At 42.0% G+C, this 115,072-nt stretch overlaps 1 protein-coding gene across 1 annotated transcript; it reads right to left on the bottom strand.

Moving 5' to 3' along the window:
* Nucleotides 1-38,025: 38,025 nt before the first annotated feature.
* TMPRSS7 (transmembrane serine protease 7) lies at nucleotides 38,026-105,966 on the bottom strand. Its single transcript, XM_033942910.1, has 18 exons — nucleotides 105,916-105,966; nucleotides 102,551-102,755; nucleotides 101,624-101,754; nucleotides 97,063-97,130; nucleotides 94,877-95,070; nucleotides 91,156-91,194; nucleotides 83,326-83,548; nucleotides 81,209-81,342; nucleotides 75,510-75,622; nucleotides 73,790-73,896; nucleotides 66,249-66,385; nucleotides 61,439-61,546; nucleotides 56,038-56,148; nucleotides 50,775-50,891; nucleotides 49,484-49,655; nucleotides 47,109-47,374; nucleotides 45,432-45,568; nucleotides 38,026-38,232 (listed from the first exon to the last, which is right to left on the bottom strand). The coding sequence occupies exons 1-18, from the start codon at nucleotides 105,964-105,966 to the stop codon at nucleotides 38,062-38,064; spliced, it is 2,484 nt and encodes an 827-aa protein (XP_033798801.1). The 3' UTR covers nucleotides 38,026-38,061.
* Between the last annotated feature and the right edge of the window lie 9,106 nt (nucleotides 105,967-115,072).

Genomic DNA, 115,072 nt, shown 5'->3' on the forward strand with positions numbered 1-115,072 from the left:
CCCGATGAAGGAGGGCATCAACATTGTTTTTTCCAAACGGCGATGGGCCCCTCCAGCATCAATCGGCAACGCGGCTCCCCCTGATCGGCAACACGGCCCCCCCCCAATCGACGGAAAGTAAGACAAGCAAGCAACGCGGATAAGAAAGGCAACGGGAACTGTAATTTTGGAAGCAATGCTGTTTGCCCAAAGCTTCTCTCTGACGCAGCTTCCTGTTTCCGATTGGGTGCATGGTGGGGTGGGGCGGGGCAGGGGGCCCAGTGTACTTGGGTGCCTAGTGACGAATTAATCCTGCCCTGGTCACATGTACAGTATTAGGAATGTGCATTCATTTGAAACAATGTAGGAAATATCAATGATGTATCCCATGTCATTTCAAGCCACTGGCAAACTAAAATGAACAGCAGCACCCCCCCACCCCCCCCATTAATGTGTTTTTTCTTGTGTTGTCATAATATACACTCTTTCCAAACCATGTGCTAAAAAATAGTTTTATTATTTTCATGAAGTGGGCAGAAAGTGGGCATTTATGTGCTAATCAGTTAACATATCTAGATTATCATCTGCTAACTGATTAGCATGTGAGCCCTTAAGCCCAGAGTCTTTAAAAGACGCCTAACTTAATTATTTAAAAACCTTAATCGACACCAATAACGATCAAATAGCACCTTGTAATTGGCTTAAATTGCAGTTAATTAGATGGTAGGCGCTTAAGTTGGTAGGTACCTACCACTTTCAGGTAGACGCCGACTTCAAGGCGCCTACCAGAAAGTAGGTGTGATTAGGGGGTGGATCATGGGCATAGGCACCTGTTTTGGACTTAGGTGCCAGTAGATGCCTAACTTAAGTGCACTCATTTAGGCCAAGAAAACCCTGGCATAAATAGGGTGCTTCTAAAGTTAAGATGCCTATTAACACCTAAGCCTACTTTAGGCGCTGCTAGGCGCAATTCTACAAAACAGCACCTACATAGAAACATAACGGAAGATGAAGGACAAATGGCTCATCCAGTCTGCCCATCCGCAGTAACTGTTATCTCTTCCTCTCTTTAAGAGATCCCACGTGCCTATCCCAGGATTTCTTGAATTCAGACACAGTCTCTGTCGTCACACATCTACCACTCTTTCTGTAAAAAAGCATTTTCTTAACTTCATCCTATGCCCTCTCATTCTAGAGCTTCCTTTCAAATGAGACTCGACTCAAGAGCATTTGTGCCACGTATTTAAACGTCTCTATCATATCTCCCCTCTCCTGTCTTTCCTCCAAAGTATACATATTGAGATTCCTATACACCTTATGATGAAGACCATGCACCATTTTAGTAGCCTTCCTCTGGACCGACTTCATCCTTTTAAATTGCTTTATATCATTTTATGCCTAACTTATTATTGACCTAATATCACACTGCAACGGTATCAATTAAGGTCTCAATGTAAGACATTGATTAAGGTATCCAACATAAATTCTCAATGTCCCTTATAATCTTATTATTAATCAACAAGATTTCTTCAGGGCCTCAGAGTCGCCAATAGGTGCCAGAGATTTCTATGGTCATCATTTAACTTTGGTTTATGGCTTCCTCACTAGCCCCTTCATTCAATTTTTTCATGTTTTTTATATTGTATAACGTGCTCAGTGCAGTATCAAAAAATTTTTCAAATATGTTATTTCTTAATATAAAAAGTCTCATAGTAATTCCACCACTTATCTTAGATCTTTCCTGTTAGTAACATCGGGAAGGGACCTGTCATTCGACATGTTTCGCCCTCAGGCTGTTTCAAGAACAGTCCCCTAAAAAACATGAAAGAGTGCAACCGTAAGTCACAAATCTCTGGCACCTATTGGCGACTCTGAGGCCTTAAGAAATCTGGTTGATTAATAATAATAAGATTATAAGGGACATTGAGAATTTATGTTGGATAACTTATGATTGACACACACTTTGCATTGTGCTCCTTGGCGCCTATGTTTTAGGTACTTTTTATGAAATAGGGGCCTTACTACCTACAAAATAGGTTTCGGTAAGTGCTCATGTACTGATTTTTCTTTTTATGGCCATGCGCTAATGGCAACATTAGCACATAGCCATTAATTTGAAAAAATGGAAATCAGTCATTTTACAGATGTGGTAAAAATGGCTTTAACATGTGGGAAAGACCCACATAAGGGGTCATTAAGGCCACTTTTTACTGCAGCTTAGTAAAAAGGCCCCATAGTCCATTGTAACAAATATAGTCCACACCAGCCATAATTCTGATTCAGAAAGGAGCAGGAGTAAAACCAGCCATAAAAAATGGTGCATAAAGTGGTTTCATCATTTATTGCTCCAGATTTAAATGACACTTAGCTATAAATAAGTCTCTGTATATTTGTTTTCAATATTTTTCACTGGTATATGTTATCCAGAATAAAGATAATTTTCTTTATTATTATTTTCACATACATTAGTTTTGATATGTCAGCCTTCATTGAAAATTTCAAGATAGAGTATAATAACAGCAAACAGTATGATCCCCTCAGCATGACTAATTCAGGAAGGGGGGGGGGCATTGATGGCATCTCCCACCAGAAAGAAGAGGATGTCAATTAGAGAATGATACGGTTATGAAATTCATCACCGTTCCCGTCCCTACAGAGAGAGGGGAGAATCAGAATACGAATGGGCACAACCACTGACCCTCAAGCCTTGCATTGAAGAATACTGGTGTAGAAGGACTGAAGTTGAGATAGACACTAAAGAATGACACCGGATGGTTAGAACATAAGACCATAAGTGTTGCCATACTGGGACAGACCGAAGGTCCATAAAGTCCAGTATCCTGTTTCCAGCAGTGGCCAACCCAGGTCACAAGTACCTGTCAGAAACTCAAAGAATAGCAACTAATCTTCGCAAAAGGCAAATTCGGCCATGTCTCCCCGCTTCTGTCTAAGCTTCACTGGCTCCCAGTCTTCCTCAGGGTTCGTTACAAATGTGCCTGTCTTACCTTCAAATCTCTTCACGGTCTCCTTCCTCCCCTCTTCCCTCTATCTTGGCTCTCGAGTACCCATTTCACCAGATCCACTCAGAAATTCAAACTATTCTTCCCTTCTCTTAATGGCATTTCCCATACAGGAAAACTTGGAACATCCCTCCTCTTCAGGATCACCGAGCTGTGGAACAGCTTTACTGCCCATCTTCGGAGTTCGACCTCCCTCCAACACTTCAGAAAACATCTGAAAACCTGGTTCTTCTCCAAAATGTAACTTCCCCCTCCCTTCCCCCCTCTCTCTCCTGTTTACCAAGCCCTCCTTCCTTCCATTGGAGTTCCTTTCTTTGTTTTTAATTCCTGTAAACCGTGTCGAGCTCCACTTCTGTGGAGATGACGCGGTATATAAACTTAAGGTTTAGTTTAGTTTAGTTTAGCTGGTATTGTGATGTCATAATGCCTCATTCCACCAATGCCTAAAAGCCAACCTCATCAGTGATGTCACAATGGCTTCATTATCCTATACTTGGCTCACATAAGATTCAGAGTATGAATAGGCACAGCCACTGACCCTCAAGTCTTGCATTGAAGAATGCTGGTGTAGAAGGACTGAGGTTGAGATAGGCACTAAAGAATGACATGGGATTGTTTCCTGTGGTTATCTGTGAGGATGGGAACAGTGATGAATTTTATCACCATGTTATTCTCTAATGTCAATAAAGAGAAAGGGGTGGTCGATGGTACCCCCATGAGAGAGGGGGAGGTTGTGTTGGTGAGGGTTGCCCACTCCTTGGTGTTTGTTTTGTGTATGCTCAGATGTGGTGGGTCAGGTCAGTGGAGAGACGTGTGGTTCATCTAGTTCACACTGACAGTCAGAGCTTATTGTAGTGGTGAAGGAGACAGCACTATTCTGAAGCCAAGCCTGACCTTCAGTAAAGAATTCCCCCCCATGTGCAAATGTTTTCCGTTTTTAAAAAAATCAGCACTGAGAAAAACTCACAGTGCAGAAAGTTACATTACATTACATTACATTACATTAGTGATTTTTATTCCGCTTGTACCTTGCGGTTCAAAGCGGATTACATAAGAAGAGAACTGGACATTTCCAGGAGGGTACATGACAATAGAGAATACAGATTGAGGATATAGACTTAATGACAGAATGATGGTAAAGACTTAATAACATCGGAAGATGTTTTGAACAGCAGTGTTTTGATTTCTTGGGGGATGGGGTGAGGGAGATTAGGTAGATTGTATATACTTTTTGAACAGCAGTGTTTTGATTTCTTTACGGAATGTCTTGAGGTCGGGTGTTGTGGTTAACAATCTGGTGATGGAAGGTTTGAGTTTTGCTGCATGTGTTGCCAGGAGGCTATCATAAAGCTTTTTGCGATGAGTACCCTTGAGTGGTGGGTATGAGAATGATGTCAGTGTTCTTCTTGTTCTGGGTGGAAGGTTACGGTTTAGGCGGTCATTTAGATAGGTAGGAAAGTCCACTAAAAACCAAACATCTGAGGCTAAACCACAATAAAAGGACTGGGGATGAAACACTTGTGAAGCCAAAATCTGCGGGATGTCCAAATTCATGAAAAGCAAGTCATATATACACACAGATCAGAAAAAGCAAAGCTTGCAAAGTCACCCCTGGGAACACAGATCAATCAGGTTGCTGGAAAACTGTAGAACAGGGGTGTCCAACCTGCGGCCCAAGGGCTGCATGCGGCCCCGTGAAGTATTTTATGTGGCCCCAGTCGAGGGTGATGCAGTGTTTTCCTCTGCTGCCCCCGGGTGTTTACCATCTTGCCTGCTCCCTCCTCTGTCTTGCTGCAGTGTTTGCGCCTTTGTGTGGCCCCAGAAACATTTTTTTCGGCCAATGCGGCCCAGGGAAGCCAAAAGGTTGGACACCCCTGCGTGTAGAAGCAAGTTTTTAGCTCAGTAATTTTCAGTAAAATTCTAAGGGGCCATTTACTAAACTGTGTTGAGCACTAACACACACTGGCTTAACATAAACATGTTCCGGCATTTTGCAGGAATTTGCCTGTCAGTGCATGCTAATCATGCACTATTTCCAAGTTTATTGAAATTTGATATACCGCTTTAAATAGCTGTCCAAGTGGTGTACAAGGTTGCAATATAAAAAAAATGTAAAAAAGTTATGGGGAATAAAACAAAGACATAAGACATAGCATGACATACTGGAACAAATGGAAGGGGGAAGGAGGTGGGGGGGCGTATCATGGTCAGCGACTCCCCTCCCATATTCGTCCTCTCCCTTCCACTTCTTACCTCCCTTTTATTTTTATTTTGGCTTCGATGTAATTTGGAATCTTTTCCTTTCCCAGTACCCATTGCATCAACTTTGTCCTTATCTTTGTCTTTGTCCTACCATTATGTTGCCTTATTTTACTTTTTTTCTTTTATTGTTTCTTTTTAAAAACTGTAAATAAACTTGGATAAACTTGGAACTTATCCAACTAGAAAGGCTATCTGAATAACACAGACAATGCGGAAGCATATAGCACGTCCTAAACTGGAGGCCCTGAAGGCCAGATTCTATAAGAGGTGCCTTAATTAGGCCCCTGTTTATCAAGCTGTGATAGAGCATTTTAGCATGGACCAGCGAGGTAAATGCTTCAATGCTCATTCAATTCCTGTGAACACTGGCACATTTACCTCGCCGACTCACACTAAAATGCTATACCGCAGCTTGATAAAAGGAGGCCTTAATTACCCCAAACCACCTTAATAGATTCAATTATGAGCACTTAGTGACACCTAACCCCTAAGTGGGAGTGTTTAGGGGTGGAAACAGACATAGGCAACGCTAGGCGTGATTCTCTTAAGAACTCAGGTACCTGCAATGTAGGCCAGTAAAACCCTGGCCTACATTACCAGCGCTTCATTTTTTTTTTATAGGAGCCATTAGGTGTGATTCTGTAAACGGCAACTAAGAATGATTGACATGCAGCTGGCACCTTTTCTAAGCACCTGACGATTCAGGTGCCATCTACAGAATACGGCCCTAAGTGCTCCTGTGTGCATATTTTTATTTATTTATTGGGATTTATATCCTGTCCTCCCAAAAGAGCTCAGAACGGGTTACAAATTTACATACATAATAAAACATAACAGGATATAGTGATGTAGAACATAACAGTACATTTTAGATCATAACACGATAGCACAATACAGAGGGGAGCATGATAGTACTCAAAAAGCATGATATTACTTAATAGGATATGACAGGACAAAATCTTACATACTAATGGAAAAATTAGTGCTGGACATGCAAAAAAAAGTCCTTTTTTTTTCGGCAGCATTAAAAATAGGCTTAATGCACAGTTAAGTCCCATGTTAAAATGCATTAAGCCCATTTGTTAACACATTTTAGTGAAAGGGACCCTAAATTTTTAAAATTGCAATACAAATTTTAGATTTTAGAAGCAAGACAGGCCAATTATGAGGGGTAGGCCCCAAGCTTTCCAAAATTTTTGAAGCAAAGTAAATAATTTGAAGGCTGAAAGTTTTCCTCATTCTGACAAAGAACAGAAATCGAATAAATCTGTGGAACATCCCCCCACAAGTTTTGTGCCTTTTTTTGTGGGGGGGCCCTCATTGTAGCACTGTGGACCAGGGTTTTTATTTCAATGCACACCTTGGTTGAGGTACACTCATTTCATTCTCAGTCATTATCAAGCAAATCCAATTAAAAAAAAAATCCTGTTATCTAGATTGCCTGGTCAATTTAGGGGTTCTTATTCCATACAGATTGTTTCTGCAGACATGAAATGTGAAAAGTAGCCTACACTGTAATTTATAAGTATTAAAGAACTTACCTAAAAGCAGCAATAACAGATTTCAAGTAATATTTCCCTAAGGCAGATGAGCCATACAACTCTGTAAACTAACATACAATAAACAATTAGAACAGTGAATGGATGAACAAAAAATACAATTTGTTTATACTTCAACATGTGAAATGTCACCACTTTCAGCAGAAGATATATAAATATCTCCATGTCTACTATATGATCTAGAAAACCATGCCAGTTTGACAAAATCACTTTTGGCCCCTTTTATTAATCTGTGCTAGAGGTTTTTAGTGTGCGTCAGCAAGGTAAGTGCTCCAATGCTCATAGAAACTCTATGAGTATCGGATCATTTATTGCACTAGCCCATGCTAAAAACCTCTAGTGCAGCTTGATAAAAGGGGCCATTTATAAGGGTAGAAAGCAGTGTATCATTGAATGCAATGCAGTCGATTCTCATTATTCACGCATTCAAAATGTGTGAATTCACCTATCCGCGGTTGCATCAATTTCAACCAAGTTCCACATTTGTGCCACTGTGGTCACGTATTTGTGAGCTGGTGCTTAAAAAAAAAAAAAAAAAAGGTTTTACTTTCACTTTCACCTTGCAGTCAGGCTTTGCTTCCAGATATGACCCCCAAACGTCTAGTGAATTACAGATTCTTCATGCAGGAAGCTAACCTTATTTTCCCATAGGTTCAACTGTTCACTTTTCACGGTTTTGAGGCACAACGTGAACTGCTGGAACATAACCTCTATTTTCCCATAGACTTCATGTTTCGTTATTTGCGATTTCACAGTTCGCAAACATTTTTTGTGAACCATATTACCGCAAGTAATGAGAATGGACTGTACTCATTATTCAGGTACTCAAGAAAATGCTTGAGCGCTTGAATAAATTCATGTCAATCATTCTGAGTTCCCTTGGGAGAACAGTATAGAAAATTGAATAAATAAAATAATAAATATTAGGTTATAGAATCTGCATAATATGGCTGCCCATTTCCTCTCTAAAGCTAATTGTTTTCACCACTGCTATCTTCTGTTAAAATCATTGCACTGGTTACCAGTTCATCAATGTATTGAGTCAAGATTTTATGCTTACCTCATAAAACCCGAACCACAGCTTATTTTTCTAATTTGATTACACCGTACATTTCTTCCAGAACCTTTTGTTCATGAATGCTCACTGTTTAGTTCTCACAAATCTTTCCCATGCACACTACGAATTTACTAGCTATTCTGCATTTTTTTTTCTGGCTTCTAGGCTTTGGAATTCCCTACCCCAGTCAATTCATTAAGAACTTGTGTTTAAAAGTCATTTAAGGTAGTTCTAAAAACATGTTTTTGAACAGGCTTTTTCCCGTACTTAGTTCTGGAGCAGTACTTGGCTTGATAAACTATGACTGAATAAAAGCTTCTCGTTCTTTAATTTTAGTTCTAGTTTTAGGTTTAGTTATAATTATAGTTCTAGCCTTATTTAGTTTATTTTAGTTTTATCTAGTTTTATATTTATTGGTTTTATTTAGTTTGTTTAGTTTTAGTAATTTGAATACTTTGGTATATATGGTTATTCTGTTGAGTCTGATCTTATCCTTTAATATAACTTTATTTATTCATTTTCATTTTTTTTATTTGTTCATTTTTCTATACCATTCTCACAGGAGAGCTCAGAATGGTTTACATGAATTTATACAGGTACTCAAGCATTTTTTCCTGTCTGTCCCAGTGGGCTCACAATCTAACTAATGTACCTGGAGTGGGTGGGTTTCCAGCAGGATGGACTGGGCATCGCTCCTGCCGGTGATCTTTTTTTTTCAGGGAGGGGGTGGCAGCAGGAGGGAGTGGGCATCCTTCCTGCCAGCTGTTGTCTTGGGGGTGGTCTTGGGCCCTATGCGCCTCCCTAGGCTTCCAAAAATGCCTACGATATAGACTGCCTGCCTCGGGATGTTTAAAAAAAAAAAAAAAAAAAAGTGAAAATGTGCATCCCAATTAGCTGGTTAGACAGCAGTAGGCCACCTACCACCGCTCACCATTGGGACGCCGTTTATAGAATTTCCCCCCAGTGGCTTGGCACAGTTGTCAATCAACCTCTAGGTGCTGTTTATAGAATCACACCTAGTGGCACCAAAGCAGACTTAAGCATCGTAATGGTAGGCGCCGCAACATTAGGCCAAGTTTTCATTGTCCTAATTTATTGCTGCCTAAGTCGGACATCTTGTTTTGCTAGTCCCCTTTGGGTTTTGATATTGTGTGAATATCTCGGACACCAAGCAACACCTAACTCAACCACGCCTACTTTTCAGGCAGACATCATTAGGCATCAAAAGGGGCCTCTAGTTAGATGTCGCAAGATGCCGTGTAGAATTCCACGTCTTAAGTTTAATTTTTTTTAACCAATTATTCAACGAATTTCAATGGTGCAGTCAATTACCATGCCATTTAAGCTAATTGATTTAATTTAGGTTAGGCACAGATTTGGGGTAGGTGTCGCTAGGTGGCCTAAATTAAAGTGCCTAGCGTTGCCTAACTAGGGTGTCGTTTATAGAATCTGACCCTAAGAGCACTGCAAACCGAGAAAGCTTGGGAACCACTGAATTATGCACTGAAGTACTTGTTAAGGGAAGGGTGATATTCCAATAATGATGATTGCTTAGTTATGAAAATCTCACGGGTGTGTGGCTTAGGTACATGAAAGATAATTGCTGGTGATGGTAGTGGGGGTTTATTATTATTATTACATTCTTGATATACTGCCTTTCTGTTGTACAACCAAAACGGTTTACATATTATATGCAGGTCCTTTCTCTCTTCCTGGTCGGCTGAAGGTTTGCTTGGGGCACCCAATACCCTTGAACTGGTTCTGCTCCTCTTCCTGATCAAAACTGGGTTGTCAGAGTTTTGATTTGAGGTTCTTTACTCTTGTGGGAAAACAAATGGTGGAATGCGTTAGCAAGGTATAAGAGTGCTACGGACAGTTGTCTGAGCAGCTAAACCTCAAGACGTTTTCTGGCAGTAAACCAGGTGAAAGACGGCTCAGGCCAGTCATGCACAAAGGCGCTTTGAGACACCAGATCGTCTCAAGGGAAATGCAAGGTAACAGAGGACTGCTTTGTGTCAGAGCCCTTATATCGGGACCCCTGGTAACCGCACTGAACCCTTAAATCTAAACTTGGATGCACACACAAGAAAGCAACTGTTTCAGAAGATAAAAGAAAATTCCTAATGAAATGCCTAGTTTTCTTATCATCATCATAAAAGAAATTCAAACATGTGTAATATTAGTGGTGTTATAGCCATGTTCTTACCTTGTAAACTGCCTTGAACAATAACTGGTAGAAGTGGGCTATAAATGCCATTTTATATTAAATTCAATTACATATATGATATTTAAACAGTATCTGTAGTGTACACTATAGCCTTGCAGAGTGGATTGTACACTTTTTATTTCTAGGGAAAGGGACTTGTAGACCACCTTTTTGTTATTATATAACTACACACAAAGTGGGTTACATACAGGCACTTCAAGCATTTTCCCTATCTGTCCTATTGGGCTCACAGCCTATCTAATGTACCCGAGGCGGCGGAGGATTAAGTGATTTGCTCAAAGTCACAGGAAGCAGCACAGGCTTTGAACCCACAACCGCAGGGTGCTAAGGCTGTAGCCACCACTACACCAGTGTTTCTCAACTCGGTCCTGGAGAAACCCTTGCCAGTCAGGTTTTCAGGATATCCATAATGAATATGCATAAACTTGATTTGCATATACCGCTTCCATTACATGCAAATCCCTTTCATGCATATTCATTGTGGATATCCTGAAAACCTGACTGGCAAGGGGGTACTCCAGGATTGAGTTGAGAAACACTGCACTGCACCACACTCTCTTTCTTCTATCTCTTTCATCTCATTAACATTAGTGGATTTCGTATTGGACAAAATAAATACGAGGGAATCTTCAAAAAGTTTCCATATTTTTATTTTTTAAACACTATTTCTTAAATATCTCAAAAGCAAATTACATCACTTTTTCACCTAATCACCCTGTTTTGCCTGATGACTTGTCACCTGACATTCTTACCACTTCTCTTACCTCTTACCACTTCTCCCGTCCCAACCATTTCCCGTGAAAATATGAAAGTACGGAAACTTTTTGAAGAACCCTTGTATCCTGTGACTATCTGGAAAATCAGACAACTTCCAGATGCAAAGTGATTCTGACTTGTACGCTGAATCTCTCCAAGCACTACTCTTCACATTTTGGGGTATAGTTATTAACCCCCCCCCCTTTTTTACAAAACTGCGCTAGCATTTTTTAGCGCCGGCCGAGCCAATAACAGCTCCGATGCTGCAGCTACTGCCGAGAAATGCTAACGCAGTTTTATAAAAGGAGGGTAACGCTGGATATGATTAAGAAGAGTTATTTTAGCACGACCCATCTTATTAGGGCTCTGTGTTAAAATAAACTGATTTGTGGTAAAATAACACATCTTAGGGGGAAAGTTATCAACGTGGGCACTGTTAAGTTGTGCTATTTTAGTGCAGGGTCTCATTGCATGAAATGGGACCCTGTGCTTAAACAGCAGGACTTGTGGTAAATAACTCTTCATAACAGTAACCTACATTGATAACTCCTCCCCTTGACGGTAGCCCCCCTTTATAACTTCCAGATAAATGATGTCGTAGGTAGACTCCTGAGGTCCTGCTTCTATGAAGTCCTATCAAATTTAAGCCAATTTAATTTCGCATTTAAAGCTAATAGTAAAAATGTTTTTCTCTGAAGAGCCCAGTCGCTGTACCAGGCTAGCACTTACGTAATTCTGGAAGGACTCCGCTTGCAGCCTAAATTTGGGCGACTCTGGATTTTCTAAATCACTTGTGTAGGTCATGTTGGCAATTTCTATACTTCCACCAACATAGAAAAATGTGGAGTCAGGTGCTATGGATAGAGAAGATACAACATGTCTGTGGTTACCATGCTGCCATCTGTGAAAAGAGACCACCTTAAACACTTTGGCCCAGAATCTATAAGAGACGCCTAAACTTCGGTGCCTAGATCACTTGGGGCTCCTTTGATCAAGCTGCGCTAGAAGCTTCTAGCGCGAGCCGACGCAGTATGTGCTCTAATGCTCATAGAATTCCTATGAGCGTCAGAGCACTTACCTCGCCGGCTCACGCTAAAAACCTCTAGCACAGCTTGATAAAATGGGGAGGGAGGGTGTAAATTATTTTAAAAGCTTAATTGCCACCGCTAATGAGTGATTAACACCTCATAATTGGCTTAAATTAGAAATAATTGGAAGGTAGGCACCTACTACTTTCAGGTAGGCACCTAGGCCTAGATTCACGAACCTGCCCGATCGGGCCTAATCCGGGCAGGTCCGACAAATTCACAAAATGGAAACATTCAAATGAGGGCGCTCGGAGGAACGCCCTCATCTGGCCTACACGGATCACTATTATGCAATCCCACGCATGTGCAGACTATCAAAACCATTGTGAGACGCGAGCTTTTTTTATTTTTAACTTTCTTTTTACTTTTGTAGCCCAGCGAGCCCTTGGTTTTAACCCGCTTTAAACCCGCGGCTTAAAACCACGGGCGGGGCAGAGCAGGGCGGCATTTGGGGCGAGCAGGCAGGAGACTGATGGGGCAGAGCAAGGTGGCATTCGGGGCAAGCAGGCAGGAGACAGATGGGGCAGGGCGTGCAGAGAGCAGGAGAATCGGAAAGACGTTTTCGACTGGTCCCCAGCAGTCATTTCTTGCGTTGATTGGCCAGCGGAACAAATTTCTTTGGTGAATCGTGTCCCTCTCTACTTTGCATGCGTTTCCTCTAATTTGCATGCACGGATTGAAAGTGGATCGCAGGATAGGTAAGTGAATCAGGCCAGAGGGAAATTTGGTTGTAAAGGAGTCGCAAACCGATCAGTACACGATCGGTTTGCTTTATGAATCTAGCCCCTAGTCCCAAATCGCCTATACCAGAAAATAGGCATGGTTTGAGGCGGATCATGGATGTGTTTGGCATGGAAGGGTTCTAAACTGGACTTCAGCACTGATATTTAGGCCAAGAAAATCCTGGCATACATAGGGAGTGCCAAAGGTTAGGGTGCCTACTTCAAAAAAAATACTCTACGATACTTTCTTCTCATTAACTCTCCTTCATATCACATTTATCACAGTCATATCAGCCGATTTACCATAGACCTCAGAGCCAACACTCCTCCATCCATACAGCATATTTCTCTGGGGAGCTTACTGTGCCAGTCCTCCCCAGAGGTTTTACAGCTTTTATATTTATATGACTTTCCAATAGAACAGACATATGAATGAGCAGTTTGGATGACAGCGGTAATGAGTGGATCCCTGACGAAGCTGAGGCGAAACATGTCAGGTCCTACCGCTAAATGTTAAATCAAAGAAAGTTACATCATTATAAGATAAGTGAAAGTTTAATTAAAAATTAAAATTTAAAGATTAAATTAAGTATTAAGAATTGAGAACGTGACGTGGAAAGTCATCTATAAAATAAAACGGTAGGCGGCGCATGCGCATTCTTATCGGCGTGCTTCCATGATCCGTATGTCCGTGGCCGCCAAGAGTGCAGCATGCCCCGCGCTTACTACGGCCCCACGCGCAGCTGAGTTCGGCACGGCGGTTTCGGCACGGCGGTTTCCCCAGATAGGGGAAGTCGAACAACTCACTCCCGACAAGCAGATGAGTTCGGCACGGCGGTTTTCCCAAATAGGGGAAGTCGAAAAACTCACTCCCGGCTCTCCTCAGCATGGCGGTTTCCCCAGATAGGGGAAGCCGAACAGCTCACTCCCGCCTCATGGTCCTGCCGCCGCTCCTGTTCACAGCGGCCTGCACGTCAATGACTCCCCCACCCCCCCATCCTCCCGCAACAGCCGCTACCGCTTCTGTTCAAAGCGGCCTGCTAAGGTTTGCGGCCAGCTGTAACGAACCTCTCAGGCCGCTCTCCACATGGTAGCACGTTCCCTCTGACGCGATCGCGTCAGAGGGAACATGCTACCAAGTTGGAGAGCGGCCTGCGAGGTTCGTTACAGCCGGCCGCGAACCTTAGCAGGCCGCTTTGAACAGGAGCGGTTGCGGGAAGGGGGGGGAGTTTTAACAGGATTAGAATTTTAACAGGAGGAGTCGCCGAAAAAAACCTTCAGCAGCAGCAGGCCAGCACGCGGGAAGGGGAGGGGAGGGGCCGAACGGAGCAGGGCAGCTCACGGTAAGAGAAGGGAATGGGGGGTGGGGGAAAATGCTTCTACTACTCAGCAGGGACCTGGAGGGGAAGGGAAATAACGCTGCTGCTTATGGAAAGGAAAGTTTGGGGGGGGGGGAAGAGAAGGGAATGGGGGGTGGGTGGGGGGAAATGCTGCTACTACTTCACAGGGATCTGGAGGGGAAGGAAAATATCACTGCTGCTTCTGCAAAGGAAAGTGGGGTGGGGGGGGAGACACAGAAAGAAATACAGACAGACAAAGGAGGCTAGGGAGAGAGACAGACAGAAATAAAGACAGACAGGGGACCAAAGAGAGTCAGAAAGAAAGACAGACAGACAAAGGGTGCCAGGGAGAGAGAGAGAGAAAAATTGCAGGAGGGAGAGAGACAGAAAGAAAGGAAGAAAGAGACAGGAGCAGGGAGAGAGACATAAATAAAGAAAGACAGCCAGCCATATATTCTAGCACCCGTTAATGTAATGGGCTTAAACACTAGTATAAATATAAAAGCTGTAAAACCTTTGACCAATGAGGACTGGCACAGTAAGTTCCCCAGAGAAATATGCTGTATGGATGGAGGAGTGGTGGCTCTGAGGTCTATGGTAAATCGGCTGATATGACTGTGATAAATGTGATATGAAGGAGAGTTAATGAGAAGAAAGTATCTTAGAGTATTTTTTGAAGTAGTGTTAAAACATCTAAGTGAAGTTTCTAACCATTTTGTATTATTGAACAAAGGTTAGGGTGCCAGCACCTAAGCCCATTTTAAGTACCTCTAGGCGTGATTCTATACACAGCATCTAACTTAAGATTGACATGCGCTATGTTCCACATTCCTCAGTGCTTATGACTTAGGCACCATTTATAGAATGAAGGCTTTTAGGCTGAGTATTCAGAAAATGCTGAGCTTCTAAATTTATGCACCTGTTAACCTCCTAAATTTGGGCCCTATTTTTAGCCAGACTTAGGAACGTGACTTTCAGCTGAAAATTCATTTTAATTTAGGAGCTTAAAAATTATGCTCATAATTTAGGCCTAATGAAAAGAGTGGGAGGAGATGAAATGTTTTCCGTATGGGATCTTTATTGTTTGCCTAGATTTATGAGTATACCTCTCCTTTTTACAAAACCGCAAAAGCGACTTTTAGCACAGGCTGGCGCGCTGAATGCTCTGCACTGCTCCCGACACTCAAGAATTCCTATGAGTGTCGGGAGCAACGCAGAGCATTCAGCATGCCGGCCTGCACAAAAAAGCACTTTCACTGTCTTGTAAAAGGAAGGGATAGTGTTAAAAATCAGTGCTAAGTTCAAGTTTATTAGGATTTTATATACCACCTATCAAGGATATCTAAGCGGTTTTTACAATCAGGTACTCAAGCATTTTTCCTATCTTTCCAGATGGGCTCACAATCTATCTAACATACCTGGGGCTATGAAGGACTGAATTACTTGCCCATGGTCACAAGGAGCAGTGCAGGGTTTGAACCCATAACTCCAGGGTACTGAGGTAGCTCCAACCACTGTGCCACACACTCCTCCTAACTAAGCTCCTAACTTCTTTTCTACACCTTAAATCCACCCCTGTACCCACCTTTTGTACTCTAAAATTTAAGAATTTACGCTTGCTTTTACAAAGCTGTGGTAGAAGTTTCTTACTGACCTGTAAGTCCTAGAATTCCTATGAGTGTCGGAGCATTTACTTCGCCAGGCTTTGACAGAAAACTGTACCGTGGCTTTGTAAAAGGAGCCGTTGGTGAAATTTTGAGTAGGAATTTATGCACTCAGCCCTAGTATATTTTCAAAGAGGCCTATTTATGAGTATAACTCTCAAATTTAGGAGCATAAATCTTTTGAATATAAGACCCTTCTTTTCCCGCCTTACTACCAAAACAGGATTTATTTTTATACAACTGTATGAAAATGCCATATTTTAACAGATTGTGAATCAAAGGTTTAGACACAGGCAAGCTCATACTTATCCAAAATTATATCCAGGACAGATTGAGATCTTATAATCCATTACTGATAAAATTAATAGACCAAAGCATTCCATGTAAGATTTGAATATAAACAATCTCAAAATCAGACTTCTGAGAAATATTATAAATTAATTACTGCTAGGAGAAAAATAATATGAGTAGAAATAAATACCATTCTTAGATTCACAGCTATGAAAAGACATGCGTTCTTTGCCTGATAATAATCATAATAACTTTATTCTTTTATACTGCCATAACCAAAAGTTCTAGGCTGTTTATACTAAAAAGAGCTGGACAATCAGTGAAATACAATAATACAGTAAAAAATACAAATATTTGTAAAATACAATTTCAATAGTAAAATTCTCATTAAGTAATAAACTTATCGAACAAAGTGGTCTTAATTAGTTTCCGAAACAGCAATAGGATATCATAGCTTGCTGAATACATTTACCTAACCAAGATTGTTGCCTATCAGCTTGAAATGCTTGGGTCCTATCTAAGAAGGTTTTATATCTACACCCATTAATTTTTGGATAAGCAAATAAGTAGAAGTTTCTAGTTTCTCTTGATGGTCTATTCCCAAGGCTTATTATTAGGATGTTGAACCGGATATACTCCTAGCATTTTCTCCACCTAACCAACTATGTGATGAGCTGTTACTGGCAAATCAAAGCATCTTATATACTGAACTTACAGAAGGAGTGTTGTAGGGCCCATATAAAGATGGCTGCTAGGGACAGTAGTGGTAAGACTCCAAGAAGACATCTTTTGCAGGAAAACAGAGTCCAGAATGGAAGGAAGCAGGGCTGCTCAAGCAGCTTTTCATCTCTAGGTAACTGAAGACCGGATGGATTTAAGATCTGGGATAGAGGAACAAGTGGTCAGGAGCAGAAGGCTTCTTTTCTTGTAATCAGACTTAACTTGAACCCAAAACACCACTATAAGGGTTAGTGTTAAACATGCTGGGTCCAGGTTAGAAATTTGAGAGGGATTTCCAAAGCCCATCAGCAGGCTGTATTTTCTTCAGCTTCACATAGGTTTGGGTAGGGTTACCAGATTTTATGCCAGTAAAATCCAGACACCTAGAACCACCCCCAGGCCCGCCCAGTTCTACCCATCACCACCTTGTTATGCCTCAGCCCCACCCCCGCTGCCTGCTCATCGGGCAGAAAGGCATCCACGCATGGCGGATGTGACATGATGATGTCACGTGCATGCACGCATTCATGTGACATCATTGCATTGCTTCCGTGCATGCCCCAATTTTTTTTTCAAAACCTGGACAAAGTGCCGGGTTTTGAAAAGCCGTCCGGACCCCCAGGGACATGTCTGGGTAAATCCAGACGTCTGGTAACCCTAGGCTTGGGGGACCCCTGTAACATGGTGGCTCAGGACAATTTGCCCTGTTTTCACCCCCTAATGCAGGTCATAATCACTACAACTAGGGTTGCTAACTGGATCCAGATTCACAAGAGAGATCTGATCCAGTCCTGGGTTTATCCCAGTGCATGCAAGGACTCGTAGTTCTGATTTCCCCATTGCATTCTGCAAGCCAAGCAAGACGCTGCCTGCAATGGGCTTAATTATGATATGTATACAGGTATGGGAACCTGCTAAGTACAACACAAATTATCCCCCCCTCTCCCGACAAGGTGAAAGAAGTTGTCAATGCTGGGAGTGCTCAAGCACCCACTATAGCCAGAGAACTAGCACAGCTTTCTTTGAGCTCCTTTTCCATCAGCATCTTCTCTCATATCAAGCAGCATCATGGGCTAAAGACCTGGAACAATTACTTATGCTTGCTAATACTTATGGGGAATTCAGGAGACACCTAAAAACATATCTATACAATCTTTCCCACAATAACTGATCTCTAGAGCCGCTATTCACTAGTTTTAACCTGCCAGTTCTACTCAATTTATAGCATTTTTAATCATTGTAAACCGCATAGAACTTCACGGTCCTGCGGTATATAAACCGTTTATTATTATTATTATTGTTATTAAAAGTGGGGTTAGCATGCCCTTATGCAAGTCTTTCCTGCGTGCGATGGCCATTTGTAGCACAGCTGGAAAATGCCTGATTTTCCATTTTCTGAATTAATGGCCATGCACTACCAGATCATTTGCGGCTCAGAAGACATCATCATGCCAAGTGGAGACAAGTTGTGAAATTGCTCCCTGCCCCTGAGGAAGGACCGAAACGGCCATGTTGGGCAGTACTAGACTCATAACACTAAAGCTAAGCTGGCATCTCAGTTAAATTTGGCAATTGATTTTTCTGACATTTATGTGATTATTACATCACTTTTGGTCTCAGTTCATTCACATTTTGCTCCAAAGTTTGGGCCAGCATTGCAGATTACTTTTGAGCATGATGTATGAGTGGATTAATCCGGAGAGATGAATAATTAAAAAGGAAAGAAAAATCCAATTGTGCCACAAATAACATTGGAAAGATTTTGAATATTATGCATATAATTGAAATTTATTAAGAGAACATGTGATGTATGGCAGTGGACTCACAAGGTGCTAAAACTAGGAGATACCACCAAGGGAGCATTTACTGATGCACAGGTTGACTCCCATTACTGATTTCTCTCCCAAAAAATTGTTATATTTCAAGTGACACTTGATTGTTTTCTCGGATTACTTTTCTTAGACGATCTTTTACATTTTTTTTTGCCAGCTCTTTTTATTTATTGTTTTGATATTATTGGCATTGTGTGGCCATTAATAAAAATTAGCATGGTAGCACCAAATGACACCTATTTTCTTGATGGTAAATGCTCATGCGCTAATGCCACCCTAATCAGTTACCCCCTCTTTTACTGAGGTGCGCTATGTTTTTTAGCATGCGATAAATATTCATGTGCGCTAATCATGCGAAAACGCTAACGTGTGCATGTTATCCTATGGATGCGTTAGCGGTTAACGCAGGCGTTGATTTAACGTGCGCTAAATTGCTTAGCGCACCATAGTAAAAAAGGGCCTTAGTGTGTGTAGAAATCTAGATGCACCGATTAAGTGTAGAAACCTTTACTTTCCACCCCCAGACACGTCCCCTCTACGCTGAAAAAAATTAAATATTCTTTAGTGCATAGTTTGCAATCACAGATTGCAAAATTACCATGAGATGTCTCAGCGCATTCTACAGTAAACCCTTTTTGGCTGTGGTATGCATCTGCCAGTGCTACCGCAGCATAATAAAAGGTAGGGTTACCATATGGCTCCAGAAAAGAGAGGATGGATTGAGATATTCCATTGCTTTTAATGGAAGTAAAACCTGGATGTCTCTATCCATCCTTCTTCCATTGCTTTCAGTAGAAGTAAAACCCGGATGTCTCAACCTGTCCTCCTTTTTCTGGAGTCATATGTTAACCCTGGTAAAAGGAGCCTTTTGTATTAGAGTTACAAATCTACCAACAGTCACCTCACTTACCTGCCCAGGGGCCAGAGACGATTCATCAACAGAAGGAATGGTATATATAACAGAAATTCTTTTATGAGGGGAAGAAAGCATCACTCGGTCCTGTATGGGATACACTGTGAATCCTGAAGCAGAATTAAAATTTTTAAAAAGAACTGTTCCCAACTTGGAGTTAAAGATATTAACGTTGTTTCTCCATTATCTTTGCTATTTCTTTTTCAGCATGCTGCTAAATGTTCCAGATCCTACCTGTCTTCTGCATCTGCATCCGAAGGAGGCTGGAATAAAAGAATTCCAAGTGTAACTCTTTCCTTTCCAAACTGAATCAGGATTATTATAGGCTGGAATCTTAAAATGAAAAAAACAAAATGCAGAGAAACTGGGACCACAACTTAATCTTATTATAACTTTTAGGTGGTAACACATTGTACACATTTTTTGAGATCTGATTTATAGGGACCATATAGACTATATCTACAATGCTGGTGAAAAGCAGGGGTTATTTATCAAATATTTGTATTGAATGTCCCATAGTAGTCTTGGAAGAATTAAGGCTTTGATTTGCAGTAGAACTGTTATAATGAGGACATGCTGACTTAAATGGTGGTGTTTCATACTGGCTGACAGATGTAAAGTGCTGGAAGAACTGTGGTGGAACTCTGCCATTGTGAGCATACAGAGGACGATAAGGGTAATATTCTCTGAGGTATAGGTGGTGATTCAGCTAGACCAGGGGTAGGCAATTCCGGTCCTCGAGAGCCGGAGCCAGGTCAGGTTTTCAGGATATCCACAATAAATATACATGAGATAGATTTGCATCTCAAGGAGGCAGTGCATGCAAATCCATCTCATACATATTCATTGTGGATATCTTGAAAACCTGACCTGGCTCCGGCTCTTGAGGACCGGAATTGCCTACTCCTGAGCTAGACAAAGCAGCTTTTTCAATGGTATTTTCTATGTTGTAATTAGAATATGCCAGTTTTTAGAATGTACATCTGCCAGAGCTGCTTAGACATGAACATGAAATATAACAAATCATGCTGTATTAATTTTCAAATTTGCTAGGCACAGAATGCTACAAGAGGTAACCGGCCACACTTTAAGCTTAAGAAGTGGCTGTGGTTGCATTCCTTGTACATTGTAAAGAAGGTTTGCACTTTGTGTCATTACTATGTACTATTTGTTTATAGCTTTTAACTCCTAACATCCCTCCCCCCCTCGCTTGTAAAGCACCCATGACTTAGAAACTCCCTGACCCCCTACTTGTAGTATTTGTCTGTTTGATTAGATTGTAAACTCTACTGAGCAGGGACTGTCTCCTGGATGTTTTAATGTGCAGTGCTGCGTATGTCTGGCAGTGTCATAGAAATAATAACTAGTAACAGTAATAGGTAAACAAAGCAATAAAAAATTTTTTCCTTTCTTAGGTGGTTATTTTATGTACATGACCTCTCACTGAGGAGATGCTACACAAGAAAATGTATATGAGTGTCTGACTCTTTAAAAAGGCATAACACACTAACAACAGAGCAAAAGAAAAAAATAGGGGGGAGACTGAGCTCAGAGCCTAAACAAGAGGAAAATTATTAAAGGCTCTAAGCAAAAAAAACTCCCATGAAAATACAAAAATAGTACAATCTTTGGAGCAGACAAAATCAATCGACGAGACAAAAAAAAAGTACTAGTTGTTCAAAATCTTTGGATGCAGAGTTCCCCTGTGCCTCATCTATCTGATTCTCCTCTTCTGTTGGTCTCCTCTCCTGACTGGAGCCATGAAACGTACATTATATTACATTACAGATTTCTATTCCTCCATTACCTTTCGGTTCAAAGCGGATTACAAAAAGAGTTATGGAAGAAGGGTTACAAAGTTAGATCAGAGATCGTTTCCAAGAGAGGGATAAGAAGGATCAGGGGTTGGAGAAGGGAAGGTAAGAAGGGGTTTATTAACTTACAAGTTATTCTGCACTTCTCTTGACACTTTTTGTGTCAATGATATGAAATAAAACAAAAAGTATGGAATAACTTGTAAGCTTCATGGCTCCACATCATTCTCTTCTTGGCTGGGCTGAGAACTTTTCAGCGGCGTCTCGTAGCTTCTTCCCTTGAGATGAACACTGGCTTCAAATGCCAACAGTGTGTACACTGCACAAAATGGCAAATCTCTTCTTCAGACCCCCCTACCAAAGAGGGGAAAGTCTCCTAGGTTGAGATCTGCTCTGGGAGATCCACATGCATTAAGAATCAGGCAAATGTATTCAATATTCTAACTAGGAAGATTCCAACAACCTTAAACAGAGTTTTCTACGGTCAAGCGTTCATTGGTGTGTGTTCAATTCATTTGGGTACCTAAAAACATTATATATTAATTTTATTTATTAAACAAATAAAAATGAACTAAATCATAAAACATAAAATATATATAATAAAAATACAAGAGAAGGGAAAATAAGATGATACCTTTTTATTGGACCAATAATACATTATTGACAAACTTTCCAAGGCAGAGCCCTCTTCAAGTCAGATATGAGCAAGACAAAATCAAAATCTGTATAGTGAAAGATGAAAAGCATTTGAATGATAGTCTTGAGAGAAAGGCAGAGCTGAAGTGGAGGAAGGAGTGTCAGGAGAAACACAGGGAGGTTGATGGGTAATTAAAAGGCAACACTATCTTATTAAAAAAAAAAAAAAAAAGCAGCATAAAACCCCAAATATATGAAGACCCTAAAAAAAATGTAAAACCCTGTGTTTAAAATAAAGATTGATTTAACTTTAAGGTAGAGCACACTTCTAATTTTTCATTTGCATTCCTTTCCCAACAGATCTATAGTTACCTCTCCCTTGGTGCACTGATTGTTCTGTTGTTATTTTCTCAGACTCTTCTTGATGGGCAAATCTTTTTTTCTGCTTGCAGTCTGGAGGGAATGATTGCCCTCCTCAAATCTGTGATGTTGGGTCACCTGCAGCACTCAGGCTCAAGCAGTCTTTTCTTACTTCCCAAACTCCTGTGAAAGAACAACCCTAGGCATTGGCGTGCCAGACCCTTTATAGTTCCCTCCAAATTTGTTTGGTGGCTCTTGCTGTCTGTGATTGACAGGAGAGGCCACCCTCCCCCCATTACATCATATAATATTAAGGATTACTTAGGAGCAGGGATTCAAGAATGTTCCACTCTATAGACATTGCTGAGGTCTCTGCCACAATTATAAATAATATTTTATGTATATACAGTATACCAGTATACTGTATATACATAAAATGCCTCTTATAAAACTCTTTCCTCCTCCTTCCACATGTGAGTGTGCACAGTATTACAAGCAGGCGCATAGTTCTATGTGACCTGGGTTTTGGCATGAATGGCCGGAGCACAGGGGGAGTTATGAAGTATGTGTGCAGATTATAAATTGCACACCTGTGTATGATTTTCAACTGTGTACATTTACATCTGCCCCTGAGCCGGTGAAAATGGAAGCAGCAGCATTTTGTGATTTAGGCTGATTTTGTTCTGAAAATTTGTAAAGACACTTAGGCCTGGATTCTGTATAGGACATGCAGTCTAAGAAGCCACCTAAGCAGCGTTTGAGAATCGCACACGGGCATCCTATACAGAATCACACCTAAGCCTTGCCTAAAAGAACCCGATTCTCTAACTGATGTGCATGTTACAGATGCCAGTTAGACAATCGGGTTGCCACTGAGCTTATCATGGCAAGTGATCTCCCAGCCGCGATAAGTTTAGTGGCAACCCGTCCCCACCCCCCACGAAGACTACCAGTAGGAGGGATGCCCAATCCCTCCTGCTGGAACCCCTTCACCCCCCCCCCCCCCCCGAACATCGCGTGGCAGGAGAGATGCCCAATTGGAATCTTAGGCCACTCCCAGTGCATCCCAGGATGTACTGTAAGATAGGCCTAAGATACCAGTTGGCCCAGGTGCCTAAGGCCACTCCTACAGGAGGGGCTTTAAACGCCTGGGCTAATCAGGCCCTTAGGCTCCTCCCCAGTATCCCCATGATGCACCGGGAAGGGTAGGCCCGTCATTGCAGCAGAGGTAGGCCTGCCATCCAGACTTGGGCAGGAGCCGTCCATCTGGCCAATGATTCAATGTTGAGGGGATCCAAGTGGGGGCAAACTTTCTGGGGTGGGTGGGGGTGTCAGCAGGAGGGACTGGGCATCTCTCCTGCCACGATCGTTGGGGAGGGGGGTTCTGACAGGAGAGATTGGGCATCTCTCCTGCCCAGGAACATAGGGGTAGGTTTGGGGGTGCTGGGCAGGAGGGACTGGGCATCCATACTGCCACGATCATTTGGGGGGGGGGGAGTCACAGTGGATATCTCTAAATCGCTGATTTTTTGTTTTATGTAATTATTCTCTGGTTGTACACATTACTCTTTATTCTCTTGTATCGGGGGTTGTGGGTTGGTGGATAGTCTGCTTATTGCTTCCTGCCAGTGCTCTTCACCGGTTATGTATATTTTCTCCATCTCCTTAGGAGTTTCTTATTCTATCACAGATCATATGGAGGTTGGGATTGTTCTCTCACATAGGAATAGTCTTAATAATAATGGTGTCTTAGTTGTAATGTTTCCTTGCATAGTGTGTCATATTATATATCCTATAGTTATATATAATGGCTCATCTTAAATTAATATCACTGAATGTGAATGGACTCAATCATCCTTTCAAAAGGAAAAAGGTTCTGAATGATCTTAAACAAATCAAATCGGATATATGCTTATTACAAGAAACTCATCTCAATGTAAAAGATTAAATTAGATGACAAATGGGTTACTGCTCTAATGTTACTGAAAAAAAAGAGGTGTAATGATACTTATTAATAAAAAAGCTAATTTACTAGTTGATGACTATATCCATGACACAGATGGCAGATGGAAATTAATGTACTGTATTAAACTGTATATGTACAGGTTTTATTCTATTTTGTAAACCGCATAGAACTTAGTGGAATTGCCGTATAGAAATAAGCTTTTATGTTATGTAAGCTTCAAAATCAATAGTATTTAATCCTATTAAATACTCGATCATAAATGTATATGCTCCCTCTCTTAATAATAAAGACTTCTTTGATAAACTAAAAATTGATGGTATTTCTAGAGCAAATGTAAATCTAATAATTGCTGGTGACTTTAACTCAGTATCGGACCCTTTATTAGATAGAAAACCTAGTAGAAAAAGTAAAAATGTCAGTAAGGAGATACACAATTTAGGACTCCTTTTACTAAGGTGCGCTAGTGGTTTTAGCGCGTGCTACAATTGCCACGCGTGCTAAACGCTAACGCCTCCATAGAGCTTGCGTTAGTATTTTTCATTTAGCGTGTGGTTTGTGCGCAATAAAAACACTAGCACACCTTAGTAAAAGGAGCCCTTAATGTGTAAACATGAGTTAATGGACATTTGGAGAATGCATTATCCCAGGGAATTGGAATTCTCTTTTTGCTCTCATGGTTAATCAATCATATTTTAGAATTGATATGTTCCTGATTAGAGATTGATATGGTAACACACAGAAACGGGGAGGAAAAAAAACTGGTTGCCACAGGAATGGGGACAAGGCCATTCACCACCTGTGGAGCAGTGAATGGCCTTGTCTCCGCAGTAAAGTATCTGTCACTTTGCCTCCCTTCCCACCCCTCCCAGTCAGCAGCCCTCCTCGCAATAGCGCACCCATCATTCCCCTCTCGCCATCACAACACTCCTTCCCTCCCGATCACCGGTGGCAAAAAAACTCAACCTGCGACTCTCCTGGGCTGTGTCGGCCCCTTCATGTCTCTCAATGCGGGCCTAACAGCCTCTTCAAAGCTTCCTGCAGGCAGGGCTGCTCTGGCTGGTCAGAGAAGCCCTGCCTGCAGGAAGCTTTGAAGAGGCTGGTAGGCCTGCCCTGGGAGCCGCGAAGGGGCAGGCATAGGCAGGGCCGGCATTAGGGGAGGGCAGACAGGGCACTTGCCTTGTGCCCCACATCTCTTCCCCTTCTCGGATCATCTCCATCCCTTCCTCTCACCTTCGCAGGCACTTTTCAGAGTTTTCTCTTTCTGGGGTGTCTGGACATGACAACCATTCCCACAAGTCCTGCATGACTTCCCCAAAGCTCTGATGCGAGCCGCCCAGGAGGAAACAGGAAGGAGCATCAGAGGAGAAATTTTGGGGCAATCGTATGGGACTTGTGGGAACGGTTGCTGCATCCGGACACCTCAGAAAGAGAGGAAGAGGTTGAATGATATTGAAGGGAAGTGGAGGGGGGGGGGGGGGGCGGAGGGAAGAGAGGAACAGACGCTGAAGGGATCAAGTAGTATTGTAGCTGTGTTGATAAACATTTATAAACAAAGCCCTACCAGCTGAAGACCTCTTCCTCTAGTTCTGCAACCAGAACTCTGATTTATAAAATGACAATTGTACAGAATATTGTTTCTGTTTATACTTTAATAAAACATTTAGAGACTTTTGCGGATGGGATCAGATGGTTTGCGGGGACTGAACTTGTGGGGACCGGGCAAGGATGGGGACCGAGCTCACGGGAATTGGGCGGAGACAGGGACCGAGTTCACGGAGATAGGGCGGAGATGGGGACATATTTTTTCCCTGTGTCATTCTCTATTCCTGATACCTAAAAGACTGGTACTTGATACTGTTCTAACAACAATTAACAGTATTCTAATATCAGATCATGCTAGCATAACAATGGGCTACTTATTAACTCCTTGGCCCCTAATCCTCCTCTGGGGAGATTTAATAATGGACAATTGAAGGATGAGGGCTTCATTAAAGAGACAAAATAATTATTGAAGAATATTTTAAATTAAATACAGGTACAGTCTCTTCGGATGTTATATTATGGGATGCTTTTAAGGCATCCTTGAGAGGACACATTATGTCTTATACTGTCAAATTAAATAAGATTCACCAATAACAAACCAAATGGCTTGAGGATGATATTAAAGCATGTGAAACTCTTTTATTTCAGTAATATAATTGAATAATTTGCACACTTTTATGGCAAACTGTATTCTTCAAACTACCAAGATGAATTCCTAGCCAACATTGCTCTCTCTAAATTACCAACTAATGATCAAGTGGTCTAGAAAAGGATGTCACTGTTGAAGAAATCATGTCCAGTATATCTGATCTACAAAAAAGTAAAATGCTAGATACGGATTGTCGACTGAATTTTATGCTGTATTTAAACAATCCTTGATTATCTTTTAAATATTTACACAGAGTGCTGATGGTACATTGGCAGAATCTCTAATGATTGTGCTCTGTAAGGAATCCCACTGAGGTTTCTAACTATAGACCTTTCTCACTTATAAATATAGCTAATCATCTCTCTCAACATATCAGCTGTTTAATTAAAAGGGAAATTGAAAGGGGACAGGTTTAGAACAAACGCTAGGAAGTTCTTTTTCACCCAGAGGGTGGTGGATACATGGAACGCGCTCCCGGAGGCTGTGATAGGCAGGAGCACGTTACAGGGCTTCAAATAAGGTTTGGACAGGTTCCTAGAGGACAAAGGGATTGAGGGGTACAGATAAGAATAGACGTGGGTTATAGGGATAGGAGTAGAGGTAGGTTATAGAAATAGTCAGGGACCACTGCTCAGGCAATGGGCGAGATGGACCTCTGGTCTGCCTCAGCGGAGGCAACTTCTTATGCTCTTATGTTCTTAATCAGAGTCAAACTGGATTTATAGCTAAAAGACATTTGGCTAATAATGTAAGATTTTGCCTTCAATTAATCCAAACGTCCAAACAGCTCTCTCAGCCTGCCTTCCTGATTTCACTGAATGTGTAAAGTTTTGGAACATTTTGTATTTGGTCCTAAATTTTGTAATATGGTCCAGGCAATTTATAATTGTCCCAAGGCTAGACTATGGGCTCCTTTTACAAAGGTACGCTAGTGTTGTTAGCGCATGCACCGGATTAGCGCACGCTAGCCAAAAAACTACCATCTTCTCAAGAGAAGGCGGTAGCGGCTAGCGCACGCGGCATTTTAGCGCGCACTATTCCGTGCATTAAGGCCCTAACGCACCTTTGTAAAAGGAGCCCTATGTTAATAACCTGATGGCGGATTCTTTTGAATTACATTGTGGCACTAGGAAAGAATGTCCTTTGTCTCCTATATTATTTGATCTTGCATTGGAGCCTTTATTGCTTGCCATACAACAGACTCAGCATATTCAGATAATTCACTACGAAAATAATCAGTATAAATTTTCGGCTTATGCAAATGATGTATTGCTTTATCTGACCAAACTAGATGCTACACTCCCTAACCTGCTTAAGATCATTGACAAATTTGGTAGTTTCTCAGGATACAAGATAAATTGGTTCAAGTTCAAAATACTTCCTTAAAATAAGTTCACTCACAAAGGCATATTTGCTGATTATTATCCTTTGAAATGGCAAAGTCCGGGTATTAAATATTTAGATTTGAAGCATCTTCCTCCGTTTCATGAAACAATTACTATTAATCAGCAAATTGTAATAATTAAGGTTAAAGAATTAGGTAAAAAATGGAAACTGAACTGGCTCTCATGGTGGGGCAAACTAGAAACTATCAAAATGTCTATTGTCCCTATTGTTTTATATTGGTTAAATTACATGTAGGCTCCCATGCTTTTTCAACACTCATTCTATAAAACCTCACAAAATCTCACAAAATAGCGAAATTATGGCACATCTCACAAAATAGTGAAAGTAAAATTATTTCAACCTCAAGAGTATGGAGGGGTTAACTTTCTTAATTTATGTAATTATCATTGGGCATTTATTCTGAGACAGGGTCTGTACTGGATGATTGGAAAGTTATTAACCGACATACCTTCTTGGGTATTCCTTGAATAAGATATGGTGGCTCCTCTATCTTTATCATATCTAATAGACGTAAAACTCTCTGTAATTATCTCATGAAATTCTGTTATTCAATCCACACAATGATGAATAATCTTATGGAAGCAAAGGTCCAAGACACTATTTATTGGTCTATATCAGGGATCTCAAAATCCCTCCTTGAGGGCCGCAATCCAGTCGGGTTTTCAGGATTTCCCCAATGAATATGCATTGAAAGCAGTGCATGCACAAAGATCTTATGCATATTCATTGGGGAAATCTTGAAAACCCGACTGGATTGCGGCCCTCAAGGAGGGACTTTGAGACCTCTGGTCTATATGGTGCAATCCAAAAATCAAAATTGAAGGCAAATCACAATTATGGTCATCGTGGGCCTCAAAAGGTATTCTTATAGTTGGCCAGATGTTTGATAACTGTACACTGTTGTCCTTCAATAAGGCCTGTAAACTATTTAAGCTCTCGTTTACTCAATGTCATAATTGGCTTCAAGTAAGACATTCGCTGAAAGCGTACTACAAGAATTCATGTCCTAAGGATATTATACCAACTATAATTACACATTCCTTGAAGATCGCTGAGGATAAACACGAAGGGACTCATAATCGAAAGAGAAAAACGTCCAAAAACCGGCCTAAGTCGGCACTTGGATGAACATTTCTCAAAAACGTCCAAGCGCCGAAAATAAAAACGGGTTTTGGACGTATTTCTAAACGACCTAGGCCTTCATAGTGCCGCTCAACGTCCAAAGCTAAACGGGGCGTTTTGGGAGGCATGTCGGGGGCGGGAGTTGGGCGGAACGTGGGCCGGCTTGGACTTAGTCATACAGCATGTATAACTGAAAGTTTAACAACAGAGCCTAGATGGAACTTGGACGTTGTGACTTAGACCATGTAAAACATGGTCTATGTCACAAAAACCCACCTAAACTCACCAGATAAGCACTGTAAACACATAACATAGACCCCCACACACTACCCCAGTGATTACCAACCCCTCCACCCCCATAAAAATTTTATTCAAACCTTTAAAATTTAGCCTCCAGACCATCATCACCTGGCTGCCTGGCATAGGAAAGCCTAGTCGTCCAGCACAGAGGCAGCTTAAGTCATCTTGGGGGTGGGTTAGGGACCCATAGAGAGGAGGACCCATGCCCATAAGCCCCTGTAATCACTGCATTGATACTTAAACATGTGCACTCCCCTATACACCCCCAAAAGCCTTTTTTATTGGCATATAAGTGGCTCTTGCAGCCATAAGGGCTATTGGGGTGGTAGATAAGTGGGTCTTGGGGATTCTGGAGGTGATTTGGGGGGCTCACCATCACCTATAAGGGAGCTGTAGTGAGGAGAAGCCATGGCACCCTTTTTGTGAAGTTCACAGCAGTGCCCTGTAAGGTACTCCACTATTTAGGTGCCATGTCTGGGTGTGCAGTCCATCACTTTGCAGACCCCTCCCACGTCCAACAGGGCTTGTTCTAGGCGTTTTGGACTTGGACGGAAAGTTGGACGGAAATGTGGTATAAAGATGGACGATTTAGTGACTTGGACGATCAGATCGGCAGGACGTATAATTAGACGATTTTCGAAAGTAAAAAAAAGTTGGACGTATCTTTCGAAAATGTGTCTTAGGCTCTTTTTAACTTTGGACGACTTGCGAGATGGACGTAAACGGACTTAGATGTCCCTTTCGATTATGCCCCTCCACGTGTCTAACTGGTATAAAATTATTAAACTTTCTAAACTGAAACTGATCTTACATAAAACCCAGCAATCATGGTCCTCAGTACTTTCTATTCAACCCATTGAAAGAGAATGGTACTATTTCTGGTTCAGACATATTTGAATGTTAAGATCTGCCTCTATTAGGTAATCATTATATAAGATTGCGCTCCGAACATTATGGACTCCCGTCAAATCTCAGGCTGCTTTTTCTTTGTTGTCAGGCCAACACTAGTCCTGCAATCTCTCGGATGAAACACTGGATCACATGCTCTTTGAATGCTCCTACATATAGTGGCGCAGTAAGGATGAGTGGCGCCTGGGGTGATGTTTCCCCTCCCCCACCCTCTTCCCCCGCTCCCCTGTCATGCACTTGCCCCCTTCCCTTTCCCTGTACCTTTTAAACTTCAGGGTGAGCAGCATGCCCGAGTCATTGTCAGCTTGCCCTTTAATGTCACTTCCTAGGCTCAGGTCCCAGAAGTGACATTAGAGAAAGCACTGATGCTGACGTGGGCAGCAACCTCGTGCAGGGGAAGTAAAAAAGATACGCGGAAAGGCAAGGGGTCATGCGTGTGGCAAGAAGAGCGAGGGGGTGGAGAGGAGGGGTGCCTTACCTTAGGAAGACCATGCCTGGAGCGGACTGCACCCCCCCTTCCTATTTTGGTGGCAATTGGTTTGTACCATTTATAAATATGAAGCCAATATTAACTCAAATATATATTTAATTCTCACTTTGGTAAAATTTGGAAACCCATGGGCCATTCATATTTTGGCTTCTCTCTAGTCCCACCCAAAACACATCCAGAATATGCCCCATTACCATATAAATGCACTGCAGTTTTAGATACATTCATATTCTGGCTTTATAAAATTGGGATTTGAACATCCATGCAATATGGACATCTAAATGCCAGTTTTCAGATGTCTAAAACAACAGGGCTTCTAAAACTACCACCTAAGTTGATTAATGTGTGCTAAATCAATTTTTAAAGATGCACTAATGAAACAAATATATGTTAATGAATGCACACCCCTAGAAAAAGTTTTGTTTGGAAAACCTGATTTGACTTCAATAAGTTCCGTGTGCCATTTTGTGGAGAATCTATTTGTTGTTTTCTGCCTTTCAATCCATAGGGTCACAATTGCTCCTTGTAAAGAATTTCTTAAATGTGCGATGAAAATTCTCCATAAAAATTCTTATCCAATGTGCATCAGAAGAGTATGAATGAGAATTGTTAAAATGCTTAACAAGGTTGCTTTTAATAGGATCAGGCAGAAATCACTTCCATTTCAGTTAATTACCCCTTGTGTAGTTGAGTGGTCACAACAGATGAAGGTGGCATTCTGGAAACACAATAAAATCCTTTCTAATACCTCCTGGAACCTAAAATTATCAAAGCCTAGCCACCATAAATGGCCATAGATCAAAGGGAAGGTTGAACTCTCCCTAGGGCTTATGATTCACAAGGCAGCCAGCAGAAAAGCACATGTTCTGCTATCTGATTGGCTTCGAACAGGACTGGAGTCATGCAATGCATCAGTCATTGAAACTACCCAGTGATTAAGAAATGGCATTAATCAGAGTCTAGACATTTATCACGTTAACCTTTCCATCGAGGTAAATTCCTGTAATCCTGTACCCAAAGCATGATGTATCTCTTTAAGTACTAAGTATGTTTTAACTTGTCTTGAGACAGAGTACCATTTCTTCTTTCTTTTTCATTTAATTGTTATTACTGTCATTTACTTAGCACAACTAAGTATACACAGTGCAGAAACCATTGAAAGTCTTAAAAGAAGGACATTATTTTTACACACCTTGCTTTACTGGTGATAAGTAGTTTAGGAAAGACATTTATTTCAGAGCCATGAAATAAAACACCACTGGTTTTAAAGAACCATGATAGCACCATATCTCTGACTGAGATTGAAAGTGAAACAAAAGAAGATAGCAAAGTGCTCTGAACATTAGATGCATCTGGTATTTCAGTTAAATTTAAAGTAGATGCTTCAAACTATCAAAGAGCCCTGCTCCCTCCACCCCTCGACTTCTTTCAGGTTTTTGGTAGAGCCAGGAAGAGGAGGGTAAAGTTTCTATGGTCCACTTTAAATTTTCAAGCATATAACTAACATTTCCTGCACCAATATGAGCTAATCCTAGGGAAAAAATTATTTTAAAATATTTTTATTGAGTTTTCAGAAAAACCAAGATACAATTATGTTATGACAGTCAACACAATGATATACAATAAAGTAATCAATTCTGGTGTGTATAATGAAAGGAACACTCTAAGTAATTAGCCAACAAATCTCCAGTCCTTTATCCCATAAACATCTCCCTATCTAACTTTATTTCTCCTCTCAAATGGATTTTTTAAAAATACAGATCATTTTCCAGATCTCCCCTAGAATACTTTTTAAAAATTGGCATAACATTGGCCACCCTCCAATCTTCAGGTACTACAAACGATTTTAGCGACAGGTTACTGATCATTAATAGCAGATCAGCAATTTCATGTTTCAGCTCTTTCAGTACCCTGGGATATATACCATCTGATCCTGGTGATTTATCATCAAGATTTCTTTCAGTTCTTCCACATCGTCACCCTTGAAAACCAGTTCCGGTTCAGGTAGATCTCTTACATTTTCCAAAAATCCATTCACTTTCTCTGCTATGGCCTTATCCTTCCTCATTGATCAGCCAATGATCACATGGATTCCCTCACAGGTTTCCTGCTTTAGATATACCTAAAAAATTGTTACTATGAGTTTTTGCCTCTTTTGAAGTTTCTCTTCACATTCTTTTTTAGCTTTCTTTATCAATGCTTTGTATCTAACTTGCCAGTGTTTATGTCTCTTTTTATTTTCTTCATTCGGATTCTTTTTCCATTCTTTAAAGGATTTTTATTTTTTGTTTTTGCTCTAATAGTCTTTTTCACTTCACCATTTAGCTCTCATTTCTACCTTTGTTAATACATGGAATACATCTGATCTGGGCTTCCACAATGGTATTTTTAAATAATATCCATGCCTAGTTTACAGTCCTAGCCTTTGCCACTGATTTTTTAAGCTTTTTAAAACCATTTTCCTCATTTTATTGTAGTTTCCTTTCAAAAATTAAGTGCTGCTACAGTAGATTTCTTTAGCAACATCACTGCAGATATAAGCTCATATTTGATCATGCTATGATCACTGTTTCCCAGTGGACCCAACACAGTTACCTTTCATACCATGCCCTGAATTTCACTAAGGACCAAATCTAAAATAGCTCCCCCTATGCTGGGTTCAGGTTTCACTATGCTGGTAACAGCTTTACTGAACAGTCTCTCCACAAAGACTTTCACTGAAACCTCCTCAGGTTTTTGTACTGAAAAGCAGCGACTCCTCATAGGGCCTTGCACTGCTGAACTCACTGAATTAGGTTGGCACTTCTCTGAGGATCCCCTTCAGTTAACCCTTACTTCTGTAACCTTAGTGTTATCAGCCAGACTCTAGTTTTTTTACAACTTTCTTTAATAACTTGAAGTAAATAATAAACACTCACAATCTGATGATTTCAATGCAATCCAACTGTGTATACTGAATCTTCTCACTCTACTAGCAAATCCTATTCAAGGGGAAGCTGTGTCCACACACCTTGTGGAGAATAACACTGTGCTCCTGACTTAGATACTGAATCTAAGCTGTATTAAGCTAGTGGAAATAAGGGGTGAAAGCCTGGTGAGAGGACAATGCTAGAACCAAGTTTTCAATCCAGCCATGCAGTCTTACAAAATGGATACTGTTCTCTCTCAGAAGTTAAAGAAAGGCGGACTTAAGCCCACTGTACAATTGTGTCTTGCATACTCAATCATCTTCATACACATTTCAGAATCCCTAAAAAGTACAATTCATTATACTATTACAGAAGTATGATATACATAAATACAAAAAGGTTTTCTAATAGATTTTATCAAATCAATGTCTCTGATCCAATCTGTCAACCAGTGTCCTCATGAGATGTGAAAAATCTTCCCAAATACAATTAATCACTCCAACTTCTTTTCACAAACCATTTTAAACAGAATGGCACTTAACTTTTCATGGACACTATAGTCAACATCCCTCCTGACAGGTCCTGTTTCGCGAAGCAAAAATTGCTGCTTCAGGGGAAGATTGGCACTGAGCAAACTCCTCCTTACTGGCTCATAGCGATAACCTCTGCTGCATCACAAAAAAAATATTCTTTAAAGCTGGAAACAGCCCACCGTCATGATGCACATTGGCTCTACCACAATGTGATGACATCATACTATGTGAAAACATTATACAGCGTGATGACGTACAACTTTCTTCTCATACTGACAATGCCACTGGACCAATCCTAAAAATGCTCTCCACTCCACCAACATATTCAAACCTATGGGGGCTACGGTGTTCACCCAGTGCCTAATGTCACCTCGTTGTTTAGTTAATTGAACTTGTTCTAAAACCATACAGCATAACGCATCAAAATCATGAGAATCAGTGAATCAATATAGGTTCATGAGAATCAGTGAATCACTATAGGTTTCTCCAACTTCCCAGTCTTTATACAATGTCGATGTTCTATCAGCCTTGTCTTTAACAGTCTAGAGGTCTGACCTATATAACATAATCCACACAGGCACAAAATTAAATATATCACGTTCTGAGACAAATATATGGTAGCAGATCTCAATTTGTAACATCTATTAGTACTTTGATTTAACATAAAAATCTATTTCCCACATGACATGACAAACAGAGCACGTCCCACATTTTTTAATGACCACCTACAACTTCCTTCCTCTGGCACCTATTGTGTCACACTTCTGAACAACATAATTGATCACTTAGATTCTGATTTTTTTTTATAAGAAAAAACAAAGTCCATGGAATCAAAAACAAGCATGCACTCTCAATAAATCCAAATGACGCCTAATACTTTTGGTTGTACTGTAAAATGGAGAATGACATGCTGGCACTGTCATCTTGATGTAGGGACATTGGATCATCTACTGTTCTATTGTCCTTTGATACTTAAATTTTGGAGATCCATTTGGGGGTCAAGTGAATGAAGTATTGGAAAATCCTGTGGCACTGATGTACGATACTGTGCTATTTGGCACGTTAATGAGGGCTGAAAGCCAAATATCTTCCCATAATAATAAACCTCTTTATTATGACAGGGGTTGCCATACAACTTATTTTGAGGAACTGGAAAAACTCAGATCGGTTAAATGATACTTTCTGGTGGGAATCTCTATGCCACACTTTTAAAATGGAACATATGATTTTTTCAGTAACAGCACCAACGATTTGGAATTCTCTCCCTTTGTTCATGAGACTTGAACAAGATTTACTGAAATTCAAAAGTAGTTTAAAGTGTCTACTTTTCAAAGAAGCCTTCAATTGAATTTACCAAGTATAACATGAGACATCATCTTATGATCTATCTCGTACACGAAATCAGTTCACCTGTACTTCTCTCTTTTGATCTTTCATAACCAATTTCTACTTTCTCTTACCCTCCCAATGTACTTCCCTTTTATGTACTTTTCTCGAAAAATTGTATTTCTGCCCTCCATTCCTATTGTTTCTCAAGTTTAATTACCCCTGTTGGTCTAGTTATTAATATTATGTATCAGTGATTTCTTTAAAATCACATTTTTAATTTTGTAAAACGCTTTGAAATTTGAAAAGCGTTTCATCAAATAATTTGAATAAACTTGAAACTTGAAACTTGATGATGGCCATACAACAGGGACATTATAGGAAATTTATGGATGTTTGGAAGCCATTGACGAAATTCTGTAAGGAGTGATTGTTGATTTTGCTCTTTGATCAGACACGTCCAGGGTGGGGAAATACTTTTAATTTAGAGTGCAATTGTTGGAAATGTAGAAAGTGTGGGGGGGGGGAGAGAATGAAATACGTATTTGTAATTAAATATAATTTGATAGAATTTAAGTGCTGTTAAAGTGTAAAATGTCTGTATAATATGTTGCACTTATTTTTGGCTTCAAAATGAATAAAAATATTTAAACAAAACAAGCATTCACTCTCAATAAATCCAAATGACGCCTAATACTTTGGGTTGTACTGTAAAATAGAGAATGACATGGGGACACATTTCTCCCCATCCCCACGGGAACTCATTTCCCCGTCCTTTCCCGGCGAGTTCTTTTCCTGTCCCTGCCCCATTCCTGCAAGCTTTGTTCTCATCTGCACAAGCCTCAAATGTAGAAATAAACTTCATCACATATCCCTTACAACCTAACCTAAAACTTCTGGGAATAATGATAGACAAAGGCTGCACCATGCAACTTCAAATCAGCAAAACGGATCAGAAGGCATTCGCAACCATGCGCAACTGAAGACAAGTCCAAAAATACTTCCGCAACAAACAATTCAAACTCATAGAACAAGCGCTAATCCTAGGACTCCTTGCCTACTGTAACATACTTTACCTGTCATGCCCTGCCAACATGCTAAAACAATTACAAACAGTCCAAAATACAGCCATAAGACTAATATACTCACTGAAAAAATATGACCACATTACCTCAGCTTTCCAAGACTCACACTGGCTCCCAGTACAAGCACGCATACAACACAAATTCTACTGCATCCTATTCAAAGCCCTAAATGGAAATGGACCAAGCTATCTGAAAAACCGCCTAATCAGGAAAAACACATCCAGACCAAGGCGAACTCATGCACACTTTACCCACCCCCCCAATCAAAGGCATGACGGTCTACTAGCCACCAGAGCAGCAAAAATAGACCACCACCTCTCAAATCTGCTGACCACGATGCCCAACTACAAAACATTCAGGAAAGAAACGAAAACCATACTATTCAAGAAATTTGTCAAATGATCTAACCAAACCGTATCGACCATGCCCAGATCCCGAAGCATACTATAGCTATCAACCTTGTAATCTCCCTGGGAATGCCCAGGCTCATTTCTTGTTGTAAACCGCCTAGAATTGAAAGGTATTGGCGGGATAGAAGACATCTAATGTAGTCTAATGTAATGTAACTTTAAAATCGTAAGTGTTCAAGGCTCGTGTGGTTAAGGCAGAGCTTACAGGAATGGAGCAGGGCCAGCGACAAAACTCGTGGGGATGGGACGGAGAAAAATGTGTCCCTGTGCCATTCTCTACTGTAAAACATATGACATGACCACAATACAATCATCCTTAGGTCCATATTGCACCAAATCTTCTCTGGTACTATATACAGTAATGATCTCTTTGCTAAATGTTTTATAATGGAAGTAGGATAATCCCTTCTCTGCAACTTATTGAGTAATTCAGCTGATCTTGCCCTTAAATCATTCTTTAAAGAACAGAATTGTCTATACCTTATAAACATTTCTTCATCTGTCTGCTCATTCTGTCCTGGGGGATGGTAGTATAATCCTACCTGTATATTCCTTCCCTTCACATATGCAATTCCTATCCATATGGGTTCCACACTATGTCATACAGAATGTTTATTTTAAGAACATAAGAATTGCCATACTGGGACACACCGAAGGTCATCAAGCCCAGTATCCTGTTTCCAACAGTGACCAACCCAGGTCCCAAGTATGTAGCTAGGTCCCAAGTAGTAAAACATATTTTATGCTGCTTATCCTAGGATCAAGCAATGGATTTGCCCAAGCCATCTCAACAATGGCCTATGGACTTCTCGTTTAGGAAATTATCCAAGCCTTTTTTTAAACCCTGCAAAGCAAGCTGATTTCACCACATTCTCTGCCAATGAATTCCAGAGTTTAATTACACATTATGTGAAGAAATATTTTATCCGGTTTGTTTTAAATCTGCTACTTAATAGCTTCATCACATGCCCCCTAGCACTAGTATTTTTGGAAAGAGAGAACAAGTGATTTACATCTACCTTTTCTACTCCACTAAGAGAATGGAGATGTGATCTATTTTAAAAAATATCATATAACTGCATTATATTAAAAAAAATGAATAAATACCAGTCACTAGTTACATTTGACATGTGATCAATTTATTATGAAGACATTACAAAGCATTCACAACAATTACAAAATAAAAGGTAGATGTTTATGAATCCACGAGGCAAAATTTGACACGCTTGAGTATACTCCAGGGAAGTTTGGCCGTCCACAGCCATAACCCCAACTAACAATGCCTGCCAGGTACCACTTTCCATCAACTTTTCTTTGACATGAGAGGGGCCCACCAGAATCACCCTAAAATAAAATTAAAATTATCTTAGCACCAACAAAAATCCTTCAACAAAAATACAAACATTCCTTTACAAAGACATTTTAAACAGGCAGCAGAACGCTTTTTTGTTTGGGGGACCCATAAGATCTGCCCTAGACCCCACCTGAGCTCTGCCCCAGACTCGCCTAAATTCCGCCTCAGAAGCACGTCCAAAAAAGGAAGATGAATCGAGACATCTGGGTTTTATTAACATTTAAATCAATGGAAGTAAAACCCAGATGTCTCAATCCACCCTCTTTTTCCTGAAGTCATATGGTAACCCTAGGGCAGTGGTCTTCGCTAATTTTTAAGTGAGGGCTGTTTTGGGTCCAAAAGGGCTGAAGGAGAGCTGACAAATATCTTTCTAAATGCGGCCATGATGCCAATAACACTTCTCAATCTTCATTCATACCAGAACACCTGGCCTTGGTTGCACATGCAGAACAAAGATAACCCCTATGCAAATACAGGACCACAAACCAAGGGCTCCTTTTACAAAGGTGCGTTAGGGCCTTAACGCGCGGAATAGCGCATGCTAAATTGCTGTGCGCACTAGCCGCTACCGCCTCCTCTTGAGCAGGCGGTAGTTTTTCAGGTACCGCACACTATAGCGTGCGCTAATTTGATGCGTGCACTAAAAACGTTAGCGCACCTTTGTAAAAGGAACCCTAAAAGTACTAATATAAATGAAAACCTAAGATGCCAGACTACATGTAATACAACACTAGAGAAACAGAAAGAAATTAATTTCTTCCTGAACAGTGCAAAATATAGACAGCAGATATACACACATTTCATTCACTAAATTGAAAATAAAATAATTTTCCCTACCTTTTTTGTCTGGTGTTTTTATTTTTCTAATCATATTTTCTCAGACTCTGGTTGCACTTCTTCAGTCTGTGCTCTTAACTGTGTTTCCAGGGTTTTCTTATCCATTTGCTGTTTTTCTCTCTTTCACTTTCTGCCCTACATCTATTTTTAAAATAATGATGTAGAATTCTTTAACTTTATCTTTAGATCTGGAATGTATATACAGTGCTCCCCCGCGAATTCGCGGTCGGCAGTTCGCGGTTCCGGTCATTCGTGCTATTTTCCAACCGTGAATGACCGGGCAGGGAGGCAGGAGAGGGCAGCCAGAGTGCCGGCGAGTGAAGGAAATTACTCGCTGTATGCTCCGACTGCCTCTTCCGGTACTAAAGTTGGGCCATACCAATCAGGAGCTGCGTGTCAAAGCCAATAACTGGCATTTTAACAAGCAATTATTGGTGCTAATTAGAAACAATTACAGGTTAAACATGTAAATTTAGGTGCAGGATCCACACTTAGGGCTAGATTCATGAACCTGCCCGATCCTGGCAGGTCCGATGAATTCCCTAAACTCTAATATGCAAATAGGAGAGACTGGAAGCCCTGAATATGTATATGAGGAGAGACTGGAAGCCCTGAATATGTATACTCTAGAGCAGGGGTGCCCAACACGTCGATCGCGATCGACAGGTCGCTCGCTCAGGCGACCCCAGTCAATCGCAGAGCGGGTTCCCTTCTTCCCTTCTCTTTTTTCCCCTCCTGACTGGCCCACTCCTGAATTCTGCTGCTGCCTCCGCTGCTCAACATTAAAAAAAACCACAAAAAAACGGCTTGGAGAATTTATGCTCCGGGGGCTAACGTGTGCTTGTACCGGCTTCCCTTCTCTTCCCTCTGAAACCGGAAGTTATGTCCGGGGGGGGGAGAGAGAGAAGGGAAGCCGGCACGCACATGTTAGAGCCCCATTCGCGGGCTAAAGCGGGAGACAGGTCAGTGAAGCTTGCGATTAGCTCTTCTTGCTGCCAGGTCCTGCCTACTTTCTGTTTCCTCAAAGGCAGGACCCGGCAGCATTTCTCCCAATAGGTCGATCTTGGACCGATCAGCCTTCCTCTACCCGACGTCAATTCTGCCGTCGGAGAGGAAGTTTTGGCCAGCGGAACTTCCTCTTCGACGGCAAAATTGACGTCGGGGAGAGGAATGCTGGTGGGCCCGAAGCAAGGAGAGCTTGGCCAGCGGTGGGCGGCTTTGGGGGCCTGTTATCTGATGGCAGCGGCAGTGGCAGTGGCTTGGGGGAGGGCAGGGAGGGAGAAAGAGGACAGGCAGGGAGACAGAAGGAAAGAAGAGAAACAGAAAAAAGAAAGGGGGCATGAAGAGAGAAAGAAAGAGAGGGCAGGGAGAGAAGAAAACGTTGGGGGGAGGGGGGAATGAGGTCAGGAGGAGAGGAAGCATACAGGCTAAAAGAAGGGAAGAAAGATTGGATGCACAGTCAGAAGAAGAAAGTGCAACCAGAGACTCATGAAATCACCAGACAAGGTAGGAAAAATGATTTTATTTTAAATTTAGTGATCAAAATGTGACTGAATTTATATCTGCTCTCTATATTTTACAATATGGTCCCCTTTTACTAAACCGCAATAGAGGTTTTTAGCGCAGGGAGCCTATGAGCGTCGAGAGCAGCGCTGGGCATTCAGCGCAGCTCCCTGCGCTAAAAACTGCTATCGTGGTTTCAGTGGCGCACCGAGGGAGGGGCGGGGGGGTGCGCCCCGGGTGCCAACCCTGAGGGGGTGCTCCCGGCCTTACCGTTCAGTCCCCCCCACCCCCGAAAGACCGCTCGCCCCACTGACCTTCCCGCACCACCTGTGAAGCAGCCCGCAGCAGGATCGCGACGTCAGCGATCCCTGAACTGCTTGGGCGCTGCTTCCTGTGCCGCGGTCCCGCCCCTCCTCTGACGTCAGAGGAGGGGCGGGAACGCAGCGCAGGAAGCAGCGCCTAAGCAGCGCAGGGATCGCTGACGTCGCGATCCTGCTGCGGCTGCTTCATAGGTGGTGCGGGGAGGCCAGGGGGGCGAGCGGTCCTTTGGGATGGGTCGGGGCATCAGGCCTTCAGGGTGGGGCGGGCGGGCAGGCAGGCAGGAAGGCTTTCAAGGGGAAGGGGGTGACAGGCAGGCAGGCAGGCAGGCCTTCAAGGGGGGACAGGCCTTCAAGGGGGGGACAGACCTTCGGGGGGGGTGCAGACCTTCAAGGGGTGCAGGCCTTCAAGGGGGACAGGCAGGCCTTCAAGGGGGGGACAGGTCTACAAGGGGGTGGGACAGGCCTACAAGGGGATGGAACAGGCTTTCAAGGGGGTGGAACAGGCCTTCAAGGGGGGGACAGGCCTTCGGGGGGTGCAGGCCTTTGGGGGGGTGCAGGCCTTTTGGAGGGGGTGCAGGCCTTTGGGGGGGTGCAGACCTTCAAGGGGGTGCAGGCCTTCAAGGGGGTGGAACAGGCCTTCAAGGGGGGGACAGGCCTTCGGGGGGGTGCAGGCCTTCGGGGGGGGGGTGCAGGCCTTCAAGGGGGGGGACAGGCCTTGGGGGGGGGTGCAGGCCTTCGGGGGGGTGCAGACCTTCAAGGGGGTGCAGGCCTTCAAGGGGGGTCAGGCAGGCAGACCTTCAAGGGAGGACAGGCCTACAAGGGGGGGACAAGCTACAAGGGGGTGGGACAGGCCTTCAAGGAGGGAACAGGCCTTCGGGAGGGGTGCAGGCCATCGGGGGGTGCAGACCTTCAAGGGGGTGCAGGCCTTCAAGGGGGGGACAGGCCTTCAAGGGGGGGACAGGCAGGCAGGCCAGCAAGGGGGGGGACAGGCCTACAAGGGGGGGGACAGGCCTTCAAGGGGGGGACAGGCCTACAAGGGGGTGGGACAGGCCTTCAAGGGGAGTGCAGGCCTTCATGGGGGGACAGGCAGACCTTTAAGGGGGGACAGGCCTTTGGGGGGGACCCTGGTTTAGAAGTACACGGAGGGAAGGGGGTGTTCAAAGAAACGTGCATATGCCAAACTTTGGGGGGGGGGGAGAAATAATGGGTCTGAAAATAGAGGAGAGGGAGAGAGATGATGGACCATGGGATTTAGGGAGGGAAGGAACAGAAAGGGAGAGAAATTGGACACAAGGGAAGGTGTGAAGGAGGGATAGAGATACTAGATAGGAGGGTAATTAGGAAAAGAAAGGGAGAGATGGTGGACTCTGGGGTGGTGGGGAAGGAGGGAGAGATGCTGGATGAAAGGGTGGTTAAGAAAAGGTGGATCTGTGGAGGGAGATGAAAAAAAGGAAAGATACCAGACTTCCTGGGAAGGGAAGGGAAATGGAAAGGGAGGACATAGTTGGCAGATGGATGGTTAGCATGCAGAAAGAAAGAGACCCTGGCAAGCAAGTTATCAGAAGAAAACCAGAGCCTTGGACCAACAAGATTTGAAATATAACCAGACAACAAAAGGTAGAAAAATTAATTTTATTTTTTGTTTTGTGATTATAATATGTCAGATTTGAAATGTGTATCCTGCCAGAGCTGGTGTTGGACTGCAAACATGAGCTAGGATTTAACAGAGAGAGAAAATGTCCTTTTTGTTTTTTTATTTTATTTACACCACAGCGCCAGTGTGGTTAGGAGAAGCCAAAGGGGGTATAAAACCCACCAGGAGTTTTGAAAAAAATCACCCAACTGGGCAGGAAAATCGAATTGAAAAACCAATTCAATAGGCTGAATCGAATCAAAATTTTTTTTCCTGAATCTGGCAGCATTAGTTTGCGCTACTGTCTTAGACTTTAGGACCTGGGATTGGGGAGAGATGGCATCCTCAGTACTTTATAATGCAAGTGAAACGAGGATTTGGTCAGACTTTTGAAGGGTCTGCAGAAAAAAAATATTTTATAGGCCGGGGACATGAGAAAGCAAGAAATGGGAACTTTTCTTCCTTCTATTTTTGTGAATGGAAAGGCTGAGGATGTCAGAGAGTTCAGTTAAAATATGTGCTTTATAAGAAAATATAATAATGTGTTTTATAAAGTTTATAGCATAGCTGGCCTACCCAGTGAGGTGTTCCTAGTGGTGATGGTGGCAGCGTGTCAATGTGTTGAGAGGAAGAGGTGGTCTGGGAAATTCTGCTGAGCAAACTCCGGGCCCATTTCCACCCCCCAGTTAGTCCAATCCCCTCAACTGGTTCACACACTGAGTGGGTCTTTGGGTGTTGTTTTGGGATCTCTTCCAGTGGTTTATCTCCTTCTGGTCCAAGGAAGGAAACTTTGTTATCCTTAGCATTGACCTACAGAATATGTTTGTAACAGCGCTGCTTTTGTGGCATTAGGCTATGTAGTGATCGAAAGAAAAAAATAGACCTTTGCACATTTTTGCACTATATGGTGGGTGTATGAGGAGATTCACATTTCCTGCACAGCTAAGTCCATGTGAAGTTACCTTGTGCTGTATTTGACATCTAGCAAGATCTCTGAAAGGAAAGATCTAAACTTAAAAATGAAGTGGCCAGAAGTTATGGTAAAAGCAGATAGTGTAGCTGGTTTTAAGAAAGATTTGGACAAATTCCTGGAGGAAAAGTCCATAATCTGTTATTAAGACATGGGGGAAGTGTCTGCTTGCCCTGGATCGGTAGCATGGAATGTTGCTACTCTTTGGGTTTTGACCAGGTATTAGTGTCCTGGATTGGCTACCATGAGAATGGGCTACTGGGCATGATGGACCATTGGTCTGACCCAGTTAGGCTATTCTTATGTTATGTTCTCATCTGTAGGGGCCTTTGTTTTCACTTCTTATTTTAATGTATTTTTTTTCTGGGAACTTATCAGTGTTTTTTATAATGGGAACAAAAATGGAAGAGAATTAATGTGTGTGAGATGAGGGGGTAACTAATTTCTTCAACTAAATAATTCAATCCACTTCAAACAGACATAGGAGAACTCACGCACCATTCACACACCCTCCAACCAAAAACGTCAAAAGAAAAAAACTGTTCGACAACCTCCTAGCCATTCGAGCTGCAACACTCGACCCCCAACTCTACAACCAATTGACATCGACCACAGACTGCAAAACCTTCAAAAAGAAATAAAAACCCTTCTATTAAAAAAAAACATAAAACCGAACTAACACAATCAGAACTGTCCCAAGCATCACCTGCAACTACTCCATATGTACTTCTGATGTCATGACAATTCAGACATAATTTATGTTATGTTATGTTTGGAATATAAAAAAATTTTCACTGCCTGTTTCTATTCTGACCATTTATTCCGGTTCATGGTCATTACAAAAAATATTTTTTTATATAGGGGAGGGGGTGTGTCAAAAAATGATGGGCCCCGGGTGCCACATACCCTAGGTACGCCACTGCGTGGTTTAGTAAAAAGGGAGGGGTTAGGTATTTGTCTATTTTTGTATGGTTGTTACTGAGGTGACAGTGCATAAAGTCATCTGCTTTGACCTCTTTGAAAAAACCCCGGAATAGGAATGATAATTAACAATTCTATGCGTACAGTGTGCGTTGTGTTTTTTTAAAATTTTATTGTTGGTAGATCATTTTGACTTGGTCATTTTAAAAGTAGCTTGCAAGCCCAAAAAGTGTGGGCACCCCTGCTCTAGAGGAAAGGAGAGACAAGAGAGATATGATTCAGACGTTCAAATACTTGAAGGGTATTAACGTAGAACAAAATCTTTTCCAGAGAAAGAAAAATAGTAAAACCAGAGGACATAATTTGAGGTTGAGGGGTGGTAGATTCAGGGGCAACATTAGGAATGCGCTCCCGAGAGAGGTGGTGGAGAGTAAAACTGTGACTGAGTTCAAAGAAGCGTGGGATGAACACAGAGGATTTAGAATCAGAAAATAATATTAAATATTGAACTAAGGCCAGTACTGGGCAGACTTGCACGGTCTGTGTCTGTATATGGCCGTTTTGGTGGAGGATGGGCTGGGGAGGGCTTCAATGGCTGGGAGGGTGTAGATGGGCTGGAGTAAGTCTTAACAGAGATTTTGGCAGTTGGAACCCAAGCACAGTACCAGGTAAAGCTTTGGATTCTTGCCCAGAAATAGCTAAGAAGAAAAAAATAAAAAAAATTTAAATTGAATCAGGTTGGGCAGACTGGATGGACCATTCGGGTCTTTATCTGCCATCATCTACTATGTTACTATGTTACTATGTTATAATGCACATAAGACCTTGGATGCAAAACTCTTCCACAACAGGGGATCGACTTGTTCAGTACCAAAGCCCCAGTAGAGGTCTGATGCAGCTGAAATGAAAGCCCACAAAGAATAGGAGGGAGCTACAAGACCAAACAGAAACATTTAATATTGACTACTTTTAAATTATTGAATAAGCAATGGAAAGAGGACTTACTTTACAAGCATCTCTTTTTCCCGATATTAATCCTGCACATATCATTCGTGGAGAAATAAGTCCATATGTAGAATAACAGGTTGTTTGATCAATGATTTCCACCTCTGCTTTCTGAAGAATTGTTGAACCTTTGGTATCTGAAATATATGCACTAAATTTCAGAATTAGAGATGTACTTGGTAGCTATAAAGAATTACAAGAACATTAGAACTTCAGTAATATTTCATGGTCTCAAATCTTTGAGGAGGCCTCTCTTGTTCTACTGCTACTAATGTGATTTTTGGTCACTGGAAACGAGAAACGTGTATTGATCTGCTTATAGATAAGAAGAAGAATTCAAAATGGGAAGGAGGGGATAAGAAGGGATTGGAAAATAATAAGACACAATACAACCCTCCCCTAAAATTGAGGTAAATTTTTTTTGTGTGGGGAGGGGGTTGTTATACTTTGTCTTACTTTTCCTCAATTGTCTTCTTACCACCACCCCTTTTTTCCTATTTTGGATGCCTCTCCTTAGTTATAGGTATAAGTGGCTTGTATACATCACTCTTTTCCAGTGGCCAAAGTACAATAGGGATGTCGTCTACTTTGCCTGCATCATTGACATAGAGATGAATCCAAACTACCCTATACCTTATCTGCCTTGTTACATAATGGATCTGGTGCCTCTTGGAAATCAACCAATAGCCTTATCTGCACAAAAATATGAATATGCTACATTAAAGTCTACTTGTTAGGCATATTGTTAGATGGGATGCTTTTAGAATGATACAGTTAATTGTATTTAGCTGGATCTTCAAGTTGTTGAATCGGGACCCTGTATATTTATATGTTACTTTCAGATGCCTTGGAGAATGTCTATCCAAAGAAACAAAAATATTTGATTGATATTCATCCTCTAGGAGTTAAGACTATGAGAACAGTTTCTGAAAAAAGAGCCAAAGTCATCCAAAACACATTTAAGAACAGTTTCATTGATTAGACACTGACCTAATCTGCATGTGTAAATAGTAAATCTAGAAAAACCATTGAAGGGGGCATTTTTGACAGGAAAGTCTGACTTTGGACGTTTCCCACAAAACATCCAAAATTAGACTTCTAGAAGGGTTTATTTTTGGAAATGCTGGATGTCCAATTTTTTTTTATTTTTTTTTTGGGGGGGGAATCATCTAGTTGGATGTCTTGGCCACTAGGATGTCCAACCTCAAGACATCTAACTTTATTCCCCATTTTTGACCACAATAACATCCAAGTTGAAAATGTCCAAATGAAGCCCATTTGGATGTGGGAGGGGCCAGCTTTCTAATGGACTGGCCATACAGACATGCCAACTCAGAACATTGGGGCACATTAGAAGGCACTGCTGTGAACTTCACATAAATGGTGCCAGAAGTACATCTCAGTATAACCCCCTTCTAATGCATGATGAGCCCTCCAAAACTCCTCTCAAACCTACATTTTTGCCGCTTACATGTGTAAGTACTGGCACTCCCATGTTCAGAACCCCAAGTGATGCTGTTTTTTCCAGCAAGTTCTTTTGCAAAATGAGTGTTCATGCTATACATGCTGCAAGCTACACTTGCATTTTTTACATCCTTATTTCTATTTTATAAAATGTTCTGCATTCATTCATCCTTGTGGAAAATACTCAATAGTCAAACGTCATTTCTCTCTCACCTGCTTCCAGTCGTCGCCCCCAGCCTGTTACCCAGCATTTTGAGCCACTCGATACTTTCTGGGCTGCTGGAGGGATACAGATTGGCTGAATAAAGTGCTTCATCGTGTCTACCCATGAGCTGCTGAGTTGGAGCAGTGCGATGTCATAGTCAAAATTGTTGCTGTAACGCTCATGGACGATGATTCTTTTGATGGAGGTGACAAACTTGGCTTTTCCTTGTACATGCATCCCTAAATGAGCAGTCCAGGATCTCGGATCTGATAATCTACTTAACAACAGGGACTCTGGATTAAAGATTGCCCTACTGAAAACATTTTTCAAGAAGGTCATTTGGTTTCTGCTGAAGTTATCAGTACTACATCAGAGATTGCAAAGTACATTTTTGTAGAGGTCAATATTCAAATCATTTAACCAGGCAGGAGAGGCTCTTGGCTTGTTAAATCGCTTGTGTGGGGCTATCTGCTGATATCCAGTGGCATTTAGCTGGTTAGTACTGGTGAGTATCAGGGTTAACTGCTAAATGGAAAACTGGCTATTTTGTGGGCAGTCCAGGAGCAGAGTTGGCACTTATACGGTTAAGTGCTAATATCCAGCAACATCCAGTTGACAAATCAGACTACATAAAATGTAGTCTTTTTTTTTTTTATATATCTTTATTAGATTTTCAAACTACAATTGTGCAACAAGTAATTCATATTCATAAAGTATTACAAGACATGCACAATAAACTTTCAGACATTAATATATAATTAAATTTTTCCCCGCCCTCCCACCCAATACTCAGATAAAATAAAACCTACAAGAAACTATCCATATATACCCTGAATCAAGTTCCAATGCAACTCCCTTCCCCCCAACCCACTCTGAATGTGTATGTTTACAAGTCTTGCTAAATATTGCATTTAATCGGATAAGAAACAGCAGTGGCGTAGGAAAGGGAGGGGGCTTCCATCCCGGGTGCCATCATGCTAAGTGCGCAGCGCCCCTCCTTCTCTCCCCCCCCCACTCCTTTCCTTGCTGTGTGCGCCCCTTGCCTTCCTCCATACCTTTTTACTTCCCTGGTGTCGGCATTGGCGCTCTCTCTGACGTCACTTCCAGGAGCTGCTCCTAGGAAGTGACGTGAAAGGGCAATCTGACGCCAACGTGGGCATGCTGCTCACACCGGAGAGGTTAAAAAGGTACGGGGAAAGGGAAGGGGGCTGCGTGTACAGCGGGGGAGGGAGGGAGGGGAGGGGCACCACTGCCCTGGGCGCTGCTCACCCATACTACGCCACTGAGAGACAGTCAACAGCATAAATTTGGATGTTCAATGCTGGTACCAGGTTCAAGGTCTGGCACTGAATATCCGGGAATAATGCCACCAGCAGCCAAAAAGAATGCTGACTGCTGCTGGCTAAATATATGGATCCCTTAATTTTTTGTATTTAAGTCACTGTGTAAAAACCCAACATTGTCTACCATTGGCAGTCTTCAAGGGCCACAAACAGATCAAGTCATCAGGTTAACTCTAATGAATATGCACGTGATAGATTTGTATATGAACTTCCTCCATGGTGTGCAAATCTATCACATTGATAATCATTAGGGATAGCCTGAAGACCCAACTCACTTATGGCCCTTGAGCACTGGAGGTGAATACCACTCCTATATATCCATACTTTGTTCCCTGGCCACTCACACCCATTTTTATCAACCATCCCTCTGTTGTCCTCCAGAGCTTCTCTCTCTGCCACAATTGCAATCACCTCTAGAGCACAAAAATCCCGAGTGTTCATTCATTCACTGATACTAAATAGGATTGATAATTGAAGAAGTGAGTTCCAAAGCCTGGTATGTACGAAAAGCTGTTTTCTGGATAGATGCAAGTATTAACTTCCAAGAATCCTAGCCAACATAAGAATATGTTTTGTTCACTTAATATCAAATACTTTATGAACAAATGGTCTTTTAGTACAAATTTCACACATCATATGGCTATCTATAGAGGCAGTCTATTTCTGATATGCAGTGGCATTGTAAGGGGAGGTGGGGGTGCAGACCACCCTGGGCACTGTCTTTGCGGGGGGGGGGGGGGGAGAGGGGGGCGCTGGCGTCTTTCCTCCTCTCCACCCCCTGCATACCTCTTTAAGTGTTAACTGGAACAAACACCATCTTCCACTTGCTGCTTGCACTGGCCTCAGCTGCCTTTTGATGTCACTTCCTGGTCTCAGGACCAGGACCAGGAAGTGATGTCAGAAGGGAGCTGAGGATGGTGTGAGCAGAGGGTGGAAGATGTTGCTCATGCCAGTGAACATTTCAAGAGGTATGGGGGGGGGGGGGCACTCAAGAGGCCTGAATTTGAAAGGAATTACACTGATGAACTCTCACAACTTACATGTCCCCTTGAAAACAATGGGCAGCAGAGAGCAGCCATTCCTTTGATAAAACTGATGCACCACAATAGGCCGATTCGGCAAAATGGAGGCTAACTTGCCAGGGCCATTCACTTTCTTCTGCATCAGATCCACCAATTATTCGCTTCTGGAAGGTAGTCTTCATGCCACAGCCTTCAGCAAAGACAAATTCAGGAACAGGGGTCTTTTTTCAATAAGTTTAGGTGCCTAACTTGGGGCATTAATTGCATACAATTAAAATTACATTAAAAGCATACTTTGAACTGCCTGTTTGCGAATGCCAGATGTCTAAAAAATAAGACTGAAGAGTTGGAATGCATGACACTAAGGGGGTGGAGGGAGGTGGAAGGTATCAATGTGGGCTACCGTTAAAACAGGTTATTTTACCGCTGAATCTCTTTGCATAAAATAGGACCCTGTGCTAAAATACTATAGTATGACTTGCTCTAAAATAGTCTGTCTTAATGGTTGTCTGCATTGATATCTTCTGCCTAAATGAAACTATAGACATAATGGGTGCCTAAGTTCGCCTAAGGCTAGACGTGGGCGTGCCTTGGCAAGGAAGTAGCCTTAGTTGGGCCTAGGCGGCCCTATGCGCCTCTCTAGGCCTGCGGTAGATGCCAGCAAAATTCTGGCCTGCATTGTAAGCAGACGTGGCCGCTGAGCTTATCACGGCAAGTTGTCATGATAAGTTTAGCGGCCACAGCTGCCCATTCCCACTGAACATCGCCGGCAGGAGGGATGCCTAGTCCTTCCTGACGGAACTCCCCTGTACATTGACAGCAGGAGGGATACCCAGTCCCTGCTGCCAGAAACCCCACCCACGCCACCCCGAACATCATGGGCATCCCTCCTACCAGACCCCCCCGGACCCCATCAGTCTATGTGCGATTCTCAAAAGCCGCTTAGGCGGCTTCTGAGACTGGGCATCCTATACAGAATCCGGCCCTAAATGCCTGGTATCCTATTTTATTTCTATGGTCTATATGGCATTTAATGCATGCTAATGTCCATTACAGTGCTAAGCTTAAGTACAAGGACCCCTAATGTTAGATTAGCTGGTTCATGTTTAAGTTCAGATGTTTACAGACATTCCACTTTTTTTTCATATAAAATTCAGTATGACAAGAGTTGGACAACAAATATCTGTGAAATAGTTGATGATCATGACTATGAACAAATAATTCTAGGCAGAAGAGCATTTGATATAGATTTTCAGAAAAAGACTAGAGACAGAAAAACTAACCTAGAAAGATTTAAAGAAAAACTTACTGCAGCTTCTTTCATCACTTCCATCTGGACAATCCACCAGTGTATCACATTTTGCATTCTTCTTTTTAATACAGATGTTACCGCTGCACCTGAATGAATTGTTGTTGCAAGGAACACCTTACAAGGCAGAAAACAGCTGTTAAATATGTTACTCAGCAATAATTGTATGCAACAGATGATAGAAATGTACTGTGACTTTTATTTTTGTGTCTGTAATTTCAGAGGCAGTTCTGGTTATAAATAGAAATTTTAAAAGTTGACTGGCCATGGTTTGTTGAGGGGGGTGATATTTTGCCATGGATGTTTTGCAAAACATTCTGACCTAGCACTGATGCAGGAAAAGCATCTCCAAATGTAAGGCTTTTGCTGAGAAGTTAATGGTTACTGTCAGAAGCAAGATGCTGGATTTCATGACCGTTAGTCTGGCCCAGCAAGGTGCTTCCTCTGTTCTTCAGATTTAGAGTGATATTTTTCTACCGATAAACTGTGTAAGCAATATTACACAGATGGATAATTATACAGGAAAGTCAGCATCCTTGAAGTGGAGCAGTCCTTTTCTACATGAACACCCCAGACACAAGGTTTCACAAATTACAGAAAACTGAAGAAATTGTTCAAAAAAATTAGTAGGGAGTAAGGACCAGTAGCCTGTGGTGGTAAGTGGCTAGCAAGCTGCTGCCAGCTGCAGGCAGAACTAACTCTGGATATTCAGTACCAGAGCAGGTACAGCTCCCAGTATTGAATATCTGGGTATGACCTTTGACCCAGAAGTTAAATGAGTGCCAGCTGATATTCAGACCTTTGCCTGGTAAACTTACCGCATAAAATCAGGATAGCTGTTTTACTGTACTAACTACAATATATGCAGTTATTTAGCCAGTTAGCAGACTGAAAATCGTCACTAACCAGTTAAGTTTCTGCTCCACCCTAACTCTACCCCTGCAATGCCCAGGAACTAACCAATTTTGATATAAGTAGTTAGAAGGGATATTCACTGATACTAACTGATTAAGTGCCACAGAACATCTCTGGGAAGTCCCTCACAAGTGATTTAAATGGCCAGGAGCCTCTCCTGACTGTTCAAATCTCTTTGAATATCTATCCCATAGTGTTAAAAAATTGCTCACATCTTGATGTTCTGTTTCAATGGCATGGTGAGGCATTTTAATCTAAATCCGAGTATGGATGTTTTGAGGAAGGCACCCAAAAATCCAGTAGTGAACATGACCATTTTCAAAACTGCAAAATGTCTATCTTGGGGTTTTTTTTTGTTTTTTTTTGGAAAATGGCCATTTTTCAGATATACGTCTATCTTTTTGAACCATTTTTGAAAAGCACAAAATAAGTCATTGAGAAATAGGAGAGGGCAGCATTTTTAGTAGACCAGCTACACAGACATCCCAGGAAAGCAGTTGGGCACCTCAGGGGGTACTGCAGTGAACTTCACATGCAAGGTCCCAGGTGCACATCTCACCATAACCCCCTTTATATTGTATGATGAGCCCTCCAAAACCCACCCAATACCTACTGCAGGGCTGCCAAGTCCTGTCCTCGAGATCTACTGGCAGGCCAGGTTTTCTGGATATCCACAATGAATATGCATGAGAGATTTGCCTACACTGCCTTCTTGGTACGCAAATCTCTCTCATGCATGTTCATTGCGTATATCCAGAAAACCTGGCCTGCCAGTAGATCTCGAGAACCGGACTTGGGCAGCCCTGACCTACTGTATACCACTCCAATTGCCCTTATGCCTGCAGATGTCACCTATATGATGATTTTTGGGTGGGTTTTGGAGGAGTCATACCTTCCACCACAAGTGAAGTATGTAGTTAGAGTGGGATGTGGGCCTGGATCCTCTTCTCTGGCATCCACTGCACTGACCAGCAGGTTATGCTGCTCCACTAGGACTGCCCATAATATCTGAAACTGTCATACAGTATTAGGGTTGCCATATGGCTCCAGAAAAAGGAGGACAGATTGAGACATCCCGGTTTTACTTCCATTCAATGGAAGTAAAACCCCGTTATCTCAATCCGTCCTCCTTTTTCTGGAGCCATATGGTAACCCTAGTTCATAAGGCAGGTGTGTACTGTTTCATTCAAATCTTTGGGGGGGGGGTAGGGGTGGCAGGAGGTCAGTGACCACTGGGGGAGTATGGGGAGTCATGCTTACATTCCCTCAGTGGTCATCTGGTCAGTTTGGGCACCTTTTTGTCCCTTATTCATTGTTTAAACAGGTCTAGCCCCAAATGTCCTATACTATAAAGTGAGTAATAATTGTATGTTTGTATGTATGTAGGTAAATTTTGTCTTGAAAACAGTCCTAAGGATTTTCATGAAATGGGGTGAATCTAGCATTGTCAGGTGCAAGAAAGCAATTTAGCTAGGTCTGGAAATAGGCAAAATTCATTTGACGGATCATTTGAGGGATTTTTCCGATCTTCCTGCCATCCCTTGTAGCCCATTGGTCAGACATTCCTAACAAAGCTTAGAAGCATGGAAGGGCATAATCAAAACATACGAACGAATTAACGCAGAATGTAGGGGTTTTAGTGAGATATTTAATAAAATTTGGAGCCCATTGACTAAATTTGTAAAAACATAATAATGTATTTTCATCATATCTCTTCTTTTCTTTGGTTTATTTATCTTTACACATCCAGGGGGGTGGGGGGTTGGACAGAGGGGAATAAATATTGATAGTGATATTTGGGTAACTTTATTCTTTATTTGTATTGTATATTAAGATATATTATGATATTATTATATGCAGGAAAATTAAATTATTGAATGATATTTATGTTACCTGTATAGATAATAGTGTAATATGTGGAATATCTTTTGTTCTTTCATTTATGTGACAGTTTTTGATTAAAAATCAATAAAGAATTTTAAAAAACCCCAAAAAACATATGTCTAAATCTGATTTGTGCATATGGCACTAGACGACCAAAATCAGCAGTGAGTAAATGTCCATTTTTGAAAAATACATCTAGAATATTTTTTTTTCGAAAATCGTCTATCTGAACGTCCAGACTATTGCTCATCCAGACTGCCAGGACATCTATCTTTATACTACATTTTCAACCAAAATTTTGTCCACGTCCCAAACACTCAGAACAAGACCATTTGGACATGGGAGGGGCCAATCTTGTAATGGACTAGCCACCCAGACATGGCAACAGAGCAGTAGGGCACAAAAAGGGTGCCAGATAAACATCTAACCAGAACTCCCTTACAGTTATGGTGAGCCCACCAACCCCCCCCCCCAAAACCCACTATACCCACCTGTCTACAACCCCAATAGCCCTTATGGCTACAGGTGGCACCTATATGGCAGTAGAGTAGGGTTGGGGGGGGGGGTTTGATGTTCCACCATAAATGTTCCACATGTTCCACCATAAATGTAGTACTTAGAGTGGCTTATGGGCCTGGGTCCTCCTCTCTATGGTTCACTAGCCCACCCCCTATGTGCAGCTCTACTAGGCTTTCCCATACCAGGTGCTGATGTTCTGGAGACAGGTATGTACTTTTTTATTCTAATCTTTGTGGGGGGGGGGGAGGGGGGGAGGGGAGGGGATCAGTGAACACTGGTCACTTTTGTTACCTTTTTGGCACTTATACCTGTTTTTACTTAGTCTAACTCACAATGTTTAAGTTTTGTCCAGGATGTCTAGTAAAACATTCAGTTATCCCTGCAGGACAACAAAGTCTAGATTGGCCCCCATCCTGCCCATGTACTGCCCTAATCACTCCTTCAGATACGCCCCTTTCAGCTCTGGGTGCACAGTCGCATTCAGAGGCATAAAAAGTCCCACGATGCGTCCAGAAAGTCAGTTTATCGGCACTCGGACAACCTGTCTTTTAGGTCATCAAAGTGCCGACTTGGGCAGGCTGCAGGAAAAGACAGGACCGAAGGGTGCAATGGCACTGTCTTTGTAGCCACTGCTTCCGCCTCATCCTAAGGAAGCTTAGCCTGCCAATAGGTTGCAGAGAAAACCAGGACACAAGGTTGCTAAGGCAGTGTCTTTGTAGCTACTGCTCCCACCTCCCCCTGCAGTCCATTAGACATTCCTAAAGAAGCTTAGCCAGCCAATATGCTACAGGGAAAACCAGAACTGAAGGTTGATGTCTTATAACCTATTGATCCTGTCTCCACTGCAGCTTATTGGCATGCAGTGTAGTTAAGGGGTTGTGAGGGGATGAGAGGCTGAGGGAAGGGATACAGAATGTAAAAGGAAGAGCACAGCTAAAGTTAATCCAAGCTGGAAGAGGCATGGAAAGAGATACAAACATAACTGTAGCTCATTGGTCAGACATTCATAAGAAACCTTAGCCAGTCCATAGGCAGCAGGGTAAAGCAGGATTAAAAGTTGATAAGGCACTGTTTCTGAAGCTATTGCTCCTGCCTCTTCCTGCAGCTCACTCAGCCTACTTCTCTAAGCAAAGCTTGGTCTTCCAGATACTCAGAGTATGATAGAAAAATGTCCAAGTCATAAACCTACCCTAGTCCTGCCCAAACCATGCCTCTAACACGTTCCCTTGAGGTTTAGGCACACTGCAGATGATATCTGTCTAGAAAATATGTTCTGAAAATAGTGAATTGAAAGGGTTTTGTGAGAAAAACAACATCCGTCTGCTCCTTTGGACCACGTTTTGGACATTTTTCTTATTTGAAAATGAGCCCTATTATATCACATTATAGTACATGGAAGTCTTCTTGTTTTTTTGTTCAATATGAACACAATTACATATCATCTCCTTTGGTTCTTTGAGAAAATAAAAGCCTCCAAAAATTTAACTAACCCATATCACAGTAGACAGGATGTACATTTATTTACATCCTCTACTTCATGGTCTACATTGAACATTACCTTGATATCTGCATTAAAAGAAGAAATAAACAGATCATGATATTAAAGACTTATTTTTAGAGGCACACTGTCAAGCCAATGAATGCTTTTAAGGTCCACTAATAGTCAAAGTAGTATTTTTGCAACATTATCGAGGTCTTATACATCATGGGAAAGGCAGAGGATCTGCAAAACCCCAATTAAAGCAATAGCCAGGGTTAAGGAGCTCCATGAACTTCATGGATGCAATGATTAGGGTCCATGCCATGATGGAAGGAAACATTCAAAAGATTTCCACTAGTGTTACTGCTTTGTCTTCTTCACCTTCAAATATACAACCTGTTTACTGCAAGTTTAGGATGTTCAGATCTTTAACAATGTAGGAAGGAGCACAGAGATGATTCTTACTCTCGGTACAGTTCTGTTCATCTCTGCCATCTTCACAGTCATTCACTCCATTGCAGACAAATGAATTATGCTGGTTGGAGAAGCTGGCATTGCAGTCTTTTGGGGGGATAGCTAAAATTCAAAGGAACAATAAAAAAATATCTGCATCTTTCCGCACCTTGATATACCAAAGGCATCATCAATCTGCGATATCACAGTCCTGCATATTGCTGACTACCATTATAAAATGAATAATGCTGTTTGCAAGCATTATTCCAGTAGTCCAGGAGAATTGGGCCCCCACTGCTCCTGAGCAAGCCCCCCTGAGTAAGCTCCCCCCAGATCGTTACCTTAAAGCAAGCCTCTAGCTTCCAAATAACCCCACCTTTGTGTTCCTACCTCATTCTCTACTAGTTTAATGAGTCTTCAGGCAACATTGATCCTCAGTTATCCCTACCCTTCCGGTGCCATCACACAAAATGGCACCCCTGGTGGTAGTCTTGCAATACTAGGGGTAATGTTTCAGCACCAAATGGCCAGAAGCAACTGGGGATTGCCCCTCTTTGAGGATCTACTAAACCACCAAGAAATGAGATAGAATCAGGGGGTGGGTGGGTGGTTAATGGAATTTGCTTGGAGGAAGGAAAGGTGATCAGTGGAATGCCTCAAGGATCGGTGTTGGAACCGATCCTGTTCATTATGTTTATGAGCGAAATTGACAAAGGGTTAGAAGGAAAGGTTTATCTTTTTGCAGATGATACCAAGATTTTTAACAAAGTGGATACCCCAGAGGGAGTGGAATACATGAAAAAGGATCTGCAAATATTAGAGGAATGGTCTAATATCTGGCAACTAAAATTCAATGCAAAGAAGTGCAGAGTAATGCATTTGGGGATTAGAAATCGGAAGGAGCCATATGTGCTGGGAGGTGAGAGGTTGATATGCACTGATGGGGTGATAGTATCTTAAGATCTAAAGGCGAAGAAACAGTGTGACAAGGCAGTGGCTGTTACCAGAAGGATGCTAGGCTGTATATAGAGAGGCGTGACCAGTAGAAGAAAGAAGGTGTTGATGCCCCTGTACAGGTCAATGGTGAGGCCCCACTTGGGAGTACTGTGTTCAGTTTTGGAGACCATATCTGGCAAAGGACATAAAAAGACTTGAAGCAGTCCAGAAGAAAGCGACGAAAATGGTAGGAGGTTTGCACCAGAAGATGTATGAGGAGAGACTGGAAGCCCTGAGTATGTAGAGGAAAGGAGGGACAGGGGAGATATGATTCATATGTACAAATACTTGAAAGGTATTAACATAGAACAAAATCTATTCCAGAGAAATGAAAATGGTAAAACCAGAGGACATAATTTGAGGTTGAGGGGTGGAAGACTCAAGAGTAATGTTAGGAAATTCTTCTTCATGGAGTTGGTGGTGGATGCATGGAATGCGCTCCCGAGGGAGGTGGTGGAGAAGAAAACGGTGACAGAGTTAAAACAAGCATGGGATGAACACAGAGGATCTCTAATCAGAAAATAATGGGTATACATTGAAGGAACTAAGGTCAGTACTGGGCAGGCTTGCACGGTCTGTGTCCCATATATGGACATTCAGTTGAGGACAGGCTTGGGAGGATTTCAACAGCTGGGATGGTTTAGATGGGCTGAAGTGAGCTTTGATGGAGACTCCAGCAGATGAAACCTAAGCACAGTACCGGACAGAGTTCTGGGTTTCTGGCCCAGAAATATCTAAGAAAAAGAACAGTTTAAATTAACATAGAACAAAATATTTTCCAGAGAAAGGAAAAAGGTAAAACCAGAAGGCATAATTTGATGTTGAAGGGTGGTAGACTTAAGAGTAATGTTAGGAAATTCTTCTTTATGAAGAGCATAGTTGATGCCTGGAATGCCCTTCCAAGGAAGGTAGTGGAGAGTAAAGTGGCAACAGTTCAAAAAAGCATGGGATGAACAGAGGATCTCTAATCAGAAAATAATGGTTATACACTGAAGGAACTAAGGCCAGTACTGGCTGGACTTGCATGGTTGTGTCCCATATATGGTCACTCAGTTGAGGATGGGCTAGGGAGGGCTGCAACAGCTGGGATGATTTAGATAGGCCGCTAAAGTGAGCTTCAATGGGGAATTCAGTAGTTGGAACTTAAGCACAGAACTGGTCAGACCTCTAGGTCTCTGGCCCAGAAATATCTAAGAAAATAGACAATTTAATTTATACCATGAATTTTAATGCATGTAAGGTTGTGCAGACTAGATGGGCCATTCAGGATTTTTCTGCTGTCATTTACTAAGTTACTACATTAATGATTTATTTGATAGGAGTCCTCAATGCATGTGCATATCTTAGTAAAGTGGTGGAAAACTGATTAAGATATTCAGTGAGTTAAAATTTGCCCAGACATGGAGCTCATAAAAACCTGAGCCGAGTTAATAAAATGCACAACAACCATTTCATCAGCAGCTTTGCCTTGGCTCTCGCTGAGCTTGGCAGTATTACAAGGTGGGGGGTATAAGTCCACACAGATGAGTTAGTTTTCAATATCTCCTTCTGGCATTATCTGACAAACAAGCTTTTGTTCCATGCACACGTCTTCTCGTTTCATCAGTAAACATACAGTGCTTGTGTGCACTGAATGGAAAATTAGCTTCTCTATTACTACATCTGTCCCACCTGTCAATAACAGGACCAGAAGCCTCTCAGGAAGATGCTCTATCGTGTTGGGATGGGATCCCTCTTTTAGACTCAGCTGCCACTGATCAAATTGTCACAAATAAGTCACTTTACAGACTTTTCTGATTTGGAGGGGCTAAGGTCGTGAGGCTGTCAACTTCCATCCTCTGTGGGGCTTCAAGATCTTAAAGTTCTTCTAATCTCAAACAGCCAGCATTTTGAGGGTTGGATGTTAAATAAGAGATAGACTGTCGTTTCCTGAGCTAGGGAAATCATTCATGGTGAATTTCTACCATTTCTATAGACCACAAAGACTAACATAATATGTTGTTGAACTTTTCCTGATGGATAATTCCCCAAGGTCTCCCTATTTCTGATCCTTGTCCCTCCATCCCCCCCAATCCTGCCATTTGTATGCGTCAGAGGTCCCCTCCAGCTGCACTAACCCCTGGGGAACAGTTAGGCTGTGAGACCAATGATACCATTGTTAGGGTAGTTTTCCGCTGCCTCTCAAGGGTTCATCAAGAATAAGACCCCAGAATATCAAAGAGAGATTTAAACAACTGTATTGAGAATTTGGTCTTCTGAATTCATTCCACCTGTCATTCAAAGCAATTTATCTGAGCAGGAAAGAGACATTGTCTAACCATTGATACTCTGTGGCACTTAACTGGATTGCACTGGTGAATATCACCACTAACCATTTCTGTACGGTCCAGTTAGTGCCAGGGTAATCCTTGGGTTGAGTCTAAGAATAGCTGTTATTTAACTGGTTAGCGGTGATATTCAGACCACTAATCGGTTAAGTAAGTAACTAAAATTAAGACAGCAAAAAGGCTATAAGTTCATTTATGATGTGCATGAATAAGAACATAAGAATAGCCTTACTGGGTCAAACCAATTGTTCATCAAACCCAGTAGCCCATCCTCATGGTGGCCAATCCAGATCACTAGTATCTGGGAAAAACCCAAAGATTAGCAATATTCCATGCAAGCAGTGGCAACTCCAGCAGTGGGGAAGTAAAACCAGTGCCAGATGGATTTCTGTAATCTGTGTCCCTTATGGGCTGTAATCTGTGTCTAGTATGGGCTGGAGTGGGTTTAGATGTTAAATCCAGTAGCTGGGAAGTAGGGCCAGCGTAGAGCAGGCTTTCTTATGGTCTGAGGCCGAAGCAAGTTTCAAGTTTTCTTTTGATTTGATAAATCGCTTATTCAAATTTACTAAGCGAGTTACAATACAATAAAGATGAACATACATTTAGACATACTATTTAAAATTTAAAAATAATGGGTTAGACCGACAAACTTACAGACTAATTAATACACAAGGGATGGAGGAATAAAGTTACAAATCAGTGCTTTAAAGTAGAAAAAAGAACCATAGATGGGAAAAACATTAGGGAGGGGATAGTATAATCCTGGGAGGTAACTGCTTTACAATTTGAGTATAATTTAAAGATTAAAAGCATCTTTAAAAAGAAAACTTTTAAAGTTATTTTTAAAACGGCTGAGATCATTTTCCTCTCTTATATATTGAGGCAAAGTGTTCCAAAGTTGTGGGGCCATCACCGAAAACATATCATGGGGTCTGGTTCCGATAACTTTCAAGGAAGGGACTGCTATGAGCTTTTGGATTGTAGATTGTAGTATATATATTTTATACCACAATCATATTGCATGAGTGATGGTCTTCTATATCTCAGCGGGGGAGGGGAAGACATGAAATAGTGGAATTTAGTGAGTAAACTGTTGTAATAATACTATTGGATTGTTGGTTCAGTAATGCTTTGGTAATGAATGTGACTGGATAGACCATGCAGGTCTTTTTCTACCGTTATTTTCTATGTCACAGAGCTAACCAGGCACTGGTCTGAATTGCCCAGTTAACTTCCGGGTAGGATTTATTTATTTATTTTTAAAATTTATGTACCATTTTATTCCAAAACGGTTTACAAAAAATTACATACATAAAATATTATAACATTCAGAACAACACAAACAGATTCAATCCTTACATAAAATCAATTTCTCAAAGAAATGCATCTACAAATAATTGTGTTTTCAGCATTTTCCTAAATGAGCTCTTATCTCTACATTTCCTGATTTGACCAACCAGGCTATTCCACAACTTAACTCCTGCACATGTAAAAGTCATGGCATCCGTTTCCACATATTTAGGGTTAGCCTTCGTTTTCAGCAATGCTGAACTTTCAGAGTGCAATGATCTTAATGGTGGATACTCAGACATCAAACCTTTAAAACATTCAGGGATCGTACCATATAAAAATTGGTGACATATCATAATTGCTTTATATTGAATTCTGAATGCAACAGGCAGCCAATGCAGTTGTCGGAAATATGGAGTAATATGCTCATATCTTGATGTTCCAGTTATCAATCTAGCCGCAGCATTCTGTACCATCTGCAAGAGGGGAATCCCTACCCCCCTTCTGTCCGGATACCCCTTCCTCCCGCCTAAAGCTGAATATTGGCCGGGCCTCACATAAACCTCAGAAGCTAACACATTTTCAGTTAGCCCCAGATATTCAGTGCCAGTGCCCGGACATTGTCATATTGAATATCTGGAGCTAATTCTATCCATGGTAGTCAGTGTTTAAGAACATGCTGACCGTTATGGGCAGAACACTGACCAGACTGTTTTATAGATGATCTTAATTTGGATTCCAGATTTTCATATTGGCAGAGTAAAAATAAGCACACAGGTGGGAAAACTGTCGATACTAACCACAAAAGAGTTCATCGCTTCCATCAAAGCAGTCATCCACCCCATCGCAGCGCTGAGCCTGCTGAATGCATATGCCGGAGGTGCACTGAAAATGCCCTGCAGGACAGGCTGAGACAAAGGCAGTGCTGCATTAGTTAGACTTAAACGCGCCTCTATCATACACTCTGCAAAACATCTACACATAGCACAAGTTGCGATGCATGCTTTCAAAATGTACATTTCTTTCTAAATTTCCCTTTCTGTTGCTATTGCAATATATTGATGCAAACTAGACTTCAAGACAACAAAAACTCTGATCCTATACCCATCCCAGCTATTGAATAACACAGGTTACATGGAAGAGCAAAAATGATCAAGAGAATAGGATGACTTCCCTAAGAGGAAAGGCTAAAGCAGTTAGGGGAGATATGATAGAGCTATATAAATAATGAGCAGAGTGGAATGGGTAGTTGTGAAGTACTTGTTTACTCTTTCCAAAAATACCAGGACTAGGGGGCATGAAATGAAGCTACTAAATAATAAATTTAAAACAAACCAGAGGAAACATTTCTTTACTCAACGTGTAATTAAACTCTGGAATTTGTTTCCAAAGAACATGGTACAAGCAGTTAGATTAGCAGGATTTTAAATAAGGTTTGGCTAATTTCCTGAAAGAAAAGACACTTAACCGTAATCCCCCATTGCCCCAGGTACATTAGCTAGATTGTGAGCCCGCTAGGACAGGAAAAACTGCTTGAGTACCTGAATATACACCACTTAGGTTATAAGTGGTATATAATACTAAAATAAAAAAAGATGGACTTGGGAAAATCCACTGCTTATTCTTAGTATATGAGCCATGGACACACCAATTCCTCTTACTCCTCGTTAGTAGAATCTTGCAACTAAATGTCACAGAGTCACCAGAGTAATCAATCCAGAGTAATAAGTTTATTTAGAGGTACCCCTGTTTGATACCCCTTGCGAACCTCTAAATAAACTTATTACTCTGGGTTGATTACTCTGGTGACTCTGTGACATTTAGTTGCAATATTCTTAGTATAAGCAGCATAAAATCTGTTTTACTCTTTTGGGATCTTGTCAGCTACTTGTGACCTGGGTTGACCACTGTCAGAAACAGGATAATGAGTTTGATGAACCTTCAGTCTATCCCAGTGTGGCAACTCTTACGTTCTTATGATTACAAGGCCTGTGCAATAGGTGTCACTATGGAGTGGCAAGTACCCCATAGTTTTTGCCCTATCACTTAGCTTTATATATGCTTCCTAAAATGCACAGCTTTGGCAATAAAGAACAGTGAAGTTGCAGGGCCTTCCATCTTGCATGTACTGCGACATGTTCTGCCAGTTCTGGTCCCACCCCTCAAAATAGGAACTGAGATGGAAGGCCTGCAGCTTTACTGTCCTTTATTGCCACTGCTGCACATTGCAGGAAACAGTCACATTGGAGGAGGCAGCAGAGAAAAGAGAGATGTGATATTGGATTAGGGGGTGGGGGGAACTTGTGGCTGTACCACTAGACTACCAGGGCTTTAAAGGTAAGGTCTAGAGGGGTCAGGGAGGCGGAGTAGTTTAGAGTCGGCCAGAACGGGACATGAGACGAATTGTTACTGTCCCGGCTCACCGCTATACCACCAGGGCTTCAGGCAGTCCTGCAGTGAGCATAAGGGCTGGATAGGAAGGAAGAAGGGAGGAAAAGAGGGCTGGGTTCAAGGCGGGGCACATGAATATAAACCTCTCGGTTTATATTCAAGGCAACCTCTTTTTCTCCTTTTTTAGGAGAAAAAAATATTACCTTGGTTTATATTCAGGTAGGTTTATATTCGAGTATATATGGGAACCCCTAATAGCATAATTACACTAGCTTCATTATTTTTAACAATGATCATCATCTCTGTTTTTGCAATATTCAAAAATAACTTATTTTCATTCATCCAATGTTTAACTGAACTTATACACCTATTCAACTGCTCCATAAATTATTGTCCCCAATTTAAAACAGGAAAGAAAAATTGCACATCATCGGCACAAAGCCAATAATAAACATTCAGCTGTTCAAATGCCTTTCCGATAGGAGCTACATATATACTGTATATATTAAAAAGAAGAGCCAAGAGGGCCAGTCCCTGAGGCACCCCACATATAACATCTACAACCTCTGACACTTCATCTCCACTCAATACCCCCTAAAAGATCTAATTTTTTTAATAGGAAAAGAACCATTGAAATACCTTTCCTTTCACACCTATAACTCTTCTTTTCTGCAACAGTAATCCCAAATCTACAGAATCAAAAGCACTAGACACATCTATCAGAACCATCCCTTGTCTAATCTGATTAACTGTTAATATGAGTAATGTTTCAACTCCATGTGCATCTCTAAAGCCATACTGAAAATGATCTAGTCCATTCACTTTATTTATGAGGGCAAATCAAAAATTAAAGGCAATTGTTAAATGCAACATATGTACTTGTACATTGTCTGTTGGATATTTCATTCATGAACAGTGTCTAATCCACACAATCTCTCTACTACTATATAGAACTGAAAGACATACGCAGCGATGTACATTTTGACATTTACTTACTCTCTCTCCCTCCCTCCCCCCTTCAACCCCTTCAGGGACAATGCCAGTCATATCTCTCTTCCCCTAGACCTGATCCCAGTACTCTCTTTCCTCTCTATAAATCATTCACAGCTCTCTGACTCGTGCTCCAAAATGACTCCCTCTTCCTCCCCTATTCTGTCCTCAAATAAGTCCCAAGTTCTGAGAACAGGGACAGGTTATGGCTAATTTGTTTCTGATGCAGCCCCTCCAATGTACTTCCTGTTGAAACAAACACATCAGAAGAAAAAACAATCACTTTGCTCCGTTTTCTGCCCTCTTGTTTCTCCTCATATCAGTGGCATACCCAGACACCCAGTTTAGGTAGGCCTGAGCCCAAAGTGGGTGAGCATGATAACCTGGCCCCAGCCTGGCATCTCTCCCGTCCCTTCCCTTCCCTCACCTACAGGCAATCTGGTGACTTTCAACAACTCCCCTCCCCCTTCCCTCCCTGTGTACCTTTTAAACATGAGTTCTTCACTGGTAGTGAGCAATGACTCATACGCACTGCTCGCCTCAGTCCCAGAGCCTTCCCTCTTATGTTGGTCCTTCTTATGCGGAAACAGGAAATTACATCAGATGGAAGGCTCTAGAATTGGCAAGAGCATTACATATTTATTATTTATTTATTAGAATTTATTAACCGCATTTATGAAGATATTCACCCAAGGCGATATACAGCAAGTACAGTTCAACGTAAAACTTACAATTTTTGTTAACAGCTTAACAGTAGTAAAAAGACCAAATATAGTCAAACCTCGGTTTGCGAGTGATTTGCAAGACGAGCAAAACACTCCCGCAAATCGTACCTTGCAAAACGAGCGCCGTCCCGATAAATGAGCTCTCTGCTCCCGAATTAAGCCATCTGCCATCCCGATAAACGATCGCGTATGTGCGCATCACATGTAAGCACACACAACATTGATGAGCACTGTGCTCATCGACGTGCGTGCTTACATGTGACGCGTGCCTACGCGATTGTTTATCGGGACGGCGACCGGTTTAATTCGGGAGCTGAGAGCCTGGCAGCAGGACCTGAGCTTGAGCTGGCAGATGGCAGAGGCATCGCCCTGAAGCGAGAGGGCAGATGTACGGAGAGCTCAAGGGTTGCCAGTGCTGAAGGGGCTGCAGCACCCGGGCATCATCCAGGCAGGTACCCACCCCTGGGCCACCATAGCAAACCTTTTGGGTTGTGGAACGAATCATCTGAGCTTCCTTTATTGCCTATGGGGAAATTTGCTTTGCTATATGAGTGCTTTGGATTATGAGCATGCTTCTGGAACAAATTATGCTTGTAAACCAAGGTACCACTGTACAAGCAAACACAATAAATGAAGTAAACTCAAAATCAGCAAATTAAAACTTAATAATAGGACTACCATGAAACAGTTTCAAAAATATACTTATGAGTCGATGATCACTGCTGGCAAAGAATTTGTGGTGTGCGAGGGGAGAGTTTATTGGGGATCCCTACCAGCCACATCACAGATGCATTGCTGCTGGTTAACCCTGTGCCCATCTATGGCTATGCCACTGCCTGACATGCTGCTTGTACTGCCTCTTCTAGCATCACTCCCTCCCCTCCCAGCAGAGTCATTATTCTGTCCTTTCTCCATCCCCTTCCCCCAATTCCTTGCATGAGGCTGAAGGGGAGGAGCTTGAGAAGCCCATCAAGGACCCAGATAAAAGGATCATCTAATGGCAAATGCCAACATTGCCTGTGCGTAAATGCAGGCTTGTGCAAGGAATGTACTTTTATCCATATTTACATGCATTTTCCATTTTAAAATATATCTGCTCAAAACAGGTGCAAGTATCTCTGATACTCTGTACCTGAAAAAAGTTGCAAAGGTCTAGAGCTCTTCCTCTTTGAGAATAACCGCAAGGCCCTGAGGTAACAAATACCCTCTGACTTTTCACCAGTGCAAGCGGTTGAAAATTCCCTCTAATGAAGGTCATTTTCAAAGTCATTTCCCTTGGTAAAAATCAGTCTAGTATTTTTATAGCCATCACATTATGCTATAACAGATAACCTTTTATAGCAAATGAATGTGTTGGGTGGCAGCTCACACATAATCAAGATCCTTTAGTTTCTACTGACAAAACATGTGGGGTACACTTTTTCAGGCATTATATTTCATCTTTGAAAGCTGAAACGAGCCCTGGGAGAGAAATCAAATGAAAGTGAGATGATGAAGATCTTACGAAGGCTGATGTTATAATTGCCATACTCAGCGAGGAACGGTTCCTGAGAGAGCTTGGAGCTACAGTGGAACTCAACATTAACTGTGGGACTTGCAATCCGGAAGACAGTTTGATGGTCAGTGTAATAGCCACAGTACCTGAGAAGACCAACACATATATTAGGACCTGAACATGCCCCCCTGTGCAGTTGTTAATGCTGCCCTTACAGCAGGAGTCTTCGCATTCAGTCCTTGAGATCCACAACAAAGGCTGGATTTTAAGATTTCCACAATAGGTATATAAGGCAAAGAAACAGTGTGACAAGGTGGTGGCTGTTGCCAGAAGGATGCTAGGCTGTATAGAGAGAGGCGGGACCAGTAGAAGAAAGGTGGTGTTGATGCCCCTGTACAAGTCGTGAGGCCCCACTTGGAGTATTGTGTTCATTTTGGAGACTGTATCTGGTGAAGGACATAAAAAGACTTGAAGTGATCCGGAGGAAGGCAACAAAAATGGTAGGAGGTTTGTGCCAGAAAACGTATGAGGAGAGACTGGAAGCCCTGAATATGTATACCCAAGAGGAAAGGAGGGATACGGGAGATATGATTCAGACATTCAAATACTTGAAAGGTATTAACGTAGAACAAAATCTATTCCGGAGAAAGGAAAATGGTAAAACCAGAGGGCATAATTTGAGGTTGAGGGGTGGTAGATTCAAGAGTAATGTTAGGAAATTCTTTTTTACAGAGAAGGTGGTTGATCCATGGATTGGGCTCCCGAGGGATGTGGTGGAGAAGAAAATGGTGTCAGAGTTCAAACGAGCTTGGGATGAACACAGAGGATCTCTAATCAGAAAATAATGGGCATATAATGAAGGAACTAGGGTTGGTACTGGGCAGTCTAGTATGGTATGTGTCCCGTATGTGGACATTCAGTTGAGGACGGGCTGGGGAGGGCTTTGATGGCTGAAATGGTTAAGATGGGCTGGGGTGAGCTTTGATGGAAACTCCAGTAGATAGAACCTAAGCAAACTACCGGGCAGGGCTCTGGATCTCTGGCCCAGAAATATCTAAGAAAAAGGACAATTTTCATTAAATGATTGATTTATATGGAGCATATAGGGTTGGGCAGACTGGATGGACCATTCTACCCAACCATATCTGCCGTCATTTACTATGTTACTATATATGTTACTATTTGCATACAATGGAAGAAGTAAATGCAAATAGATCTCATACATATTTATTCTAGAAATCCTGAAAACCAGGCTGGATTGTGGATCTCAAGGATTGGATTTGAGGACCTCTGCCATACAGCATCTTATGCCCCTGTCGATATGGGCAGCAGTGCCGGATTTACCTATAAACTACATAATAATAATAATAACTTTATTTTTATATAACGCCATACCACAAACAGTTCTAAGCGGTTTACAAGGGAAGAGACTGTATATAGACAGCGACTTTACAGAGAACTTTCGAAATTACATTGGCATGCTAAGTTTAGTCAGGTTTATCTGGAAGTGTTTTGGAAGTACCAGCTTAGGGCCTCACAAAACTTCAAAAATTGGGGGGGGGGGGGAAGGGGGTTCTGAAAATATGTGTTTTTAAAATCAAACTATTTAAATGATCGAGAATTTAGGTAATATTTTAAGCATAAATTTTATGTTTTGAGACTTATCAGTTTTCATTATTACATATATTAATAAAAGTGATGCAAATTACTAACCCCCCTCTCCCATTACAAAGCTGTGTTAGGCTTTTTTTATCGCTGGCCACAGTGGTATTAGCTCTGACGTTCATAGAATTCTGGAACCCAAGCACAGTACCGGGTAAAGCTTTGGATTCTCGCCCAGAAATAGCTAAGAATAATAATAAAAAAAAAAAATTTAAATTGAATCAGGTTGGGCAGACGATGGACCATTCGGGTCTTTATCTGCCGTCATCTACTATGTTACTATGTTACTATGGAAATAGAAAAGCAGGGGGTAATTTTGTCAGCATTATATATGGGCCAACAGCTGCTTAGTTTGAAAGCATTACTTTATACAGACTTGATTCTCCTTGTTGGAAAGGAGACTCTCTTCACCAGAGGTAATAGTAGACATTATGGCACTGAACATCCCTGGGGAAGAATTCTAATGAAGGGTGCTTTAACCCCCCACCTTTTACAATGACATGGTAATGGCTGCTGTATGGCAAATGCTCCAACGCCTATTGAATCCCTATGGGCATCTGAGCAATTACTGTAGCCCACCATGTTAATTTCCTTCGTAAAATGGGGGGGAGGGTTAAGTTTGGAAAAAGAATAAAATTCCTATGCTTACTTTTCAGATAAAACTGTTCTTTTAGGGGCCAATATAGAAAGCCGTGTGGTAGAGCCATGCACTGACAGCTTAAAACTTCTAAAATGAATGTAATGCGGAAGTTCTTCTGGCTAATGCAGTAAGCTAATCATTTGCAAATCTGAAGCAGGCAGGACTTGTGCGCTAATTAGGGCAAGCACCCTGAACACAAGCGTACAAGATCCCACTCTAAGGGCAGTTAGTACTGTGCGCATGTCTTAGCAAAATGAAAGTTTTGGCACATATCTGCAGATGTGGTGGAAAGTTATTCTGTGGATATATATTGGCTTCACAAAAATTTCATGTGCACAAAATGTTTTCATAACAGTTTAGTTGGGCAGTTGAGGATGGTAGAAAATATACAGCATTTTAAAAAGCTTTTAAAAACATCCTTATTTATGGAAGCATTTTTTTAAAAATAATAGAGGAATACCATTTAATAAGTGGCAGTGAAGTAAGATTTGTTCTTTTAAAAGAGTGGGGGGTAAATGGACAATAATCGGACCGGAAGAGCGTTACCAGTAGGGCTCGGTGCTTGGGCCCATGCTCTTCAACATTTTTATAAACGACCTGAACATTGGTACGACAAGTGAGGTGATTAAATTTGCGGACGATACAAAGTTATTCAGAGTAGTGAAGACACAGGGGGCACTGCGAAGATTTGCAGCGTGACATAATCAGGCTCAAGGAATGGGCAGATGAGGTTCAACGTGGACATTTATTGTGATTTTTGTATTTTGAGTTTTGTTTTTGTTTTGATTTGATGGGGAGCACTGTGCACTTTTGGATCTGCAGCTGAGCCCAGGAGGATACAACAATTCTAATGGAGATAAGTACTCCTCTACTCTTATTTATTTATTGCTGGTTTTTACCTGCTTTATTTATTTGGTAGGGAAGGAGGAGTGCAATGATGACTTAAGTTTGATGAACTAATAGAACCCTGCGCTCACGTATTATGGTTCACTTTGGCTTTTACTGAGCACTATTATTTATAAGATTTATGTTATAGATTTTTATATTTCAAATTAGTAAATTCTCTTTTTTTGTAGAACGTATTAAGTGTAAAGTGATACATGTAGGTAACAAAAATCTATTGCATGAATACAGGATGTCCGGGGCGGTACTTGGAGAGACCTCCCAGGAAAGAGACTTCACCCAGAGAGTGGTGGAAAACTGGAACGTTCTTCCGGTGTCTGTTATAGGAAAAACACTCTCCAGGGTTTCAAGACAAAGTTGGGCAAGTTCCTGCTAAACTAGAACATACGCAGGTGAGGCTGGACTCATTTAGAGCACTGGTCTTTGACCTGAGGACCGCCGCGTGAGCGGACTGCTGGGCGGGATGGACTATTGGTCTGATACAGCAGTGGCAATTCTTATGTTCTTATGATCAATATGTCGATGAAGCTGTCCACGCAATATGTGACGGCAGCGAACAGGGCGAACAATGCTAGGAATGATAAAGAAGGGGATCACGAACAGATCGGAGAAGGTTATCATGCCGCTGTACCGGGCCATGATGCACCCTCACCTGGAGTACTGCATCCAGCACTGGTCGCCGTACATGAAGAAGGACATGGTACTACTCGAAAGGGTCCAGAGAAGAGCGACTAAGATGGTTAAGGGGCTGGAGGAGTTGTCGTACAGTGAAAGATTACAGAAACTGGACTTCTTCTCCCTCGAACAGAGTGAGGCACTGGGGGCACTATGGACATGGGAAGGAGGCACTGGGGGCACTAAGGACATGGGAAGGAGACACTGGGGGCACTATGGACACAGGAAGGAGGCACTGGGGGCACTATGGACACAGGACGGGGCACTGGGGGCACTATGGACACAGGAAGGAGGCACTGGGGGCACTATGGACACAGGAAGGAGGCACTGGGGGTACTATGCACACAGGAAGGGGCACTGGGGGCACCATGGACACAGGAAGGAGGCACTGGTGGCACCATGGACACGTGAAGGAGGCACTGGGGGCACCATGGACACAGGAAGGAGGCACTGGGGGCATTATGGACACAGGAAGGAGGCACTGGGGGCACTAAGGACATGGGAAGGAAGGAGGGAGGGAATAGGAAGGGACAATTGTGCCCCATAGTGCCCCCAGTGCCCCTCTCAGTCTCCCTCGAGGAGACTGAGAGGGGACATGATCAAAACATTCAAGGTATTGAAGGGAATAGACTTAGTAGATAAGGACAGGTTATTCACCCTCTCCAAGGTAGTGAGAACGAGAGGGCACTCTCTAAAGTTGAAAGGGGATCGATTCCGTGCGAATGTAAGGAAGTTCTTCTTCACCCAGAGAGTGGTAGAAAACTGGAACGCTCTTCCGGAGTCTGTCAAAGGGGAAAACACCCTCCAGGGATTCAAATTAGACAAGTTCCTGCTAAACTGGAACCTACTCAGGTAGGGCTAGTCTCAATTAAGGCGCTGGTCTTTGACCAGAGGGCTGTCGCGTGAGCGGACTGCCGGGCACGATGGACCACTGATCTGACCCAGCAGTGGCAATTCTTATGTTCTTATTATTGTCTGATGTTTTATGTATGTTATTTTGTAACCCGCTTAGTTTTTAGGCGGGATATAAATTTGTTAAATAAATAAATATTTATGAACAGAACAACATTTGCAGATAGGTACAGTTTTTTTCTGCTTTGACTCATCCACAGAACTGTCACCTCCCATTCTGTCTTTAAAAAGTTGTGGATATTATTATGCTCACAGCAAAACGAAACTGGTGTTAAATCCTCACATATGCTGCTGCAGAAGAAAGAACGATTTCTTCTGGGCCTCCTCAGACCTGATATTCAAATTTTTGTGTTCTGCTCACTTAGGGATCCTTTTACGAAGCCGCAGTAGCGGCTTTAACGCGCGCGACTTTCTATCACGTGCTAACTGGCGCGCTAGCTGAAAAACTACCGCCTGCTCAAGAGGAGGCGGTAGCGGCTAGCGCAGCCAGCAGTTTAGCGTGCGCTATTACACGTGTTTAAACCGCTACCGCGGCTTCATAAAAGGAGCCCTTAAAATGTTCTAATAGTTTCATTTTAATATGCTGTCTGCTAGTATCTAACACAAAGTTTTGTGCAGGGCTAGTTTCTGCGCAGAACCTTTTTCTGCGCAATGGGCCCGATTCTATAAATGGTGCCCAGGTTAGGCGCTGGTAGATGCCTAGATCAGTGTAGAACTCAAAATTGCTTAATTGGCATAATTAGTGTGGTAATTGACCCTGCCATTAAAACCTGATTAAAATTTTTTTTTTAAAAGATTAAGAGTTATACATAGAACTTGGCAAAGCATCTACCAACACTTATGTCGAGGCGCCTACTGACTCCTATTAGGCATGATTAGGAGCAAAGAACAGGCATGGTATGACTTTGTTGCCGTTAGGCACCTGTTTAGGTACTAGTAAATTAGGCTAGGAAAACCCTGGCCGAATATACCAACGCCTTAAATTATGATGCCTACCTGCGCCTAACTCAAGTTAGGTACCAGTAGGAGCGATTATAACCCAACTGAGCACCATTAGGCACTGTTTATAGAATCAGGCCCAATGTGGCCTGAAACTTGCAGACTATCCCCTCCCTCCTTTCAACTGATTCCTTCCTTGACTGGATAAGAAAGTCTACAGGTGTAAAAATGGTAAGCTTCATATTTTGAGCCTGGGAGTTTTCGCCTGCTTCTATGAACCCAATTAGAGCCAGCCTGTACTGGGTTACGGTTCCACAAGCCTTCATGTCCAGCTACTCAGGATGGCCAGGATTCTTATGAAAGCACCTCCTCTCTTAAGCCTAGCCCAGGCATTGCAGTGATGATCTTCAGTTGTGTGAGGGGGGGGGGGGACTTGTAGCTTCTTCCTGGATTCACAATGGGGGAAATTCAATAACAAGGTACCCCAATGTTACTTGAAGAGTACCTATTCTATAACGACTCTGGGATGCCCAAATTGCATTATTGAATACTAGCATAAACCCATGTGCTAAATTTAGGCATAGAAACATAGAGTATGACGGCAGAAAAGGGCCATCGGCCCAACAAGTCTGCCCAATCGAAAAACCCTCCCCCTAAGTTTCAAGTTCAAGTTTATTAGGATTTTATATACCGCCTATCAAGGTTATCTAAGCGGTTTAACAATCAGGTACTAAGCACTTCCTCGAAGTGAACCCACATGTTTATCCCATTTTTTCTTAAAATCGAGCACATTGCTGGTCTCAACTAACTGAAGTGGAAGATCATTCCAACGATCAACTACCCTTTCAGTGAAGAAATACTTCCTAATGTCACCATGAAATCTCTCACCCTTGATTTTTAATGGATGCCCTCTTGTCGACGTAGGCATGACAATTTATACAAGATCAAAGGCATAAATGGGCATGCCTAAGTGCAAAACAAAAAGAATCCAATAGACTCTGTAGTATTCCAAACAAGGAAAAACCGAACAAAAACTGCAGGCTATGTACAAGATGCAAGCAAAATTTATTATTCTAATATTTGAATGCAATAATATACAACCTTATTACCAACCAAAGGACCCAGTGTACCATGCAACGTACATAACATATAGTAATCTATGAGATAAACTCCACACTCATGTATGCCCCCTTGTAGTTACACAGTATAGCACTTATGTGCTATCCTATAGAATTACACATGGTGAACTTTTGTGCATAAGTGCTGTTCTTTCTGTATACTTACACACATGCGTAACTGCAAGCACCTAGATCTAGAATTGCCTTTCACATGTGTCCCATAAGTCACTGTTGAAATAGATTAAATTCCACCTCCCCTCTCCAACCCTGACCAGAAACCAGGTTTGAAAATCAAACCATGGCCTTTGCTGCTTGGTCAGCTTTATTTACACCCATCTTAATGGTTATCCTTCCTAACTCTTCTTGTTGGTTCCATGGGTTTCACCTTTTTAGTATTAGTTTTGAGCTTTAGCTCACTCCTTTAGGTTACATTATTCCTTAGTGTACAGTGGGTCACTTGATGTACCAATAGATGGAATTTGAAATTTTTCCTACAGCTGTGCTTTCTTCATTCAACGTGGACCTTACTGAATGCTGAAAACATAACATCTCATAGTAGCACATGCCTTGGTTTGTGGTGGTTGGTCACATAATTTTGCCTCAGTGTCAGCACTCTTCCACATTGGTATATGAAGCATTAGAGCATATAATTTTAATAGCTGAGAAACCTAATGGTGAGAACATTTGTGATATATACTTACATCTGTTGATTAATCTTCCACCAGCCATGATCACAGCCACTTATAGTCTTTGCCCTTATGACGTAGTTTTGAAATTTCAGTGCTATACCCAGGCGAAGGTGATGAGTCTAATGTGAACAAATGAATACAAGGAGGTGGCTCTGTTTATACTTTTCAGTGGTTCATTATAGGAATAATGCACTAACAACTTAGGTCACAACATCTGGGTCTTTTGGTTACAGCAACAGCACCTCCTCATTGGGAGGGCAATTTTGGAAGCCAATTCTAGGGTATGGAAATGACTTGTTTAAAATTGCCAGCGGATAACTACATATGACCCCTGCCCTAACACCCCCCTCTCCCCAGGATTTTGGGAGAGATGAAGGATTATTTTGCTGGGGAGAGAAAGGAAAGAGTTATTGCTGAATGTTGGAATAAACTCAGCACAGGAGAATTTGATACATCAGTTGGTAACTAAGCACTTGGTAACCCAGAGTAGAGGGAGCTGCTGAGGTAGGGCATACAAATTACAGCACTGACTTTTCCTGAGGGGAAGACTCCATAATATTTTATATTATATAACTGTTTGTACACATACAGTAATATTATTCAAAGCTGAAGGGTATGAATAGATATATTGGGAAGAATTGGCAGGAAAGTCAAAGAAGACAGACTCTCCACCACAACCAGATAGGTCTTACTCCATTATTTGGTTTTCCAGCACAGGATAATTTTTCCAGAGGACATTGGTAGGTAGGAAGCTGCACATTTTTTTCTCTATGGTCATGAATAGTGACAGTGGATTATTGGCTCATTACAGGTATGAATGGACTTAACTATTCTGTCTTTGTTTTCTCTAATTAATACAGTTGTCAGCTGACTGAACTAAGCTTTCTATACCCTGCCCTTTTCAATGACTCAGGTCTTTAAAAGCTAATACCATGGCCGTAGTGAGCTATAACTGCGCTCTCTGGAAGCCCAGATCAGATGTATTCCACATAATGGTGTAGTAAGGGGGAGCGGACAGCCCCGGCACAATCTTTGCGGGGCCGCCAGCACCTCTCTGCCTCTCTACCCCCTATGTTATCTCTTTAAATGTTTGCCTGTGTGAGCAGCATCTTCCACCTACTGCTCGCACCGGCCTTGGCTCCCTTCTGACATCACTTCCTGGATTAAACAATTTGGAGTTATTGTTTTACTGGACTAAATATATTTTTTGACTAGCTGATCTGAGACAGGCAGTTTTAATTTGATATATGATTTCTGTTATGTTTTATTCTGTTATTTTTTTTTATTTGTTTTTGTTCTTCGTCTAGTTAATAGGTGGGTTATAAATAAATAAAAAGTATAAGATAAAGTTGAAAACTTTTTGTTTGTTCAAGCTTTCAAGGAATAAGAGGGCTTGGGACTGGTTCTATGATGCTCCTAAGATGCTCATACTAAGATCTATGACAGAGTATGTCAATATGGTTTTTATTTTTAGTTTTAATTTGATATAATTTGTGATATGTTTTATTTTGTTTGTTATGGGTTTTTTTTCTATTTTGTTATGTGTGTTTTTTCTTCCTTGCCTAGTTAATAGGTGGGTTATAAATTAAATAAATAAATAGGACATGTATTGATTTAGCCCAATAAGATATCATTCCATCTTATTTTTATTTATGGAGTTTTATTTCCATATAGTCAAGTAGACTAATCTAGCGACCAAGATTCCTGAAAGGGAAACTGAGAGAAGAGTTACCTGAAAGCTCCAGATACAAATACATTTTGGAGGATAATAACTTGGGTAATGCGGACTTGGGATTTTCCCTTCAAATCCAATCCCTGCAGTTGTTGATATGGTGCCTCCACATTCTGATGAAAGGAGTCAAAATATTGTAATTAATTTTACTTTTAGTGATGTTTTGGTTTTCTATACAATTGGAAGTTTGAGCTTCTTACTCTCTTGCATTGTGCAATGTATCAAAGCAGAGGTCAGTTATATCAAGGGATTTTTCTCAAGCTAACATCTTCTCATAACCTTGACCACATATTAATGCCCTGATATTCAGACCACGGGAGGCACCCTGGCTACCTCCTGCGGTTGGTGGTAGTCCCAGATATTCAATGCCAGGGCCCTATCTAGCCACCGGCATTGAATTTCCAGGGTAAAGTTCACTGCTGTGGATTTAGCCAGCCAAGCCAATATTCAGCAGCTTGTCAACTGAGGCCTAGCGGCCATAGAAAGACCTGCTTTTAAGGTGGGTCTATCTGACCTTGTGTCTTAGCTGGTGAGTCATTGAATATTGGTGGTGATTGGCTATGTTGCATGACATAGCCGGTCACCGAATTGTCCACTGACATGGATAGCCACCTATCTCCCACTGAATCTTGTGGACACTTTCATTGCAATCACTGTGTTTATTGCAGTCATGCAATTGAAACCAATACTGTTATAAATCCTAAAACAGGAAAAGAAATGTTATTTGAAATCGTTTTCTGTAAATCAGATCAGGTGATATATGGAATCTCTTGCCCTTGTAATAAGTGGTATATTGGTCAAACTAATAGAATGATTAAATTGCGTATAGCTCAACATTTAAGTAATTTGAGAAATAACAAGTATGAGGCGCCATTAGTAGCTCACTGGCCTGATAGAGGTCATCAATTAGGGGATATAGATTTCTGGTCCTGATTAAAATTAATTTGGAACAGGGTGGCAATGTATCTGCTAGTTTGCTTAATAAAGAACACAGGACACTGTTGAACCTAGAGGTTTAAATAGGGAAATTGAATGGAGTCCAATTCAGTTCTAATTAGTTTGTTAATTGAACTTGATCAGTGATTCTCCAATCAATGATATATCATCAGGTATAGAAACATTTGGTATTTAAGTGAGGAGGTTTGTCTTTGATGCAATAATAATAATAATAATAGCTTTATTTATATCCCGTCATACCTTTTCAGTTCAAGAATACAACAAGAACAACAAGAGATGCTGTAAGGACAGCGAGGTTACATCAGTTAGAATTGGGAAGGTGTGGAAGATAGTTGATAGAACTGATTAACAGAAGAAGATGCTTTTTTGTCATCAACATACCATCAGAGGATTACAAAGCATTTAAGACTATATCTTTTGAACAGGAATTCAAGGCGGTGATAAACCACTTGCATGTGGGATACAGGGATGTTCTCTGGACATTGGGTGTATGTGTTTATGAGTAACAACAATGATTGTAGTATGTTAATTATTTTATAAATATAAATATATTAAATTTTCACTATTTAAAATTTTGTGAGTTTATTGTAGATTGTCATTGATACTTAGCTGACTCTTTTTTTTTTTAATGAATACTGAATATCAGTAGATAGCCTGCCAAATATAAGGTTGCCAGATTTTGTCCTACCCCGTTCTGCCAATATCCCTGCCCCATTCCACCCCCCCCAACCATGGCCCCACACAAACCCCGTCTCTTCAGGGCCACATCTGGAGGGCATCTGTGAATGCGCAGAAGCGACACGATGATATCATGTCATGATGTCACATCCGGGCATGCGCAGATGTCTTCCAGACGCGGCCCTGAGCTCAATGGTTTTCAAAACCCAGACAAAGTGCCGGGTTTTGAAAACCTATCCAGATGCCTGGACAGTCCTCTAAAAAGAGGACATGTTCGCGAAAATCCAGATGTCTGGTAACCCTAGCCAAATAGCGCTGAATATCAGCTGGTAGGTACTTGAACAAAGGGAAGAAACAAGTTGCACATGAGACTCGTAAAACAATTTTTTTCAGTCATAGCACCCACACTGTGGAACTCCCTCCCTATGAATCTTAGACAAGAAACTGGTGCTTCCAAATTTAAATCAAGCCTTAAAACCTTTCTTTTTAAAGACGCCTTTGAACTGTAGGTCCTGATTCTGATTTCAGCATACCTCTTCCCCCGACCATTTTTAAAAATTTTATATAATGTAACCCTTACTGTCTTCCTTTTGTATCTGGTGTAGTCTTCCTCATTATTTTATTAAGTCCGTGTTAATACTCCTTTATATTTTAGCTAAATTTAATGTAAACCGCTTAGGTTGTATATTTGAATGGTATTATTATTATTATTATTTTATTTCTTATATACCGCCAAAGCCGTAGTAGTTCGAGGCGGTTTACAATAAAGAAGGGCTGGACAATCAGCGAATAGTTACAATCAGTGAATACAGATACAACAAAGAATCAGCGAATACGGTTTACAATAGAGAAGGGCAGGTCAATCAGAGAGATCTATGTCAAATTGTAATAAACTTGAGACCTTTTGATTGTCCTAACTTAATATATTTGCCAGGAGCATCTGAGATCTAGGGCTCCTTTTATCAAGCCGCACTAGCGGTTTAACGCGTGTAATAGCGTACGCTAAACCGCTGGCCACACTATCCGCTACCACCTCCTCTTGAGCAGGCGGTAGTTTTTGGCCAGTGCAGGGGTTAACGCATGACTAAAAGTCGCGCGCGTTAACCCCGCTAGCGCGGCTTGATAAAAGGAGCCCCTAGACTCCCTGCATAAGAGGGCAAAAGGGGACTGTAGCTGCATCTCTTATATTCAATCAAAGTACAACGTATGACACGCTAGATATTATCCGAGCCCCCTACAGAACATTTAAATCCCGTGCTAAAGTTTCAGAGGGAAAAGTTGTCATTTCTCTAGTAGCCATGCAATCTTTACAAGCCTATAAGGAAAAAGGTCGGAGGAGTAATATAATGGGTAGAGTCGCAGGCTGAGACCCAGAGGAGTCCAGTTCAAATCCCACTACAGCACCATGTGATCTTCAATAAGTCATTCAACATGGCAGACGAGGTTCAACGTGGACAAGTGTAAAGTGATGCATGTCGGTAACAAAAATCTCATGCACGAATACAGGATGTCCGGGGCGGTACTTGGAGAGACCTCCCAGGAAAGAGACTTGGGAGTTCTGATCGACAAGTCGATGAAGCTGTCGATGAAGCTGCGGCCGCAGCGAAAAGGGCGAACAGAATGCTAGGAATGATAAAGAAGGGGATCATGAATAGATTGGTGAAGGTTATCATGCCGCTGTACCAGGCCATGGTGCGCCCTCACCTGGAGTACTGCGTTCAGCACTGGTCGCCGTACATGAAGAAGGACACGGTACTACTCGAAAGTATCCAGAGAAGAGTGACTAAGATGGTTAAGGGGCTGGAGGAGTTGCCGTACAGCGAAAGATTAGAGAAACTGGGCCTCTTCTCCCTCGAACAGAGGAGTTTGAGAGGGGACATGATCGAAACATTCAAGGTACTGAAGGGAATAGACTTAGTAGATAAGGACAGGTTGTTCACCCTCTCCAAGGTAGGGAGAACGAGAAGGCACTCCCTAAAGTTGAAAGGGGATAGATTCCGTACAAACGTAAGGAAGTTCTTCTTCACCCAGAGAGTGGTAGAAAACTGGAACACTCTTCCAGAGGCTGTTATAGGGGAAAACACCCTCCAGGGATTCAAGACAAAGTTAGACAAGTTTCTGCTGAACCGGAACGTACGCAGGTAGGGCTAGTCTCAGTTAAGGCGCTGGTCTTTCACCAGAGGGCTGCCGCGTGAGCGAACAGCTGGGCAGAATGGACCACTGGTCTGACCCATCAGTGGCAATTCTTATGTTAACTCTCCATTTCCTTGGGTACAAACAGATTGTGAGCCCTCCAAGGACAGGGAAATACCTAATGTACCTAAATGTACATCACTTCAATTGCCTTTGGACTTGCAAGGCTGTATACTATATAAGAAAATATAAATAAAATTAAACTTTTGAAATCCTATATAGCTGTGCAGTAAGAATCGGTGATCTACATTGGGAATTTATGACCAAAAATGGGTATTACGACAGCAGTGATTCTCAGTGAGGTATTGGACCTATGTCATAATTTCTTATGAAGGACTAGTGTTTTAGCCCATTACATTCGTTACAGTAACGGGTGCTAGAATAGCCCCACCTATACCCTGACCCTGACTCTGACCCCACCCATGCCCCGCCTCTATCATGCCCGGACCCTGCCTCCCACTGATCTCAGTCCCACCACCTCACCTTTCACCATTTCCTTTGTACCCTTTTGGCCCTCCTGACAGGGTCTTTACTTACCCAAGGCGGCAGCAGCAGTCCTGACGTACCAACCTTTCCTCCCTCAGTGCCCCAAAGCAGCAGTGATCCTACCATTTCCATCTCTCCTTTTCCCCCTTTCACACCTTCTACCATCTCTCTCTGACCCTGTTTCACCTCTTTTGCCATCTTTCCCTTTCCTGTCCCCCTCTATCCTTCCCCAAGACCATCTCTCTCTCCTGCCCCCTCCACACTCCCTGAAGTCTATCTCTCTCTATCCCCTACCATCTCTCCTGGTCCCCCTAGTAGCCACTCTGTCCTTCTCATCCATCTGTCTCTGTCTCTCTCTCCTCACCTCCTGCCTCTGCGGAGCTCTCACAGCTCCTCCTCGTCCTCCTTCAGCCAGATTTCAGTCATCTTCCGCTGCGTCCTGCAGCCGCAAACAGCCACAGCGGCCTTCAGCCGCCAACAGCCGCCGCTGCAGCCTGCAGCCGCCGACAGTCGCAGTGGCCAACATCCGCCTTGGGGAATTCTCACGCATGCGCACTCCTACCTGCGGTGCCCTACAGCACACGGAAAACGGGAGCATGCAGGTGGGAGTGCGCATGCACGCTTAGGGCTTTATTATATTAGATTGCTAAAAAGTCCTCAGCCCAACCAACCAACTTCCTAAATTCTGAGTGTTATTTTGTCACTGCAGCTGAAAATTCTATGTTATGACATTGTTTCAGATCATTGATTGAACTATATCCACGTCATTCTCTTTTTGGCTGGGCTGAGAACTTTTCAGCACCCCCTGGTAACTAGAGCTGAGACTGTGATGTCATAATGCCTCATTCCACCAATAAGAGCCAACCTCATCAGTGATGTCACAATGGCTTGTTTGTCCTAGACTTAGCTCACTTTTATTACCTGTAAGGGGGCGCTGAAAAGTTCTCAGCCCAACCAACCAACTTCCTAAATTCTGAGCGTTATTTTGCCACTGTAGCTGAAAAGAGTGCTAGCTTATTTCGTTAAGTGCCAATTTGCAGAAACAAAATGGTTTTTTAAAGATTGTTTCAGATCATTGACTGAACCATATCCACATCACTCTTTTCTTGGTTGGGCTGAGAACTTTTCAGCATCCCCTCGTACCTTACACAAAGCTCATTTACCTCAACTTGATGGATATTTACCTCGTGGGGATTTACTCTCATGCATGATTTAATACACACAACTGGATATGATAGAATGAAAGCTTTTTATAAACCTCTGTAAGACACTTTGATCGATACCAAAGCATCCTTTGTTTGAAGCTGCTGATGACTAATTTTGTGCTCCCACTGTATTTTTATTTAATTAAAGAAAGTATTTATATGGCACACTGTAGAACTTACGTTCTTGGGGAATAGCTTCAAAATAGCCATCTAATTTGGGCAGCAATTTAATCTGGGCTGATTTCAGTGTTAGAAGCATGGCATTGTTTGTGGACACAAATGACATCAGAGACTCATTGAAGGGTTCACAAATTCTGCAAAAGAGAGAGAGCAAAAGAATGCACACAGACATTGACATAGTGAACCACTTGCTCTGCTGGTAGTCATTTTAAATTAAAATCATAACACCTTTCTCTGGAACAATATCTCTGAGCCTGTGGCTCAGAAACATAACGAAAAACAATAAAAATTGACCCAAGTTTCCACAGAAAAAATGGCAAACCAAACCAAACTGTGGAAACAAACAATGTTCAAAGTCTTCCGTTTTATTTCTTCAAAGCAACTCAAAAACAAAGCTTAAAAACAATCCACATTTGTATTGAACGGACCCAACACGGGCCGTGTTTCGGCAAAACACCTTCCTCAGGGGTCCAATGAATAAGGATGTAGCGAAACTAATCACATGTGGCAAAATCTAGGCACTGCTGCTCATCAACTTGCTGAAAAAGAGTGAAAAGGTTTTTAAGCTTTGTTTTTGAGTTGCTTTGAAGAAATAAGTCTTTGAACATTGTTTGTTTTCACAGTTTGGTTTGGTTTGCTCAGAAACATAACTCTATTAACAAGGTGAGAGCAGGATATTTATAATGACATCAAGCAGTTGTTTACAATGTCCCAAAGCAAAACTCCTGCACTCTCTCCCATCCTCTGATTATAGGTGGGCACAAACTAAGAATTCCTTTTGTTACTATGGGCTAGATTCACTAACCTTCTGATCCGTGGGCGACTGGAGGCAGACTGAACGATTCACCAACCATCTTCATGCAAATGGGGGCGATCAGAGGCACGCCTCTAACCAACAACATGGATCGCTCGGTAGTGATCCCAACGCATGCGCAGACCATCTACTTTGCCTGTAGATGGCCTGCACATATGTTTGCTGTCTGGGAGTTGGTTTTTTTTAAACTTTTTTTTACTAGTCCCGACTCTCCTGCTCTCTGCCGCCCTTCCCTGCAGTGTGAGCATGTTAAAATCATGGGCTCGTACTGCAGGGAAGGGCAGCAGAGAGCAGGAGAGTTGGGGGAGGCAGAGAGCATGTCGCGGCATTGGTCAGGAGAGCCAGGGAGCCAGAGAGAGAATCGGGGAGGCAGAGAGCAGGTCGCAGCATTGAGCAGGAGAGCCAGGGAGCCAGAGAGAGAGTTGGGGAGGCAGAGAGCAGGACACGGCATTGAGCAGGAGAGCCAGGGAGCCAAAGAGTCAGGGAGGCAGAAAGCAGGTTGCGGCATTGAGCAGGAGAGCCAGAGAGAGAGTCGGGGGAGGTAGAAAGCAGGTTTATTTCAGGGTTGCAGGGCTGGCAGGACAGTCGGAAAGGACGTGAGTGACTGGTCCCTAGCAGTCGCTTCTTGTTGATCGACCAGCCCAGTCAGTGTTCAAGATTTTTGCATCTGCATGCGTAGGGATACAACCGCCCAGACAAGCATCATTCTATGACTTAATTGGTCCTTGAAAACTAATGACAAGTAATTTTATTTTTATGCTGTAGTCATCCTAAGTTGAGCAACAAAACAATCAAGGCTTTGTTACCCTTTGGATCTTCTTATTTTTGTGAACTTGGATTTTTCAGCTCTGACAGAAATTAAATGGAATAAAAGAGAAACGGCAGTAGATGGTTGTTGATGAAATGTGCGTTTGCTGTCAACTATTGAGCCACATTTTGAGTTAATTTGCACTCAAAAACTAGCTCATCCATCGCATTGATTAGCAATTCTATTCTATCTACTTTAGTTTCACTGTTGTTACAATTGTCCATACATAGCTTAAAGGATTTTAAATAAATAACTCTCAAATTTAATTTTTTTGTTGGTTTTGCAATTTTATAATTTTAGTTATAATGTGCCACAAAAAACATTTGCTCCGTTTAGTGTGCCGGTGCTAAAAAAAAAAAAAAAGTTTGAGAGACACTGTGATAGATGTATCCATTAATTAGAAATGGTGGGTATGTGAAGGGATGAGGAATTTTAGAAAGGGTTTTTCTCTGATGAGCACATATAATTATGCAAAGTCTGTGAACATGGACTTACTGATATAAAATCAGGCTTTTTATGGGCATCAGTGAATCATATAGGGTCAGTGAGTCTGTGATACAATTATCTGCTGTGAGCTGAATAGAGACAATGGTGAGGCGGAGGACATGGCCCAGTAAAGCAATTAGTTTGATATGGCAAATCCCTGAGACTGCAGATACATCTAGAGGGAAACGCTGACCCAGTCGATCGGCATGCAGGTCATAGGCACAACCCAAACCTGTGAGAACGAGAAAACACTGTTAGGGTATTTTGCATGTTAAATAAAAATGAGTTGCAGGAGGATCTTGGAAGTGCATTTCTGGCATAAAAAAGAAGTGCAATCAAAATAAAATCTTTCAGTTTCACTCTGCAGATGGCTCCCACTGACATGTGGGTAATATTGCATAAGCAGGCGGCTCACCTCCTTTGCACTTGGCACCAACTTCACATTCAATTAACATTCAGCTAATAAAACACAACTCAAACCTGTGGAAAATAAACAGACCATAGCATAGGCATCGGAATGGGGGGTGGGGCCACAGGGGCCATGGCTTCCCCAAAAATTGGCGATGGTTCGGCTCCCCTACCTTACCTCATCTTCTGGTGGCTATAATTTTAAATCTTTAGAGTGCTGGGTATGTTTGTTCTTCCTTCCTTCCTCCCTCCCCCCAGCGGGACTCTACAGCACGACCTCTTTAGCTCCATAAATCCCCACACCAGTCCCCACCCGGGTCACTGTTATTTTAGATGTTCCAGCAGTCACGGCGCAGCGTAGCATCCATGAGACGAGCATTCTGCCATCTGCCTGCTCCGGAAGTCTTCATACAGCAGCGACTTCCTATTCCTGCCTAGGTGGTCTGCCGCTGAATAAAGAGTTCCAGCCAGGGCAGGCCGACAGCAGAACGCTGATCTCATGGACGCTGTGCCATGGCTGCCAGAACATTTAAAATAACAACGACCTGGGGGGAAGGGAGCAGGTGTGGGGGAGTCTGGAGCTGAAGAGGTCGTGCTGCAGGGTCCCACTAGGGGGGAGGAAGGAAGGAAAGAAGAACATAGGCTACAAGCCACTGGCTGGGGATATGGGGTCGGGAAGACAGGGAGGACATATGCTGCACAGGCTGGGGGTGGGTGGGATGGCAGAGAAGAATAGATGTTGCTCGGGCTGGGGGAGGCAGGGAAGGACAGATGTTGCACAGGCTGGGAGGAAGGCAGGGAAGGATGGATGTTTCACAGTCTGGGAGGGGGTTGTGAATTACAGATGCTGCATGGGCTGGGGGATTGGAAAGGGCAGATGCTGCATGGATGGGATGCTGGAAAAGGAGGAAAAGAGGGATGTTGCTAGTGGGGGAGGGAAGAGAAAAAGAAAATTGGAGTGGGAGGGAAAAAGAGATGGTATACATGGGGAAAGGAAGAAAGAGGGAGAATTGTTGGACATGATAGTGGTGGAGAGGAGGGAAGGAGAAATATTACACTGGGAGGAGGACATATGACTCAAAGAAGGGAGAGATGTCAGATTCTGGAGAAGGCTGATAGAAGGAGAGAGAGAGAGTTGTCAGACCACTGGAAGAGGAAAGAAAGATGCCAGACCAGAGAAAGGAAGGAGAGAAGAAAGAGATGCCAAACTGTGGGAAGTAGAGGAGAGAGCTGTTACACCATGGGAAGAGGGAGGGAAGGATAGAAAGATGCCAGACCATATGAGGGGATAAGGGGGAAGACAGAAATGTCAGACCATGGAAGAGAGAGGGAGGAGATGGTGCACAGAGATGGAGGGGAAGGGGAGCGAGAGGGAGGAGATGATGTACAGCAAAGGGTAGAGAGATAGAAAAAATGCTTCTTATAGGATAGATGGGAATAGGGGAAAAGAAAGAAAGAGAAGATGGTACACATGGATATATGGGAAGGGAAGAGAAGACATGGAAAAGTAGATTGTGAGAAGAAAGCAGAAAACTGTAAGAAAGTTAAATGTTAAAGTTAGTGCCAAAGATGAATGTATGGGACTCTGATGAGTATTTTTTGATAACCAGCTAAATGCATGTAGAGTTTCCAGTGTTAACCTGAATGCAAAAGTTTATTGCTTTGAGTGTATACAGTATTTCAATTAAGAGACATATACACAGTTACAACATTTTTATACCTTTGAGCTGGACTCGCTTTTAACATTGATTAAGCGATGATTGGAAGATAAACTCTTTCCCTAAGAGGGGGTTACCTCTCCCTCTTCAGAGTTTTATTTCTTTGAGCTAAGTTTTTGTATAGCGGGCCCTCCTCCTTGGTTGTGCTAATTATAGAGTCAGTCTGTCCTTTTTTACACTTAAAGATGAATGTAGGGCAGAAAGTGAAGAAGGAGAGAAAACAGCACATGGATAAGGCGGCCCTGGAAACACAAGAGCACAGACAGAAGGAAGTTTTATATATGCTGTCTATATATTGCACCGTTCAGGAAGAAATTAATTTCTTTCTATTTCTCTGGTGCATCATAGGATTTTGACTGTATTTACTAGTACTTTTAGTTTGTGGTCCTGTATTTGCATAGGGGTTATCTGTGTTCTGCATGTGTGACCAAGGCCAGGTGTTCTGGTAAGAATGAATGCTGAGAAGCATACAGTGTGCTTTGTGTAGTTTAATTTTGTGGTTAACCATTATGTGTTGTTAATGAGATTATATTATGTGTTTCTATGAAAAATGGATTTACAATTAATCTATCATTATTATAGGGTGGTGGTCAGGGATGGAGCTTAGTTGGGTTCTGGGTGGAGTTTTTGCTCCCCCCCCCAACCAAAAACGTGTTCCGCTGCCTATGAGCCACAGCATTATCACAACAATGACAAGCAATTCAAAACCTGGAAGCACCCAAGCCATGCTCAAGTGAGACATTAATACTTCTCTGCCTTACAAAGACCCACCTTTCTAGTCACCCATATTGTCAAATCATCATGTAATGCTACCTTCGGCATCCACCGTTCCAAAGATGCTTCATTGGCTCAGGTGCCCTGCCACAGACCAGGATAGAAAAACTAGACACCAATGGTTCACATTCTACTGATTCAAATCAGATCTGACTGGTTGAAACCAGTTCAGACTGGTTCAAACTGGTTCCAATCATTGAAACCATTCAACTGCTTTTGATTGGTTGAGACTGGTTCCTGATGGTTGAAACTGGTTTTGATTGGTTCTGACCATTTTGATTGGTTCAAACTGGTTCCGACCTGTGCAAACTAGTCCAACTGGTTGAAACTGTTTCCAATTGGAAACTGATTCTGATTTAAACCAAAATGGTTATGACTGACTGAGACTAACTGGTTGAAAGATGTTTTGATCAGTTCCAACTGGAGAAAACTGGTTTTGACTGGTTCAAAACAGTTCAAGACAGTTTTGACCATTTCATACCATTCTGACTTGTTCAAACTGGTTGAAACCATTTCTAACCAGCTGAAATCAGTTCAAACTGGTTCTGACTAGTTGAAATTGGTTTTGGCTGGTTCAAACAGGACAAAGTTTATATAACAATGCTCAATAAGTAAAGCATGAAATATATATATATATACAAAAGAATGATGAGGAGTCAGTGGTGAATCAGCTCTCATGATATATTTATGGGAAGCTCACCTCTGATGGTCCAAGATATTTTAGAAACCTGTTTAAGGGATACTTAATAGAGTGCTATTGATCGATGAATATCCTTATATAATTGATATATGAGATAGAGCATTTCAACTCTTCAAACAGAATCTAACTATTTCAAACCAGTTCCAACCAATTCAGTCAGAACCAAGGTTTCAAGTATTTCCAGGTTTCATTCATAACTAATCAGAAACTTTTCCATTTTTTAACAAGTCCTCATGTTCTGTAATTGGGGAACAAAACACCTTATCAATACTCAGACTTGGAACTCTTCTCTTTTTTAATATCTTTATTCATTTTTAGGCCATACATAAGTACAACATATTATACAATCATATTACACTATAAAAGCACTTAAAATCAATCAAATTGTAATCTATGACAAATAGATATATCACCCCCATACTCATATTCAAAAATTGCACTCAAATTAAAGAATTAAAAAATATTTTCCAACCCTCCCTCCCACCCACCCACCCTGGACGTCATGACAAAAAGGGCAAAATTCTGGGACTCTTCTCATAGCAAACAAACAAAAGGAGCAAAAAGAGTTCCACAGGATGTCAACAAATGAACAAACAAATAATGTAATTGTAACTTTCCCCTTCCTTCCTACCTAATCATGTTTGTCCAAATTGTTTTGTTAATTGTATAACTTAGATAAATTATATGTATTACCACAATCTGCTGGTTTTTAAATTGTACATCGCTTAGATATTTTTTATAAGCGATACATCAAATGTAAATAAAACTTGAAACTTGAAACTTGGAACATTATGAAGTCCAAAGCACCTTTAATAAAACATAAAATAGTCCAAATAATAACAAGTTGCTCTCTGGGAGAACAGACTCAATTCAAAGAAGTCACTTTCTCTCAATTTCAAGCAGTTTCTTTCTCTCAACATGGCCGTGCTTCAGCTGGTGAGCCTTCATCAGGAGAATAAAACATGCCTTATAAACTCACTGGTCAAGACAATATCAACTGATGTTTAGAACACAGTTCATAAAGAGAACTAATCACAGAAAGAGCTGTAGCTAGTTAAACAATCACACACCGAAATGCTGAAAGCTTATAGGAGGTGAGCCTGAAATAATTTCATGAACTTGAAATCTGCTTTTATTATACTCTGTTTTTAGCTAGTTGAGGAAATTGCTTTGGCTACATTTTACATAAATGCAAAATGAAAGTTGCATGCATTATGTTCTAAATGGTCAGAGAAATAGCATATAGTGGAGGAGTGGCCTAATGGTTAGTACAGTGGCTGCAGATCTGGATGTGACTTCCTGCTGCAGCTCCTTGTGACTCTGGGTGAGTCACTTAACCTTCCATTGCCCCAGGTATGTAAAATTTAGATTGTAATTACTTTAGAAATAGAGAAGAACCTATATATATACCATACTATACCTCCCCTGCCCAGCGACCATGATATAGCAACTACAAACAATACAAAGCACAGCCCTAGGACCCATCTACTCGCTGAAAAAATACGACCACATCACAGAGGCATACCACGACTCACACTGGCTCACAATACAAGCAAGAATACTCTTCAAATTCTACTGCCTACTGTTCAAAGCAATAAACGGAGACAGCCCAACCTACTGGAACAACCAACTAACTCAATACACCTCAACCAAACACAGGAAAACCCACTCACTATTCACACACCCGCCAACCAAAAATGTCAAACGAAGAAAACTATATGACAACCTAATGGTCACCAGAGCAGAAAAACTAGACAGATAACTCACCAATCTGCTGTCTTCGATCACAGATTACAAAACCTTCAAAAAAGAAACAAAAACCCTACTCTTCAAAAAATACATAAAACCTATTTAACACGACCAGATCCATCCCAAGCTCCGCATACTATACTTTCTACTCCTTATTAAATCTAAAATGTTCAAATTACCCAACATGTATTACCTAATTTCACAACAATTCTTATGTAATCCGCTTATATATTTTGTAACTTCATGACAACTCTTATGTAATCCGCCTTGAACCGCAAGGTAATGGCAGAATAGAAATCACTAATGTAATGTATATAATAAATGTAAACGCTCACGTACCTCCTTAGATGATCACACTTGTATATATCACATATACTTGGAGACTATCTTAATCATATTAATCTTAATGTTCTTTTCATTCAGAAACAATTAATATTAATTTTTTTTTTTAGCTTTTTAAATAATAACTTAATCTTAAAAAGTTCTTTGCATGATTCAACACGGGAGGGCTGGATCCAACATGTTTTGGCTTAAGCTTTTTCAATGATACTCCCCTATAATCAAAACTTTAATTTAAATTAAATTAAATTAAATTAAATATCTCTCACACACTTGACCACTAACCAAACTTCTTAAAATTTTACCGATGCCGCCAATGTCATCTGACTCACTATAGCTTTAGAGCAGGGGTATCAAAGTCCCTCCTCGAGGGCTGCAATCCAGTCGGGTTTTCAGGATTTCCCCAATTAATATGCATGAGATCTATTTGCATGCACTGCTTTCATTGTATGCTAATAGATCTCATGCATATTCATTGGGGAAATCCTGAAAACCTGACTGGATTGTGGCCCTCGAGGAGGGACTTTGACACCCCTGCTTTAGAGTAAAATGGTGGTGACGTGCTTACAAGCATTTAAATATGCTAATTCAAACAAACAGCTGACTTCCCCTACACCCAATTAGACGACCCGGTCAGATCAAAGATGTCCACTCTACCTCAGCATATAAACTACCTGGTTCCACTGTATCTAACCAGTAAATCCATCTTTGTTCTTTTAAATTTAAAGCTTTCTCCATATTGCTTAAGGCGAAACATGTTGGATCCAGCCATCCCGGGTCGAACCATGTGAATCATGTGAAGAACTTCTTAAGATAAGTTATTATTTAAAAAGCTAAAAATTTTTATTATTAATTGCTTCTGAATGAAAAGAGCATTAAAAAATTAAGAAAGTAAATAAATTTGGTGTGGCCAGTGACGAGCGGACACATAAAGCTCGCTGCTATGAGCTGTTGTTGAGCGGCTGAGTGGTGTTGCTGAGGCCCAAAAGAAAAGATAGGTTTCAGAAAATTGAGTTGGTCTGAGTGGTATAGACCTAGGGAACATACCTATATAAAATTTAGCCCATTACATTAACAGGTGCTAGAATATATGCCTGTCTGTCTGTCTTTATTTCTGTCTCTCTCTTCCTCCCGCTGTCTTTCTTTCTGTCTGTCTCTGTTCCTGGCCCCCTTTGCCTGTCTTTCTGTGTATCTCCCTGCCCCTATGTCTTTCTTCTTTTCTTTCTGTCTCCCTTCCTCCCTCTGTCTGTCTGTCTGTCTGTCCAAAGCAGCATTCTCTCTTCCTCCATTTCCCTCCCCCCACACCACTTCCCTGTGCAGCAGCATTAGCGTTTCCTCTACCCCCATTTCCCTTCCTGCGGTCCCGACTACGAACCTGGTGATTCCAGCGTGTGCAGCAGTATTCACACGCTGCTTCGGGTCCTTCTACTGCCCTGATTTTCTCTGGCACGTCCCTGATGACATCATCAGAGACGCGGCAGAGCAAATCAGGGCAGTAAAAGTGCAGGAGGCGCTCTTTGTGCCCCAGTCCCGGCTTGTGGAAGTGATCGTCGGCTGGCTGGGAGCGGGCTTGTGGAGGCGATCGTCGGCTGGTGACGTACAACGCGCATGCGCACTCTCGCCTAGCGCGACTGATCAGATCTCAGGGAACACGCGGCGAGAGTGTGCATGCGCAACTAGCATTTTATTATTATAGATGTAAAGCACTTTGGTTGTGCCATAGAAAGGTGGTATAGCAAATCCATGACCCTTTATCATTTAAATTGTAAATGGAAGCTAGGGGAGTGTGTGGCACAGTGGTTAGAGCTACATCCTCAGCCCCCTGAGGTTGTGGGTTCAAATCCCATGCTGCTCCTTTTGACCCTGGGCAAGTCACTTAATCCCCCATTGCCCCAGGTACATTAGACAGAGTGTGAGCCCACCAGGGCAGATAGGGAAAAATGTTTGAGTACTTGAATGTAAACCACTTAGACTACAAATGGTACGTAAATACTAAAAATACATAAATAATTCTGATTTGCTGAGGGAATCTAGATTAGAGCAATCTGAGTCTTGAAAACAGGGATAAGATGCAGATTAAAACCAATTAGAATATTATATACAATATACTGTAAATAAGAAGCATAATCTGTATACAAGAAATAGAATTACCTGTTCCAGTTGTAGACGTGTAATCTGATCGAAGGCCAACTACATATATGTAAACCAAAACAAAATTAAAACAGCATGTGTTATGTTTGGTAATAATTTAGCCTTTTGCCAGTTTTTAAGCAAAATTAAGAATAATAGGGCTGATATTCAAAACAAGTGATGTTATGCGTTCAGAGGCAACCAATGAACATATAACTTTCCTTTCCATGGATTTCCCACCAATATATTGATAATATATGGGGAGAAAGGGGCAGAGGGAGGATGTGGCAAAAGTGGTGTGGTGAAAATTATCCAGAAAGTGAAGATACTAAGGTACAATTTGGATAAACTAACGGCTCCCTTTACTAAGGTGTGCTAGCGTTTTTAGCGCACGCAGGAAATTACCGCGTGCTACGCTTCTAGAACTAACGCCAGCTCAATGCTGGCATTAAGGTCTAGCACGTGCGGCAATGTAGCGTGCGCTATTCCGCTCGTTAAAGCCCTAATGCGGCTTAGTAAAAGGAGCCCTAAATGTTTAATCCCGGCATCGGATTTAATTGATAAGGAAATCAAACTTTAAAATATTAAACTATGTTTCATACGTAAAGGGTTACCATTCTATGACTGCCTCCCTCCCCTTCACCATCCCCCCACCCAAAATGATCTTCAGTCAGGAGCCTGGACTTTAGCTTGGACTGTATTCAGCTTACATATATACAGTATACACACCATGGGAGCAATTTCTAAAGCCATTTACAGCTCATGAGTACAAGTACATGTTGATGGTTCTTTGGTTTGCTGCAGCTATTTTGCTTTGACTAGAGCTGCTCCTTGAGGCCCGCTAGAAGCTCATAGAAACATAGAAATAGATGGCAGATAAGGGCCAAGGCCCATCTAGTCTGCCCACCTTAATGCCCCTCCCCTACCTTTGCCCTATGAATAGATCCCTCCCCCACCTTCGCCCTGTGAATAGATCCCATGTGACGATCCCATTTGGCCTTAAAATCAGGCACGTTGCTGGCCTTGATCACATGCAGTGGAAGACTATTCCAGCGATCAACCACCCTTTCTGTGAAAAAGAATTTTCTGGTGTCAGCTCGTAGTTTCCCTCCCCTAATTTTCCACGGATGCCCTCTTGTTGTCGTGGGACCCTTGAAAAGGAAGATATCTTCCTCCGTCTCTATGCGGCCCGAGAGATACTTGAACGTCTCGATCATGTCCCCCCTCTCTCTGCACTCCTCGAGTGAGTGTAGCTGCAATTTGTTTAGCTGTTCCTCGTATGGGAGATCCTTGAGTTCTGAGACCATCCGGGTGGCCATTCTCTGAACCGACTCCAGTCTCAGCACATCCTTGCGATAATGCGGTCTCCAGAATTGCACACAGTATTCCAGATGGGGCCTCACCGTGGATCTATATAACGGCATAATGACTTCCGGCTTTCGGCTGACGAAACCCCTGCGTATGCAACCTATGACTTGTCTTGCTTTGGATTAAGCTTGCTCCACTTGATTGGCAGCCTTCATGTCCTCACTGACGATCACCCCTAGGTCACGTTCTGCTTCAGTTCTTGTTAGGATCTCTCCATTTAGGGTGTAAGTCTTGCATGGATTTTGGTTGCCCAGGTGCATAACTTTGCATTTTTTGGCATTGAAGCTGAGTTGCCAGGACCTAGACCAGCGCTCCAGTAGGAGTAGGTCGTGCATCATGTTGTCGGGCATTGAAACATCATCTATTGTGCATTTGCCCACTACATTACTTAGTTTGGTGTCATCGGCGAATAATGTTATTTTACCCTGAATCCCTTCTGCCAAGTCCCTTATAAAGATGTTGAATAGGATTGGGCCCAAGACCGAGCCCTGTGGCACTCCACTGATCACCTCCGTCATTTCAGAGGGTGTGCCGTTCACCACCACCCTTTGAAGCCTACCTCCAAGCCAGTTCCCAACCCATTTCGTCAATGTGTCACCTAATCCTATAGAACTCATCTTGCTCAGCAACCTGCGGTGTGGTACGCTATCGAATGCTTTGCTAAAGTCCAGGTACACGATGTCCAGGTACTCCCCAATATCTAGCTTCCCCGTCACCCAGTCAAAGAAGCTGATCAGGTTGGATTGGCACGATCTCCCTTTTGTAAATCCATGTTGACGGGGATCCCATAGATTCTCCTCATCCAGGATCTTATCCAATTGGTGTTTTATTAGAGTTTCCATTAGTTTGCTCACTACCGATGGTCACTGGTCTGTAGTTTGCTGTCTCCATCTTAGAGCCTTTCTTGTGGAGTGGAATGACGTTAGCCGTCCTCCAGTCCGACGGGACGCTGCCTTTCCTAAGGGAGAGGTTGAAGAGCTTGGACAGTGGCTCCGCCAGGACATCACACAGCTCCCTTAGCACCCTGGGGTGTAGGTTGTCAGGCCCCATTGCCTTGTTAACCTTGAGCCTTGATAGCTCACTGTAGACACTGCTGGGCGTAAACTCGAAGTTACTGAATGGGTCAACTGAGTCAACCCTTGTCTGTAGCTGAGGGCCAAGTCCCGGCGCTTCTCGGGTGAAGACTGAGCTGAAGTATTCATTTAATAGTTGGGCTTTTTCCGAATCCTTTTCCACATAGTCTCCATCTGGTTTCCTAAGACGTACAATCCCACCTGAGTTTTTACTTCTGTCACTGATATACCTAAAGAAGGATTTATCTCCCTTCTTGATGTTTTTTGCCAGAGACTCCTCCATGTGAAACTTAGCCTCCCTGACTGCCGTTTTGACGGCTTTTGATTTGGTCAAGTAGTCTGCTCTAGAGACCTGTTTCCCTGATTGTTTGTAAGAGATGAATGCTTTTTTCTTCTCCTTGATAAGGGCTGAGATCTCCGCAGTGAACCACTTTGGCTTATTGTTCCTTCGCCATTTACTTACTAATTTAACATAGCGGTTTGTCGCTTCCTGTATGGTGGTTTTCAAAGTCGACCACATTTCTTCCACACTATCGGTTTCTGCTTGTCCTTGTAGCGCCTGGTGAATGAAGTCTCCCATTTCCTTGAAGTTTGTATCCTTGAATTTGAGGACCTTGGTCAGTGTGGTAGATTTAGTGAAACCTTTCCTAAGATTGAACCATACCATGTTGTGGTCACTGGAGGCCAATGTGTCGCCCACCAAGACCTCTGTGACACTTTCTCCATTGGTAAGTAATAGGTCCAGTATTGCCTGATCCCGTGTTGGGTCCAACACCAGTTGCTTGAGACCAGCTCCTTTCATAGAGTTTAATAGCCTCCTGCTGCTGCCGGAAGCAGAGGTAAGTGTATCCCAATCCACATCAGGCATGTTAAAGTCACCTAACACTACAGTGTCCCCACGCAAGGTGATATTTTCTATATCACTAATTATTTCCATATCCGGGTCATCATGTTGTCTTGGGGGTCTGTAAATTACGCCAAGATACAAGCATTTGTCCTTCCCTCTGGCCAAATTAACCCAAAGGCTCCACCTAATAATCTTGTGTAACACCTCCAGTGTAACTAGGTCACTTGCTCTGTGCTGTCGCTATCAGAATAAAGCCTGGCTGTGGAATCCTGGAATGGACAAGGTAAACCAGAAGACCTCAATAACCAGACACTACTTTGGATGGCTTCTCATGCTAATTCAGCCTATTCTACATTCAGCAGGGACCACTACATTTCCTTTTCTCCCTTACTACCGGTGAGCATGAGTTGTGGAACAGTTATGAGACAACGAGGAGAATAAGTACGACATTTACTAGTCAAAACAAAGGAGTCCATGTCCACAGCGAGGCTCTGTAGACTCCCCACCGATGTCCGGTTGAGAATACTCGTCTGCACAGAGTCCTTCAGAATAGCGCTGATGCAGTCCTCGCAGAAAGTCTGGCCCTTGCCCTGCGGCACCACGAACACAAGCCAGAAATGAACCAGGAGACCCCCGTTGTTGTTACTACTGGAAAACAAAAAGCCAAAACCGTGCAAATATCATGGCAGCTCAGTAACCACACTGATTTTACAGTTAGCCCCAGAGCTGGGAGCAAAACCCTGGCGTGCCTCCTTGACTTTTTCATTGGAGCTGGGGTGCCTGAAGTGGGTGTGGTAATGGAACTGGCTGATGGGAGCAGAGAAATCCTTGCTTGGGTCCTCGCTGGGGTCCTGATGTGTGAAAAGCATGGAGTCTTTTCTCTTATCACCCTCCAATTTTTAGGTGCTAAAGTGGAAGTTACATGCCAAAATGAGGGTAAATGACAGTTTCACGCTGAACTATACTTAGGAACTATTCCATAAGGTAGTTATATAAGTGCAAGGGGAGTATGCATGTGGGCAGGTCGTACACTTTCATGTGAAATTTATAGAATACTATAAGTTGTCTGCATAAGTGCCAAAATTTAGGGACATGCATTTACACCCACAATAGACATAGCATAAGTGGGAGTGTCCACATATAGGTGTCACTTTTGAATCACACTTGTATTCTATAATGGCTTTGGCACAGGATGGAGTTATCGGTGGACTACCGTTAAGACATGTTATTTTAGCACAGGTCCCATTTTATGCAATGAGATCTAGTTAATAACAACTGGGGTTAACACACTGGCATAGCGAGGGTGGGAGGCGCCCAAGGTGGAGGCGCCCTCCCCCCCACCCTCTTCTCTGCGCCCCGCTCCTTCCCTGCCCACCTCCTCCCCTGCCGCATGTACACCCCTTTCCTTCCCCTGTGCCTGTGTACCTGCCCCGGCATGAGCGGCATCTCCAACTTGCTGCCCACGCCGACATTGGCTCTCCCCCCCTGACGTTGCTTTCTAGTCGCGGGACCTGGAAGTAACGTCAGAGAGGAGCGCCGAGACCAGCGCGAGAAGCAGATTGGAGCTGACGTGCGCACCGGTGAAGAGCTAGAGGTACGGTGGGGGGAGAGGGGGAGTGAAGGCATGCACCCTGCAGGGAGGAGTGGAAAGGAGCAGTGCACAGAGAGGAGTATAGGTGCCAGTGCCCCCACCAAGACAGCACCTAAGGTAGTCTGCCCCCCCTTTAATACGCCACTGGGTTAACGCTGAAATAGCACATCTTAACAGTAGCTCACTGATATCTTCCCCCCTCAGTCAGATCTGTATTGATAATGTATCATAAACCTTCTATATACCATGTTTCCCCGAAAATAAGACAGTGTCTTATATTAATTTTGGGTCCAAAAAGCACACTAGGGTTTATTTTTTGGGATGTCTTATTTTTTTAATGTACAACAATCATCTCTCCCTTCCTCTCCTCTACCCCAGTTCTTCCTATTTTCTTTCTCCCCCCATGTGCAGCATCATTCTCACCCATCCCCTTGTGCAGCAGAACCTCACTGACCCTCTCACCGTGAGACTGACATACCTCCGCTCCAAGGCCTCCTAAAGTAGCAGGTATGGGAGTTGCTGGATTGACGAGTCAGATTTTTTCAGCAAATCAGGCAGCACCAGTGTCAGGGATGGAGTCAGGGAGTGTCGGACACATTTGGCGGGGTGGGGTGGGGGGGTGCCTTCAGGAGTCGATCATAACTAGGGCTTATTTTTGGGGTAGGGCTTATATTAGGAGCATCTTTAAAACTCATACTAGGGCTTATTTTCGGGATTGGTCTTATTTTCAGGGAAACAGAGTAGGTGTGGATAATTTTTCCTCTGGTGATTCGGTGTCAAATCCTAAAAAATATTAGTATATTCCACCCCACACCCCCCCCACACTGGTTTTCATAGATCTGAAGAATGTACTAGGACGTGATCACCCACCAGTACGGGCTTCTCTGATTCAAGTTAGGGGGCCTTGAAATGTTGTCTATATCTTGGCCATTTCTGTTTAAGAGTCCTGTTTACCTCTGCTCTGTATTCTGCAGGCAGAGAACAAGGCCTGTACTTGGAGATATACCAGTGTTATCAAACCAGTCCAAGAAATAAACACTCCATTTTACCTGATATCTGACACAATGGACAGCTTATAATATTTAGAAAAGGTTGATGTTTTATAAACTCGATTCATCTGAAAGAAATAAATAAAAAGTTGGCAATGCATTCTTGACCAGACTAACTTTTTTTGCAAACATGCTTTTGAAATCTCGTTCCCTAATTCCTTATAAGGAAGCACCCAATATAGGCACTGGTTGTGATGCCTATTTTAAGTCTATTCTATAATCTAATCTAAACCTTAAGTTTATATACCGCATCATCTCCATGAGTATGGAGCTCGACACAGTTTACAAGAACTTAAATAATAGGTAGAGAAGAAGAAGAAGGTTTACAAGAACTTAAATAATAGGTAGAGAAGAAGAAAAAGGTTTACATGAACTTATGTGTAGAAGGGAGGAGAAAAAGGGGGGGAGGATAGAGTTACAATTTGATGAAAAGCCAAGTTTTCAGCTGTTTGCGGAATAATTGAAGGGAGCCCAGGTTCCGCAACGGGATGGTGAGGTCGTTCCAAAGACCTGTGATTTTGAAGAGAAGGGATTTTCCCAGTTTGCCTGCATAATGGATGCTGTGTAGAGAGGGGAAGGCTAGTTTATACCTTTGGGCAGTTCTGGAGGAGTCAGGACTGGAGGAGTTGAAAGATAGTGGGAAAAGTAATAATAATAATAATAATAATAATTTTATTCTTATATACCGCCATACCCGGAGAGTTCTAGGCGGTTTACATCAGTTACAGTAGTATCTGCGTTGACACGCAGATTTACAAACAGTTTGAACAATTTTAAACAATTTATCAGCAATACACAATTTATCAGATAGAAACAAATGTTAAAGCGGGGTTTACAGCATTTTATCATGTAAAGACAATTTATCCGATATAAATAGTTTATCGGATATAAGCAGTGTTAATCGAACTTAACAGAGGATGACTGGCGGAGGGGAGATAGGGGAGAGGGGAGAAATTAAAGGGAGGAGAAGAGCGGGGGTGGGTGGGGGGGCGTGTAGTAATGTAAGCGGGGGGGGGGGGGGTTGTTAGGGGTCTTGTTTGCCGAATAGGTAGGTTTTGAGTGATTTTCTGAAGCCGAGGTAAGTGGGGGCCTCGAGTATCATTTGTGCAAGCCATGGGTTGAGCTTAGCTGCTTGGAAGGCGAAGGTTTTGTCTAGGAATCTTTTAAGGTGGCAGAGTTTTAGAGACGGGAAGGCGAACAACTGAATTCTACGGGATTTCTTGTAAGTAAGTACTGAGGGTTAAAAAAAAAAAAAAAAAATACTAGTACAAATTGCCAAAAATATTCAATAACTTACACTGGCCTTAAAGCATAGCATGCATGTGTATAAACAAAAGAATTCTACAATTTATGCATGCACCTGTGTGTGCCATCATACTCTACCCAACTCCATCCACCCACAATTTGCTTCCTTTTCTGCTAGTCACTATTCTATAAGAGATCGTTTATGCACATAGGTGATCTCTTACCTGCCTATGGGGGTCCTTTTATTAAGGGGCAATAACCGATTTAGCGCACTAAATGCTAAGACTTCCATTATATTCCTATGGGCATCTAATCTTTAGTGCACCGATTGGTTAACGCACCTAATAAAAGGACCCCTAAATAAGCTTCCTGCTTCCTCAAACTAGGCAGCTCCTTGCATTACCTCCATAACACACACTATGAATTCTGCCCAAATCTTGTTTTACAAAAATACCAGCTTTAATCAAAAGGCCAAACTTCAAAGCTTGTAATCATTAATTTTACGGATCTCAGAGCCAAAGAATTGTTGCAGTAATGGTCCATTCACTACAATTAATGCTCATCACTACAGGCTTTGAAGTTTTGCCTTTAACAGATTTGATTGGAGCTGGATATCAGGTACAGTGTGCCGTCTGGTTATTGCATTTATGTGTTTTGCACTATGATTGAGGTGTCTGAGTATGCAAAATATTATTTTAAGCATACATGCCAGAGAGAATAGACAAAGAAAGAATATATGGCTAATCTTATTTTTGGAAAGGAAGGAAGAGCTAATTCTCAACAGGAAGCAGGTGAAATAGTGCCTGTTTATTGGGCTTGCATTTTCCTAGGGATCAAATCAAGTTTAACACTTTCCAAGATGAAAAACTCAGATGGTTGGTGAAGTTGAGTTTTTCCTATGGTGCAAGTTGCTCATATGTGGTGGAGAGAGGTGAACTCAGAACACATGAACACAGAGGTGAATCAAACTCTAAGAATTGCTCTCCTCCTCTAAGAACAGAACAGGAGAAATCACATGGGGTCCAATGGAAGGGATTTACCCTCCAGGAAAGGGCCATGGCAGACATATGCGTGTCATAATCCATGTCAGGTTCCTGTGGATCAGAATTCTGCTGCATAAAAAGCATTTCAGATTCAGTCTTTTGAATGACCTATATCTCCTCTCAGTGAGAATACTCGCTTCCTCAGTTTCTATAAATGGCACTCAGAAGTTCATGCACAAATTTGGACGTGCACCCAATTTGTGTGCACAATTTTACTGAATAATGAGCCAGATATCACCAATAATTTTTAAAAGTGCATCTAAAAAGGGGGCATGGGAGGGATATGGGCAGCTCAGGGGCGTTCACTTCAGATGTGTGCAGTATTATAGAATATGAAATTTGGGCCTAATTTAGGTGTGAGGATTTATACCAGATTTCAGTTGATGTAAATTCTCATGCACAAAATTGAGCTTAGATCCTGGCACTAAGGGCTGGATTATGTATAGGATGTCTATATTAGGCACCACTGGGTACCATAATCAAGGACTCCTAGCGACGCCTAGCTTTGGGTTCCGCAAGCAATTTTTTAAAATTGGCTTAATTGGTCTGGTAATTGACTGTGCCTGTTTTCAGCTAATTTTAAAAAAATTAATTACCAATTAAGAGTTCCGCGTGGAACCCTTAGGGTGCATAACGATGCCTCCGATGCATGGTTAGGGGCAGAGACAGTGGTGTAGAAAGGGGGGGGGCAGATTGCCCCAGGTGTCGTCATGGGGTTGCCGGCACCGCTCCTCCTCTCTGCCCCTGCCCCGGTCCACCGCACGTGTGCACCTTCCCTTCCCACCATGCCTCTAACTCTTCGCCGGTGCGAACAGCACCTCCAACCAGATGCTTCCACCGGCCTCAGCTCTCCCTCTAAAGTCACTTCCTGGTCGCGGGATCAAGAAGTGACATCAGCGGGAGCGCCAAGGCCAGTGCATGCAACAGGTTGGAGATGCTGCTTGCATCGGCGAAGTTAAAGAGGTACAGAAGAAGAGAAAGGGTGTGTATGAAGCGGGGGGGGGGGGGGGCTGGGGGCTGGGAAGGAGCAGGGATGGAAAAGAGGGTGGGGGATGCTACCGCCCTGGGCGCTTCCCACCCTCGCTATGCCACTTGGTGAAGAATAGGCATGGTTGACAGGCATCGCTGGGTGACTGAGTTAGGCACTGGTAAATTAGGCCCTGTAAAATCTGGCATAATGTACTGGTGCATATTGATGCCAAAGTCCAATTCTACAAGTGGCGCCTTGTGGTTGATTGACAGTATAGGCACACTTATGCGCCATTTATAGAATCAGGCAAGTGCTAGTCTATAAATGGCACCCAACGTGGAGCATCGTTAATAGACTAGGACTCAGCGCTCACTTTTTTTCCATTGCCCACTTGGGCGCCATTTGCTGAATTTCATCCAGTCTCCATTGACTTAGATTGACTCTTTTTGAAATGGATCTCACCTGTTCACTTTAGAAGGAGATAAAGAAGGATAAAGAGATAAATCTGGCACAGCAAGGGGAATTTTGTAACTGGACATCTGCATCTTTGCACTCGGAATACCAGCATCATAGGTAGATGGTATAGCATGTAACTGCAAGGGGCCTGGATAGTGCTGCCACTTCCACAAACAACTTACAGAATACACTTCTCCCTCCATATTCGCTGTGATAGGGGATTAACAGAACCACAAATACAGAAAAATCGCAAATAACTTTTTCCTATGTTATTCGCTGTTTTCTATTATAAACCTTCGTGAATATGGTGAAACCGTGAATAACATGGTGGAAGACCTGGCCTGTTCCTAAAGGAGAGGCAAAACACGGTGAAGTAAGTGCTGGGAATCAGCAATTTTTTCTGTAAACGCTTGGAATCAGCGATTCCTCTATGCAAGTTGACGTAATTTTGGGGGGGAGCCAGCAAGCTAAAAAAACATGAATAATTGAAACCGCAAATATGGAGGGAGAAGTGTTCTGTAAATTTCACGTGCCTTTGTTGCATTTATGCAGCTGTGTTATGCTAGGCCTATGGCTGGTGTAAGTCTGGGCTTGTGCTTGGAGATGCGCTAAAGTATTCTAGAATGGTAATTGGGCACCCAAATGCTATTGTAAAATGGCCTCTCATTATGCAGCATCAGGGTATCTAAAAGAAGGTACCCACATATAGAATTGGCCTCAATTTTGTCTTAAAAGGCAGCTAAAGAGTCATGAATACAACTCAAAGAATACAGGCTCTTTGAGATCTGAAGTAAGGACCCTTTGGAATGTGAAAATCAACTAATCATATAGTATTGTGATGTCTTACCACCTGCTGAATATTTTCAGACATGGAAACAAATTCTTTGGAATCCCGCTGTCGGTATTCAGGGAGAAATTCCACATTCGCTAAACGGAACAATCCCACAAAATATAGAACATCCTTATTTTCTATCCGAACTGTGAAATGAAGTACAGTGAACCAGTTAGATGAAGACATCTGTTGGATCATTAGATGAATTCCAGGGGCAAATTATGACAAGGGCAGAATGATTAGGATAACAGATTTCCATTTATGTTTGAAGGGAACAATTTTCTAAGGGATATTCCGTGAATAAATGCATGTTTAACTAAGGGAAAAGCTCCTTTCAACATCATTTCCCCAAGCATGAGGAAAACGGTACATGTATATTGCACCAAAGAGAGGAGGGACAGCACAGGGGATGAGGCTTAGGTCATCTCAGCAAATTATGTGCAAAGAATTTATTTTTAATACCCCATTCATACTGTGTGGAGAGGAATTTGCACCAGAAACCTCGGCGGGTACTTAAGTACATGCAACCCCCACTGGGCAAGATATTTTTAAAGGAAAATGCCATAAGAAGGTTGCCCTTGAAAATGAGCCTCCTTGTATCTGCAGGCAACTTCTGTGGGCAGACAGAAAATTGTCCTTTTGCTTTCTAAGCTGGTTTTGCATTCATTCTGTTTTGGGGGGAAGAGGGGTTTTGCGTTTCACAAGACACGTTAGAAATTTTAGAAACACAAGGGCACTGAAGTTCAGCTTCACTAGGCCTCTGCATGATAAGTTCACAGATTCAAAGAGGCATCTGAATTACATCCCTGTTCTGAAAATCTGTACAACTGGAGCAAACCTCCATGGGACCAGACCATAGATTTATTTGGCATCCTGTGAAACATTGCTTCAGGTGGCATATCTCTTGTGTTATTGAGCTCAGCCTCGGTGTCCATCACTCACAGATAAAAACCCAGAGCAGACTCCATGTGATTACTGCTATCACAAAGAGAACTGCTGTGAACAGAATGATCTTATTTGGAAACTCCCATAATGCCCTCCTCTTCGCCTTCTTCCTGGACTTCAATTGACCATGGGCCTTCCTCAGGACTCTCCTCTTGGCAGGCTTGCCTTCAGCGCTGTCCATCTGAAGGGACACATTGGACACCTGAGAGCCAGGAAGAACCAAAGACTTCAGTTTGAGTTTCAATGTGTTCTCCAGGGTATTTTTGTTCTTGGGTGGGGGTGGTGGTGAGGGAGGAGAGATGGGGAGAAAAGAGGGGAACTTTTACAAGAGTCTGGGATAAGCAAAGGGGGGGATCAGGAATGGTATCAATAATGGCATGAAAAGAAATAAAATAACACTAATATTTAATTAATTTTCAATGTTGTTCTCCAAGGGGAGCTCAGAATGGTTTACATTAATTTATTCAGGCACTCAAGCATTTTCCCCTCTCTGTCCTGGTGGGCTCACAATCTATCTAATGTATCTGGGGTAATAGAGGATTAAGTGACTTGCCCAGGGTCACAAGGAGCAGTGTGGGGTTGGAACCCACAATCTCAGGGTGCTGAGCTCTAGCCACTATGCCAGACCCATGCCTACAGGGACTGTCAATTAATAAAAACAGACAAGTTACGCCTCAAGACTGGCAGCGTTGGTGCCAGGGTATTACATGTACTAGGCAAACCTTTAGAATTGCACTTCCCCTGGCTTAATTAATTTTCAAGCCCTGTGAAAACTAAAAATTGGACTTTATATTTTAAATATTAAACTTGACTTATATTTGTATACATAATGAAGACTATTACCAAAAGCCATTTACACAGTTCAATTGGTTATTTGATAATTGCCTATGAGAGAGAATATTAATACAGGGATGGCCATATTGCCATATTCAATTTTCCTACTTTTTGTGGCCTGCAAATTGGATTGGTTATGGTTCTGAGAGGAAAAATAAAGAGGTCAGAGTAATCTCACAAGAATACTAGCATAAACAGGCACCTAATATTCTTGGCTGTTCTTCACTGAACTAATAACTCGTCTTTCCTATGAATACATGTTCTGTCTCTTTTGAGCCAATCTGGGCCTTCGGCCCCTCCCACTGCAACCAAAGATGCAATGGGAGGGGGAAGCCCCATCATTTGCAGCACCCAGCCCTGTAGGCTGGAGGGAATGGGTTCCCTCCTGCCATTTTCTCATCTGAAGGTATGGGGGGAGGGTCTGGGGTTGTGGGAGGGGGGCCTAGAAATGTTGGGGGGATGTTGGAGGGGGATCCCAGAATGTTGGGAGGATGTGTGTGTGGGGGGGGGGGGAAGAAGTCAGGGGATGTCGGGGGAGGTCCAGGATGTCAGGGGGATGTTGCAGATGTCAGGGGCATATCAGCAGGGGGAATCTCCATTAGCTGAGCTGCCAGGAATCCCCGAAACTGGCTCAGCTGATGGGGATTCCTTCTGTCAAGATCAGCTGATGGGAAGCCTATGTGTAGTGGGTTTTTTCACTCTTTGGGTGGTGGGAGGGGGTTGTAACCAATGGGGGAGTAAGGGGGGGGGTCATGCTTTAAATCCTCCAGTGGTCTTCTTGTCAGTTTGAACACCTTTGTTGAACTTAGATGCAACTCAAACAGGTCTAACTGCCAGCATCTAGGAAAGCTTTGATTCTGGCTGCAGTATGTCCAGGTTGAAGCTCGCCCAATTCTCGCCCATAACATATCTCCCAACATGCCCCTTTGGTCTAAAATTCCGGCACCTAGGTTAATCAGTGCCCAAATTCCATCCCAAATTTGTCCCTAATATAACATAACATAACATAACATAACATTATACTTATAGACTGTGTTACCAAAAAGTTCTACCCGGTTTACAAAACATTAAACATAATCGTATATGCCTACTAGCCAGTACTATCGAAGTGGTAGGAGCCTACTGGCTAATTCATTTTTTTAATCATTATAATTGCTTAATTATTTTTATTAGAGCCAATTAAAAAAAATTAAGTTAGGCAACTAGATAGATGCCTAGATCGGCACACATAGCCAAACTGAAGGCGTCTTTTATAGAGTCTAGCCAAAGTGTAAACAAAATTTATATCAGCATCTGCCTCTATGAATACCTCTGATCCTAAGCGGGTGCTAAAATAATTAGGGAGTAAATTAGTATATGGTAACTGTTGGTGCATGGTTGTGGTAACCATTAAAGAACTGCCATGACAGCATATGCTAGCTCGTGTGCTATCTGCATGCCTTGTTATGGGATAGGGAATGAGCATATGCTGTGCATCGCAGTTAGCACATGGTACCTTACCGCACACTGTCACTGGAGTTTCTGAATGTCCCTCACATGCTTTTCCTATAGCCACACCCCCTTTTGGGATATGCACTATAGGAGTTAGAATAGCTTGCAGCCAGATTGTGTGTACAGATTTTAATGAGTTCCAATTGGCATCAATAATTGGTTGCTAGCACCCAATTATTGATTAAAAGTTCGTTAATAAATTAATTTGCATGCACATCTCAGCAAATTTGGGCATCATATTTATAATCTGGGGGGGGGGGGGGTTAACTGTGGGAATGTTCCCAACAGTTAACGCACAGGTTTTTTAGTTACTGCACAGTGTAAATATTAGCCACACTTTAGTAAAAGAAGCCCTAAACCTAGTTGTAGAGTAAAATTCATTCCTTCTCCTTAAGACCTTGGCAAGTCACTTTACCCTTCATGATCTCAAGTACACACTTGAGGGGAAGGAGACAGGGCAGTGGACAGAGGACATATCTGCTACACCTGAATGTAACTCTCTATCAAAGAAAATGTGTGAATTAAATCCAATGAATAAAATAAAGTGCTAGGTACGGGTGCAATGGCTAATAGCTTGGATGAATTATCTGACATCCATGGAAAATATTAAAATGTAACATTCATAAAATAATTCTCTTTAATGATCAGATTCATTGTTTGACTGGCTAGATGGGTTCATTACACTTGATACGCTTTGAGTGTCATGGATCAAATGTAAATTATTCATGATCTCATGCTTCCTGTATGCTTGGTGTAAGAATGCTGTCAGTGTATGGACACACTGACTGGGCTTTTGCCTCACTCTGTTCTTGTTTTTCATCAAACAATTATTACTCAGCTATTCAGTATGGGGAAATATGAAAGGACCGATATACCAGCAGAAAAATATCATACTGACACCCACAACAACACCCTTAAACTAACATGTAACAGGCAGATTCAGGAAATATTATTAAACGCAACTGTAAATACAGATAGAACATAATTTGTGTAGATATGAAGGATCCACATATATCAGGCAAGGGGGCGGTACTTACGCTAAGCTCCTCCTCCGGTTTTGATGGCTCTTTCTCCATGGGTGTCTCCATGCTAAAACGTCTCCAGGCTGAGTGTGCTCATAGCTATGTGTGCAGAAGAAACTGATCTCCAACTGCTCTCCACACAGGGCTGAGAGCAACTGATAGCAGTCCTGGCTTCAGTCTGTTCAGAAGGCATCAGTTTACGTCTTGCATAGCTTCCTGTTGAAACTTCATCTGTCCTAAAACTCTACACATATCCTGCTCAAAACAAAGCAATGAGGTACCCCAGGTGCGATCATTTTCAGAGCTGTTGTTCAGTTCCAGGAGGAAAATTCTATGGCCACTCCTAGATTTTTGACAACCCCATATAGATGAAGTGTGATACTAGTAAAGCTAACCAGTGAGTAGAATCAAAGACTACAAATTAGAGAATGACACAGTGACAGACTTTGTCACTGTCCCCATCCCCACGGATAACCGCGGGAAACCATCCCATATCATTCTTTAGTGTCTATCTCGACCTCAGTCCTTCTACACCAGCATTCTTCAATGCAAAGCTTAAGGGTCAGTGGTTGTGCCCATTCATACCCTGATTCTTCCCTCTCTTCTTAAAGAATAACATGGGGATGGTTTCCCACGGTTAACTGCAGGGACAGGGACAATGATGGTGACAAATTCTGTCACCATGTCATTCTCTACTACAGATGTCACCATGTATAGGGATGTGATTTCAGAACCCCAGAACATCTCCATCCTGGAACTGAGCAACAAGGCTTTAGCCACTGAAGAGATGTAGGGGCCGGTACGGCCCCACTTTTGACTTAGGCTCCACCAATGGAGAAGCTCCCTGAGTGTAGTTAGCAGGAATCCCTGAGTATCATCAGTTTAAGAGAGCTGACATTTCAAAATGATTGGAGATGCCAAACACACTGCAAATTACCCCTCTGTGAACATAAATGAAGGAATTTCAGCCCCCACCCCCACATATACTGTACATGCAGAGAACAAATATACTGCAAGGAAGAGAAGTGCAAGTTTCTCCCTTCTTCCCTGCCAATTGACCTCCTCTGTGTTTTGAAGAGCAACAAGACAATTCAGTCTTCATGGTTGGGCAATCTTTGTCTTTGTTGCTGAAGCTGCCAGCACAAGTGTCACTATAAGCACTGAAATCATCACTTTATTTCATTGTGGTAGTTTAACATGTAGCTGATGAAATGATCTTCAAAGTTCATAAACATGAGATGACCACTCTATTGAGATGACTGTTGGCTCCGGGCGGCTTTCCCGCAGAGGAGAGAATCCTGCATTCACCGTGGGCCTCATCTGGGGCAGCCTCCTTGGAGCGGCTGGGGCACGGGCAGTGTGTCTGGGAGGGAATGCATGGATGGGAGAACATCTCAGGGGAGGAGACATAGGCATCCTGGGACTGTCGGCCAAGTCTCTTCCCTGAAGAAGCCCTTTCTGGAAACATCAATCGCTCCTCCTAAACTTACTTGCTCCACTTCATCACTTCATCATGCTTCTATTCCTTTCTCTCCTCTCTTCTACCTTCCAAAGTATTTATATCAATGCTGTCTTGTTAAAATGTTTATTTTATTTTTATTTTTCCTCTAACTCTACTTTTCACTTCTCTATTACCCTCCAGGTACTTTAGTTAGATTGTGAGCCTTCGGGACAGTAAGGGAATTTTTCAAGTACCTTTCTTATTTCTAATCTTAATGTATATTTTCTGTAAACCGCTTAGAACCTAACGGATGTAGCGGTATATAAGAAATAAATTACATTACATTACATTACATATTATTGGTTACGTTGCATTGGCTGCCAATCTAGTCCCTTGTCTTCTTTGACATGGTGGGGGGGGGGTGGGGGGGGTGGGACTTGCATACTGTTTTTTCTGTGTGGTTTACACAATCAAATCAGTTTACATATTTTAGACAGGTACTTATTTTGTATCTGGACCAATGACGTGTTAAGTGACTCGTCCAGAGTCACAAGGAGCTGCAGTGGGAATTGAAAGCACAACCTCAGGATGAAGAGGCAGCTGCTCTAACCACTAGGCTAATCCACAATGGCTTACAATTGGTTTTAAAACTCCGATTATTTTCCTAGTACCTTATGGATTTCTGCACCAAGATCTTCTTCTAGAATTGATGGAATTTTATTTTGCTTAATTTTCCTTCATCATAATGGGCTCGTTATAAATGGCCTTTTAATTCATAGCCTCCATGAGCAGGAAAAGCATTAATGTTCCTATTTTTCTTTCCGCTGAACTTTGAAAACATTTTACCTTAAAAAAATGCTATTCTAATCATTGCATATACTTGATTCAATGTTAATTTGTGTTGTCTGTTTGTTGTAACTTTGTGAGAATGTTTCCGTCTCTTAGTTTGCAAGATCACCTAGAACCTGAATTCGAACTGGGCATCTAAGAAATACTTGAAAATATCTGTTTGTCGAAATAGAATAGAATCTGACCAGTTCTCAGAAACACACAAACATGATGGCAGATAAAGGCCAAATGGCCCATCCAGTTGGCCCATCCGCAACATTCACTATCTCCTTTTCTCCCTAAGAGATCCCACGTGCTTGTCCCTCATTTTCTTGAAATCAGACAGTCTTTTTCTTGAATTCAGACAGACTATGCCACACATCTACCACCCTTTCTGTAAAAAAGTATTTCCTCAGTAGCAATAGATCTGGTTGCATATGACTAAATCGCAAACAAAAAGGAGATCTGTGTTCCTCCAAAACACAGATGTATCCAAAACAACAAAAGGGTTGTCAAATTCAAAAGTTTATTATAATCAACATATCATATCCAGGGACTCTTGTTCCACTTTTGTTGTTTTGGATACATGACTAAATCGAACATGAAACTTTCCAATCTGATAATGAAACACACCCAAAAGTATAGAATGTCACACCATTATGGGGAACTACATTTAAGAGATTTTACCTCAGGGAGAAGAGGGAGACCTAATAAAATATAGAAGCCAGCTCTGTGGTTGCTTTTTTAAAAAAAAATTAATTTATCCAAATTTAACAAGTAAAACTACTTGTTCCAGAAATACAGAAATCAGACCCAATTCAACAAGAATCAATAATAGAAAAAAAATTAATTAACATATCAATAATATCATTAACGGGTTTAAATTCTTACTTAGACCTCCATAAATATTATCCGGAGGGAAGAAATTAGAAATATAAGGGAGAATTTACAACAGGAAAATTACATCATTGGCTTAAATTGGCTTAAACAGTTTATTAATTTGAGCCTCTAGCCGTACCATTGGTCAACCCCTTAATATCCAAAAAGGGTCTTAAATGTTCATGGAGAAAGAAAACATATTTTACATCTAAATAAGTTAGGAGATAGGTGGCTCCCAATTTCTTCGTTTCTTCTCTTAAAGCAAGAAACTCAGCTCTGTGGTTGCTTGAACACCCCCGGTATTAAGAAAATGCATTGACTGTGTCCAGGGAAGGGCAATTTGGGTTTAGCGGCCTCGATCATTTCAAAAAATTGTCTCCGATGGGAGAAGTGCTTGTTCCCAGCGCCAAATTCTAGAGCAAAGCTGCCTCAGCCCCCAAAGGTGCCCTGTTCTGAAATAGCCTGGGACCTCTTCACTGCTCTTTCACCTTCATAAATGATGCTTAAAAGGTAGCCAAAAGAGATTTGGAGCTGAATGTTGGGTCTCTTCGTGCTCATTGGTAAATGAAACTGAGCTGTTTCAGCCCTGTCTGCAATTATTTATGAAGCAGCTCAGCAGAACTGGTTTGCAGCTGCCCACTTCCCTTTTGGATATGCACTGGTCTTGTGCTGGGCAAAACCCATCACATAGAAATGTCAGTCATGCTGACGAGAGTGTGTTTTCATTCCATCTTGTGCGCTATGCTTAATTATACTGAAAAGGCTGTGACTGCAGAACAGCAATTGGTAAACACAGCTGCCTTACATTTTGCTATGAAAATTAATTTAATTCAGTGGTTTCACTGATGAACTCTCTCTTTAGACTTTTTATAGACAGTTCCAAATGCAACCTATCCCATGATTTATGCATTGTTTCCAATGCAACCATTCTATATAACATGATATGACTTTAACAGAAGAATTCAAGATTTTCTTCTGTTAAAGTCTTATAATATAAATATCATTTCCCTGGTTAGTACAAATGAAATAATGGGGGGGAGGGGTAATTTTTTGAATTTTCACCAGGTGATTTGAATGAAAGGAAAGCCTTTATTATATGATATATGTGTTATGATATATTGAAGAGTTGGGAGGGAATGGGATAAAATATATTGAGTATGATTAATTATAGAATTTCAAGTGATATATTTAAGTTAAAATGATGTTTCTTTTTGTTACACATGTGTAACAAAATGTGTCTTTTTGTTACACATGATGTAAGTTATAAAAATGAATAAAGAATAAAAAAAAAAAAAAAGAATTCAAGATTTTCATTGGGAAAGGTTCAGAAAGATCTAAATGACTGTGTAAGTCAGAGAAATCACCAAAAGGCCCAGGGATATACAGAGGGCCTTTTGTCAAACTATCTGAGGATCTTAATTTCTCCAGCATGCACAGTTCTTGCTCACTGACATTTTCAAAAGTGAATAACTATGAATTATTCAAAGGTCACATTAGCAGGCCAGAATTGCTTGACAAGCATCTAGTAACAATTTTATGTTATGGATGTCATCCTGAAATTATTTGCTCACATGGGCTGAGACAGTGTAATGCAATGAAACAGGGGAAGCACAATCTATTAAAAAAAAGAGACTTTAAAAAGCAAAGCATGTTTTATCAATTGTTTTGGTAAACCTCTTTGACTGTGAAATGAAGATAGATCTCGCTGAAATGAGTCTATGAGTGCAGAAGGAAATGCTGCAGGCTGTAATTTAAAATAATAACATGGGGGGGTCTTTTACTAAGGTGCATTAGGCGATTTATCGTGCGCTAAATGCTAACGCACCCATTATATTCTATGGACGCGTTAGCATTTAGCACGCGGTAAATCGGCTAGCGTGCTTTAGTAAAAGACCTCCATTATGACCTCAGATATTAGTCACTTTTGGTGGGGCTGAGGGTGGGGAGGAGAGAAGAATCTGTTACCTCAAAAGTGTGTTGCAAATGGTAATATGCTGGATTTTTATTTTTTTTATTTTTATTAAGTTTAATACTTTTTACAATATCAGACAGATATCAAGGAAAAAAAGGGTTTCCATACAAATTTTTTTTCAAGAAATATTACAAAAAACAGTCCTTTACAAGCCCACTAAAAAGGGGAGACATATTGCTTATTTTCAAGTAATTTTTAAGGGAAAACATAGAAATGGTTGGGTTCCAATGAACTCAAATCATTCCCAACTAAATTTAGTTGGGAATGACTAAATAAATAAATAAAAATATGCTGGATTTTAACAGAGTATGACTTATTCTGATGGACTAGAGTATGGAGCAGTGCTCAGCCGCTCCTCTTGTGCTGGTGGGGGATGGGAGATGAGTACTGAGGATCAGAGTGGCTGATTGAGTGCTGGGAATGGGGAGAGCTCAGACCAGTCACAAATTCTGTAGATGACTAGAGTGCCAAGCTAACAACCATGGATGCTCGGTTTAAACCCTGCTGCTTATGATTTTGGTCAAGTCATTTAGGGGGGATGTTAGTGTGGAAAAAAGGATTTACTCCAGGAGTCACCAAGCTGATGCTCCCTGCTGCAATATCCAGCTGCCCCCCCCTATCCTAGTCCCCCCACACAAGCTCTCTAATCCTGGCCCCTCCCCAATGACCATATCTTAATTCACTGGTGCATAGGCAATTGGTGAACTCAGATGTTTGGCTTGAGATTAGGACATAATGGGATGGGGGGGCAACAAGTTTATTTGTTTATTTATAATCCGCTTTTTACAAAGCGGAATAGAGAATAACATACACAATAAAATTAACAAACATTACAAGCATCATACCATAGTTTAAAAAAACTCTGCACAATCATAAAAACAAAATAAAAATAAAACATAATGACAATATTATCCAAACATCAGTTTTTATTTGCAGAAGCTTGCAATCGTGGAGGGGCATAAACTTGAAACTTGAAAGAAACATCTAAGTCCGTTTTGGGCCTAAGTCGCTAGTCACCCAAAGTCGGCAGTGTCTAAAATCCATTCTCAAAAAATACATCCAAAATATTTTGTTTTTTTCGAAAGTCGTCTAACTGTACGGCCAGCTGTTTGATCGCCCAGACCGCTAAGTCGTCTATCTTTATACCCCATTCTCATCCAAAAATTCATCCAAGTCAAAAACGCCTAGAAAAGAACTTTTTGGATGTGGGAGGGGCCAGCAAAGTAATGGACTGGACACCTAGACATGACAACAGAGTACAGGGCACCTTACACCTTACACTACTGCGAACTTCACAAAAAGGGTGACACATAAACATCTCACCATAACTCCCCCCAAATACCCCCAAAGGACCCACCTATCTACCACCCCAATAGTCCTCACGACTGCAGGTGCCACCTATATGGCAGGACAGTAGCGTTTGGGGGGTGCACATGTTCCACCATAAATGCAGTGATTAGAGTGGCTTATGGGCCTGGGTCCTCTCTCTAGCCCACCCCCCACACTACTTAAGCCACCTTTGTGCTGCTCTACTAGGTTTTGTTCTGCCAGGTGCTGATGTTCTGGAGGCAGGTATGTACATTTTTATTCTGATTTTTATGGTGTTGGGGGGGGGGGTGTCAGTGATCACTGGGGCAGTGTGTGGGGGTCTGTACATTGTGTCTGCAGTGCTTATCTGGTCACTTTGGATATCTTTCTGACACTTAGACCTGGTTTTACATGGCCTAGTAAGTCACAACATACAAGTTTCGTCCATTAAACTTTCGGTTATACTTACAGTACGACTAAGTTTAGATCAGCCCACATCCCACCCAAATCCCGCCCTCACCACTTCTCCTAAAATGTCTCTTTTAGCTCTGGTCGTACAGCAACACTGAAAAGGCCTAAGTCGTTTTTAGATATGTCTAAAACCCAGTTTGATTATCGGCACTTGGACGACTTGTCTTACTGATCGTCCAAGAGCCGATTTAGGCCGGTTTTTAGAAGTATTTCCATTTTGATTATGAGCCCCATAGCCACATTAAGAAAGTAGCTTTGCCACCTCCCCCAATTCAGCTCATGTACTTCATAATGCAGAACAAGTGGTGCTTCAGTAATTTTTTGAAGACACTTCCATTCCCCTGTTATTTAATATAAGGTGGAAGCCTGTTCCACTCTTCAGGGCCTACACATGAGAAAGTCCCAGCTCTAATAGTCTGTAACCTGAGCTCTCTTCTAAATGGTATCAATAAATCATGCTGGCCAGCTAAACGCAACTTTGAGAGAGAACAATATGGAACTACACATTCCACCAAATATCGTGGAGCGCGTCCCTTCACACTCGAGAGGTCAATAACAAAAGTTTGTGCTTAATCCTGAATCCTATCTTAAGCCAGTACAGTTTTAGATAATATTCAGATACATGATCACATGTCTTCAACCGAAACAACGTTCTAGTAATAGAATTCTGAGCCACCCGCAAAGCCTTTAGCACCACCAGAGGGATACCCAGCAATGCAATGCTGCAGTAATCAAATGCGGATAACACAATCATTTGTAGTATGTTTTGGAAGTCGTCCCATGACAAATATTAATACAGTTTGCTCAACAAATGCAATTTAAAATACTCTCTCTTATTCATATACAGCACATGCTGTCTGAATGATAATTGTGAATCAACGATCATTCCTAGATACTGAAACTCTGAGGAAAGCTGCACTACAGTATCAAGAAACTTAAGTGAGGCTAGTGGGTTAGCTACAGGGTCTCTAGCCAGATGCATCATTTTTGTCTTTTGAACATTTAACATAAGCTTATTTGCACACATCCAGTGTTGTACTTGCGACATCACCAATTCCAAACGCTTGATAGTCAGGACAATCGAACCTTCCTTTGCAAGGAAAAACAATAAGCTGTCAGCATAAACCCTATACGACAGACACATGGAGACTTTGCAATGGTATAATATACGGTATAATATGCAGGTTAAACAATACTGCTGATAATGAGGAGCCCTGAGGTACCCCTGTTTTTATGTCAGCAGAAATGGACCATGGGGCACTTTTGAATACAGCACCATAAGCAATGCAGTGGGCACTAAGAAAGCTAAACCAGACTACCGTAGTACAAATTGATTTCACGCAGACAAGCTAACAGAATACCTGACCTTTTTCACACACATGCAGAATACAGACAGACCCTCACAAAGCACAGAATAAGCAACCACAAACTAAAATTAGGAATATATAGACAATTAAACTGAACCCCCATGAAGCCAGACTCTGAATGCAATGCAAAATCAGAGCAGAGAAACAAAGATGCATGTCCTTCTGTGCTGTGCAAAATATCATGATGGCAGATGTAAATTTTAAAACAAACAACAAGTGGGGAAGGGACTGTATGTATCAGCCTCTAGCACAGGGGTAGGGAATTCCGGTCCTTGAGAGCCATATTCCAGTCGGGTTTTCAGGATTTCCCCAATGAATATGCATTGAAAGCAGTGCATGCAAATAGATCTCATGCATATTCATTGGGGAAATCCTGAAAACCCGACTGGAATACGGCTCGCGAGGACCGGAGTTCCCTACCCCTGCTCTAGAACAAATGAAGTTTATTCAAAATAATCACCTATTTAGGGCTCCTTTTACAAAGGCGCACTAGTGGTTTTAGCTAAAATGCTGCGCGCGCTAGCCGCTACTGCCTCCTCTAGAGCAGACGGTAGTTTTTCAGGTAGCGCATGCTATAGCGCGCGCTAATCCGTTGCGTGCGCTAAAAACATTAGCGCACCTTTGTAAAATGAGCCCTAAGTAGAATATGTATATAAATGCAAGCCTATTATAGAGTCCTTTTTCTATTAGCGTTGAACCCAACACGGTCCGTGTTTCGGCTTCCGATGGAAAGCCTTCCTCAGGGGTTAACTGGTAATCTAAAAGATGTATAGAAATATGTAAAAAATTACATCTTAGTTTATATACATACAAATTCCACAATCGCAGCAAAAATGATGATCATGAATATACAAATCAAAATGTATATAACAGATCAAATGTTAAAGGCAGAACTTAATATCATAA

The sequence above is a fragment of the Geotrypetes seraphini genome, chromosome 4 (assembly GCF_902459505.1).
Source record: "Geotrypetes seraphini chromosome 4, aGeoSer1.1, whole genome shotgun sequence".
Classification (NCBI taxonomy): Eukaryota; Metazoa; Chordata; class Amphibia; order Gymnophiona; family Dermophiidae; genus Geotrypetes; species Geotrypetes seraphini.

Excerpts from the sequence above, each read along its gene's own strand:
- TMPRSS7 (XM_033942910.1), bottom strand. The coding sequence starts at position 105,966 with ATGGAGACACCCATGGAGAAAGAGCCATCAAAACCGGAGGAGGAGCTT. Across the intron at positions 102,756-105,915 it reads AACCGGAGGAGGAGCTTAGC|GTGTCCAATGTGTCCCTTCA; the intron begins GTAAGTACCGCC and ends CCTGGCTCTCAG. Across the intron at positions 50,892-56,037 it reads TGAACAGAACTGTACCGAGA|GTGTTCCTTGCAACAACAAT; the intron begins GTAAGAATCATC and ends CTGCCTTGTAAG.